Source organism: Oncorhynchus mykiss, chromosome 12 (assembly GCF_013265735.2).
Source record: "Oncorhynchus mykiss isolate Arlee chromosome 12, USDA_OmykA_1.1, whole genome shotgun sequence".
Lineage (NCBI taxonomy): Eukaryota > Metazoa > Chordata > Actinopteri > Salmoniformes > Salmonidae > Oncorhynchus > Oncorhynchus mykiss.
Genome location: NC_048576.1, coordinates 24,540,949 through 24,685,127, shown reverse-complemented (window position 1 = coordinate 24,685,127; position 144,179 = coordinate 24,540,949). Strand labels below are relative to the sequence as shown.

The following is a 144,179-nucleotide window of genomic DNA, read 5'->3' as shown; positions in this document are numbered from 1 at the left end:
TTTTTGAATAACTGATCTGTGCATTAGAGGATGAGGAATAACGTCTGTACTGTTACTTTTCACACCTCAAACTACAGCTGCCTCCGTCAGTAAAATAAGACCTGTCGTAGACAAGGGGTTAAAACTGCTTTAACATGGTCCCTCTCAGCAGGAGTTGGTCACAGAGGAACAGCAGTCTGCTCCAGTACAGTAGCGTGGTGGAGTCACTGGAGGTAGACCTGTTTCTCATTCACAGCATGAAACCACTCGCTCTCTGATAATGGATAAACAAACAAGCGTGACGACTCTGATGTGTATCAGTACATAATTTAATTACATTTTGATAGTGAGCACTGTGGGCGTTTGAATAACCAAGGGGGGTAGGTCTCTGTAGACCAGGCACTCTGCTGGATACAATCTTTAGCATACTGCACAAATCGAAATGGCTTTCCATTAAATAAATCACTTTTTATTTCTTGGTCATATTTAATAATCGTCACCATGGCTGTCTCAAGCTCCTGTACATTATTTTTCAATGAAATAATGTACAAAAAATTATATTTGAGGTTATTGTATAACAGTTCCACATGACTTTTGTGACAGGATTCTTCAGTTGGCCAGCAGCGGTTTGTTATATACAAAGCAAACATCCCACCAAAAAAGGATAAGTTTGTCAAAAGTGTAATATGTGTATCTAATATTATTATTATTATCATTGTTACGTGTTTTACTTTTCTATCATTTCTCTATTTTTTCTCTCTCTGCATTGTTGGGAAGGGCCCGTAAGTAAGCATTTCACTGTTGTTTACGAAGCATGTGACAAATAACATTTGATTTGATTTGACTGATTGACAATTAGGAAACAGAGAAACTGCGTAGGACAACGGCAGTAGCCTGCCCTTTTTTGTGTTCATCTGTCTGTGTCATGTGTTGGGTGACCTTCGATCTGTGAATAGGACTGCGGTGTACTCCCTGTGTACTCCCTGTGCACTCCCTGTGTGCTCCCTGTGTACTCCCTGTGCGCTCCCTGTGCACTCCCTGTGTACTCCCTGTGTACTCCCTGTGTACTCCCTGTGTGCACCCTGTGCGCTCCCTGTGCACTCCCTGTGTACTCCCTGTGTACTCCCTGTGTGCTCCCTGTGCGCTCCCTGTGTACTCCCTGTGCGCTCCCTGTGCACTCCCTGTGTACTCCCTGTGTACTCCCTGTGTACTCCCTGTGTACTCCCTGTGCGCTCCCAGGTGTGAATGGACAATCCTTGCGCGCTCTGGCAGACATGTTCCAGATAAACCACTGATCTCCCACGGCACTTCAAATGAGCCTGGATTAATTTGCATGATACGATTTGGCATAATGTGTGTGTGAGCGTGTTGGGGCTAGCTAGAAAACCGTGGCATTAGATGGAAGCCAGTTACCCTGGGGAGGGCGAGGGTAGACACCGAGGGATGCAGATAGTGTGGATGGCATTCATGTTTCTCAGTCCTGTTATTTGAGAGAAGATCCCCATTCTGAGGGCTCAACCAGGGTGTCTTCAAGAGACAGAGCTCTGACAGAGATACAATGCTGAGAGATGAACAGTAGATATGAGTGAATGCATGGTATTAACATGAAACTAATCTCTTGTGGAAAGATTCTGTGTGTAAACTGAGAGAATACGTCAGGTGTAGGATAACGAGCAGCAGTAGTTCTGGTGTTTTTTTTCTTTAGTCACTGGTTATTTGGATATGATTTTGCCTCTTTCAAATTCTGTAAGGGGAGGGGACATTCGGCCTGTAACTTGCAAAGAGAGAGGTTGGAGCTTCACGTTCTGGTTCCACTCCTCGTTCTAGCATTTAAAAAAATATATTTTCTCTTAACATGTATGGACCCAGAACATAGTGCACCAGCTGACCAATTAGGTGAGATTGTAGTTCTGGGTCAACAGAGATTAACAGGAAACTAGACTATGAATGAAACTAAATTCAAAAGCAATATCTATGGTGAGCATTGGTAGGAAAAGTGTACGTTATGCATATATCTATATGGCAGATATAAGACTCAATGTACATTGAGAATTTTTCCTTCTTTTTTTTCACCTTTACTTAACCAGGTAGGCAAGTTGAGAACAAGTTCTCATTTACAATTGCGACCTGGCCAAGATAAAGCAAAGCAGTTCGACACATACTGTACAACAACACAGAGTTACACATGGAGTAAAACAAACATACAGTCAATAATACAGTAGAAAAATAAGTCTATATACAATGTCAGCAAGTAAGGTGAGTTAAGGGAGGTAAAGGCAAAAAAAGGCCATGGTGGCGAAGTAAATAAAATATAGCAAGTAAAACACTGAGAATGTGCAAAGTAGAGATAGAAATGATGAGGTGCAAAGGAGCAAAATAAATAGATAAATACAGTAGGGAAAGAGGTAGTTGTTTGGGCTAAATTATAGATGGGCTATGTACAGGTGCAGTAAGTTGTAGGCTCCTCTGACAGCTGGTGGTTAAAGCTTGTGAGGGAGAGAAGTGTTTCCAGTTTCAGAGATCTTTGTAGTTCGTTCCAGTCATTGGCAGCAGAGAACTGGAAGGAGAGGCGGCCAAAGGAAGAATTGGTTTTGGGGGTGACCAGAGAGATATACCTACTGGAGCGCGTGCTACAGGTGGGTGCTGCTATGGTGACCAGCGAGCTGAGATAAGGGGAGACTTTACCTAGCAGGGTCTTGTAGATGACCTGGAGCCAGTGGGTTTGGCGACAAGTATGAAGCGAGGGCCAGCCAACGAGAGCGTACAGGTCGCAGCGGTGGGTAGTATATGGGGCTTTGGTGACAAAACAGATGGCACTGTGATAGACTGCATCCAATTTAATGAGTAGGGTATTGGAGGCTATTTTGTAAATAACATTGCCGAAGTCGAGGATTGGTAGGATGGTCAGTTTTACAAGGGTATGTTTGGCAGCATGAGTGAAGGATGCTTTGTTGCGAAATAGGAAGCCAATTCTAGAATTAACTTTGGATTAGAGATGTTTGAGTCTGGAAGGAGAGTTTACAGTCTAACCAGAAACCTAGGTATTTGTAGTTGTCCACATATAAGTCAGAGCCGTCCAGAGTAGTGATGTTGGACAGGCGGGCAGGTGCAGGCAGCGATCGGTTGAAGAGCTTGCATTTAGTTTTACTTGTATTCAAGAGCAATTGGAGGCCATGGAAGGAGAGTTGTATGGCATTGAAGCTCACCTGGAGGGTTGTTAACACAGTGTCCAAAGAAGGGCCAGGAGTATACAGAATGGTGTCGTCTGCGTAGAGGTTGATCAGACACTCACCAGCAGCAAGAGCGACATCATTGATGTATACAGAGAAGAGAGTCGGTCCAAGAATTGAAACCTGTGGCACCCCCATAGAGACTGCCAGAGGCCCGGACAACAGACCCTCCGATTTGACACACTGAACTCTATCAGAGAAGTAGTTGGTGAACCAGGCGAGGCAATCATTTGAGAAACTAAGGTGGTCGAGTCTGCCGATGAGGATGTGGTAATTGACAGAGTCAAAAGCCTTGGCCAGGTCAATGAATACGGCTGCACAGTAATGTTTCTTATCGATGGCGGTTAAGATATCGTTTAGGACCTTGAGCGTTGCTGAGGTGCACCCATGACCAGCTCTGAAATCAGATTTTATAGCGGAGAATGTATGGTGGGATCGAAATGGTCGGTAATCTGTTTGTTGACTTGGCTTAGAAAGGCAGGGTAGGATAGATATAGGTCTGTAGCAGTTTGTGTCAAGAGTGTCTCCCCCCTTTAAAGAGGGGGATGACCGCAGCTGCTTTCCAATCTTTGGGAATCTCAGACGACACGAAAGAGAGGTTGAACAGGCTAGTAATAGGGGTGGCAACAATTTCGGCAGATCATTTTAGAAAGAAAGGGTCCAGATTGTCTAGCCCAGCTGATTTGTAGGGGTTCGAATTTTGCAGCTCTTTCAGAACATCAGCTGACTGGATTTGGGAGAAGGAGAAATGGGGAAGGCTTGGGCGAGTTGCTGTGGGGGGTGCAGTGCTGTTGACCGGGGTAGGGGTAGCCAGGTGGAAAGCATGGCCAGCCGTGGAAAAATGCTTATTGAAATTCTCACTTATAGTGGATTTATCGGTGGTGACAGTGTTTCCTATCTTCAGTGCTGGGAGGAAGTGTTCTTATTCTCCATGGACTTTACAGTGTCCCAGAACTTTTTTGAGTTTGTGTTGCAGGAAGCAAATTTCTGCTTGAAGAAGCTAGCCTTGGCTTTTCTAACTGCCTGTGTATATTGGTTTCTAGCTTCCCTGAAATGTTCCATATCACGGGGGTTGTTCGATGCAAATGCAGAACGCCATAGGATGTTTTTGTGTTGGTTAAGGGCAGTCCGGTCTGGAGAGAACCAAGGGCTATATCTGTTCCTGGTTCTAAATTTCTTGAATGGGGCATGTTTATTTAAGACGTGGGGAAGGCTTTTTTTTTTTAAATAACCAGGCATCCTCTACTGACGGGATGAGATCAATATCCTTCCAGGATACCCCGGCCAGGTCGATTAGAAAGGCCTATTCGCTGAAGTGTTTCAGGGAGCGTTTGACAGTGATGAGTGGAGGTCGTTTGACCTCTGACCCATTACAGATGCAGGGAATGAGTCAGTGATCGCTGAGATCTTGGTTGAAAACAGCAGAGGTGTATTTAGAGGGCAAGTTGGTTAGGATGATATCTATGAGGGTGCCCGTGTTTGCGACTTTGGGGTGGTACCTGGTAGGTACAGTGATAATTTGTGTGAGATTGAGGGCATCAAGCTTAGATTGTAGGATGGCTGTGGTGTTAAGCATGTTCCAGTTTAGGTCGCCTAGCAGCACAAGCTCTGAAGATAGATGGGGGGGGCAATCAGTTCATATGGTGTCCAGAGCACAGCTGGGGGCAGAGGGTGACCTATAGCAGGCGGCAACGGCGAGAGACTTGTTTTTAGAGAGGTGGATTTTTAAAAGTAGAAGTTCTTTGGGTAGAGACCTGGATAGTAGGACAGAACTCTGCAGGCTATCTTTGCAGTAGATTGTAACACCACCCCCTTTGGCCATTCTATCTTGTCTGAAAATGTTGTAGTTAGGAATGAACATTTCAGAATTTTTGGTGGTCTTCCTAAGCCAGGATTCAGACACGGCTAAAACATCCAGGTTGGCAGAGTGTGCTAAAGCAGTGAATAAAACAAACTTAGGGAGGAGGCTTCTAATGTTAACATGCATGAAACCAAGGCTATTACGGTTACAGAAGTAATCAAAAGAGAGCGCCTGGGGAACAGGAGTGGAGCTAGGCACTGCAGGGCCTGGATTCACCTCTACATCACCAGAGGAACAGAGGAGTAGGATAATGGTACGGCTAAAAGCTATGAGAATTGGTCGTCTAGAACGTCTGGAACAGAGAGTAAAAGGAGGTATCTGGGGGCAATAAAATAGCTTCAAGGTATAATGTACAGACAAAGGTATGGTAGGATGTGAATACAGTGGAGGTAAACCTAGGTATTGAGTGATGATGAGAGAGATATTGTCTCTAGAAACATAATTGAAACCAGGTGATGTCATCGCATGTGTGTGTGGTGGAATTGAAAGGTTGGATAAGGTATAGTGTGAATGTAGAATCGATTGACCTACTACCGATATGTATAGTGTATTGCCTTTGTGGCTGGTTATGTTCATGATGAGAGTGTAGCTTACTCTGTGGAAAGCAGGTGCTATACTTGTGACTAGCCCTTTACCTCAGATCTCTGTCAGAGCTCCCAGCAGGTAAGGCCCATGTAATTTACAAGGGGAAAAGAGATGTTAATTTCTAGTTTACTGCTGGGGTTGCTGACTAGGCTTGGAGAGGCGGACATTCGAGGAGCCAGCCCACAGTGATCCATGTGGGGCCAACTGGCTGCCGGGGAGGGGATTGTTACAAGGGCAGCCAGGGCGAGCGCGCACACACACACACACACACACACACACACACACACACACACACACACACACACACACACACACACACACACACACACACACACACACACACACACACACACACACACACACAGGGAGTCAGGTTTGAACCAGTTGGCCATCATGACAGAGGACCAACAGAAGGGATGCACTTCCTGTAAACGTGTAAACCATCATTAACACAGCATTCTAATGAACCATCTCTTCTCCTCTGTGGCGAAATGGTTTCTACTACTAACAGTAGAGGATTAATCATTGTGGTGGCCCTGTCAAAACTGCAAGAAAAGGAATCGAAGTGTTGATTTTTTAAATGACTTCCTTAGATTCACATGGAGCATATGTGGATGCTGCTTTCAATAATTTGAAGGTTCAGTACATGCATCTGTTGTCTCCAAGCTGTACTGCAGGTGTGCATTGCCAGAGGCAAATTGGACCTCCCACAATGAATCACAATCCTATACACTCACTGACTGTTGCACCATATGGTACATTCATTGCCGTGATAATACAAAGGCTGATTGCTTACGCTGTTTCACATCAAATTGATTAGTCTTGAAGAATACAGTACATTAGGCCAGTGTTGCCATTTAGTAAACTGTCATTACTGACTGTCATTACTGTCATTTATTTTCGCTCCGATCCTGATGGGTCAAAACAAAACTTCAAAATCTGTATGTGGGTCACAATGCTAAAATGTTTGTGAACTACTGCAGTAGGCTCATCGATTCATCCATACCCATACCTACCTCTCTCTCTTTCTCCACTCCCTCTCTCTGTCTCTCAGGCAGATGCCACATTTCAGTGACACATAAATCCTCCCCACCCTCTCTGTGTTGTGTTGGAGGGAGAGAGACATCAGCTGCCAAATCATCTCCTCTCTCCACTGTACCTGGCAGCTCTTCCCCGTCCCATCCCAACACGGTAGCACTTGGGCATGGTCAGGGCTGCTCTTCGTTTTTACTCCCCCTAGGGTACAAAAGAGAAAAGTAACACAAATGACCTTTAATAGTATTGTCTGGCAGCTCTGTAAATGTAGGTAATTATCACTTATACTGTATAATGAGTGTCATTCCCAACTTAATGATTGGAGAGAAAAAAATGTCCAATCCCCCAGCTTCATCTAAATGGAAATGGGATGATGTCCACTTTATTACTTGAACCACAGGGAGCAGCACAGTGCACTGAAAGCATTGAGGTGTCTGTCTTGGAGCAAAAGTGTGTCAGGGCTCTGGTTGTTTGTAAACGGTAGTATTTAAAGCATTACCAGAGTTTATTTTATGGACAGCCTCAGTCAGGTGTACATTGTGTTTCTCTGTAACAAATACTTTTACTCTTGAGTGAATTGTGAGGATTTAAACATCCCTGTGTATAGATGTGAATAGATATTGTTTGGTGCCTTTCTCCCTTTGCTAGACCAGTAAAGTTTCAGACCAAACCCTTTGGGTAGAGTATTGACCAATTTAGAAATATGGTGTCCCAAAGTCAGCCGGTCAGTCTGTCAGACCAACAGTTCAGAGAGAGGAGCACTGTAGTGTCCCATTAGTCCTTTGTATCTAAACATTGATTAGCCTATAAGCATGAACATGATTCTCACCCTGGCCTTACCCCATGAGGCAGGCTATGTGTGTAGTCTGGAGAGGAGAACAGAGGGTGCTGCCAGCCTGAGAAACAAAAGGGGCTGTCCTTCAGGCCTTTCGCCAGGCAGCTAGCTCAGAGCCTGGGAGGCTTCAGAGCCCCTCGCTCTTTCATGGAGAGGAGGGGAGTGACGGATGGACTCCCTCGACCCCCTCCCCCTCCCTCCCCCCCACCCCATCACCACCACAGGAGCAGGATTAACCCCCTAGCCCCACAATGGGGACACATGTCCCCCTAGTTACCAACCCATTCAGACCTGCGTTACTTACACTCTAATAAGGATTAGGCTTAATGAGCTTCAAGGAGTTAACAATGAATGAAGAAGTCCTTAAGCAGCCGCTAATTCTATTCTGCCCTGTGTCACTTTTCATCCCCCTCCATTCAGCCCACTCTGTTTGAACACAAGGTGTAATCCTCTTGAATATCAACGGTGAGCAGATCATATTCATTTAGACATCACCTCTCTTGGTCTGGGGACCCCAACCTCACCATCTGTTCCCCCTCTCTTCACCTGCCGCTGACAAACCCTCCTCTTCATCTCTACTCATTTTCTCTATTTCTCCATCTTTCACTTTCTCACACACTCTCCTCTATTTAATCCCCTTTCTCCTTTTCAAAATGTCCCTTGATTACTGTTTAAATCTTTAAACCCAAAAATATGGGAGAGAACATTTCAATCAATGAGATTCTGAGTACCTCTGTTTCCTGGAGTTAAAATGACATAAAGCTTTTTCTGATGATAATGTGTTGCGTTACACGTGCACAAGCCACAGTACCAACAAAAGTACTTTACTTTACAGGGATTTACTTAACTGTGATATAGGGACCGATAACTAAAGAGTATGCCTCCCACTCAAACGCCAAACAAGTAATGTTAGATCATCTACTCGTGATGTTAGTGTTTTATGGGAAGCTAATGGTCCATCTATCTATCACTGCATTTCTCTGCTATGTCATTATTTCCATCTCGCCCATTCTCCCTCGCTATTCACAGGTAGCTGAACTTCTGAACTCCTACAACAGACAGTGATTATGGCGCTTGTAGTGCAACTCAGTATCTGTCTCTTCTAAAGATCCAAGCACACTCTTTGGATGCTGGTGTGTGCAAGACTAGGGATACTGTTTTCATCAGATATCATCTACCCATATTACCTTCCTCTCATCTTTCCCCCCCTTACATCTCACATTTACTCTTCTTTTTTCAGTTCATTTGCTTTTTTTGTGACAGAATTGTAACCGATTTGTCAGCTTATTAAACCTCAAGAAATCTTTTTGGATTGTGTTTATGAAATGCTGTGCCCTCCAAAGGCAAGTGACCATAATGACCCCTCATAGCACTGTAATGATCTTAGCATGTTTATCCAGCCTGTTAGGGAATGGGATCACCTAGCAGGACAATGTACCCCACTTCAAGAGTTTTCCTCTGTCTGCCAGAGCTATGTTGCGTCTTCATGTGCTCATGTAGAAATGAACTATCCAGTGAGTGTCAGCACTGCTAGTTGATAGGCTAGAGGGGAAAGATATTGATGATTAAACCTGCTGAAACTCTTACATTTACAATATTGTATTTCCCCTTTCAACCTATTGCCTACCCGGTGAGACAAATGGCAATTTATAGCAAGCTTATTAAACTGAATATAGAAAGGTTATTAGAACAAGTCAGCTTACAGATTTCCCTGACACAATTCAATTACCTGACTAGCTAGAGGGAACCTGGCAATATTTTTTTTTCTTGAAAAACAAGTAATAAAATGTGCATGGTTTTAGGTGGAGACCAGCGAGCGGCAGTGGAATGCTTACACAGAGGAGAAGTAGGGAGTGCTGCTCTTTGAGATAGGAACCATACAGGTCAAAATATATATATTTTTAAAGAAGTTAATAATTATTATCTTGACTGTAGAATTTTTTTTTGTTGATTTTTTTACTGTGCTCACTTTCATAAAATAGTTGTTAATCATGAGATTAGATTTTATGTCAGATTTGATATTTTACAATTGTCTTCCTTTGACCTGTGATGACATGTTCAGTTTGTTTCATGAGCTTCCCCCAAAAGGCCTTGCCTCTGAAATCAAACACACACATTGTATAACCAAGATTATCTCTATTGAACCGAAACAGGGAAGGAAGGAAGGCATCAATACAATCTCCAAATGATGTCAGGGATTGCTCAGGGAAGCTTTTGAATGACAAACACAAACAAAACCACACACAAGCGCAGGCGCGTGCACACACCCACTCGCACGTCTTTCACAATACAGTCTTTTTCTAGACCAGGTGAATTGAGCAAAGGAACACTATTGATTTTTTCTTACCTTCATAAATAAAGGCTCAGACAAAGGGAGAAGCTGCAGCTTTTTTTGAGGGCAATAATGTGGTGAAAACGCTTCCCAGGGCTAAAAAAAGATTGGAGAGGATATTACATCCCACATGAGATCCAAGCAGAAGGACTGACACACTAAGATGCTGTGCCGAGTCACACCTCTCTCTCTCTCCCTCTCTGCAGCCTCTCTGTGTTATCTGCGAGGAGATGCCGGCATGCATGCCCACTGTCAAGCCTAACTTTCTGTGGCTTCCAAACAAAGCCAGCTAGTCTCAGAATGAGATGAGCTGAGGAGACCGATAAGGCCACTCCTATAGGTCTTTGTATAGACCTCTCTTATTATTGTGCACAGTGGGAGAAAGAATCATAGCCAACATATTAATTCTCATCATGAAATCGCCAACATGGGTCTCTGCTCTTGTGCAAACCAACATTTAGCTCAAGTCCATGAAGAAAAGACAAAGAGAAAATTAATGAGGAATTAGGTGAAGCTGACATAAAAGATAAGTATATATTACTATTTGTTGGAATTCTTGGTAATTTTATCTCCCCTTGTGTACTGACTTTGGTTTCAGTGACAAAGAGTTGCAGACTCTGCCCTTTGTGGGCTATACTCGGCCTTGTCTCAGGATGGTAAGTTGGTGGTTGAAGATATCCCTCTAGTGGTGTGGGGGCTGTGCTTTGGCAAAGTGGGTGGGGGGTTATCCCTGCCTGTTTGGCCCTGTCCGGGGGTATTGTCTGACGGAGCCACAGTGTCTCCCGACCCCTCCTGTCTCAGCCTCCAGTATTTATGTTGCAGTAGTTTATGTGTCGGGGGGTCAGTCTCATTTGACCTTGCTGGTCATCTATGAACATTTGGACATCTTGGCCATATTCTATTATAATCTCCACCCGGCACAGCCAGAAGGGCACTGGCCACCCCTCATAGCCTGGTTCCTCTCTAGGTTTCTTCCTAGGTTCTGGCCTTTCTAGGGAGTTTTTCCTAGCCACCGTGCTTCTACACCAGCATTGCTTGCTGTTAGAGGTTTTAGGCTGGGTTTCTGTACAGCACTTTGTGACATCAGCTGATGTAAGAAGGGCTTTATAAATACATTTGATTGAAGTTTGATTGACTATGTCACCTCTGGGTACGCATGGCAAATGGCCCAAGACAATGCCCAGGGGGCAGTCAGCCCTTCCCCCTATTGAGAGAGAGACATTTTTTCTCTCTCTCTGTGATGCCACTTTGAAGCTATCTATATGGATTTATGAGCTCTATGGTAAGTTGTATCTATCTGTACACAACCTGGACTCAGGGTTAGACATAATATAGTACATGTCAATCTGGGATTAGTATTATATAATACGGTATGGTATGTATTAATTTCTGGATGTCCATCATCCCTTTTCATATGATATGTTATGAATTACAATTCACACAAGAAGTTACGAATTTGCAATACGTATGATATGTTATGAATTACAATTTGTTGTGGCTACCGTTTGCTAGATGTCTAGGTGGCTAACTCTAATGTCAGCTAGGCTAGGGGTTAGGGGTTAAGGTTAGGAGTTAGGTTAAAGGGTTAAGGTTAGCTAACATGCTAGTAGTTGCAAAGTAGCTAAAAAGTAGTTTGTAGTTACAAAGTTGCTAATTAGCAAAAATTCGAATGTGGTCCGTGATGAGATTTGAACACACAACATTTGCATTGCTAGAGGTTAGGGTTATACGCCTACCCAACCACATTACTTTAGTTTCTGCCTTAAGTAACATTCTGTCTTTTGTAACCATACCAAACGTAACATATCACACTAATTAGATTGTCCTGGATTTACATGTACTATATTACGTCTAGTCAAATCAAAATCAAATCTAATTGTATTTGTCACATACATGTGTTTAGCTTAGGGTCATTGTCCTGCTGGAAGATGAACCTCCGCCCAGTCTCAAATCTCTGGAATACTGAAACAGGTTTCCCTCAAGAATTCCCCTGTATTTAGCGCCATCCATAATTTCTTCAATCCTAACCAGTTTCCCAGTCCCTGCCCATGAAAAACATCCCCACAGCATGATGCTGCCACCACCATGCTTCACTGTGGTGATGGTGTTCTGGGGTGATGAGAGGTGTTGTCAGAGTCGTGTGTATAGGTGGCAGGGAAGTCAGACGCAGGAGAGTCAAACGGAGTGTAAATGGAATCTTTTAATATAAGTCCACTTAACATGCTCCAAACACTAAATACGTATATACATAAACGAACATGGGTACGAGGACCCGTCGCGCACCTATACAACATAAAACAACACTTGACATAAAACAATCTCTGACAAAGACATGAGGGGAAACAGAGGGTTAAATACTCAACAGGTAATGAATGGGATTGAAAACAGGTGAGTGGGAAGACAAGACAAAACCAATGGAAAATGAAAAATGGATCAATGATGCCTAGAAGGCCGGTGACGTCGACCGCCGAGCACCGCCCAAACAAGGAGAGGCAACGACTTCGGCAGAAGTCATGACAGGTGTTGGGTTTGCGCCAGATATAGAGTTTTCCTTGGTGGCCAAAAAGCCTCATCAGTCTCATCTGACCAGAGTACCTTCTTCCATATGTTTGGGGAGTCTCCCACATGCCTTTTGGCGAACACCAAACCTGTTTGCTTATTTTTTTTCTTAAAGCTATGGCTTTTTAATGGCCACCCTTCCGTAAAGCCCAGCTCTGTGGAGTGTATGGCTTAAAGTATTCCAATGGACAGATACTCCAATCCCTTCTGTGGAGCTTTGCACCTCCTTCAGGGTCATCTTTGGTCTTTTTGTTGCCTCTCTGATTAATGCCCTCCTTGCCTGGTCTGTGAGTTTTGGTGGGCGGCCCTCTCTTGGCAGGTTTGTTGTGGTGCCATATTCTTTCCATATGTTTTATAATGGATTTAATGGTGCTCCGTGGGATGTTCAAAGTTTCTGATATTTTTTTATAACCCAACCCTGAACAGTACTTCTCCACAAATGTGTAGGTTTGGGGTTTTAGGCTGGGTTTCTGTACAGCACTTTGAGATATCAGCTGATGTACGAAGGGCTATATAAATACATTTGATTTGATTTGATTTGATATCAGAAGCTTCTAAAGCCATGACATAATTTTCTTGAATTTTCCAAGCTGTTTAAAGCCACAGTCAACTTAGAGTATGTAAACTTCTGACCCACTGGAATTGTGATACAGTGAAATAATCTGTCTGTAAACAATTGTTGGAAAAATTACTTGTGTCATGCACAAAGTAGATGTCCTAACCAAATGTCCTTGCCAAAGCTATAGTTTGTCCTTGCCAAAGCTATAGTTTGTTAACAAGAAATTTGTGGAGTGGTTCAAAAATGAGTTTTAATGATTCCAACCTAAGTCCGACTTCAACTGTTCCTCTCATGTCTAAGCCGTTGAATTGCGTCTCCTCTTTGACTCTGTGCGGACATTTTGCCTGTTTGATTGCCTTACGGAAGGAATAACTACACTGTATTCGGCTGTATTCCCAGTCACCTTGTCATGGTTAAATGGACGTTTTTAAAAGGTTTTTTAGGTTTTAATAGTCACAGTGGGTACAACATTTCCTGTACACTTTCTGAATAACTTATTCACCGTATCAGTGTATTCGTTGATGTTATTCTCGGAGGCTACCTGGGAATATATCCCAGTACGTGTGTTCAAAACAAATTTTTAAGAGTGGATTCCGATTGGTCAGACCAGCGTTGAATAGTTCTTATCAAGGGTACTTCCTGTTTGAGTTTCTGCCTATAGGAAGGAAGGAGCCAAATGGAGTCGTGATCAGGTTTGCTGAAGGGAGGGCGGGAGAGGGACTTGCAGGCATCCCGGAAGTTGGAGTAACAGTGGTCCGAGTGTTTTAGCAGCGCGAGTACTGCAGTCAATTTGTTGATCAAACTTAGGTTTTTCTCAAATTTGCTTTATTAAAATCCTCAGCTTCAATAAATGTGGCTTCAGGATATGTGATTTCCATTTTGTGTAAATTCCAGTGTAATTCTTTGAAGGCCATTGTGGTATTGGCTTGATGGGGAATATACACAGCTTTGACTATGAAATAAGAGTATTCTCTTGTGAGGTACTATGGTCGGCATTTGATTGTGAGATATTTTAACCTTTCTGATCTCCCCATCCCGGATCCGGGTTCGTGAATACAGACTCAAGCTCATTACCATAACGCAACGTTAACTATTCATGAAAATCGCAAATGAAATGAAATAAATATGCTAGCTCTCAAGCTTAGCCTTTTGTTAACAACACTGTCATCTCAGATTTTCAAAATATGCTTCTCAACCATTGCAAAACAAGCATTTGTGTAACAGTATTGATGGCTAACGTAGCATTTAGCATTAGCATTCAGCTGGCAACATTTACACAAAAAAACAGAAAAGCATTCAAAAAAATCATTTACCTTTGAAGAACTTCAGATGTTTTCAATGAGGAGACTCTCAGATAGCAAATGTTCAGTTTTTCCTGAAAGATTATTTGTTTAGGACAAATCGCTCCGTTTTCTGCGTCACGTTTAGCTATGAAAAAACCCCTGTATCCAGGATTGTGTAAATCTATCAGCAAGCTCATTAGCATAACACAACGTTAACTATTTATGAAAATCGCAAATGAAATGAAATAAATATGCCATCTCTCAAGCTTAGCCTTTTGTAAACAACACTGTCATCTCAGATTTTCTAAATATGCTTCTCAACCATAGGAAAACAATAATTTGTGTAAAAGTAGCTAGCTAGAGTTAGCATTTCGCGTTAGCATTTAGCGTTAGCATTAGCGTTAGCATCCAGCACGCAACATTAACAAAAACAAAAAAGCCTTCAAATAAAATCATTTACCTTTGAAGAACTTCTGATGTTTTCAATGAGGATACTCTCAGTTAGATAGCAGATGCTCAGTTTTTCCAAAAAGATTCCTTGTGTATTAGAAATAGCTCCGTTTTATACATCACATTTGGCTACCAAAAAAAATCCATAAATTCAGTCCTCAAAACGCAAACTTTTTTCCAAATTAACTCCATAATATCGACTGAAAACATGGCAAACGTTGTTTAGAATCAATCATCAAGGTGTTTTTCACATATCTCTTCATTGATACATCGTTCTTGGACACATGCTTTCTCCCCTGAATCAAATGGTAAAGTAGAAGCAGCTGGCAATTGCGCACCGAATTCGACGCAGGACACCAGGCGGACACTTGGAAAATGTAGTCTCTTATGGTCAATCTTCCAATGATATGCCTACAAATACGTCACAATGCTGCTAAGACCTTGGGCGAACGACAGAAAGTGTAGGCTCATTCGTTGCGCAATCACAGCCATATAAGGAGAGAATGGAAAACAGAGCTTCAGAAATTCTGCTAATTCCTGGGTGATGCATCATCTTGGTTTCGCCTGTAGAATGAGTTCTGGGGCACTTACAGACAAAATCTTTGCAGATTCTGAAACTTCAGAGTGTTTTCTTTCCAAAACTGTCAAGAATATGCATAGTCGAGCATCTTTTCGTGACAAAATATCGCGCTTAAAACGGGAACGTTTTTTATCCAAAAATGAAATAGCGCCCCTAGAGCTCTAACAGGTTTTAAGTCGGGTGAACAAAAGGGCATGAGTTCCTGTATGTTCTCACAATCATATCATGAGTAGTTAATCATGAAACATACACACCAACCCTTCTTCTTCCCAGAGAGATATTTATTCCTGTCTGCGCGATGAAGTGAGAACCCAACTCGCTGTACGCACTCAGACAGTATATCCCAAGAGAGCCATGTTTCCGGGAAACAGTATGTTACAATCCCTGATGTGTTTCTGGAAGAAAATCCTCGCCCTGAGCTTGTCAACTTTATTATCCAGAGACTGAACATTAGTGAGTAATATACTCGGAAGCGGTGGGTTGTGTGCGTGCCTACTGAGTCGAACTAGAAGTCCACTCCGGGTACATCTCCTTCGCCAGCGATGTTTTGGATCAGCCTCTGGAATCAGTTAAATTGTCCTGGGGGGTACGAACAAAGAATCTGATTCGGGAAAGTCTGGTCGTAATGCTGGTAATGCTGGTGAGTTGCCATCGCTCTGATATCCAAAAGTTCTTCCCGGCTGTATGACATAAAAACATTTCTGGGCTAATAATGTAAGAAATTGCACATACAAAAACAAAATACTACAACGTTTCCTAAGTTCTAGAAACACGGCAGCCCTATCTGTCGGCGCCATTTTCCCTCAATGAGATTAGGCTGTACAGGGTGAACTCTAAACTGCTGTATGCAAAAGAGTTTTATTGAATTCTGCCATATTTGCATTGGTTTCATCCCCCACACAAGCCTTTGGATGCTGTGACATCATTGAGCTAGGTTGATCATGTTACTCTAACTTGGTGTTTCTGATTCGTCAATGGTGGTTGGTTTTGATTTGAAAAAGTCACACCTTCAAATGTTATAAATGGAATGCAATGCCTTTGCCTTTTTTTGTGCCTCTTGTTTTGCTATGCACTCTACGGAAAGGTTGTATGAGAAATTCTAATTTCCTAGGCTTCTAGGCATCTCTTTGTTCATGCATTGTCTTGTAAGATGTGTTTGCCTAATGCTAGCATAATGCCAGTAATGTCGTGTAACTCATGCTTATGCCTGTATATGAATTCAGCCAAGGTCAGAGGGATACACTGAGAGAGGCAGAGAGCACTAGGGACACAAGCCCATTTCTCCTCACCATTGTTGTGCCTATCCTCTGGTGCCTCCCAACTTCATTTCCACTTCAATTTTATCAACCTTCTGCTAGCCTCTCAAGGAGATAGGATACACGCTCTGACATGAATTAGCCCCAGATTGACTGATACTGCCCGGCCCAGGGGGATTCATGGCTAGAAGAGCCCCTGGCTTTTCTCATCCTTTGCTCTCTTTTTTCCCTTCCCCTCCTCTTTTCACTCCTCCTTCTGTCTTGTTCCCTCCTGGCTCGTCCTTGTCACTCACCTGTCTGTGTGACATCACCCTTCCCTCCGGCGTGACGGACAGGCGCCGGCTGCATCTGACGGAGTAATTTGCCACAAATTTATAAAACACAGCGCTTCAGAGGGATCCCAGCTGGGGTGGTGGGGAAGGCTGTAGCACTGAGGAGAGGGCTGAGAGGTCCATTTCCATTTATCACCACCACTGACAGATGGTCCCTCAACTCTTTTTCCCTCTCTCCCTTTCTCTGTCTCCCTCTGACTGTCTGACTCTTTCATTCCTTCTCTCTCTCTATCTCTCTCTCTCTGTGTCTACAGAGAGGAAGCACCACTACACAACTACCTGCTCCTCTCTTGCTGCTAGACCTGGCCAGTGGGGCACACAGCACTTTTGGGTCATGAATGACATACTGTAATATGTAAAAAGAGGACTTATCTTTTTACCTCGCACCATGCCCAGTACTAACCTCCCCAATACTTTCATCATATCAGACCTGTGAACAAATCCTTAAATCAGAGCCAAGTGCAGAGTTGAATCATGGCAGCGATTTGACATAATATTGTATTAATGAACAGTCTAAATTCAAAGTCAGCTTCTCATTTCTCACCTCAGTCGCTGATTTAAAGGTGAAGAAAGTGACCTTAAAAAATGCACTGATGGATTCGGACGGCCAGTGGCCCCAAGGCAAGCCACTTGTTTCATATTTTTTCAATCAATTCATTATGATCCTGTGATTTTGGGGCAAGATAGTGAGTTTACCTATTGGCTCTATATGTTTCCAACCCTCTACCAATTTGTCTTTGGTACTTGGGACAAAATAAATAGGAAAGAAGAATATGTAGCATTTAAATTTGGTGAAATGTTTCTCTGACCCTCCGTGTCTGTGGACTCTCATGTTGTCCGGAACTGGTCCTAGGTCCAAGGCCACACTAACACAGTGGGCACAGCCACTTCTGTAGTCAAGGGTGTAGGAGCTGGAGATGGACTGAAACTATGCCACTCAGGCCATAGAGTCTCATCATAGAGTCTGGTTGAAATATGCCAATAAAGCATCATGACAAGAGGGATCCCAGCTGGGGTGGTGGGGAAAACTATTGACAAAATGTACACTGCACTATTCAACATGTAGAGATGCGACTGTGACAAATGTAAGCAATGTCTTTTTTTTTTCTTTTTTTAAATTTTTACCCCTTTTTCCCCCCAATTTCGTGGTATCATCTCATCGCTACAACTCCCGTACGGGCTCGGGAGAGACGAAGGTTGAAAGTCATGCGTCCTCCGATACACAACCCAACCAGCCGCACTGCTTCTTAACACAGCGCGCATCCAACCCGGAAGCCAGCCGCACCAATGTGTCGGAGGCTATACCGTGCACCTGGCAACCTTGGTTAGCGCGCACTGCGCCCGGCCCGCCACAGGAGTCGCTGGTGCGTGATGAGACAAGGACATCCCTACCGACCAAGCCCTCCCTAACCCGGACAACGCAAGGCCAATTGTGCGTCGCCCCACGGACCTCCCGGTCACAGCCGGTTACGACAGAGCCTGGGCGCGAACCTACAGCGCCCTTAACCACTGCGCCACCCGGGAGGCCAAATGTAAGCAATGTCATGCCAATCATGGATTATCTAGGCTTCAGTCAAACGAGGAATTTTTGAAAATAGATCATGAAAATTAAACAATGAAACAGTGTATTGAATGATTAGAGAGTTAGCAAGAAATAGCAGAACAATGGCCTGCTAATCCTAGGATTGAAACACAGTACTTAGAAACACCACTGTTGCTGTTGGGGGATTAAACTGGAAAATAAAAGCCAGGTCTGATGTCTTATTCATCTCCTACAGAGAGCCTTGTTTCTATCAACTTTCTTTCAGTCAATGTTTCTCAATATTTAATTTAAGAAAAATGTAGACTATCGCTTGAATGGGAGCTTGGATCTGTTCCATGGATGTACATTAAATAAAAAAGTATTATGTTATCATGAGAAACAGTAATAAAAAATAAAAAATTAAATATATATATATATTTTACAAAACATTAGGAATACCTGTTCTTTCCTTGACATAGTCTGACCAGGTGAATCCAGGTGAAAGCTATGATCCCTTATTGAAATCCACTTCAATCAGCGCAAACTGGCTCTAACCAGAATAGAAAGAGGAGTGGGAGGCACCGGTGCACAACTGAGCAAGAGGACAAGTACATTAGAGTGTCTAGTTTGAGAAACAGAAGCCTCACAAGTCCTCAACTGGCAGCTTCATTAAATAGTACCCGCAAAACACCAGTCTCAATATCGCCTCTTCACTGTTGACGTTGAGACTGGTGTTTTGCGGGTACTATTTAATGAAGCTGCCAGTTGAGGATTTGTATGTTTCTCAAACTAAATACTCTAATGTACTTGTCCTATTTCTCAGTTGTGCAGCGGGGCCTCCCACTCTTTCTATTCTGGTTATAGCCAGTTTGTGCTGTTCTGAGAAGGGAGTAGTGCACAGCGTTGTATGAGATGTTCAGTTTCTTGGCAATTTCTCACATGGAATAGCCTTCATTTCTTAGAACAAGAATAGACTGACGAGTTTCTGGCCATTTTCAGCCTGTAATCGAATCCACAAATGCTGATGCTCCAGATACTAAACTAGTCTAAAGAAGGCCCGTTTTATTGCTTCTTTAATAAGAACAACAGATTACAGCTGTGCTACCATAATTGCAAAAGGGTTTTCTAATGATCAATTAGCCTTTTTAAAATTATAAACTTGGACTAGCTAACACAATAGTCATTTACAACATTAACAATGTCTACACTGTATTTCTGATCAATTTTATGTTATTTTAATGGACAAAATATGTGCTTTTCTTTCAAAAACAAGGACATTTCTAAGTGACCCCAAACTTTTGAACTTAGTGTGTGTGTATATATATATATATATATATATATATATATATACTGAACAAATGCATAAACTCAACATGCTACGATGTCACTGAGTTAAAGTTCATATATTGAAATCAGTCAATTGAAATAAATTCATTAGGCCCTAATCTATGGATTTTATATGACTGGGCAGGTGAGCAGCCATGTGTTGGCCTGGGAGGGTGAAGGCCCACCCAGTTGCTCCCTCGAAACCTGAGACGTCTGTGGCATTGTGTGACAAAACTGCACATTTTAGAATTGCCTTTTATTATCCCCAGCACAAGGTGCACCTGTGTCATGATCATGCTGTTAAACAGCTTCTTGATAAGCCATACCTCTCAGGTGGAAGGATTATCTTGGCAAAGGAGAAATGCTCACTAACTGGGATGTAAACCAATTTGTTCACAAAAATGTAGAAAAATAAGCTTTTTGTGCATATGGAACATTTCTGGGATCTTTTATTTCAGCTCATGAATCATGTGACCAACACTCTACATGTTGGGTTCATATTTTGTTCAGTGTATAGATTTATATACCTAACATGTAAAGTTTTGGTCCTGTGTTTCATGAGCTGAAATAATAATAAAAATATACTGACTTTGCTCGTTCTGACATTTCTTTCTTTAATTATTTTGGGACGTGTGTGTATAGTTTTGTATTTTTAAGTATTACTGTTGAAGCTAGAAACAAGCATTTCGCTGCACCTACTATAACATCTGCAAAATACAGTATGTGTACGCGACCAATAGAATTTGATTTGCTTTAAAGGCCAGTAGTATTTTCTTGGTGTCAGGACCAAGGCCTTCAATGCTATTTATGTTAATAGTTTATTCATCACTGTTTACACCGTCTCTTCTATCTGCTCTGTCGATATTCATTTTCCATCCCCAATCATCTTTTCATGGCCTTGACAATTGCTGTGGCACGCCACAAGATTAACTTGGACTGCGTTTCACAATGCAAATCAGCAAATGTCTAGAATCAAATCAGCAAATGTTGAATTTGTCACCCCTGAAAAGAATCTAATGAAATCATTAATTGGGTTGTTTCACACAGACAGTGTTTTATATTTTGGTGCATCTACAGCGCAAGAACAAATTATCTACACTTTGTGAATTTGATATGGGGCTCATTCTGGTCAAGCATTATTCTAAATAGCATTTTATTATTCATTTGCTATTATGTTGACGGAGCATGTAGCCACTGCCTTGTTTATGAAATGATAGACTGAATGCCACGTGCACTTCAATTGCTGCTGCTCTCTGTTCTGTTCTACCTCCCCCCACCGACTGCTCTGCCTGACGAAAGTTGGACCATCCATAGTGAAATCAAAGGGCTACATTTGTTTGAGTAACTTCCCTCACACACCATCAATGTATAGTAAAAATGTCATTGCTGCATGGCAGACATTCTACCATCACTCAATCAGTCTACCAATTACTGCTGTGAGGAATGATTTGAGAAGTTATGGCTCTCGTGGCTGAGTTTAGGGGACTTTAATCAGTAATAAAGAATTGAGCTTTACAAAACTCATTGTGATCTGTCGTGCACAACCTATTATTCCTCACAATGCAATCAACTGTTCCAATGTAATGTGATGTGCTACAATATGATTTAGGGCTCTATTCAATCTATTGCTGAAGCGCTACAGACTGCTCAGGAGAAATGTAAAGGTCATTTCCAATTGAGCCGACATATACAGCGTTTACCGTGAATGCAGTCGCCGCTAACTCGACAACGTTGCCTTTAAATTTGAATCACGCTGTTACAGTGCATTTCAACTTAACATGATGATTCGGATAGCTATACTAGCTTTTCCCTCTTGTGGGTGCTAGCAAGCAGCCTAGGTAATGCTAGGTATCAACAGCCAATACATTAAGTGCTGGAAGCTATTGTGAGCTTTGGTTGGTCAAAAGCGTTGCGATATCGCAGAGTTTTTGCATAAAGTTCAGCTTTCCCCAACTTTGGTCCTGCCCTGTTCACGTCCCTCGCCTTTGCTCACATTGCCCAACGGTCCCCAGCCCACTTCGCTTCTCTTCCATTGGAAATGAATGGTTTCCATAATTTCATCACCCACATCGTCTTCAGTTAATAAGAGGCACTGTAATGCTGAACCTCCGCGATACGGATTGAATAGAGCCCTTAAACTAGTCTGGCACGGCCAATAACACTAAAACATTGTTGTGTTCATCAGAATCATGACATTTGTTTGTTAACAATGAAGCATGCTGTTTATTCTCATCTTACATTGTTGGAGATTCACAAGCCTTTAGCTGCACCTGCGATAACATCTGCAAACCTGTTTATGTGACCAATACATTTTGATATGATTTGATTTGACATTGTACATCACTATACTAGAACCACAACATGACTAATAGCTTAACTGTCTATTCATAGACTAATTTCTAGTTTAAATTCCAGTCTCGTTTTTTAAATATTTTTTTAGTAACCTCAATTAATTAAGCACGTCACAGGTATTAAATTGGGAGAATTAGCAAGTCATGAAAATGCTTGTAGTCTCAGTATTATTTGAAGACCCCCGCAGGCTATTTCTTTCATTTGGAAAGAAAATACGTCATTGTGGAGCTTTAAAACGCAGCCAAAGGTTTTGTCACTGTTGGGTTTTATTTCCACATCTTGAAACACGTATGCACTGTTGCATTATATTGTTTTAGGGCAATTTAACCAGTACCATGACTCTGGAGGACCATGAAGATTTAGCAATTTACACATATTCGCTTGTAAACACGGTGTGCTAAAAAAAAAGAGAGCCCTACCATTTAACACCTTGCACAATTCTTCAACTCACACAATTCCCAGTGCCTCTGAGTTTTATGGAGGTGGTCAATACACTCCTAGAAAAAAGGGTTAAAAAGGTTTCTGCGGCTGTCCCCGTAGGAAAACCCATTTTGGTTTCAGGTAGAAACCTTTTTGGTTCCGGGTAAAACTCTTATGGGTTCCATGTAGGACTGTCTGTAGAAAGGGTTCAACATGACACCTAAAAAAGGGTTCCACCTGTAACCAAAAGTGGTTCTTCAAAGGGTTCTCCTATGGGGCCAGCCGATAACAATTTTCTAAAGAAAAAATGGTGCTAAGAGTGTATTGCCAGAAGTTAGGGATGAGCCGGCCTTTGCCACTGTAAATGTGATCCAGGCAGAGAGACTGAGAGGTCAAATGTATTTACTCCTCAGAGTCTCCTCCACTCAACGAGAGAAAGCAAGTGAGCATCCATGCAGTCCTGAGTTGCCTCCTGTCCCTGTGTGTGAAAGAGCACAGTGGTTCATGTAGTCACCCAGGGTGAGAGAAATCAATAGAAGCCTTAATACAGAAGGATGTGTGCAGCACAAGCGCCTCATCTAACAGCCCTCTCCCAAAGTCTGCTCTGACCCTCAAATGACCATATTCCATTATGTACTTTCATCTCCATCGAGGGGATAAGACCCAAGACGAATTGATTGTGTTTCCACAGATTGGAGATAGGGAGAAAATCTATATCTTTCTCAAAAAAATTGACGATTTGTTCAGCTGACAGAGCTGTCTTCCTTTTTTGGACAGAAAGAGAAACAGCCATGAGCATCCTGAGGAGAGAAGACATTGACTCTGGGAATATTCTGTTTGATCATGCTGCACCTTAAGACCTAGCAGTCAGAACAGGATTAGAAAGGAAACACTACAACACCACATTCAGGGTGAAGGCCAACTTCTTGACATCTAGTCAGGTCATTTGAGTTTAGCATTTTGTAGAGGATTTCAGCTCTGTGGTCTTTGTCCATTGAGGGGACAGAGCCAATATAGAATCACACCCCCACTGTACCCCATTCCCTCCCTGCAGAACCCCTCTCTCCCCCTGCGTGTTGGATGGTTCTCTGGTTACAGCCAGCTGAGTGGGGATATCAGGCCAGCCAGGCAGGCAGGGGCAGTGTTATCAGGCTCTATCTCCAGGGAGCAGTAGCAGCAGTGCTGTATGTAGCAGGCCATGGAGAGACACAGGAGTGGTTATCACAAGGCCACTGATACCATCTGGGGTTGGCGAATCAGAGCTTCCTCACTCACTCCCTCTGCCTCTCTGGCTCTCTCAGGAGCCCCCTGCGGGAACCAAGGGCCTGCAGCTGATCAATGCACTGCAAATAGATTTATTGACATGACAAATGTTACATCTGCATTGACAGAGCTGTGTAGACAAACAGTGTGCATTAAGACAGAAGAGCAGAATATGCAGAGGAAAAGGCTGTCAAATAAAACAACAACAAACTGTTCAAAAACAGAGGGGTATACACTTGGTTGACAACAGCCATCCACTTGAGCTTTTCCTTTAGATATGCTGTAAGCAGTCTTGTGAGATAGTCTTGGCATTATGTGATATAATCTGTTTGACCCTAATAGATATCAGTGATCAGTTCGAGTCTCATATTCATCTGATGAACCAGTCTTCATCACATTCCCATAAACCACCCAGATACTATTAAGAACGCTGAATCCTCCACATATATATTTCAGTTATGAAATATGTGTCATCATGTCTCACCATACAAAAGACTCTGATGGCCTGGAATAATTTAATTAAGAGGTCCATCTATATTTGATTAAGATTTTAATAATTGCCAGCCAGCACTAGATAACGCTTGATAAGTACCATCCCATAAAATATAATTTATTTTTAAAAGTAATTATACTTTTTTTTCCTGTTGGATCTGTTGCGATGGACTTCTACTACTCAAGCAATTTGTACAATATTTAATGTGAAGTTATTTTGTCATTTGGAAATGAACCTGCCGCTCAAGCAGATGAATGGTCACTTAATTACAACACTAATAACTTCTATCATGTCAGTTCATGAATATATGAATGAGTAAGGATGTCTATCTTGATACTTCTTCAAGAGTTTAATAGGAGTTGAGACCGGACATCTTTCTACGCAGAGTGACTGGTAGTGTGATTTAGATCTACTTCAATGTAAAATCATCAGATAAAAATGTTAGATGATTATGTTTCCTGTAGAAATATAGGAAGGACATATTTGTATTTTCAAAGCAACAAAAAACTGACACTGTGTTCTTAGGGTCCACTTTTGCACTTGTCTCCATATCTCAGTGTTGTTGAAGAGGTGTGATCCAAGCTGCACAGTGCAGGTGTATGCCCTGCCCAGCCCAGCCAGCCATCCCCAGTCAGGGTAGTGCTGTGAGGGCTCAGCTCTGCACTCTGCCCCCAGCCTGCTGGATGATGTATTGACCGGGAGGGCTGCATGCAGGAAGGGACGGGGGACGGGGGGGGGGGCTTGAATAGGGAGCAGAGAGGGCCCCAGAGCTGGATGTGTTTTGGGTTTTTACATTAGCATATGTCTTAGTCACAAGGCGTCGAACAACCTCAGAGTGCCAGGCCAGGCGAAGCGACATTGGCAGGGTCTCAGTGCTGTGATCAGCTGTTCTTCTGCTTAGCTACATTAGCACTTCCCACGCTCCCCCGCTCTCTCTCCCTCTCCCTGTCTTTCTTTCTCTCTCCCTCTGCCCACCACACACTTGCTCTCAGACAGGGGGAAGCCCCAATGGTCAATGAATGATGCCACATAACACACATCTGTCATGTAGAATATTCGTTTTTGCTTGATATCCAGGAGTTATCCAGAAAGATGGTTTTCATTGGTGATACTGGATGCTGAAACCACAATTATTATGTCTTTATTTTAATTTTTGTAAAGACCAAATATCCTTCATACTTTCTTGTAGTAGATGATCGTCTGCACTGTGGAGCAGATATAGTTTTTCAGAGGCAGACACAAGGCGTGACAGTGACTGCCTTTTGGGAATGGGTATACCTTGCATCTAAACTGAACAAAAACGAGATCGAAATCCTGATGAGATCCTGAGGCCCATTGTCGTGCCATTCAGATACCGCCATCACTTCATGTTTCAGCATGATAATGCACGGCCCCTTATCACAAGGATCTGTACACAATTCCTGGAAGCTGAAAATGTTCCAGTTCTTCCATGGCCTGCATACTCACAAGACATGTCACCTATTGAGCATGTTTGGGATGCTCTGGATCAATGTGTACGACAGTGTGTTCTAGTTCCCGCCAATATCCAGCAACTTTGCACAGCCAATGATGATGAGTGGGACAACATACCACAGGCCACAATCAACAGCCTGATCAGTTCTATGCGAAGGAGATGTGTCGCGCTGCTTGAGGCAAATGGTGGACACACCAGATCCTGACTGATTTTCTGATCCAGGCGCCTACCTTTTTTAAAGGTATTTCTGAACAACAGATACTGTATTCCCAATGTGAAATCCATAGATTATGGCTTATTGAATTTTTTTTCAATTGACTGATTTCCTTATATGATCTGTAACTCAGTAAAATCATTGAAATTGTTGCATTGTTGCGTTTATATTTTTGTTCAGTATACATAGTCATGATGAAAGTGAACTTTGTCTATCGGTTTACTGTCCCTATAGTGTGACCAATTAACCAATTTAAGTAAAGGACAATTTCATAGGCCTCACACATGGCTATAGATAGCCGCAGGGCGCACTAGAGAAAACAGATTAGCACATTAGCTTAGTGGGGGCTGAAGGAGGACCTCTGGCCTAGGCTGTGCTGCCTCCAGGCTGAGGTCTGCTGGCTGTCTGGGTATCAGAGCATCTGCCCCTCATTGATGTCACTCTGCTCTATCATCCTCCGCTCTCTCTGCATGTGACGGAGGGCTTTTAGAGGCTATAATCAACTGCTCCTCCTCCCTCTCTCTGCATGTGACTGAGGGCTTTTAGAGGCTATAATCAACTGCTCCTCCTCCCTCTCTCTGCATGTGACTGAGGGCTTTTAGAGGCTATAATCAACTGCTCCTCCTCCCTCTCTCTGCATGTGACGGAGGGCTTTTAGAGGCTATAATCAACTGCTCCTCCTCCCTCTCTCTTTCCCTTTCACTCTCGCTCTTTTTCTGCCTCTACATTCACACCTCTTTCTACAAATGCATGTTTGTACCACAGATTTTGGGCTGTAAGCATGCACCCGTGTTTTTTTGTAGCTTTTTATAATGAACGCATCATAGTAGAAAATTGCACACAGCTCGGACACCCATGCATACCCCAGAAGACATGCCACAAGAGGTCTCTTCACAGTCCCCAAGTCCAGAAGAGATTGTGGGAGGCGCACCGTATTACATAGAGCCATGACTACATGGAACTCTATTCCACATCAAGTAACTGACGCAAGCAGTAAAAAACAGACAAAAAAACACCTTATGGAACAGCGGGGACTGTGAAGTAACACAAACATTGGCACAGACACATGCATACACACACACACACACACAATAACATATGCACTATACTTACACATGGATTTAATACTGTAGATATGTGATAGTGGTGGAGTCGCGGCCTGAGGGAACACAGTGTGTTGTGAAATCTGTGAATGTATTGTAATGTTTTTAAAATTGTATAAATCGCCTTAATTTTGCTAAACCCCAGGAAGAGTAGCTGCAGCTTTGGCAGCAGCTAATGGGGTTCCATAATAAATACAAATACAGAGTATTATATTTCACATTATTTTAAAAGTGAAATATCTATGTCCAATCAGACTACACAAAGAAAAGCTCTGGAACAGTTGAATGGCTTTATTGGCCCTGTCAGTGAAGTTCTGGTTCAGTGGTCGGGTGCCTCGCTGCTCGGCAGAGGTGTGGGACTGTGGGAGGAGAGATACGTCCCTGTCTGGAACCCAGGTGTGCTGAAGGAAGCTGTTAAATTTGGTCATTACTCCTGTAATAGTGCTTTACGGTCAGCACCGAGAGGTCTCGTGTGTTACAGACCCAGTGGCTCCAGGGAGAGCAGGGATGGAGAGAAGGACCCAGGCATCACTTGTCAGGTTGACATGAGGATGATATAAAAAACAATGTCCAGCGTAGTGGATAATGCTGGTGATGGATGGCCGGACCGACGTCCAAACACCCAGCTGAAGGATTGAAGGATTTGAGAAATCACTGAGTGTAATGAGTAGAAATGGGCCAAAAAAAGTGTGTGTGTGTTGGGGGGGGGGTAAGATAGATATAAAGTGTTATTGTGTCTTTTGTCTTCTGTTGGAGTATCTGACTCTGTGTGTGTTGTTGGAGTATCTGACTCTCTGTGTCTGTTGTTGGAGTTTCTGACTCTCTGTGTCTGTTGTTGGAGTTTCTGACTCTCTGTGTCTGTTGTTGGAGTATCTGACTCTCTGTGTGTGTTGTTGGAGTATCTGACTCTCTGTGTCTGTTGCTGGAGTTTCTGACTCTCTGTGTCTGTTGTTAGAGTTTCTGGCTCTCTGTATCTGTTGTTGGAGTATCTGACTCTCTGTGATTGTTGGAGTTTCTGACTCCCTGTGTCTGTTGTTGGAGTATCTGACTCTGTGTCTGTTGTTGAAGTATCTGACTCTCTGTGTCTGTTGTTGGAGTATCTGACTCTCTGTGTGTGTTGTTGGAGTATCTGACTCTCTGTGTCTGTTGTTGGATTTTCTGACTCTCTGTGTCTGTTGTTGGAGTATCTGACTCTCTGTGTCTGTTGTTGGAGTATCTGACTCTCTGTGTGTGTTGTTGGAGTATCTGACTCTCTGTGTCTGTTGTTGGATTTTCTGACTCTCTGTGTCTGTTGTTGGAGTTTCTGACTCTCTGTGTCTGTTGTTGGAGTATCTGACTCTCTGTGCCTGTTGTTGGAGTTTCTGACTCTCTGTGTCTGTTGTTGGAGTATCTGACTCTCTGTGCCTGTTGTTGGAGTATCTGACTCTGTGTCTGTTGTTGGAGTATCTGACTCTCTGTGCCTGTTGTTGGAGTATCTGACTCTCTGTGTCTGTTGTTGGAGTATCTGACTCTGTGTCTGTTGTTGGAGTATCTGACTCTCTGTGTCTGTTGTTGGAGTTTCTGACTCTCTGTGCCTGTTGTTGGAGTATCTGACTCTGTGTCTGTTGTTGGAGTATCTGACTCTCTGTGCCTGTTGTTGGAGTATCTGACTCTCTGTGTCTGTTGTTGGAGTATCTGACTCTCTGTGCCTGTTGTTGGAGTATCTGACTCTGTGTCTGTTGTTGGAGTATCTGACTCTCTGTGCCTGTTGTTGGAGTATCTGACTCTCTGTGTCTGTTGTTGGAGTTTCTGACTCTCTGTGCCTGTTGTTGGAGTATCTGACTCTGTGTCTGTTGTTGGAGTATCTGACTCTCTGTGTCTGTTGTTGGAGTTTCTGACTCTCTGTGTCTGTTGTTGGAGTATCTGACTCTCTGTGCCTGTTGTTGGAGTATCTGACTCTCTGTGTCTGTTGTTGGAGTATCTGACTCTCTGTGTGTTTTGTTTGTTCAAGTATGTCTGCAGACACCTATTGGTGTTCATGTGCATGAGTGTGTTCACCTACATGTGTGTATGCATGTGTTGATTTGTATGTGTTGACATGGCTGGAGGAAGGATCGGGGGGAGGAGAAACAGTCCTAACGGCTTTTTGAATGAGATAAATGGCTTACAGATGGCCCACTCAATATATTCTAATGAGACATGCAAAACAGGGGCAGGGTGAGCCAATACTGGGAGCGTCTCAGCTGTATTCCTGTCTGTCTGTGATCGCAGACACTGCTCACTCTCTATCACCATAGTGGCACTACACACCAATGTGGCCCACCACTGAGACGGATGATTACACGGTAAGCTAGAGTAGGTTTAAAGAATAATAGTCATGCATACTGTAGGTTTGACAACGTGTTTTTATTTATTAAGGCTATGGATATAAGAATTTGGAGTGTGTGTTGGTGTAAAATAAGGACTGGCACACAGCTTAGGGGCAGGGTGTGAGGTCAAAGGTCAGGGAGAAGGCCGCTTGTCAGGGAAGTTGTTTAGGGAAGAAAGGGGAGATGTATTTTTATTTTTTATTTCACCTTTATTTAACCAGGTAGGCCAGTTGAGAACAACTTCTCATTTACAACTTTGACCTGGCCAAGATAAAGCAAGCAGTGTGACAAAAACAACAACACAGAGTTACACATGGGATAAACAAACGTACAGTCAATAACACAAGAGAAAAGTCTATATACAGTGTATGCAAATGTAGTAAGATTAGGGAGGTAAGGCAATAAATAGGCCACAGTGGCGAAATAATTACAATTTAGTATTAACACAAGAGTGATAGATGTGCAGATGATGAGCAAGTAGAGATACTGGGGTGCAAAAGAGCAAAAACGATAACAATATGGGGATGAGGAAGTTGGGTGGGCTATTAACAGATGGGTTGTGTACAGGTGCAGTGATCGGTAAGCCGCCTTGACAGCTGATGCTTATAGTTAGTGTGGGAGATATAAGTCTCCAGCTTCAGTGATTTTTGCAATTTGTTCCAGTCATTGGCAGCAGAGAACTGGAAGGAAAGGCAGCCAAAGTAGGTGTTGGCTTTGGGGATGACCAGTGAAAAATACCTGCCAGAGCGCGTGCTACGGGTGGATGTTGCTATGGTGACCGGTGAGCTGAGATAAGGTGGGGATTTACCTAGCAAAGACTTATAGATGACCTGGAGCCAACAGGCTAGTAATAGGGGTTGCAACAATTGCGGCAGGTAATTTTAGAAAGAGAGGGTCCAGACTGTCTAGCCCAGCTGATTTGTAGGGGTCCAGAATTTGCAGCTCTTTCAGAACATCAGCTATCTGGATTTGGGTGAAGGAGAAGTGGGGGGGCTTGGACAAGTTGCTGCGGGGGGTGCAGAGCTGTTGGCTGGGGTAGGGGTAGCCAGGTGGAAAGCATGGCCGGATGTAGAAAATGCTTATTGAAATTCTCAATTATCGTTGATTTATCGGTGCTGACAGTGTTTCTTAGCCTCAGTGCAGTGGGCAGCTGGGAGGAGGTGCTCTTATTCTCCATGGACTTCACAGTGTCCCAAAACCTTTTTAAATTTGTGCTACAGGACACAAATTTCTGTTTGAAAATGCTAGCCGTTGCTTTCCTAACTGACTGTATATTGGTTCCTGACTTCCCTGAAAAGTTGCATTTCGCAGGGTTATTCGATGGTAATGCAGAACGCCACAGGATGTTTTTGTGCTGGTCAAGGGCAGTCAGGAGTGAACCAGGGGCTATACAGTGCCTTGCGAAAGTATTCGGCCCCCTTGAACTTTGCGACCTTTTGCCACATTTCAGGCTTCAAACATAAAGATATAAAACTGTATTTTTTTTGTGAAGAATCAACAACAAGTGGGACACAATCATGAAGTGGAAAGACATTTATTGGATATTTCAAACTTTTTTAACAAATCAAAAACTGAAAAATTGGGCGTGCAAAATTATTCAGCCCCTTTACTTTCAGTGCAGCAAACTCTCTCCAGAAGTTCAGTGAGGATCTCTGAATGATCCAATGTTGACCTAAATGACTAATGATGATAAATACAATCCACCTGTGTGTAATCAAGTCTCCGTATAAATGCACCTGCACTGTGATAGTCTCAGACGTCCGTTAAAAGTGCAGAGAGCATCATGAAGAACAAGGAACACACCAGGCAGGTCCGAGATACTGTTGTGAAGAAGTTTAAAGCCGGATTTGGATACAAAAAGATTTCCCAAGCTTTAAACATCCCAAGGAGCACTGTGCAAGCGATAATATTGAAATGGAAGGAGTATCAGACCACTGCAAATCTACCAAGACCTGGCCGTCCCTCTAAACTTTCAGCTCATACAAGGAGAAGAGATGCAGCCAAGAGGCCCATGATCACTCTGGATGAACTGCAGAGATCTACAGCTGAGGTGAGAGACTCTGTCCATAGGACAACAATCAGTCGTATATTGCACAAATCTGGCCTTTATGGAAGAGTGGCAAGAAGAAAGCCATTTCTTAAAGATATCCATAAAAAGTGTTGTTTAAAGTTTGCCACAAGCCACCTGGGAGACACACCAAACATGTGGAAGAAGGTGCTCTGGTCAGATGAAACCAAAACTGAACTTTTTGGCAACAATGCAAAACGTTATGTTTGGCTTAAAAGCAACACAGCTGAACACACCATCCCCACTGTCAAACATGGTGGTGGCAGCATCATGGTTTGGGCCTGCTTTTCTTCAGCAGGGACAGGGAAGATGGTTAAAATTGATGGGAAGATGGATGGAGCCAAATACAGGACCATTCTGGAAGAAAACCTGATGGAGTCTGCAAAAGACCAGAGACTGGGACGGAGATTTGTCTTCCAACAAGACAATGATCCAAAACATAAAGCAAAATCTACAATGGAATGGTTCAAAAATAAACATATCCAGGTGTTAGAAAAACCAAGTCAAAGTCCAGACCTGAATCCAATCGAGAATCTGTGGAAAGAACTGAAAACTGCTGTTCACAAATGCTCCCCATCCAACCTCACTGAGCTCGAGCTGTATGGCAAGGAGGAATGGGAAAAAATTTCAGTCTCTCGATGTGCAAAACTGATAGACACATACCCCAAGTGACTTATAGCTGTAATCGCAGCAAAAGGTGGCGTGACAAAGAATTAACTTAAGGGGGCTGAATAATTTTGCACGCCCAATTTTTCAGTTTTTGATTTGTTAAAAAAGTTTTAAATATCCAATAAATGTCGTTCCACTTCATGATTGTGTCCCACTTGTTGTTGATTCTTCACAAAAAAATACAGTTTTATATCTTTATGTTTGAAGCCTGAAATGTGGCAAAAGGTCGCAAAGTTCAAGGGGGCCGAATACTTTCGCAAGGCACTGTATCTGTTCTTAGTTCATTTTTTTTTGAATGGGGCATGCTTATATAAGATGGTGAGGAAAGCACTTTCAAAGAACAACCAGGCATCCTCTACTGACGGGATGAGGTCAATATCCTTCCAGGATACCCAGGCCAGGTCGATTAGAAAGCCCTGCTCGCTGAAGTGATTTATGGAACGTTTGACATTGATGTGGGGTGGTCGTTTGACCGCGGACCCCTTATGGACGCAGGCAATGAGGCAGTGAACGCTGAGATCCTGGTTGAAGACAGCAGAGTTGTATTTAGAGGGCAAGTTGGTCAGAATAATATATACAGTTCAACTCGAAAGTTTACATACACTTAGGTTGGAGTCATTAAAACTAGTTTTTCAACCACCACAAATTTCTTGTTAACAAACTATAGTTTTGCCAAGTCGGTTAGGACATCTACTTTGTGCATGTGTTAGCCAACAGGAGCCACTTGGTTGCAACTAGCTAGCTGCGATGATCCGGTGTAATGTTCGTCTAGTCATCAAATCAGAGCGCCTGGGAATAGGTGTGGAATTGGGGGCTACAGGGCCTGGGTTAACCTCTACATTACCAGATGAACAGAGGAGGACTAGGTTAAGGGTACGGCTAAAGGCTATAAGAACTGTTCGTCTAGTGCTTTGGGAACAGAGAATAAAAGGATTTCTGGGAGTGGTAGAATAGATTCAGGACATAATGTACAGACAAGGGTATGGTAGGATGTGAGTACAGTGGATGGAAACCTAGACATTGAGTGACGATGAGAGAGGTTGCGTCTCTGGAGGCACCAGTTAAGCCAGGTGATGTCTCCGCATGCATGGAGCTAACTAAGGCAGGTTGAGCGGGACTGGGGTCTCTACAGTGAAATAAAACAATAATAACTATCCGAACCAGCAGTAGACAAGGCATATGACATTAGAGATAGGCATAAAGCAATCACGGGTGTTGGTCGGAAGAGCTAAGACAACAACGGGTAAATGGTACACACATGACCTGAGTTCGAGGCTGTGTCTGACAGATAAACAAAATGAGGTACACGGTTAATGAACAGACCAGCAGGCATCAGCTGTGTAGCCAATTGATCATATGGTCCAATGAGCAGCAGTAGGTGAGTCAGGGAGCTGTTTGGTGGTCGCTACTACGCTAGGTGAGCGGGAGACACGCCATTCAGAAAGCTAGTGGGCCGGGGTAGTAGATCGGTCTTCGGCGACATCGCAATGGAAAAGCCTGTTGAAACCACATTAGACAATTACGTCGGCAGACCTGTCGTGATGGATTGGCGGGGCTCTGTGTCGACAATAAAAGGTCCAGGCCAATTGGCAAAAGAGATATTGTAGCCCAAGAATTAGCTGGCCGGGAGATGAGGCTAGCTCAAGGCTAACTGGTGCTTGTTTCGGGACAGAGGCGTAAGCCAACAGGAGCCACTTGGTTGCAACTAGCTAGCTGCGATGATCCGGTGTAATGATCCAGAGCTTGAGTCAGGAATCTTTTGATGTGGTGGAGAAAAGCAGTCCGATATGCTCTGGGTTGATATTGTGCTGTGCAGGCTGGCAGGTAATTGTCTGAAAGCTGGCTAGTGTCCGAGCTAAAGGTGAAGACCGCTAGCAGTGGCAAACAATGGCTAATAGCTAGTAGTTAGTTTACTGGCCAGCAGTTATAAGGTAAAAAAATGAGCAGCTCCGTACCACATTGGGTGAGACGGGTTGCAGGAAGGTATGTTTAGTTCGTAGATGAAAAGTGAGATTAAAATATATACGAAAAAAAAAAAGACTATGTAGGGGAAGTGGAGGTGGGAACTCTACTCCTGGGAGGGACAGGGTAAATGTCCATTGTCAGTCCCCTGGCTGGGACAGGTATAGGACAGTCCTCCGCAAACCTCTCCTCTCCCTCACCCTGCCTGTCCTGTCCTCCCCTCCACCTGGCTGTCTTCCCCCTCTCCTCTGGTGTTTCTCCACAAGGTGGTGTTTCTCATCAAATTGCTCTAAAGTTCACTCAATCATACTTTACTCCATTTGATTTAACCAGGTAAGTGAATTAAGAACATTCTTACATTTAATAAAGACATGCAAAGTCATTTCTCACTGATCTCTGGTAGTTTACAAATATTTATTGTTCTGACATCTACAATCCAGGGAGTAGAACCATATCTAATACCATAGATTGTATTTACCCATGGCTCTCCTTTCACATTGGGCGAGGAAGAAAGCCCCAATGCGATTATGCACGTGAAGAATTCATCCGGAGATGAGCACAGGGTAATGTATGGTAATTATCCAACAGGATATTCTTACACAGCGATTAGCATATCTTGAAGCCCAGACAGACAGGGGTGGGAGGGCAGTGAGAGAAATGAAAGGACAGTGGCTACTGATAAGACACTGGCTTGTTTTTTATGTCGATGTAAAATGTGGATAGGATGGCTAAGGGCGCTGTTTTGACACACACGCTTGCAGATACACGTACACACACACAAACACACACACACGCACACACACGAACACAGAGAGAAGGCACCCCATCAGGGATCATAGAGAAAGACAGACACATGAAAGCCTGAACACAGAAAGCACAATTGTCATTTTGGATAAGGTTTCTTCAGGGAGACAGATTATTCTAGTCATGCAGCTCTATGTGCAGTGTACACTATATACATGTATATACGAAAGTATATATACAAAAGTATGTGGACATCCCTTCAAATGAGTGGATTCAGCTATTTCAGCCACACCTGTTGCGGACAGGTGTATAAAATCGAACACACACCCATGCAATCTCCATAGACAAACATTGGCAATAAAATGGCCTTAATTAAGCGCTCAGTGACTTTCAACGTGGCACCTTCATAGGATGCCACCTTTCCAACAAGTCCGTTCGACAGAGTTCTGGCCTGCTAGAGCTTCCCCGGTCAACTGCAAGTGCTGTTATTGTGAAGTGGAAACATCTAGAAGCAACAATGGTTCAGCCACGAAGTGTAAGGCCACACAAGCTCACAGAACTGGGCCACCGAGTGCTGAAACGCGTAGGGTGTAAAAATCGTCTGTCCTCAGTTGCAACACTCATTACTCATTACACTCAAACTGCCTCTGGAAGCAACATCAACACAATAACAGTTTGACGGGAGCTTCATGAAATGGGTTAAGATCACCATGCGCAATGCCAAGAGTCGGCTGGAGTGGTGTAAATCTCGCTGCCATTGGACTCTGAATCAGTGGAAATGCATTCTCTGGAGTGATGAACCAAGCTACAGTATCTAGCAGTCCGACAGACAAATACGGGTTTGGTGGATGCCAGGAGAACATTACCAGCCGAATGCATAGTGCCGACTGTAAAGTTTGGTGTAGGAAGAATAATGGTCTGGGACTGTTTTTCATGTATCAGGCTAGGCCCCTTATTTCCAGTGCAGGGACATCTTAACGCTATAGAATACAATGACATTCTAGACGATTCTATGCTTCCAACATTGTGGCAACAGTTTTGGGAAGTTCCTGTTTCAGCATGACAATGCTCCCATACATAAAGCGAGGTCCATACAGAAATGGTTTGTCGAAATCGGTATAGAAGAACTTGACTGGCCTGCACAGAGCCCTGACCTCAATCCCATCGAACACCATTGGGATGAATTGGAATACCGACTGCGAGCCAGGCCTAATCGCCCAACATCAGCGCCCGACCTCACTAACGCTCTTGTGGCTGAGTGGAAGCAAGTCCCTTCAGCAATGTTCCAACATTTCAGATAGATAATGAACAAAAGTGAAATTAACAATAAAAAATTAACAATAAACATTGCACTCACAAACATTTCAAAGGAATAGAGACATTTCAAATGTCATATTATGGCTATATAAAGTGTTGTAACGATGTGCAAATAGCTAAAGTACAAAAGGGAAAATAAATATACATAAATATAGGTTGTAACTACAATGGTGCTTGTTCTTCACTGGTTGCCCTTTTCTCGTGTTAACAGGTCACAGATATTGCTGCTGTGATGGCACACTGTGGTATTTCACCCAATAGATATTGGAATAGGGATATGGGAATTTAAAAATATTAAAATGTATGCCCTCACTATTTACTGTAAGTCGCCCTGGATAAGAGCATCTGCTACATGACTCAAATGTAAATGTATTTTTTTTTACAAATACAAATACAGTTGCTAGAGCATGGTGCAGTTGATAGAGCAAGCCCACGGTAGTGGGTTTGATTCCTGGGTCCACCCATACTTAAAACGCAAGGGCGCTTTGGATAAAAGTGTCTGCTCAATGGCATATATTATATTATTGAAATTGGATTTGTTTTCTAATTATTTGTGGGTCTGTGTAATTTGGGGGAAATATGTGTCTCTAATGGTCATACATTTGGCTGGAGGTTAGGAAGCACAGCTTAGTTTCTTCCTCATTTTGTGGGAAGTGTGCACATAGCCTGTCTTCTCTTGAGAGCCAGGTCTGCCCACGGCGGCTTCTCTCAATAGCAAGGCTATGCTTACTGAGTCTGTACATAGTCAAACCTTTCCTTAAGTTTGGGTCAGTCACAGTGGTGTCTGAACAAAAATTACAAGATTGTGTTATAACGCTGTTATTGCATCAAATGGTTGTTTTATGCAACAGGATAGGGGGTTTTAGAACACATTCATCCGTGTGTGTTCTACTAAGGATGGGCCTCTGGGAGATGTAACACTGACAGAAGATTTACGATGTCTTTAGGTTATAAGCCTAACAAGACCGCATTCCAGAGCATGAGTTAATGTTTCTGTTCTATAAGGTACCAGGGAGAGATGACTCCAGGGCCAGACCCTGGTCTCTACACAATGAGAACTGTTTTTACAGCAGATACTGTCTGCTGTGAATTATAAGTATTTTTCATACAAATCTTTACCTTGTGACCCATTCAGTCTACATGTTTGTCATGTAGACTGAAGTAGTAGTTTTGTTATGTTTGTCATGTAGACTGAAGGGGGTGTATCTTTGCTATAAAAGGCCATGGTATCTTTTGTCATTGGGCTCTCCACGAATCACCTGGGGGGGGGGGGGGGGGGGGGGGGGGGGGGGGGGGGGGTTCGTTGACAAGCTCCATTACTGCAGTAATTTCTGCATGCAGAGTCTCACTTAGGTTTTTTTCCCCCATTTTGTGAATTCTTGGTTGGTGAGCAGACCCCAGACCTCACAATCCCTTTTGATGGTGTACCATTTTTTTTATTTTACCTTTATTTAACTAGGCAAGTCAGTTAAGAACAAATTCTTATTTACAATGACAGCCTAGGAACAGTGGATTAATTGCCTTGTTCAGGGGCAGAACAACAGATTTTTACCTTGATTCGATCTAGCAACCTTTCGGTTACAGGCCCAATGCTCTAACCACTAGGCTACCTGCCGGCCCTTCTTGACTTGTCTCTCAGATCGTTCATAGCTTTGTGGAAGTTACCTGTGGCGCTGATGTTTAGGCTGAGGTACGTATAGTTTTGTGTGTGCTCTAGGGCAACAGTGTCTAGATGGAATTTGTATTCGTGGTCCTGGCAACTGGACCTTTTTTTGGAACACCATTATTTTTGTCTTACTGAGATTTACTGTCAGGGCCCAGGTCTGAATGAATCCGTGCAGAAGATCTAGGTGCTGCTGCAGGTCCTCCTTGGTTGGTGACAGACGCACCAGATCATCAGCAAACAGTAGATATTTGACTTCAGATCCTATTAGGGTGAGGCTGGATGCTGCAGACTGTTCTACGGCCCTCACCAATTCGTTGATATATATGTTGAAGAAGGTGGGGTTCAAGCTGCATCCCTGTTTCATCCCATAGGACTGTGGAAAGAAATGTTTGCGTTTTTTTTGCCAATTTTAACCTCACACTTGTTTTTTTGTGTACATGGATTTAATAATGTCTCCCAACACCGCTTTCCATCAATTTACATAGCAGATCCTCATGCCTAATTGAGTCAAAATATATATTTTTTTATCAACAATGCATGAGAAAACGTGCCTTTGTTTTGGTTTGTTTGTCAATTAGGCTGTGCAGGGTAAATACGTGGTCTGTTGTACGGTAATTTGGTAAAAAAGCCAATTTGACATTTGCTCAGTACATTGTTTTCACTGAGGAAATGTACGAGTCTGCTTTTAATGATGACGCAGAGAATTTTCCCAAGGCTGCTGTTGACGCATATCACACGTTAGTTATTGGGGTTAAATTTGTCTCCACTTTTGTGGATCAGTCCTTGGTTCCAAATATTGGGGAAGATGCCATAGCTGAGGATGATGCTGTTCCTTCTGTTTCCGTAGTGTAATTCTGTAATGTTTTGGTGATTACCATAGTGAAGGCGTAGGCTCAGGTTTTCTGGTTCTCTCTCTCTCTCTCTCTCTCTCTCTCTCTCCTCTCTCTCTCTCTGTGTATATATATAGGTTTTCTGGTTCTCCCTCTCTCTCTCTCTCTCACTTTCTCTCCCCCAACCTCTCTCTCTCTCTTTCTCTCTCTGTCCCTCTGTCTCTGTCTCTCTCTCTCCCTCTGTCCCTCTGTCCCTCTGTCTCTCTGTCTCTGTCTCTCCCTCTGATCTCTCTTTCACCTACATCTACACATACTTCATGGTTTATTTTCCCTGTATCTGCCTCCTCCCTGTCAATATCCACTATCGCCTAACGCACGCTTGGCTGGTGTTTACAGCATTGTAGATACAATCCCTATATTGACTGGGTAATATTCTGGAGGTGCAGAAGCATCACTGAAGGGTGGTGGTGGGGTGGCCCTTCATGTGAAACTGAATTCTATGCCATTAATTTACAGCAATGGATTTAGAAATGCTATGTTTCCTAATACCTAAGATACAACAGTGTATTTATGTAACCTTATCCACTACCCTATGTCACTATCTGGTCCCACCTATAATGATGAATGTTGTGGAGTACTTGGAACAAAATAAAGGAATTGTTAGATTGTTATATAGTTATATAGTTATATATAGTTATTTTGTTATATAGTTTAGATTGTTATAATTGTTATATAGTTGGAAAATAATAAATTTAATATATTTTCATTGATTTAATATGATTGATTTTGTTAATTCTCATTCATGTTTTATTCCTCTGTATGTTCTCATAGTCTCACAGTATATACGTTTTTTTTTTATCCTCATAGAACATACTGTGATATTCTCCTAAAAGGTAAATCTACCTCGACTGAATTCTCCATGGTCGCCTGGCAGGGTATAAATCCATGGAGTGCATACAAATGTGTCTGCTGTCACACACTACCTCCAAACGCAGCCCTAGAGAACAAGACACACAGGTTCACCAGAGCATCGATTTCCCCCTTCCACGCATGCCGCACTATAACGGCGGAGAGGAAAATGGCTTTCTAACTACCTCTTGCTTTTTTGTTCTCCGTGCCCTATGCACAAACAAAGTCCCCAAGAGGCACTGTATCAATTCTAACTTTGGTATTGGGGTGTAATCGGGCGTGTAGGACACCAGCTTGCTGAAGCGCGGGGGCCTTTGTGAGGCGCCCATCTGTTTGGTGCACGGGAACGAGCTGGTTCCCACTGAGAGGACTGGATGAAAGGTTGAGTGTGAGAGGGGCCAGCTGAAAACACAAGGGTGGGCGGCTGCCTCAGGACACCAGTCTGTGGAGCTCCTTCCTCCCCGTGTGTCACAGTGCTCTCTTATTCTAATGGAGCATCCTGGACTACCCCTCATGCATACAACTCAGAGATCAGAGACTGCTGCTAGACACACACAGGGAATCACACAGTGTGTGTGCGAGCCTGTGCATATGTGTATGGTGGTAGTACAAGCCTAGATGTGTGCATGCATGTGTGTGCGCGCCAAGATTGTGTCTGTATGTTTCCCACTTCTTTTCCCTCTCCAGGCACAGCAGTTTGGCAAATATTTTCTTATTGACTTGCCAATGTACATATTACCTAGACTCAGTGACCCCTGAGAAGCACATTTCTGTGTGAGCCCAGATCGATTGATACAGTGGCCTCCCTCCCTGTTGTCTGTAGTGAGAGGATGGGGAGGTGTGGGTGCAGATGATAAGCTGCAGCAGGCCAGTCATATCACTCAGCTAGGAGTCGTGACCTCGCTGCAAAACAGCCTGATTACCTCCATGGACCACCCATTGTTACTGGCTCTCTGCTCTCAGTGTCAAATTATATTATCCCTTGCAACATATTCTCACAACAAACACCATGGAGGAACCCATTAACATGGTAGAAACCAATAGATCACACATTACGTTTGAGTAGGGGTCTCCAACAGGTCGATCACGAGCTACCAGCTCTTAGCTGCTATCTAATCAAGCAACATTGACATTATCCCATCCGTGGTTAGCCACTATTGGCTTAAAAAGACAAACCTAACACAATATCTGCCAAGGAGTTTACAGCACTCTTGCCCCTGTCTGTGTGGTGTGCGCATTTGTTTCTCACTCCGGGTGTAGCCAGTTGATGTGATTAGCATCTTGTTGGTTGACAGAAAAACCTTCTCAATTAAATGTTAACTGCAAAGTAGGCTTTCCTGGTAGAAGTATATCATGAGTTAGTATGTCATTTGTATCGATTATTTGTTATTGGCAAACTTTTCCATGAAATGAGCAGCAGCAGTAGAGAACCATGCTAGATTAAAGGGCCATGTGCAATTAAAGGGGAAATTACACTCAACAATCTAAATCTGTTTATTTTCTTTCTGACCTAAAGAAAACTGTCTTCTGATGTGATTTAAGCATTGACATAGACTCAGGACATCCAACTTTGTTGTTTCTCTACAAACAATTATACTTTTTGAGAGTGAAAAATAAAACTGAGAACATCATTTGGGACTAAAATAAAAACATATAGAATATTTTATAGGATCCCCCTTAAAGTTGTTTATGAACCATTATTTTAACAGGTACAGTGCCTTGCGAAAGTATTCGGCCCCCTTGAACTTTGCGACCTTTTTCCACATTTCAGGCTTCAAACATAAAGATATACAACTGTATTTTTTTGTGAAGAATCAACAACAAGTGGGACACAATCATGAAGTGGAACGACATTTATTGGATATTTCAAACTTTTTTAACAAATCAAAAACTGAAAAATTGGGCGTGCAAAATTATTCAGCCCCTTTACTTTCAGTGCAGCAAACTCTCTCCAGAAGTTCAGTGAGGATCTCTGAATGATCCAATGTTGACCTAAATGACTAATGATGATAAATACAATCCACCTGTGTGTAATCAAGTCTCCGTATAAATGCACCTGCACTGTGATAGTCTCAGAGGTCCGTTAAAAGCGCAGAGAGCATCATGAAGAACAAGGAACACACCAGGCAGGTCCGAGATACTGTTGTGAAGAAGTTTAAAGCCGGATTTGGATACAAAAAGATTTGCCAAGCTTTAAACATCCCAAGGAGCACTGTGCAAGCGATAATATTGAAATGGAAGGAGTATCAGACCACTGCAAATCTACCAAGACCTGGCCGTCCCTCTAAACTTTCAGCTCATACAAGGAGAAGACTGATCAGAGATGCAGCCAAGAGGCCCATGATCACTCTGGATGAACTGCAGAGATCTACAGCTGAGGTGGGAGACTCTGTCCATAGGACAACAATCAGTCGTATATTGCACAAATCTGGCCTTTATGGAAGAATGGCAAGAAGAAAGCCATTTCTTAAAGATATCCATAAAAAGTGTTGTTTAAAGTTTGCCACAAGCCACCTGGGAGACACACCAAACATGTGGAAGAAGGTGCTCTGGTCAGATGAAACCAAAATTGAACTTTTTGGCAACAATGCAAAACGTTATGTTTGGCGTAAAAGCAACACAGCTGAACACATCATCCCCACTGTCAAACATGGTGGTGGCAGCATCATAGTTTGGGCCTGCTTTTCTTCAGCAGGGACAGGGAAGATGGTTAAAATTGATGGGAAGATGGATGGAGCCAAATACAGGACCATTCTGGAAGAAAACCTGATGGAGTCTGCAAAAGACCTGAGACTGGGATGGAGATTTGTCTTCCAACAAGACAATGATCCAAAACATAAAGCAAAATCTACAATGGAATGGTTCAAAAATAAACATATCCAGGTGTTAGAATGGCCAAGTCAAAGTCCAGACCTGAATCCAATCGAGAATCTGTGGAAAGAACTGAAAACTGCTGTTCACAAATGCTCTCCATCCAACCTCACTGAGCTCGAGCTGTTTTGCAAGGAGGAATGGGAAAAATGTCAGTCTCTCGATGTGCAAAACTGATAGAGACATACCCCAAGCGACTTACAGCTGTAATTGCAGCAAAAGGTACAAAGTATTAACTTAAGGGGGCTGAATAATTTTGCACGCCCAATTTTTCAATTTTTGATTTGTTGAAAAAGTTTGAAATATTCAATAAATGTCGTTCCACTTCATGATTGTGTCCCACTTGTTGTTGATTCTTCACAAAAAAATACAGTTTTATATCTTTATGTTTGAAGCCTGAAATGTGGCAAAAGGTCGCAAAGTTCAAGGTGGCCGAATACTTTCGCCTTTCGCAATATTGACAGAAAACATGTTCATTGCTTTCTCTTGTAGACTAAGGACCTGAAGAAGAGTTGCAGGGGAGAAGAGAAGAACGTGCCTATTTGAAAGCTAGAAAGAAATGAGTAGCTTGCAACATGTTTTTTTTTTTACTTCTTAAGGCTAGGCTCCTCTTTTCTCTATTTCTGACCTGAATGACATGCCCAAAGTAAACTGCCTGTAGCTCAGGCTCTGAAGCCAGGATATGCATATAATTGTTACCATTGGAAAGAAAACACTTTGAAGTTTGTAGAAACGTTCAAATAATGTAGGAGAAAATAACACAATAGATATGGCAGGAGAAAATCCAAAGAAAAACCAACCAGTTTTTTTTTTTTTGAGAGACTCTTAGAAATATTGTAAAATAGCTCCCTGAATGCAATTCCTATGACTTCCACAGGGTGTCAGCAGTCTATGTTCAATGTTTCAGGCTTGTAACTTCAAAAACAAATAAGAAATAGCAGTTTTAGTATCAGGACACAGACTTGGAAATCCGTGTCTTCGTGTGCAATAAAGGAATTACGCACCTGCTAAAATCTGTTTCCTATTGAACATACTTCTGCCTCCCGGGTGGCGCAGTGGTTAAGGGCGCTGTACTGCAGCGCCAGCTGTGCCATCAGAGTCCCTGGGTTCGTGCCCAGGCTCTGTCGTAACCGGCCGCGACCGGGAGGTCCGTGGGGCGACGCACAATTGGCCTAGCGTCGTCCGGGTTAGGGAGGGATTGGTCGGTAGGGATCTCCTTGTCTCATCGCGCACCAGCGACTCCTGTGGCGGGCCGGGCGCAGTGCGCGCTAGCCAAGGTTGCCAGGTGCACGGCACATTGGTGCGGCTGGCTTCCGGGTTGGATGCGCACTGTGTTAAGAAGCAGTACGGCTGGTTGGGTTGTGTATCGGAGGACGCATGACATTCAGCCTTCGTCTCTCCCGAGCCCGTACGGGAGTTGTAGCAATGAGACACCACGAAATTGGGGAGAAAAAGGGGTAAAATTTATTTTAAAAAAATAACATACTTCTTTCCGAAAAATATATTATAGTTATGTTAGGGTATCTGAGGAGTAAATAGAAACGTATTTTGACTTGTTGAAACAAAGTTTAGGAAACCCCAAAGTTAGAGTAAGGATAGCTGTTAATGTGGTGTTTGTGATTTTTCATGTCAAGCCCTATGTCATACTTGTCACCCATCAGATCATTAAATGTCAATGATAATTTTATGTCATATGTCAAAATAGTCATGGGATTTGCTTCACCCTAGTTACGGAGAAAAATCCTAGTTTGTAGTGAGGCTATAGCCAGAACTTACAGCCATATTGTAATTTCCATAACAGAACCCTAAATCATTTATAGAAATCCAATGATATGAAAGAGATAAAACATAATGATTCAATATGGAATTAGTGCAATAAGTAATGAAAGCCTTCAAAATAATTTTGGCAAAATGAAAACTTTCATACTTTGAGTGATATTTTCCATGATGTCTGTGTAGATGATCTGAGAGGAGCATTAAACCCAGACAGGTTGGGGATATGGGGTAGGCGATTTGCTTGTGTGAGAGTTGGCATGTGTTTTGGACAGGAACACAACACAGGTCCCTCTTGCCCCAGGTCCTGTTGGCCAGGGTCCACATGCCCTCCAGCTTCGTCAAGCCCCCATACAGCCCTCCACTACCCCCATCACACATCCCCGGTATCTGGCCATGGCTGTTTAAATGAGCACAAAGCATGGGGCAGGGCAGCTCAGCTGGCCTCCACTCCCCACTTGACACAAGTTTGACCTGTGCTGTGTATGTCCTCCCTGTAGGCTGCACCTCCACCCTGACACAGGCTGTCTCTCTATCTCCTCTCCCCAAACACGCTGGGGCAGCCATCCAGGGCCTGTGTGCGTCCTCAGGTCACATGGGTCAATTAAATTCAAATTGAGGATAAATGATCTGCAAATGATCTACAAATAAGAGAGTAATTCAAGGTAAGTTCCTCTTTATGGTTTACAAAAGCTGAGACTTTACTCATATAGTCTGGGTTATTGTGTTAATGGATTCATGGAACTGAGAGGAAATGCCTGACTGATATTGGCATATTGACTGTGTTTACAGATGACAAACGATATAACTCAAAACATAGCAGAATTCTAATTAGCAAAAATGTATTGCTGTTTTACTGAGTGTTACTCTACTATGATGTCGTACAGATTTGACATACTTCCTCAACATCTCTCTCTCTCATATCCACACACATACACAGAGAGCGGGGCAACATGGCATGCTTCACAGACGTGGCCAGTGTGAGTGTGAGTGAAAGGCGTGTAACAGCCCCTCTCCCTGAGGGGTTGATGACACTAAAGAGACCTAACAGAAGCAGCCGCGACAGAGAGGGGTGGGGAGGACCTTCTGCCATTCTGCTCTTTTACAACTTTACAAAATAGCCTTTTAATTTGCCTGAGCGTCTGGGGTGTCTGAGTTGTGCCTGTATCAATCACCATCATCACTGGGCTCCAGGCACATTGTCCCTAAGGCTCTCTTACTGCAAGGCCCCCAGGCATCCTCTCCCCCTGGGGGAGCCCCTCTCCTTCTCTCCCTTGTCCCTTGTCCCCTGTCCTCTACCTAACCCTCTCTCCTCCATCCTCTCTCATCATCACTCACACAACCCCTGTCACACTGCCTGGTTCCTCCCTCATGTTACCGCTCTCTCTTTTCCCAAACATTATTATATTTCTCAAATTGCTTTATGTTTGACCATCTTATCAAAAAAATCACACATTTACCATCTATTAAGAAAAACAAAATAAGTTGAGGTTTGAAATTATGTTGCCTGTCTTGAACTAATTATTTATATAAATTATTACTTATGACCTAATATTGCCTTATATTGGATGGTAGGTTATTGTATGAACTAATAATGTCACATAGCCTGTAAGCCTGCGAAACCTAACAGTTGCTCAATGTAATCTTCAGGGTCAGCTGAGAAATCATGATTTTTAAAGTCTATTCCATAACAAAACTGCACCATGATCTGTGTGAATGATTCCCCACCATAGTGAGCATAGCTGTTTGATTAGAGACACTGAAGACTGCTTCATTAACCTAATGTGCTGTACTCTCCCTGGGTGGTTTTGGTATGTAAATGAATATTTGTCTGCACCATTCCCTCTCCCTCTGTGGTAGTTTTGGCAGAGTCCTAAATGATGATGGTGACATTGAGGACTATCAATGGTATGGACTAACAGGGGGTGTCTTGATGAAGGCACATCATTGAGCGAGACAAATCCATGATATGAATTGGCAGACAAGGGGAAAGGCGGTCGATACGGATTACAGCTAAGCCTCTTCTCTTTGTGGCTGTTGGCCCTGGCATTGACGGGCTCTCCCAGAAGCCCCTGCTCTGTGGGGTTGGGGGTGGGCCGTAACTGGCAGGGTGAAGACCACTGTTATACCTGAAAGCTCCACCACTCCTATCCCTGCCCTCCCAAGTCACAATGTGCTGGCACACATAGACCAACCACTGCCAGCTGGGCAGGCACTAAGCAGGTACACAATCACTAGTCAACTGGATAGGATGAAGACCTCAGTAGATGATTGGGAATGGAAAAACACAGCAAAATCATGTGCATATATTTCACCTAGCTAAAGGTGTTGTGCATGTACGTAAGGTGTTCAAGGACTGTTGTGGTGTGTTTTGGTTTTGCTGAGCGCTCTACGTGCTGAGTGCTACACTGAGGGGTCTAGTGCTGCCCCACTTCCCTGCCTTGAAGAATTGCTGAAGTGTGTCATTTCTCAATGGCCTTCGGCACTGCTTGCTGAGAGGACAGGAGGTGCAGGTGTTGTGGTGTCAGGAGGCTTAAACCTTGCTTAAGTCTCTCAATGTAGCCTTCTGGTACCTCTTGTGTTATTTACCCTGCTTCCGCTCTAACTAAAAATTAGACAATGGTGTCAAAAAATGTAACTATCAATTGACATTACAGGAACAAGGATGTTGAGATAATTCCAATAAAAACATATCAGTTTGTCTTACTTTCATGGGGTTCAATTATTTCAATGATGTCATTGATTAGAATTAGTAGTATTTTTGTTCTCAACCACTTTGAGTCTGAATTAGTCAGAACTGAGCCTTCTCACAACATTGGACACAGTAATAGAGCTGTCCACATAGTGGAGGTGCTGATTTCAAATTCTGTCTCAGCCGTGCCTGTCAGCTATCCCATGCTCAAGGACTAACTGCCTCTTTATGAATAGCCTACACTCTATGCGCTCACTATGAGTGGCATGTCTTTGTTTTATTAAGTGTTCATACCTTTATTTGTCACCTCTTTGGGAATAGCACGGCCGGCTGAGCCACAAGCCTCTATCTGGGAGCCAGATAGGGGCTTGCCCACAACAAAGACTGAACCATCTGCCCCGTCGCCCAGCCCTGTTTCTGCAACAAGTGAGAGGATATAGTCTCACCCACTCGCTCCTCTCTTCTCTCTTTTTATATACATCACTTCCCATTGTTTGAGGTGCTGCACAATGGAGCCCTTAATTTTGCATTGCTACAGTGAAGTCGTTCTGTAGTTCAGAACAGAGTGGTGGTTGATGAATGGATAAAGCTCTGGTGAAGTGTGATTGGCACTGTAGGAGAGTCTCTGATTAATCAGCTGAGAGAGAGAGAGAGAGCAACAGGAGTTTACTTGTTATATCAACTACAGCTGATGAAGTGCTGTACATGCAGGTGAGAATCAGTTTGTTTCAAAGGGTCAGGCAGCACTAGGCTGTTGTTATATGCTGTGTATTTTCAGCTTCTTTGCTATTTAATATTTGTATCTATTACTTCCACATTCCAGTATTGCGTAATCAGCGTTAATTGGCTCCAATTAGCATCTAGTCATTTATTTTTTCCTACAAATTATTTGTATGAATGATCCCACCGGGTTGCCTGTTCATCTCATTAGAGACAATTAGCTGCAATTAGCACACACTAATGAGATGCTTTCTGAGTCCAAAACAAACAACGTGCACCCTGCCTGATTCCAGAGCTGTTCAGACCTCTTGTGTGTTGGAGTGGTGCTGGAGACCAAGTGCACTGGGCCAGGCTTCCAATCAACACCTCGATCTCACAGAGGAACGAACACAAACCTAGCTGGAGGCTCCCAACCCCACCGCACAGCAGCATTCAATATAACCAAGCAAATCATTTTCACTTTCCATTGACGTGTTGCAACAGATTTCTTTCATTGTGATATTTATCATATTGGTGTTTGTTGCATTTCAAATGGGAGACCGAGATAATGGAGATCACATACAGTATGTTTACAGCAGGGATTAACAACTAGGGGGCCGATTGTTTTTTGAATGGATGGTCGGGGGGCAGAACATATTCACAAATAATTTCTAGACTGTAGCAACTGTTTGCTTTCAGAGGACTACAGTGGCTACTCTTAACAAACACTTAGCGAACCTACACAAGCTACTGGGGAAAACAGTGTCCTCTGGCAACGGGGGTCTCCTTGGAGATGTTAAGCCCGGACCGGACACAGACTAGAATAAGCTTTGCCACCCTGGATGCAGAGGCTCCGGCGCCTTCTTCCCTGGGGGCTTCCTATTTCAGATCGGATCCGGAGGTACCTGCACCTTCATCCTCTGTTCTGTCTTCCTCTCCAATGGCTTCTACCTCAGATTCAGATCCTCAGAGCTTCCATCCTCTGCAGACCGTGAAGTTATCTGAGACTCTGGCCCATTCATCATCCATGATGGATACTACAGCTGGCTCGGGTCCATTGGGCCCCACCACCCCTCGGTCCTCAAGGGGTTTGCGAAACCACTCGAGGCGAAACGGCCGGACCTCCTCAGCCATTGCAACAGCTGTCGTCATCAGCAGTTCTATGGTAAGAAACATCATGGTTCCCAGGGAAAAAACCCTGTGCTATCCTGGAGCACGAGTAAAGGACATTACAATGCTGCTTCTGACCATTCTACGACAGTTGCCAGGAACTGACGCTGTCGTAGTCCATGTGGGGTCAAACGACATTAGAAGGAATAGCTCGGAAATTCTGAAAATTGATTTTAAAGAACTGATTCTAGCACTGAAAGATTCCATAAAGCGGCCACTTATTTCAGGTACAGTACCATCGTTGGGCCGCGGGTGTGAAAGATTCAGAACCACATTCCTGTAAAGTTTAGAGAGGATCTCATGTTAAATACTGTAATATGGCTACAGGTTCATCTGCCTCACTTAAAGGCCATTCTTGTGGGAGGCTGCTATAGACCAACAAGTGCTAACAGTCAGTATCTGGATAATGTGTGAAATGCTTGATAATGTATGTGATATCAACAGAGAGGTATATTTTCTGAGTGATTTAAATATTGACTGGCTTTCATCAAGCTGCCCACTCAAGAAAAAGCTTCAAACTGTAACCAGTGCCTGCAACCTGGTTCAGGTTATCAGTCAACCTACCAGGGTTGTTACAAACAGCACAGGAATGAAATCATCAACATGTATTGATCACATCTTTACTAATGCTGCAGAAAGTTGATGTAGTGATCACAATATAGTAGCCATATCTAGGAAAACCGAAGTTCCAAAGGCTGGACCTAACATAGTGTATAACTGGTCATACAAGAAGTGTTGTTGTGATTCCTATGTTGATGATATTTGCTGGTCTGTGTTGTGTAATGAGTAGCAACCAGATGCTGCACTTGACACATTGATGACATGTCTTATTCCAGTTAATGATAAGCATGCACCCATTAAGAGAATGACTGTAAAAACAGTTACATCCCCATGGAGTGATGAGAAATCTAAAAAAGTGCATGGTTGAGAGGGATGAGGCAAAGGAATGGCAAATACGTCTGGCTGCACAACCAATTGGCAAACATACTGCAAATTGAAAAATCATGTGTCTAAACTGAATAAAGAGAAGAAACTGTAGTATGAAACAAAGCTAAATGATATGAAGAATTATAGTAAAAAGGCAAACTCAGCTCCATCATTCATTGAATCAGATGGTTCATTCATCACAAAACCAACTGATATTGCCAATTACTTTAATGATTTTTTAATTGACAAGATTAGCATACTTAGGCATGACATGCCAGCAACAAATGCCGACACTACATATCCAAGAATAACTGATCAAATTATGAAAGACAAACATTGTAATTTTGAATTCTGTAAAGTGAGTGTGGAAGAGGTTAAAAAAATTATTGTTGTCTATCAACAATGACAAGCCACCGGGGTCTGACAACTTGGATGGAAAATTACTGAGGATAATAGGGGATGATATTCCCACTCCTATTTGCCTAATCTTCAATCTAAGCCTACTAGAAAGTGTGTGCCCTCAGGCCTGGAGGAAAGCAAAAGTAATTATTTTACCCAAGAATAGTTAAGCCCACTTTATTTGCTCAAATAGCCGACCAATCAGCCTGTCACCAACCCTAAATCAACTTTTTGAGAAAAAAAATTGTTTGACCAGATACAATGCTATTTTACTGTAAACAAAATGACAACAGACTTTCTGCATGTTTATGAGGAGGGACATTGGACAACAAGTATGGCATTTACACATATGACTGAATATTGGAGAAACTGATGATAAAAAGATTGTGGGAGCTGTTTTGTTAGACTTCAGTGCAGCCTTTGACATTATCGATCATTATCTGCTACTGGAAAACATGTATGTGTTATGGCTTTATACACCCCATGCTATATTGTGGATATAGTGTTACCTGTCTAACGGAACACAGGGGGTGTTCTTTAATGGAAGCCTCTCCAACATAATCCAGGTAGAATCAGGTATTCCCCAGGGCAGCTGTCTAGGCCCCTTACTTTTTTCAGTCTTTACTAAAGAGTAAAGCCAGTGTGTCCATGTATACTACAGCGAGTGAAATCAATGTAACACTGAACAAAGAGCTGCAGTTTGATTTAGAATGGGTGGCAAGGAATAAGATAGTCCTAAATATTTAGAAGTCTGTCCATAATAAAGCGCTGCTCTGCCTTCTAAACAACTCTATCAACAAGGCAGTTCCTACAAGCTCTAGTTTTGTCGCACCTGGAGATGTGTGGTCAGGTGACACGAAGAGGGACCTCGGAAAATTACAATTGGCTCAGAATAGGGCAGCACCACTGACCCTTAAATGTACACGGAGAGCTAACATTAATAATATGCATGTAAATCTCTCATGACTCAAAGTGGAAGAGAGATTGACTTCATCACTACTATATCCTATCAACGGAACATTAAAAACTGTAATATCTTATGTTTCACCGAGTCGCGGCTGAACGACGACATTAATAACATATAGCTGGCGGGTTATACACTCTATCGGCAGGATAGAACAGCAGCCTCTGATAAGACACGGGGCGGTGGCCTCTGCATATATGTAAACAACAGCTGGTGCACATTATCTAAGGAAGTCTCGAGGTTTTGCTTGCCTGAGGTAGAGAATATCATGATAATCTGGAGACCACACTACCTACCTAGAGAGTTTTCAGACTTATTTTTCGTAGCTGTCTACATACCACCACAGACGGATGCTGGCACTAAAACCGTACTCAATGAGCTGTATTCCTCCATAAGCAAACAGGAAAAGGCTCATCCAGAGGTGGCACTCCTAGTGGCCGGGGACTTTAATGCAGGGAAACTTAAATCAGTCTTACCTCATTTCTATCAGCATGTTAAAGGTGCAACTAGAGGGAAAAAAAACTCTAGACCACCTTTACTCCACACACAGAGACGTGTACAAAGCTTTCCCTCGCCCTCCATTTGGCAAATCTGACCATAATTCAACACCGGCTCCGACGCTCGTCGGATGTGGCAGGGCTTGCAAACTATTACAGACTACAAAGGGAAGCACAGCTGAGCGCTGCCCAGTGACATGAGCCTACCAGACGAGCTAAATAACTTATATGCTCGCTTTAAGGTAAGTAACACTGAAACATGCATGACAGTATCAGCTTTTCTGGACAACTGTGTAATCACACTCTCCGCAGCCGATGTGAGCAAGACGTTTAAACAGGTCAACATTCATAAGGCCGCAGGGTCAGATGGATAACCAGGACGTGTACTCCGAGCATGCGCTGACCAACTGGCAAGTGTCTTCACTGACATTTTCAACCTCTCCCTGTCTGTGTCTGTAATACCAACATGTTTCAAGCAGACCACCATTGTCCCTGTGCCCAAGAACACTAAGGTAACCTGCCTAAACGACTACCAACCCGTATAACTCACATCTGTAGCCACGAAATGCTTTGAAAGGCTGGTCATGGCTCACATCAACACCATAATCCCAGAAACCCTATACTCACTCCAATTTGCATACCGCACCAACAGATCCACAGATGATGCAATCTCTATTGCACTCCACATTGCCTTTTCACACCTGGACAAAAGCTCAAAGCTCATCACTAAGCTAAAGTCCCGGGGACTAAACACCTCCTTCTGCAACTGGATCCTGGACATCCTGACGGGCCGCCCCCAGGTGGTAAAGGTCGGCAACAACACATCCGCCAAGCTGATCCTCAACACGGGGGCCCCTCAGGGGTGCGTACTCAATTACCTCCTGCACTCCCTGTTTACTCATGACTGCACAGCCAGGCACAACTCCAACAACATCATTAAGTTTGCCGATGACACAACAGTGGTAGGCCTGATCACCGACAACTATGAGACTACAGGAAGGAGGTCAAAGACCTGACCGTGGGGTGCAAGGAAAACAATGTCTCCCTCAACGGGATCAAGACAAAGGATATGATTGTAGACTACAGGAAAAGGAGGACTGGGCACCCCCCATTCTCAACGACGGGGCTGTAGTGGAGCAGGTTGAGAGCTTCAAGTTCCTTGGCGTCCACATCACCAACAAACTAGCATGGTCCAAGCACACCAAGACAGTCGTAAAGAGGGAACGACAAAACGTATTCCCCTCCAGGAGACTGAAAAGATTTGGCATGGCTCCTCAGATCCTGAAAAGATTTTACAGCTGCACCGTCGAGAGCATGGTTGCATCACTGCCTGGTATGGAAAGTGCTTGGCCTCCGACCGCAAGGCACTACAGAGGGGAGTGCGTGCGGCCCAGTACATCACCGGGACCAAGCGTCCTGCCATCCAGGACTTCTACAGTATACCAGGCTGTGTCAGAGTTTGTTCTCTCTGCTACTGCACGGCAAGTAGTACTGGAGCGCCAAGTCTAGGTCCAAGAGGCTTCTAAACAGCTTCTACCCTCAAGCCATAAGACTCCTGAACAGCTAATCCAAGGGCTACCCAGACTATTTGCATTGCCCCCTCCCCCCCCCCCCTCTACACTGCTGCTACTCTCTGTTATTATGTAGTCAGTTTAATAGCTCTACCTATATGTACATATTACCTCAATTACCTCGACAACGGTGCCCCCGCACATTGACTCTGTGCCAGTACCCCCTGTATATAGCCCTGCTATTGTTATTTACTGCTGCTCTTTAATTATTTGTTATTCTTATCTCTTACTTTTTTTTCTTCTTAAAACTGCATTGTTGGTTAAGGGTTTGTATGTAAGCATTTCATTGTAAGGTCTCCACCTTTTAAACACTGAACAAAGAGCTGCAGTTTGATTTAGAATGGGTGGCAAGGAATAAGATAGTCCTAAATATTTAGAAGTCTGTCCATAATAAAGCGCTGCTCTGCCTTCTAAACAACTCTATCAACAAGGCAGTTCCTACAAGCCCTAGTTTTGTCGCACCTGGAGATGTGTGGTCAGGTGACACGAAGAGGGACCTCGGAAAATTACAATTGGCTCAGAATAGGGCAGCACCACTGACCCTTAAATGTACACGGAGAGCTAACATTAATAATATGCATGTAAATCTCTCATGACTCAAAGTGGAAGAGAGATTGACTTCATCACTACTATATCCTATCAACGGAACATTAAAAACTGTAATATCTTATGTTTCACCGAGTCGCGGCTGAACGACGACATTAATAACATATAGCTGGCGGGTTATACACTCTATCGGCAGGATAGAACAGCAGCCTCTGATAAGACACGGGGCGGTGGCCTCTGCATATATGTAAACAACAGCTGGTGCACAATATCTAAGGAAGTCTCGAGGTTTTGCTTGCCTGAGGTAGAGAATATCATGATAATCTGGAGACCACACTACCTACCTAGAGAGTTTTCAGACTTATTTTTCGTAGCTGTCTACATACCACCACAGACGGATGCTGGCACTAAAACCGTACTCAATGAGCTGTATTCCTCCATAAGCAAACAGGAAAAGGCTCATCCAGAGGTGGCACTCCTAGTGGCCGGGGACTTTAATGCAGGGAAACTTAAATCAGTCTTACCTCATTTCTATCAGCATGTTAAAGGTGCAACTAGAGGGAAAAAAAACTCTAGACCACCTTTACTCCACACACAGAGACGTGTACAAAGCTTTCCCTCGCCCTCCATTTGGCAAATCTGACCATAATTCAACACCGGCTCCGACGCTCGTCGGATGTGGCAGGGCTTGCAAACTATTACAGACTACAAAGGGAAGCACAGCTGAGCGCTGCCCAGTGACATGAGCCTACCAGACGAGCTAAATAACTTATATGCTCGCTTTAAGGTAAGTAACACTGAAACATGCATGACAGTATCAGCTTTTCTGGACAACTGTGTAATCACACTCTCCGCAGCCGATGTGAGCAAGACGTTTAAACAGGTCAACATTCACAAGGCCGCAGGGTCAGATGGATAACCAGGACGTGTACTCCGAGCATGCGCTGACCAACTGGCAAGTGTCTTCACTGACATTTTCAACCTCTCCCTGTCTGTGTCTGTAATACCAACATGTTTCAAGCAGACCACCATTGTCCCTGTGCCCAAGAACACTAAGGTAACCTGCCTAAACGACTACCAACCTGTAGAACTCACATCTGTAGCCACGAAATGCTTTGAAAGGCTGGTCATGGCTCACATCAACACCATAATCCCAGAAACCCTATACTCACTCCAATTTGCATACCGCACCAACAGATCCACAGATGATGCAATCTCTATTGCACTCCACATTGCCTTTTCACACCTGGACAAAAGCTCAAAGCTCATCACTAAGCTAAAGTCCCGGGGACTAAACACCTCCTTCTGCAACTGGATCCTGGACATCCTGACGGGCCGCCCCCAGGTGGTAAAGGTCGGCAACAACACATCCGCCAAGCTGATCCTCAACACGGGGGCCCCTCAGGGGTGCGTACTCAATTACCTCCTGCACTCCCTGTTTACTCATGACTGCACAGCCAGGCACAACTCCAACAACATCATTAAGTTTGCCGATGACACAACAGTGGTAGGCCTGATCACCGACAACTATGAGACTACAGGAAGGAGGTCAAAGACCTGACCGTGGGGTGCAAGGAAAACAATGTCTCCCTCAACGGGATCAAGACAAAGGATATGATTGTAGACTACAGGAAAAGGAGGACTGGGCACCCCCCATTCTCAACGACGGGGCTGTAGTGGAGCAGGTTGAGAGCTTCAAGTTCCTTGGCGTCCACATCACCAACAAACTAGCATGGTCCAAGCACACCAAGACAGTCGTAAAGAGGGAACGACAAAACGTATTCCCCTCCAGGAGACTGAAAAGATTTGGCATGGCTCCTCAGATCCTGAAAAGATTTTACAGCTGCACCGTCGAGAGCATGGTTGCATCACTGCCTGGTATGGAAAGTGCTTGGCCTCCGACCGCAAGGCACTACAGAGGGGAGTGCGTGCGGCCCAGTACATCACCGGGACCAAGCGTCCTGCCATCCAGGACTTCTACAGTATACCAGGCTGTGTCAGAGTTTGTTCTCTCTGCTACTGCACGGCAAGTAGTACTGGAGCGCCAAGTCTAGGTCCAAGAGGCTTCTAAACAGCTTCTACCCTCAAGCCATAAGACTCCTGAACAGCTAATCCAAGGGCTACCCAGACTATTTGCATTGCCCCCCCCCCCCCCCCTCTACACTGCTGCTACTCTCTGTTATTATCTAGTCAGTTTAATAGCTCTACCTATATGTACATATTACCTCAATTACCTCGACAACGGTGCCCCCGCACATTGACTCTGTGCCAGTACCCCCTGTATATAGCCCTGCTATTGTTATTTACTGCTGCTCTTTAATTATTTGTTATTCTTATCTCTTACTTTTTTTTCTTCTTAAAACTGCATTGTTGGTTAAGGGTTTGTATGTAAGCATTTCATTGTAAGGTCTCCACCTTTTGTATTCGGCGCATATGACAAATAACATTTGATTTGATTTGTTTTTATAAGAAGTGTTGACATGCTGAATGCACCGATGTGTCTGTTTAAACTACTAGCACACAGCCAGGACACCAATGCATATCAACCAGAGGTCTCTTCAAAATCCCCAAGTCAAGAACAGACTATGGGAGGTGCACAGTACTACACAGAGCCATGACTTCATGAAACTTTAATCCACATCAGGTAACTGATGCGAACAATAGAATCAGATTTTAAAAAACAGATACAAATACTGTGAAGAGATACACACAGGCACACGCATACGCACACACGCTAGAACACACACTCTACACATGTACATTGTAATATTGTTGTATGGTGGTGTTATACACTTTGTAGGGTAGATATGTAGTTGTGTAATTATGGTGTATGATGTACTGTGTTATCTTTTGTTTTATGTGTGATGTAAGTGCCTTAATGTGTCTGGACCCCAGGAAGAGTAGCTGCTGCCTTGGAAGCAGTTTATGTGGATCTCTAATAAATAAAAATACAAGTAGACTGCAAATTGACCGCAACAGATATAATATTTGACTAAAACATAATAATTTCAGACCTTGCTTACATTCGTATAAGATCACGTGTTTCTCTATTATAAGTGGAAGTATTTGAGAACAGATTTCCTAAATTAAAATCACTTGGAGCTGATTTTCTGGTGTTTTTACAGTCTTTTATGTCCAACAATTAACATTCTTTTGAGCTAGACAAGGCTACATGATCCTCAGCAGAATGGAAAATGGATAAATGGATAATTCATGGAAAATGCCATTAACTACCTATTGTAGTTAAGTAGGTAGTATTGAAAATATTTTGTATACAGAACCACATGGTGGCTAGCAAATACATATTTTACAACATCAGCTCACACTGTATCAGACACTCTCTCCCACCAATTCGGTAATATTCTCAGGGAGAAAGAGTAGTGTGATAGGGACAGAAACAGAGGGGAGAAAGAATTCTTACTTACTCTACTGGATATATTAGAGCAGGGGTCTTCAACCATTTCTTTCCCAGGGACCCCCATCCTATGTTATCATCAGGTGAATGAGAATGGCAAGGAGAAGTAATCAACATCTTAAAATGAATAGATTTGGTAGATAATGTTTCATTACTTTGACCTCCTCACATTAGAACTGGAAGAGGAAGTGTAAACTCTAAGCCTATTAGCTGGAAAGGTAACGGCAAAAACATTTCCGCTAAAAGAGCAGCTGTTAAACAAAGGTTAGCCATGTGTTAGAAAAACATAAAGTCCAAGTCAAGAAAGCTTACCAGCAGCGAGCGATACTTACTGCACTGGTAGCCTATTCGTGGGTGCTTTTTCAAAGCCTATGTCAGATACTTCAATAAGCTTAATTGGCTCCAATTAGTCATTTGCTCAATATTAGGAAATAAAGTTGACATTAGAAAGAAGATATTCTCCTCTTTTCTACTGTGGGTATGTAATTCAAAATGTGTTTATTCTGTTGTTACTAGAGATATTCATAAAAACATTGAAACATTTTTTGATATACTTTTCCACGGTCCCACTGCAGTAACTCCGATTGAATACCCCTGTAGTAGAGAAATTCCCTGGTGAAATAGAATGACCAGAGTGGTACAGGAAAGGAGGCTTCGCTCACTGTGGGGAAGAGTCTGATTATTCCTAGTAACAGTAACCTACTATGATGCAGAGTTTTCTACAGGGGCAAAGGAGGGGCAACATTAGGATTCTAGGAGGAGTGGAAAGGGTATTGTAAGAGGGTAGAGGGGTATGGATGGGAGAAAGGTAGTATTATTGGGCTTTACGATGCAGAGAGATCGGTGTCTTTCAGTTTGGTGGAGAAGGGGGAATTTTGGAATTGAACAACTTAGTAGCCTAAATGTACACTGAGTATACCAAACATTAGGAACACCTTCCTAATGTTTAGTTTTGTCTTGCCCATTCACCCTCTGAATGGCACACATACACAATCCATATCTCAATTGTCTCAAGGCTTAAAACTCCTTCTTTAACCTGTCTCCTCCCTTTCATCTACACTGATTCAAATGGATTTAACAAGTGACATCAATAAGGGATCATGGCTTTCACCTGGATTCACCTGGTCAGTCTATGTCATGGAAAGAGCAGGTGTTCTTAATGTTTTGTACACTCAGTGTATATCTTTGTATATAGTTTAAATGTAGACCTTTATTTTTGATGATATGTGTTCATCAACAGATCATTCGTGGGAACAGGATCTTCATATCTTCATGAATAATACTGCATTTGAAAGCATACAAGAACTGCATGCATTGCGTGTTTTGGTACTTAAAGCAGGTCTGACAGCCAGGTCTTTCCCATCACCCTCTGCTCAGGCCTGTTCTCTGCCTGCATCTCAAATCTATTCAAATATTAAGTAACCAGGGGAACAACAATGTGTTTGAAATGATGGGGCCTATGTGTACTGTGTTTTGGGTGATTTGTAGATTCTCACAGCCTCTGGGTATAGGATAGAAGAGGTAGACTTCAGCCATCCATCAGCTACAGCCAGATTGTCATTTGAATAGACGCTGTGTGCAAGGGATGATTGGTCCAAAAATAGGAAACATAAATTAACCCAATGGTTATATTATTAGGGCTAAATTAAACCTGCGACTGCAAGAAAAAATATTTTACACGGGCATGAAAATAGTTATCCGAAACGTCTATTTTAATTTTAGACTATTAAATATTAACTGCTGAATTTGTAAACCTGTTGTGTATTCACAATTAGGCCTATTCTATATATTTTTGTATGGCGTGTGTGTGTGTCTATGTGTGTGTGTGCGTGTCTGTGAGAATTACACTATCAATTTACATCCTTGATTTCAAAATGCATTGGCCTCGCACATGCATGGTAAGGACCCTAAATAAGGACCATACGTTATCTCAATGTGCGCAGGGCATGGACTACCGAGTTTTGCTTATGCATTAGCCATTCTTTTCATCTGCTTGACATATCCCCAACATAAAACCGTAAGGCGGTGGTGAACTATCTCTCTCCTGGCGAAAGCAAAGCGTTGCCTCTCTCCTGATCTATGTGCTATAAAATTAAACACGTCCACCGGTGGTGGCTCTATCTTCAACAAGAGCTGCACTTGCGCACACAAAAGGCTATGAAGACAATCAGACGAATGTAATATATTGTGGTGATTCTCATGCGTGAGCCACCCTATAATCTACTCAAATGAAATCAGTTCTCTTTCGGCTCTATTTTTTCTGAAGACTCAGTGGTTGCTATGCAAATACATTTTTTTCCCTCGCGGATTTAATTAATCTTAATCTAATTTTCCAACCCGATTTTCCCCCCAGTGTTATGATACACTGTATTTGATCAATTTAAAGGCTTAGTGCAGTCAAAAACGATTTCCCTGTGTTTTTAAAACATATATATATTTCCAAACTATGAGGTTCTGTGTGAAATTGTGAAAATTATGATAATGCAATTTTAGTGTAAGAGCTGTTTAAATGAGTTAATAAAACAAAAGAGTTCCAAACCTTTCTGCCAATAACACATCATTTTCCCCTCCCCAGTTAGGCCACTCCCAGACAGTCCTAGCAAAAGTATTGCTTTAGAAATGGCTCTTTTTGACCATTTTAAGGAATTGTTATCCAGAAATTATTTGACATTGAGATAAAAATGGCTCACCATGGCCTATAAACCCACTGGGTACACACTGGTTGAATCAACGTTGTTTTTGCGTCATTTCAATTCAATTATGTTGAACCAACGTGGAATAGACGTTGAACTGACGTCTGTGCCCAGTGGGAAGCCTACTTTGCACATATACAAATGAATAAATCATATGAGGAGCTGGGCCTACAAGAATAGACCTGGATTTATATTTCAGAGTCTGAATGGGACTATATAACAACAGTTTCAGTCGTCCACACGGTTGATTGTTTATACATTTCCCCGGGCAACTGATATCAGCGGCACGCAGAGCTGTGGCCGGTGGGAGAAAATGGGCATGAAAATCCGCTATCTCCATGTTCCCAGCCCCGAAGACTGTCCCAAGTGCATTGCCCACTGCGCGATACTATCTTTCAGGGAGCGCCTATCGCTAGACATGATATTATAATGATTATCCTTGCCCTTTCACCCAAAATGTAGAATAAGCGCAGGGAAACATTAATCTATGTAGAAAGCTTGTATTCAGACTTCCCAGAGCCCTTCCCTCCCCTCATCTGCAGATGATGAAGTCATGATGATTTGTCATTTCTGTCACGGCTCCACAGTCTTATTCTCAGGTCTACTCTTTCGCTATGTTGCTTTAATACAGTATTATAACAATACCCTTTGGAAAACAATGTAGTAAAATGTAGACCTGTATACAGAGTAGGCCTAAATAGTGAATAATAATTTACTATAATAATTGACAAATTGTTATAGTTGTTGACAAGGTTATAACAATTATGTTAGTTCAACTCTAGTTAGCGAAAATATAGGCTACTCTAAATTATTAAGACATCAAAACACAGTCATAAGTAACCATGTACATTTCCGGAGGTTAAAATTGTTTTATTCTATGAAAAACATCCAGTGTCAAGTTTTTAATGTCACATGCACAAGTACAGTGAAATGCCTTTCTTGCAAACTCAAAACCAACAATGCAATAATCAATAACAATGTAATACTAGACAAAACACACACGAGAAATAAGAAGAAACATTGAGAACATAATAAGGAAATAAGTAAGCATACCATATACAGGGCCAGATACTATTACACATGCATATTGTCCTGTTTGAAGTTAAGAGCCATAGAGTGAAAACTAAATTAAGACAATTCATTTAAAAAATATTTTTCGTGAGTTTTTAATGTCTGTCAAAGACATCCAAACGAATTCTTAATGTGCGTTTAATAGCCCACTTTTGTAATTATAAAATATATGTAATCTTCATCATCATCATCATCGTCCAAGTCTGACCACATCAAACTCTATAATTGCAAGTTAACCTAACTCTGTCGTTTTGCATTGCCCTTCTTCCACATGTGAGGGTGGTGGTTTCCGTTCGAATAAAGTGTGAAGTCAGTCACATATTCTCCGTACGTTTCTCAGTGAACTATCTAAATATCCATGCATGTGTCAGAGATGCATTTCCGTTTGATTAATCGATCTGTGAACTTCAGTGCGTCCGTGTCATTCACTTTCTCTCCTCTCCTAAGACGTGCAAAAAAATGATATAGGAAGGCCTAAACATAATGATAGCCTAATAAATTATATTTCCAATTTCAGATAAATAATGTTAGATGTAAACGAACTTAGTTCCCTCTGCCAAAATGACTGTAAGCTACAAGAAAAGTTGTTGTTTTCATGAAATACTGTACCTTATTAAAGAGACCCTTGCTCCGCTTCGACCTGGAATATGTTATATACCTGCTGTATCGAGTTGGAATGTACGAGTTTCTAAAACAATTCGACAGTTTCAAAGATACGAGGCAATAGTCGTTCTCTGCTCCCTAGTCCTTAGTGGGTCCGTCGGGCAAGTTTAGCGGGCATATTTAATTGCCACTCCAACAGCAAGCTGCTGATAGGTGTCGATTCAACATGACGTCAGGAGGCTCGTAATAAGGCTAGCTCGTGCGCTTTCAGAGGTACGGATACTGAAGCTTGGACTAAAGAGTGCATCATACTCGAAGAATAGAAGGATTATGACAGAATCGACAAGATATTGAACAGATTTTTGTCATATTTGTGTTAACTTTCAACTTTGGCAATAATTATTTGGCTGTGTGGCAGTTATGTATTCGTGCGTAATTGTAGTGGCATGATGCCTTGTTCAGATACACTAAATCATTAGCCTACTATCGCACCTCTTGGCTCATTTTGATGGACAAGCGGAGGCCTTGCTGCTCTCAAGTTTGCATTCTTGCTTGTGAAATGTATTCACTTTGATAAGTTATTTGTTCGTTTTCGTTTTTTTGATACCATTTTTTTAGCCAAGTTTTGTTCTGTCCATGCAAGAGGAATGCAATAATATTTTTGCTCAAGGGATATGATGATGCTAGCTCATTGTTGAGAGATTCGTCTGGATGAGCTGCATCCTCTGGATTGTAGGAGTGGACTAGAGCAGGTCATTCTCTAAACCAACAAAGCGACCAAGGAGACAGACACATCGCTTTGGTTTGGGACAAAAAAAGAAAGACATTGACTTGGAATAGCTGGAATTATCCAAATATGGTTCACTGTGCCGGCTGCGAAAGACCTATTCTGGACAGGTTTCTACTCAATGTTCTGGACAGACCATGGCACATCAAGTGCGTACAGTGCTGTGACTGTAAATGCAATTTGACAGAAAAATGTTTTTCACGGGAAGGGAGGCTGTACTGCAAAAACGACTTTTTTAGGTAAGCATGCCTGGGCACATGCCTTTCAATATTGTGCGGAAGAGCTTTAGCTTCTACTGGGTATCCAATTAAGCAGAACTATGCAAATGTACAACAGATTATGTGAAATGCAAGTTTTATAATTATACAATTATTTTGCAAGATTTTTTATATTTTTTTGCAACAGGGGTATATGCCTGGTGTCAATTTTGTTTAATCTATCCTCATGAGCGACATAATTTGAACAAACCAGATTATGAGTGGTGATCCAGGAAAAGATTATACATTATAAGCATATATCACCATGTTCTGTGACGGATTAAAGAAAAACGTCCTTTGTTTACAAGGAAAGGCTGTCAAACAAACCGCGGGGATTAAAATTATGCCAGGATTCTTGACGGAAGTGTATTCTGCGTTCAATCAGTCGGCGCACGACCGTTTGTTTGCTGAGACTCTAGTGAAAATGTGATAAATGGATTTGAATAATAAATCATCTTGAGAAAGCCCACACTGCAATCACAGAACTCCAGTCCACACGTTTGTTAACTATTTAAATACACAACTATTTACATAAATATAGGCTACATTGAAAATGTAACTGTGGCTTTGTAATTTTCAAGCATTAAATGGGATATATTTCAATAATGGACCGTTGTTTGATGCATGTTTGACTTCTCTCCATACAATAACCTAATAATAAACGGCGTGGCCTTTCTTGAATTATAGTTTTAGGTAGGCCTAATAATAGTTCTACAACACGTAAACCTATGCCTAAATATAAGATACATTTATATGTATTTATAAAAATGTATTTAGCCTAAAAAACATAATTATTATCTTATATTTATGGTTGCTAAATAACTGGTTATCTGTGTGAAATTAATATAGTGTCGGTGAAGCTAGTGCAGGCCCAACATCCGTGTAGCCTGTAATTTCCAGATTCACAAACAAACTTGAAAAGAAAAAGCATACGAAATTGATATATATATATTTATATTCACTTGGAATCATCCAAAATATATTAAGCATCAAAATACTGAAAATGTAATATTTTGCGTCATGAAAAACGCGTATCCCTTCGTGTAAACATCTATAATGTTGCCAATAATGTTTTCATGTTATTGGTAATCTGATGTGAATATTTTCTGTGGCTATTTGCTGCTACACTGTCAACCCTGTTTTGTTTGATCAATGATGGTATTTATTTTTGCTTTCTTTCTTTTAGGAGATTTGGCACAAAGTGTGGAGGTTGCGCCCAGGGAATCTCGCCCAACGATTTGGTTCGAAGAGCAAAGAGCAAAGTGTTTCACCTGAACTGTTTCACGTGCATGATGTGTAACAAACAGCTATCTACTGGAGAGGAAATGTACATTTTAGATGAATTTAAGTTTGTTTGTAAAGAGGACTACCTAAGCAATAGCAACGGAAAGGACACAACCCTCCTCTCAGGTATGGAACATGACTTGAACCACATCCCAATTTTCAACCATAAAGCGTTAATATATATATGTATATTCTATATAATTATATAGTCTCTTGTGAATCATTATTTTCAAATTTTTGCTATTGCTTTATATTCCATTTCTAAAAAATGTTTTTTTGGGGGGTGGGGGGGTGGGGGGGGGGGCGGCGTGGAACAGTTACGATAACAGTATCCTGATAGGTTCAATAACAGTACAAATCTAAACAATGACCTTGATGACGATTAAAATATTATTATAAGGATTAGAATTGATTGTTAATTCATGTTATCATCACCAATAATAATATGTCTAAAGGTAGTCGGCTAATATGTCTAGTGCATAATACTAACAATGACAATATTAATTGGCCCAATAGTAGCCTAATAATACTCTAATGAAATGTATTCTTGTCGATTATTTTTTGTATATTCGTTCATGAAGAGTATATAAAGACATAAGAATAGATTTAAAGTAATTTCATTTCATGTTTCTTTCATCTCACAGTCACGACCTGCAGTGACCCAAGTCTATCTCCAGATTCCCAAGACCCACAGGATGATGGTAAAGATTCGGAAATCGGGCCTTTATCCGATAAAGAGGTGGGTAGCAATGAAAACGATGAGCAGAACGTAGGGGGGAAACGACGTGGGCCTCGAACAACTATAAAAGCCAAGCAACTTGAGGTCCTCAAAGCTGCTTTCACGGCCACGCCAAAACCCACAAGACACATTCGAGAACAGCTGGCGCAGGAGACAGGTCTCAACATGAGAGTGATCCAGGTAAGAGTCCATTTCGCTTACGTCTGTATCACATGAACAATAAAAAAAGGTTATTTTCAGAATTATTATACGGGTCTGTGAGAAAGTATTTTCAATTCAATGGCACCTAGGTCAATAATGGCAGATGGCAAGATATGCAGATTGCTTACCACGAAAGTGGTGCAGAAGCAGATATTGTCATGACTTCACAATGTTTTCACACCATGACCTCTAGGCTATCTATAGTCTATACACATCAATGCAAAGGTCTTTGTTTTCTCATTTTGAAAATAGCGGCTAAATGTTGGACTCTTAGGCTTTAGCATATGTTACGAGAATGTGGCAATTGTGGAATAAAAGAAACATACGATAAACTGGGTTAAAGATCATTAAGCATTTGACAGTTGAGCCAAGGACCCATTTAGAGGTATAGGCCTATAGGCTAATCACGTTATGGTTATTAAAAGGGCATTTCACAACATGTCATCCGATCTGGGACCTCGAGATGCTGCACACATTTCTGATGTACAAAATAAATATTTGACCGGGGCTGAAAACTCAATTTCAATCAGCCATTTCCATGTCATTTGTGGTGTGCAGGTTTGGTTCCAAAATCGTCGGTCTAAAGAGCGGCGCATGAAGCAGCTGAGTGCACTGGGGGCGAGAAGGCACTCGTTCTTCCGCAGTCCAAGGAGAATGAGAACTCTGGTGGACCGACTCGAACCCGGGGAGCTGGTCCCCAACGGCCATTTCTCATACTATGGTGGTAAGGTATTTTATATTCACCATGGTTCACCCAAATAACACATTTGTGTTTTAAAGATCATCTGAAATGCATTTTGAATATGAGCGCCATGCACAGGCCTTTTTACCTTATTTAAATTCCCAATTTCCCTCATAATTCACAGGTGTTTTATTGCATAAAAAAAGTCAAATTACAATACTGTCATCCTCCAAATAACTATTATGTCAAATTAACCCTTTATACTACTGGAAATGTAATAGTTGTACTTTTTTAGTAATTTAAATGACATTCCTATAGTTGCATTGTACCGGTACAAGACATTTTGTCAAAGTTTTTATTTTCACCACATAAGCATTTCCCATAATAATTCTGGTGTATATGTTTGTAGATTATCAGAGTGAATACTATGGACCTGGAGGAAATTTTGAGTACTACACCCAAGGCCCCCCCTTGTTGCAGGCCCAGACCCCAGTGGACCTAGGCTTCTCCTCTGGCCCCGCTGGCACCCCTTTAGGTGGTATGGACCATCACCTGGCTGGGCACCACCCATCTGGTGAGGTGCAGTGCTTCACTGACATCATATCTCACCATCCAGTGGACTCGCCTAGCCCCGAGCCCAACGGACCCGGGTCAATGCACAGCATCTCCAGTGAGATGTGTGGCGTCAGCACACCTTTCACCTCACTGTCCATCAACGGCAGTGGATACAGCAACCAATTGTCACACCCCTCCTCAGAGATGAGCGAAGGCACTGTCTGGTAGCCCACAGGACATTATGAAGCCAAGGCTAACTATTGACTTAGGAGGCAACTGAAGTCCTGAGCGAGTATCCCTTTTACTTTATATTATTTATTTATTCATCAATTAATTTATATATAATAATATATACGCATTTAATTTATTACTTGTCTCTAACTACCTTTACTGCTGTTTTGATTGTTGCAGTTTTATTTAAAGATTCCCACAGTAACAGTGTAGACTCTAAAGCAGTCATATAATGGTGAATACTGTACAAGCGTTCAGCAGAACTTTTGCTTTAGAGGGTCTACCATATCAAATGATAATGATTTTTTACCTAAAGCTTTTATGATGGCTTTGGTATTCGTGCTTATTTCTAAATTTGTTTTTGTTTCTCTGTATATTTCTGTGTTTTGCCAAATCCTAGAGAGTTTGCCTTCAAAAGGAAAACTTTAAAAAGTTGTATAATCTTTTATTTAATTGAAAATAACTTGAATTTGAAGAAGAAGTCAACCTTCTAAAAATCTATGGACAATGGTTTGAGGTGGACACAGTAGAACAGTCAACTGTTTACGTATATATTTACAGTACTTCAGGGGTTTGAATATGAGCATTGTTTGAAACCTCTTGATTCAGATGTGAACATCGTTCAAGCAACAAACCAAACTTTTGTATTTATTCTATTTATATTATGGTCATGGTTCCTCACTGTGCTAGATTGTATTATTGTGTTTACTTCGAAGAACATTTAAAAACACAAATAGACAGTTGCCAAATAAGGATAAAAGCACAATTCGTTAGTGCTTTGCGTCATCAATTGCTAAACATACTACAAGAAACATAGTAGCATTTTTAACAGAATGTGTTAAATTATAGTTAATTATATAATGAGGCTGTCTTTTGTTTCTGAAAGGCTTTATTTTGTGTCTTTACATGAAAGTCCAAATGATTAAACATTGATGGTCAAATATGTTACCAGCAGCTGCTATATTCTTGAAATATCAACTCTCATATGATTATGTGACCTCTAGTGCATATTAGACCATTCACTGTATAATAAAACATGTACAAAAAAACTGCAAGCTTTTTTAACGATAAAGGGGTGGACATTTTTGGGTTGAAAAGATGGACGCTACTGTTCTTTCCTCACTCACTTCTAACACACCTTCTGCACACTTCTTGATTTCTAAACAGTCGACCTAAAGTACAGTTTACCCAACTGCCCCTAGGCCCTAGTGTTACGTTATTTAAATCCCTGACATTGGGTGTGTCCGATGAACAGAATCCACGCACTGATTAGACTACAGTACACAGAGGGCCACATCCACGCCGACAACGCTACTCAGCTCTCCATCATCAGATACATTGACATGAGGATGTCTGAGCAGGCCTCTTCTATAAGTGGATAGGAGTTTGGAAAGAGGAAGATCAAGCCTATAAATTAAGAACATATGACATAACGGTAGACCTACATATTTCTCAAATGCAATAAGATTTTTTAAATATGATAATGAGATCCTACATGTATGAATTGGCACCAAAAAATTGCAGTCACAACCCTGTGGCACTAATTATAGAAGTAGGCCTACAACATATAGAAAGTATATTATTAATTTACCATGTATTATAACCCACTTTATCTGAAGGGTTTAAGGTGTATTATGCTGAACAACAATTACGTCGAATAGTATTCGCCAACCCGACATTATCTGGTTGAATTATTTTAATAATCCAAAATCAATAGCCTAAACAACAACCTCCAGTTGCTTGAAGTTAAACTGTTGCAGATCTATTTCGTCAATAAATTTGTATTTTTGATCTTTGAGTCGCCTCTTGATGACGTATGTATTAACACGTGTTAGTTGTGAGTACATGGAACGATGACTGGCTACAAATCACAACAGCTCGAGGATTTATTAAATCCTCTGCCCAAGTTCACGGATCCAGGGGATGATAATGATATACACTATTTGTAATGTTTTATAGGTATATTTTGCTTTCAATTTGAGAACAATGTTTCCGTTTTCATGTATCAACTCGTTACACACACGCCGGGTAGCATGCAAAACTAAGCTAGCCAGTTAGCTAACAGGCTAGTAGTACATTGAAAGCACGAAACACCTATATAAACGATTGTGATGCTCAAAAAGGACTAACTACCCTGTTAGCCAAAAGTTATCAACAGTACTGGCAACCATCCACTTAGACATGTGTTTGTTGTGAGGTAGGATGAACACCCACTGCACCAGTTCCAATAACATGATTCTGCTGTTGTTGCTGCTAGCTAGCTATGATGACAATTTTAATATTTTCACTAGCTAGTATTCTTATCTCTCCAAACCTCTTATATTCATTGTCATTGCTAGTTATTCGGCTCGATGCTGAAGAGTACAAATCAACATTGACATGACCTTATGGGGAGGGGCAATATCCTGTCAGTTATTCCACTTGACTTGTCTTTCTCCTGAAGAATTCTTCAGATTTAATTGTAACATTCTGATCCTGAACAGTAAGCTATTATTGCCAGCCACTTTGTATATTGATCAGATATGACTATAAACTTGCAGTTTTCAATCATTCAATCTCACTGTTTGGATACCTCCCAGAGACGAAAGCCAAGGTGGTAGAGGCATTTGAGGGTGGTGGCGATGATGTGGTTGCCTTGAGTGGCCTCCGGAATAAAGCTAGAACTCTGCTGGAAGAGACAGACAAACGGTACCTGGGCAAGGCAACCTCGTAAAGACATGCTAAAGGGGATCGAATGTTCTGGTGAGTTGGAACATGAATGTGTCATTTATAATAATGTTAAACATATATGTTGGATAATCAATGCAACTGACCACAGGGAAAAGGAAATAAAGAACCTTTCTAGAAAGTTGGATGAGAGCTGGTTGTTTGGGTTCAAGTACTTGAAATGCATATTTTTCTCCTTCTGTCCCTGGAATTGATTGGACAAGGTTGGACTGGTGAAACGATAAGGTAGTAACCTTGATTTTACTTATTTAATCAGATACATGATTACCCTTAGGATACATGCTCACCCTTTTGGGGCGGCAGGTGGCATTGGTCCAGTAACCGAAAGGTTGCTAGATCGAATCCCCGAGCTGACAAGGTAAAAATCTGTCGTTCTGCCCCTGAACAAGGCAGTTAACCCACTGTTCCTAGGCCGTCATTGTAAATAATATTTTTTTCTTAACTGACTTGCGTGGTTAAATAAAAAATAAATAAATTGGACGGGAGGAAGGAAGAATGTATTTCAAAAGCAATTTCATCAAGGCACTGCATTTGAAAATGGTCTTTTGTAGAATTCTGCCCTCTTGTGGTTCTGCAAGGGACACCTTTACATTTAGTAACTGTCCATCATTCAGTTCAAAATAAATTACAAGTAAATGTGCCTCTCACGCCACACTAGATTCTCTTATAATCTTGTTAACGTCTCCTATAATTATTACCATAACACTTTGCTGGTCAACAAGATACCGTAGCTTTAATAGATTGATGTAGGTTCTTTATTTCCAATTTAATCTATGCTCAGCTGTGTATTGTCATATCATGTCTAGACGTTTAATTACAATAAGCATGTAACATAAAATAGCTTAGGCCTACATCTTCAAGTGGGCTGTTTTTTTTTTTGGCTATTAAATGGAGAAATTGCATTGCTGTTAATCAAGCTAATCCCTGTTTATCCAAACAAAATGCCTTGATTAAGGCAAAGATTTACAAGTCAAACACGGGCCATGCAGCTAATCAATTTAAACTTAGAAGACAACTGATTACAGCATTAAGCTGTTGTGTACACGGCATGCACTACTATTATTCAGCTGCTGAGTGGAAGGCCATCTACATCTTTAACTGCTTGCATAAGTTAGAAATGCTACATTTTATTGCCGTATGGTTGTTAATGAACATCTGTTTTTTTTCAAATGTAATATTGAATCCTGGTCTTATCATTCTATTGCGATTTGGGTTTTTAGGAGAGGATGAGGACAATGATGATGAAAACAAGGAGGAAGCTGAAGATGACAATGTTGATGATGCTGATCTGGAGGATGGAGAGGCTGAAGATGGAGATGATGAAAAGATTGAGAGTGACACTGCTAAGAAGAAAAGCTTGGTGTCTAAGCAGAAGGAGACGGACATCACACTTCCCTCAGAGACAGACTTACATAAGCTAACAGAGGGGATGGATCACTGGAGAGAGCGAAGAGGAGGATGATGATGATGATGAAGAAAGTGGCGATGAGGATGGAGGGAACGAGGAAGATGAGGATGAACAGATGGAGGATGACGATGTGGGAGCTGTGATGATATTTTCTTAAGAGAAGGTGGATGAAGAGGTGGAGAAAGGGAAAGCTTGGAAAGATCAACTTGGTATGTATTTTGATATACCTGCTATGTGTAATATATATTCTTCACTATGATGAAACAACTTAAGCCCATATTATCATATCTTTTTCTCAGTAGACAACCTTGTCATTATTTTATTGAATCTTCACAGCTCTTTGGGACCAGCTACTTGAGGGGCAAATGAATGTGCAGAAAGCTCTTCTGACAGCCAATAAGCTGCCACAACCACATACCTTCCCATAGTTCAAGAAGAGGGGTGGAGCAGTGTTTGCTGGAGCGTTGAAGAATAGTGAGTGCATTGTTTCTGGTTATATTTTAAACAGTACATTTTATTTTACAGCTACCAAGAATATGAAATTAATTTAACTTTGTTGATCCCCAGGGGGAAATTGAGAAAAAAGGGAAATTACACAAAAACACACATTAAAGTTTACAACCCAGTAAATTATGTGGTGATAATACTGAATGTTTTGTCTAGACATGTTATCTCCCAGACACAGATTTAGAAAATTAGTATTGCTTGCCTGCATATGCAGTGATTATTAGTGCGTAAAATAAGTTACTTTAAACGCAATGGCATTTGAAACATTAATTTTTAATCTTGGTGGACAAGGCTGGAGCTAGTGTTATGGTTTAGTATTTGGTGTGTAGAAAATAATTCAAACTATGTGACTAGAATCTGAAGTAGGCTTGGCTCTCGGTAAAAACATCACTATAGGAAGATTGTCATAACCAAATAATATTTTCTGTCTTTTCTTATAAGAATATCTTAATCCTTGTGTTTCCACAGTGGAATCATATGTGAAACGCTAGTTTGCCTTTCTCTCATTATTGTTTAAACCTGACAGATTTGTCGTGATTCTTCTAATACTATTTTTCTCAAGGCGTGATGGTAGTCCACCTCCCTCATGAAAATCACTCACACAATTTTAGAATCAATGCCCACAGTAATAGGATTCCTCTGGCCATGGGCAATTAATACAGTTTTTCTCTTTCTTTCTCCCCGCGCTGATCTCAAAGCTACGAGACACTGGCTTCTCCTCATTTGCATATTTATTACATTGGACTCAAATCTGGCGAGTGATTGATGTGGAGCCTGCCTCCTGAATTTTTAGCGGCCCATTATTATGAAAGGAAGGGAGGGGGCTCCAGCGTGCCAGTGTACTTTTGATTAAAGTTGAAGAGGAAGGAATCATAAGTGTTCCCCACCTCCTTTCTTTTCCTACGACCTGTGATTTGGAGGGCAAAGTCTCGAGGATTTGTGGCATGTTTTAATGGATGTTGACAAGATGTGGACTAACAACAGCCGAGGCAGATCTGCTCCAAAACATTTTATGCTTGGGGGGAATACTTTCTGTAGATTGGTTGGACAAGTGAAGTTATATTTTCTATTGTTATGCTGCATAACTTTGTTTTATTATTTTCCCTTTTCCACCCAGCTAATATTGACGATTTGACTTGCACCGTTATGCCATTTACACTCATACTTGCCTAATTCATTAAAAATGTGTAATCATATTTACTACTAATCGTAATTTCAGAGTTTGACAAAGACCAATGTTAAGTTTACTTTGGACACCATATTCATAGCATGTTTCCCTCTATCTTTACCCTCTTGGTTCCCATATCTCTCTGTTTGTATATTACATCCTGACAGCATGTTCTCTCTATGATGTTCTGTAAGGTCACAAAGCCCTGAAGGCTCTCCACTGGAGCTACAGGACCAGCTGCTCCATCAGAACCCAGACAATAGGCCCATCTCCCTGGGTAAGACCTGGGGAGCACACAGGTCAGCACTGTCTCTCTTCCACACTCCACACCCACAGACAGCACACGTTGTACATGGACCACTCTCCTGATTAACATTAAATGCTCTGGAATTTCAACCTACTTCCGGCTTTATATGCCCAGTGTAGTCAAAAAATGATTTCCCCCTGTGTTTTGTATCATATTGTACAACAGCTGATGAAACTAACACTTAAAAAGTATGAATACATTTGCTGTGTTATGTCCTGATAGGGCTTGCCTGGTGACATCACCAGGCGGTATAAGTTGATATAGACCAATAACAAAGCGAGTTCAAAACCTCTCTGCCATGACCGGGAGACCCATGAGGTGGTGAACAACTGTACGGTGTTTCCTCCGACACATTGGTGCGGCTGGCTTCCTGGTTAAGCGAGCAGTGTCAAGAAGCAGTGCGGCTTGGTGGGGTCGTGTTGCGGAGGACACTTGGCTCTCGACCTTCGCCTTCCCCGAGTCCGTACGGGAGTTGCAGCGTTCGGACAAGACTGTAACTACCAATTGGATGTCACGAAAAAGGGGTAAAATGTACCAAAACAATAAATTAACATAAAAACTCTGCCAATAACAGCTAGTTTTCAAGATTACATATCCCTCCCCCTCTCCACTAAGAACACTCCCAGACAGTCCCTAGCAACATTTTAGCTTGAGAAATAGTTTTTTTGCTAAAAAGCAATTTTTGTATCTCTTTGACCATTTGAATGGAAAACTATTACAGTAAGGTTCTTATTAATTGTTAACCAGAATCAAATCAAATTTTGTCACATTTTCCGAATACAACAGGTGTAGGTAGACCTTACAGTGAAATGCTTACTTACAAACCCTTAACCAATGTGTTTTTAAGAAAAATAAGTGTTCAGTAAAAAATAGATAAGTACATTTTTTTCATTACAAATAATTAAAGAGCAGCAGTAAAATACTGTACTAGTACAGAGTCATGAAAAGTATGAAAAAATAGAACTGTTGGGCCATAATGACCATTGTTATGTTTGGAGGACAAAGGGGAATGCTTGCAAGCCGAAGAACACCATCCCAACCATGAAGCATAGGAGTGGCAGCATCATGTTGTGGGGGTGTTTTGCTGCAGGAGGGACTGGTGCACTTCACAAAATAGAGGAAAAATAGAGGAGGAAGGAAAAATATGCGGATATATTGAAGCAACATCTCAAGACATCAGTCAGGAAGTTAAAGCTTGGTCACAAATGGGTCTTCCAACTGGACAATGACCCCAAGCATATTTCCAAAGTTGTGGAAAAATGGCTTAACGACAACAAAGTCAAGGTATTGGAGTGGCCATCACAAAGCCCTGACCTCATCCTATAGAAAGCTATGTGGACAGAACTGAAAAAACGTAGGTGAGCAAGGAGGCCTACAGTTACACCAGCTCTCTCAGGAGGAATGGGCCAAAATTCACCAAACTTATTGTGGGAAGCTTGTGGAAGGCTACCTGAAACATTTAACCCAAGTTAAACCATTTAAAGGCCATGCTACCAAATACTAATTGAGTGTATGTAAACTTCTAACCCACTGGGAATGTGATGAAAGAAATAAAAGCTGAAATAAATCATTCTCTATACTATTATTCTGACATTTCACATTCTTAAAGTAAAGTGGTGATCCTAACTGACCTAAGAGAGGGAATTTTTACTAGGATTAAATGTCAGGAATTCTGAAAAACTGACTTGAAATGTATTTGGCTAAGGTGTATGTTAACTTCCGACTTCAACTGTATCAATGATGTCGCTTTTGCTGCTGGTGATTCTCTGATCCACCTCTACACAGACGACACCATTCTGTATACATCTGGCCCTTTGGACACTGTGTTAACAAACCTCCAAACGATCTTCAATGCCATACAACACCCCTACCGTGGCCTCCAATTGCTTTTAAATGCAAGTAAAACTAAATGCATGCTCTTCAACCGATCACTGCCCGCACCCGCCTGCCCGTCCAGCATCACTACTCTGGACGGTTCTGACTTAGAATATGTGGACAACTACAAATACCTAGGTGTCTGGTTAGACTGTAAACTCTCCTTCCAGACTCATATTAAGCATCTCCAATCCAAATTAAATCTAGAATCGTCTTCGTTTTTCGCAACACAGCCTCCTTCACTCATGCTGCCAAACATACACTCGTAAAACTGACTATCCTACCGATCCTTGACTTTGGCGATGTCATTTACAAAATAGCCTCCAACACTCTACTCAGCAAACTGGATGTGGTCTATCACAGTGCCATCTGTTTTGTCACCAAAGCCCCATATACTACCCACCACTGCGACCTGTATGCTCTCATTGGCTGTCCCTCACTACATATCCGTCGCCAAACCCACTGGCTCCAGGTCATCTATAAGTCTTTGCTAGGTAAAGCCCCGCCTTATCTCAGCTCACTGGTCACCATAGCAACACCCACCCATAGCACACGCTCCAGCAGGTATATTTCACTGGTCATCCCCAAAGCCAACACCTCCTTTGGCCACCTTTCCTTCCAGTTCTCTGCTACCAATGACTGGAACGAATTGCAAAAATCACTGAAGCTGGAGTCTTATATCTCCCTCTCTAACTTTAAGCATCAGCTGTCAGAGCAGCTTACCGATCACTTTACCTGTACACAGCCAATCTGTAAATAGCACACACAACTACCTCATCCAGATATTATCTATCTTTTAGATTTTTTGCACCCCAGTATCTCTACTTGCACATCATCATCTGCACATCTATCACTCCAGTGTTAATGCTAAATTGTAATTATTTCACCTCTATGGCCTATTTATTGCCTTTACCTCCCTTGTCTTCTACATTTGCACACGCTGTACATAAATATTTCTATTGTGTTACTGACTGTACGATTGTTTATGTGTTGTTTTTGTCGCACTGCTTTGCTTTATCTTGGCCAGGTCGCAGTTGTAAATGAGAACTTGTTCTCAACTGGACTACCTGGTTAATAAAGGTGAAATAAAAATAATACAAACTGAGTTAAGGCATTGTTTCTGACTGTTCTTTATCTCTTCTCTCATGGTTTTGGGGCGTTTGACAGAAACATCCTCACCCAGGTGGAACAGGTGCTGATGGACAAGAAGAGCCTGCTTAGACACACCCAGACCAGACGCTCAGAGTACAGAGTCCTGGGCAAGCTAGAGGCCACAGCCCCCCTACCTGAGACCACCACTGCAGAGGGATATAGGATAGGGAACTTGTTGCGAAAGCAGCCTGAGAGTGTGTATTGACGTGTCCACCTTTTGACTGTAAACAGGGCTCGACATTAACGCTTGTCCACGGCAAGTCAAATCACAATATCAAGCAATTACTCTGATCAGAATTGGATCATTTGTCCTCTGGATGCGATGTATTGCTGTTCTCCCAATTTCTGCAGAGCGCATCAAGTAGGACTATTATATTGACAGGCAGGAGCAGCCTGTCAATCTTCCCTGGTTGTGAGCGTTTGAGATCAAAACACGTAACCATATGTACTAATTAGCAAGGAATGTATATTCCTTGCTAATTAGTGAGTTATTTCCACAGTTATAGCAACTTTTTGGTCAGCAAACAGGGTTTGTACGGTCCCATGCTGTCAATAGATCTACCCTGAAACCGGAATATTCTAGCCCTACAAGTTTATATATAAACATGCCTTAGTTACCTTGCTTTGAAATAGCCAACTTTAGCCATTTGATCCCTGATACAATTAGTACATTTATTTTTATATAGATGAAAAGTATTTAGTTGTACTTGTAATCTAATGTTGCAATATTTTATAGGCTATGAAGGGTGGCCAACCATCCTCCAGAAGAGCCTTAAAGGGGCAATGTTGTATTTTGAGACAGGCTTGAATATACAAAGAAGCCAATAGACAGAGGATAGCCTACATTTTCGTCTCATGGTAATTGGCCTAATAACTAATTGTAGTTTGAAAAGTGGTTCCTTGGATCATACAACACCATTTTTACTCACCCCCCTAAAGTTAACTGTACAAGAAGCACTTTAGTTAAAGGCCCAGTGCAGTCAAAGATGGGAGTTTCCTGTGTTTTATATATATTTCCACACTATGAGATTAGAATAATACTGTGACATTTAGTAAATTATGATAATTTCATTTTAGTGTAAGAGCTGTTTGAAAAGACGACCTGACATTTCAGCCTGTTTTGGTGGGATGGAGTTTTGGCCTGCCTGGTGGCATCACCCGGCTGTAAAATTATTTCATAGATCAATAAGAAAGAGCGTTTCAGACCACTCTGCCAATAACAGCTAGTTTTCAGTTTTCCCTTCCCCACTCAGACCATTCCCAGACAGTCCTAGCATAAATCTTGCTTGAGAAATTGCTATTTGCTAAAAACTCACCAGAAGTGACCCGGTGGAGCAAGCAGAGCGAGGCGGTGGAAAGAATGGGACAGGCAGAGCAGTGACTGTATGCAAGCAGGATAGTCCATATCGCCAATAATCTTTGCTGAGAGCAATGTTGTGTTTCCAAAAGTGGATGAATTGGCCTAATTTAGCACGTATGCTAAAGCCTCAACACATAGCTGTCTCTTCCAATTCAAATGAGCTAAAACAAATGGTAATAATGACTACATTAAAATAATTTTTTTTGACTGCAGCGCCAGCGATGAAACGCAAAAATAGAGACACGTTCTAATTGAGCACGATGTCAAAGCGGACAACCCGCCCGCCCTACTTCGGTTGGGTCATAATAATTCAAAACAATGCATTCTAAAATAAATCACACACATGCCTCATACATTCGCCTTTGGTGAGTTTAGGCCATAAGGTACTTCAAAGTTACCCAGAAATTATTTGATTTTGAGGTAAAAACAGCTGCATTGGCCCTTTAAAGAATCTATCTCTGGTGGGAGCTTTCACTATGAAACCCCTCTTCAGTCAGATTCCTTCTAGTTTGTTAAGGCTGTAACAGATGAATGCTTAACTGAGTGAGATACATTAAGTTCTGTATCTTAAGTTAATCTAGTCAGCAAATGCAGCATCTGAACTTCATTAACCTGAAATGTAGGCAATGTCACGGCCCAAAATGATTTCAAGCAAGGAGCATTTGTAGGTTGTTAAATACATTACGGGAGATAGAGGGGTTGTTTCAGCAGTTTTAGATTAGGACCCGCGCAGCTCAGCCATCCCTCTTCCTCCTCCAGAGGTGCCACTTTATCTGGAGAGCAGCCTGTTTATCTGGGGTGCCACATCTGGAGTTTATGGCTTCACCTCCTGCATCGCTACATGACAGAGAGCTTTCTTTCTCCCTCTCTACCTTGTTCTCACCCCTCACAAAGCAGCTGCTCAATGCTAACACACGTCTGAATGACCTGGACGAGGAGATCTTCGATGATGATGATTTCTATCACCAGGTAAATATCAACCCTTCTGCATGAAACAATCATCACACAAGGCCTGAAGCATTCCTAAAAATATATATTGTTTGATACCACACTTCCGTTTTGTTACAAAAGTGGACGTGTAAAACAGGCAGCATATCAGGAGTAAGCGATGCTGGGCTCTTGGGAATGGTGCCTGGATCTACATTGTGTCGTGTGAAGTACCAAGACTGCCCTTGTTATTATACTTGGTCCTTCAGAGGGCAACATCCTGTCATTCCAGTCTCCCCCAGTCTGAGGGCTCCGGAAGTGCAGCTCAGAGCCATTCCCTGTGGGACTAAGCCTGCTCTAGTAATACTCCAGTAATACATGGTTTTAATGTGGTTAACCTCTCACAGCAGGCCAGAGCTGGACTGATCTTTGCATCCACCGAAACATTTTTAGTCAGCAACTCTGTGCATGCCATAAATCACTGTTGTGCATTTGTGTGTGTGATGCTGACTCCTATAGTACTGTAATGGCTCTCTCTACACCGCTCAGTACAGCTGAGGCGTAGTCATTAACCATGTCTGTGAACAGAGCGATCACTCCCACACTGGATTAGAGTCATTATGTAGCACCAATGGAGCTTTAAGTTACATTCACCAAGGAACTGCAAGATATGCACATTCCTAACCTACGTCCTGATCAAGGATGAGGAAAGCTATGGGGACATGCACACTGTAGTGTGCATGTTGTGTTGCTGGTGACTTGCTAGTGCCCAGTCTCGCTATCTTTCCCTGTCTCAGAGCCTGGAAGCTGGCCATACAGAGAGAGATCCCCATAGAGGGAGAGCCAGAGGGGTTAATTGGGGACATTAATGAAGATTCTCTCTCTCCTGATAGGGGTCAGGGAGAGGGCTGCATGGTGGCCGATTTTAAAACGAAATGGTCCAGTCAGTCAAGACGAGACGTTATTATCTCTGGGGGGAACACAAAGGAACAGGACTGAGTAATGAAACTACTCCCTGTAATGTGGGGCTGTGTGGGGTGATGTGTAGTCAGAGTCAGTTGTGTGAATGGAGTGTGAATCAATGAGAACTGTCCTCATTAAGATGTTGTACTGTGAGGTCCAGTGCTGATGATTCTCTGGGGTCCTGGCACTGTGCTACTCTTCTAACTGAGGCGGATGCCCAGTGGTGCTTCATTCTGGCAGAGCCTGGCTGGTCTGGGCCTAGGTTCTGTGGTTGGCTGCTGGGCTGACGCTGTTGAAGAGGTCCAGGTTAAGTGAATGGATTTGCTGCTAGGGCAGAGAGGAGGGGGAGAGAGGGAGCGCTGTACTCTGGTGAAAATATCTAGACTGACTCACTCACTCACTCACTCACTCACTCACTCACTCACTCACTCACTCACTCACTCACTCACACTAAGTCTCCCCTTTTGGTCTCTTTTTCCTCCGCTCACCTTTTTCTGTTTAAAACAGCTTCTGTGGGTGCTTATTGAATGCAAGACAAGTGCTGCAGACCCCAACGACCAGGTGGCTATGGGGAGGTGAGTGATCTGTGTGTGTGGGGCTGAGATCTGGGGTTACCCCTCTAGGCTTTGTCTGATAGGGGTCCTCTCCTACTCTTCCAGACAAAGGCTAGCCATTCAGTAAGATCGAAAAGAAAGTGGCCACCAAGGCGAACAAGAGCTGCAAAGTCAGTTGAGTGGAGGGAACAGTGAAGGTATACAGTGAGGAAATATTGATTCACTAGAATATTTCCTTTTCTCCACATTAAAACTCTGACAATAATTGAGTGCCCTTGTTTCCATGTACGTCTTGTTCCATTTATGTCCGTTAGCAGTATTAGGTGTAGTAGGTCTGTTTTTAGCATCCACTGCAGAACAATCTGTGTTTCTCTGTCCGTGGAGGCCCCAATGACCGCATGTATTACCCTTGGTTCGTTTATGAAGAAACAAATAGATTTCACTTCCTCTAATGCTGGTTTGTCTATAGTCCTTTCAGTTATTTCAATTATCTTTTATTCCATAAAAAATGTCAACTACGCTATTTGTTTTCTCCATTTATTGCAAGTGGAAAGGTCAGCCTTTTATTTGGGGCCTTTTGTGCCCATTGTATTTCTCTGTGTTTATCTTATACACACAGGCACACTGAACTAACACATGGACTCAAATACTCACATTTATTAACGGACAAACCACAGTTACACACATGTACATTGCATTAACATTTTAGTCATTTAGCAGACACTCTTATCCAGAGTGAATTACAACATATTTGAAAAGGTGTGTATTCCCTATTTTTGATGTTTGTTCTTGCGTGCGTATCTGTCTAGGTTCCACATCCACAGTAAGCTGGTGAACATCATGGCCCCATCGACCACAGCTCCATGAATGTTGATGCACGGCGAGTCTCTTATTGTTCACGCATTACATGAGTAAAGGCAGCACTCTTCACTGACATGCCAATATTGACCTGTTCTTCAACCTATCACCTCCTCTATCTTGGGGCTGGAAATCACAGAGCTCAGTGTTCCTCTGTCCCGTCCTCTTGTCACAGCCATCTGACACACTCACTACAGCCTCACTCACAAACCTGAAATGACTGTCCCTATAACAGCTACCCTCCCATAAATCTCTGAATGCTGCTTTGCTCGGCGGCTCTCCTGCACTCACACACATACTTTGTTCCCCTTTTAGCCTTTTTGTTGCCGTCGTCTGTAGTGGGTCAGTGTGATTTCTAAATGAGATGAACAGGTTCTTCAGCTGTAATGTATTGACTGCTGATAGTCCTATTATGTGAGTTTATAAACGCCACAGCAGGACTGTTGTAGTCTTCCATTTGCTAGTGGGCCCATATTGATTCCAAGCACACACTGGAGACGGAGAGGACAGTAGATGGCTAGTCCCCTGACTGTCCTCCTTATCTGTCCTCCAGTACGTACTGTAGGTAGGTAGGGTAGTGCAGGCAGAGGTTGTGTTTACTGTGAGATGACAGGTATTCTAAACACGGTAATAACTGACCAATGGCGTGACCTTGCCCTGCCGTGTTTACAGCCCACCTCATTTCCATAGCAATCAATGGCCTACAGTAATAATGGTGATGTATGACCGTTGCATCAGGCTGGTCACTGACCTTTCCCAGAGAGACACACTGGGTGACCTTTTGGAATGAATGCCCCGGCACAGCCCTCCTCACCCTCTATATCACCCTCCCTCCCGGCCCTCTTATCTCTCTCCCCCACCACCGTATCTCAATGCTGCGCTGGCTTCACGGACGCAGTCCGCAATGCTCCACTAGCTCCATGAATGTTAATGTGAGGGGGGAGGGGGGCTGTCACAGACAGGTCCCACATACAATGCAGGATCTAAACGCGGTTTGTTTATTAATAAAGGTACGTGGTGGAGTTGAGTGAGTGGGCTCTTTTTATTTTATACTGACTTTTTCCGGCCCTGCACCCACTAAAGGATGTGCATTTGATCACTCTTGACACACACATGCAAGTGTCATGCATACATTTCATGCACATTGCACACCTGTGCACATTTAAGTCCTTTAGAAGGTATTTAGACATTCATCATGGCACATTTCTGCATGTAATATATAGGAGATGCAATTTGAGGCAGGCTGCACCTCCAACCACACTTCAGCTCCCCTGTTCTTCGTCTCCCGTCTTCTCTCCCTCGTACACACACACACACGCACACACACACACACGCACACACACACACACAGACACACACACACACACAGACACTATTTTAGGCTGGGTTCTGAGCCTCCTCCCCTGTCTTCCCGGCGCTCCTCAGTATTCCCCAGCCGATATTTACCGAGCTCAGGCGGAATGAGAATTTATGCATTATGTGGTGATGATCAGAATGTATTGTAATCCTTGACCCTGGTGGCGCATTTCAAATGAGGATTGGGGATTAAGCCCCTGTGGCTGGCTGACAGACACATTGGCTCCCTGCCCCCTGAGAACAACACAAGGCTCCTCTTTAACACAACACATTACACAGATACAGGGACTGGGACCCTGCACTGACTGTTATGCTGTAGTGGACACACAGATTTGTAATAGGTTATAATCTGTATAGCATGCTATTGTAGGAGTGGTTACTTCTCTACCCTGGCCAACACAAACTATAGGTTGTTTGACACCACTGCAGTTTTTGCTGAAGGTGCAGTGCGGGAGTGACATGCTCTGAGCTAGTAGGAGAGATGCACAGCAGAACAGAAGGCAGAACCCAGGAGATGTAGATGTTAGTTCAGAATGGAGAGCACAGGTCAACTGGCTGCACCGGAGCAGCACAGGTCAACTGGCTGCACCGGAGCAGCACAGGTCAACCTGGCTGCACCGGAGCAGCACAGGTCAACCTGGCTGCACCGGAGCAGCACAGGTCAACCTGGCTGCACCGGAGCAGCACAGGTCAACTGGCTCCCTTGATTCTCTAATAATCTCAACACAATTAACAGAGACATGTCACTTCTGGTGGAATCACATACTGCCATCTAGTGTCTATTCCATATGCAGACAGACGCACACACAGGCTTCACAGGATGTACATTTGTATGTAAACGCTGAACATTGTTTTATGGATGTAGAAAACAGTTGTGATCTATGTGCAGACAGTTGTCGTACACAAACAAAACTAGCCCTGTCTCAAAATTAGGCTCTATTGGCCTATCTATCGTGAGTAGAGCCACTTTGGCTGGAACATTTGACTGATTGAAATGACTGAGCTGGTCAGGGAAGGAGGAGGCAGCCCAGCAAGATGTAGATTGAGAGCAGCTGGGGCCTTTCCCTGATTCCCTCCATGCCTGCCTGTGTTGGTCTGCTTTTTGTCATGGACAGGCCTGTCAAAGACAGTGACAGACACTTGTGTTCAGGCCGTAATCAGACAGCACTGGGCTCCGTAAAGACCCTTCTCTGTCTCATCTGGCCTATTGCATATACCTCCCTAATTGGAATCCTGCAACTGGGTCACTGGCATTATCTCTCAAGTACCGTCAAGTCATTGAGACGCATGAATGTGGAATTATTCCTGCTCCCGATGCATGATTGAGACCTCTCCTTCTTTTCTGTCTCATCCCTCTGTCATCGGTTGATTTCCTCTTCTGTCACATTAAAATGTTAAGTCTGTGGCGAAGCCAGGTTTGATCATAATTTTGCCATGCTTCTTGTTATGGAAAAAGGTGATGTTTAAAAGGTTTTTCTCCTTGATGGTGTAGGACTGAGTTGTATCGCTCACTATTCGGGAAGAACGCATTGTGCTCCCGAGTGGCACAGCGGTCTAAGGCACTGCATCTTAGTGCAAGAGGTGTCACTACAGTCCCTGGTTCGAATCCAGGCTGTATCACATCCGGCCGTGATTGGGAGTCCCATAGAGGGGTCGCACAATTGGCCCAGCGTCGTCCGGGTTAGGCCGGGGTAAGCTGCCATTGTGTTCTTAACTGACTTGCCATGTTAAATACAAAAACATTTTTTTGCTGAAGGTGCAGTGCGGGAGTGACATGCTCTGAGCTAGTAGGAGAGATGCACAGCAGAACAGAAGGCAGGAGCCAGGAGATAAACACATGCCTCTTCCTGTGGTCTGGCCCTCTCCTCTAAAGGCTTATGAACAGCACCAGTCTAGATTTTAGTTCAGAATGGACCTGACTGATTTGGAATCTGCCTCATTGACTTGAAGATACGGTTTTCTTCATTAGGTTTAAATATGTGATTTTGATACTATCAGAATTTTTTGGGGGGCCACACTTGTGATGTGTGTTTTGTCCTATATTTCTATTGTATTTTATTTTTAATCCCAGGCCCCCGTCCCCGCAGGAGGCCTTTTGTCTTTCGGTAGGCCGTCATTGTCAATAAGAATTTGTTTTTAACTGACTTTCCTGGTTAAATAAAGGTTAAATAAAAATAAATCAATAAAAAGTTGTTTCTATTATCCCCATTTTATGTCTGTCAGGTGAATTGTCTGCTGACCAATGGAGGGAACTTAACCCACCCCAGAGTTGGTTGGTGATTAAATGTATTGTTGTTTTTAAACTTATTATGGGGAAAAAAACACTTAAAAACCTAACAAGCCGCCATGCCAAACCTAACAAAGCAATTCCTTGTAACTTTCTCCAAACAATCCCGTTCTCTCCGCTCCAGTAGAAGTAGTGGAGGAAGGGTCTGATGCTGCAGTTTGTCAGTGATTAGCGCTGGAATTAGCCAGCCTAGCGTGCCTCTAGAAATGAGCAAAGCCCTCTGGGAGACCGGAGAGGCCAGGCAAGGCGCATTTCCAATTATACCACCAAATTACTCATTTTGTTATTGGGTCTCCCATAATTGTGATGGGTATTGGGTGTATGCAACTCAATTTGTCTTACATATTTGTTGGTAGGATGGTAATAGAGTTGACAGAGCCAAGGGGACAATATGAAAGTGAGACACGAAAAACAACTAAAGGGATGAGATGGATTCTTCACTATTTGTTTGATTAGTCTCATCCCTCTTAAGACGGTTGAAGTTTAAAAGCCCATAAATGTTTTTAAAAAATGGGTTGAAAAGTGGGTTGAGGCATGAGAAGAGAAGATAATTTCAGAGTAATCAGAATGTCTCTCCCCAAGTATTATACTTCTCTCACTGCATTTGGCAGAATTGCTGAAGTATGATGGTGGTGTGATAATCTATCATGGATCATCTATTTCTCCAGGGGCTAGGCCACCGTCACTTTGCCATGAAGAGATTTTTATGTGGATTATAGTACACTGAACAAAAATATACAGTAAACACAACATGTAAAGTGTTGGTTAAATGTTTCATGAGCTGAAATAAAAGATTCCAGGAATGTTCTATATGCACAAAAAGCTTATTTCTCCAAAATGTTCTTAACAAATTCATTTATATCCCTGTTAGTAAGCATTTGTCCTTTGCCAAGATAATCCATCCACCTGACAGTTGTGGCATATCAAGAAGATGATTAAACAGCATGGTCATTACATAGGTGCACCTTGTGCTGTGGACAATAAAAGGCCACTCTAAAATGTGCAGTTTTGTCACACAACACAATACCACAGGTGTTTCAAGTTGAGAGGGAGCATGCAGTTGGCCCACTGACTGCAGGACTGTCCACCAGAGCTATTGCTAGAGAATTGAATGTTCATTTTTCTACCATAAGCCTTCAACATCGTTTTAGAGTATTTGGCAGTACGTCCAACAAAGCCTCACAACCGCAGACCACGTGTGTGGTGTGGGTGAGCGGTTTGCTGTGTCAACATTGTGAACAAAGTACCCCATGGTGGCATATGGGCAGGCATAAACTACAGACAATGAACACAATTGCATTTTATCGATGGCAATTTGAATGCACAGAGATACCGTGACGAGATCCTGAGGCCCATTGTCGTGCCATTCATCTGCTGCCATCACCTCATGTTTCAGCATGATAATGCACCGCCCCATATCACAAGGATCTGTACACAATTCCTGGAAGCTGGAAATGTTCCAGTTCTTCCATGGCCTGCATACTCACCAGCCATGTTACACAATGAGCATGTTTGGGATGCTCTGGATCGCATGTACGACAGCATGTTCCAGTTTCCACCAATATCCAGCAACTTCGCACAGCCATTGAAGAAGAGTGGGACAACATTCCACAGGCCACAATCAACAGCCTGATCAACTCTATGAGAAGATGTGTTGTGCTGCGAGGCAAATGGTGGACACACCAGATACTAACTGGTTTTCTGATCCACGCCCCTACCTTTTTTAAAGATATCTGTGATCTGTATTCCCAGTCATGTGAAATCTATAGATTAGGGCCTAATTAATGTGTTTCATTTGACTGATTGCCTTGAATTAAGTGTTACTCAGTAAAACCTTCAAAATTTGCATCCTGTGTTTATATTTTTGTTAACTATAAATTGACCTTTTTAAGGGGTAGATGTATTTTTCGTTAGGGATTTATTTTTAATCAATGGTTTTATATGTTGAAGGCAAGCAATAGATAGAATAAATGTTTTCGGTTACCTCAGTGCCTTGGTGGACTTACAGTTAAGGTTAGTGAGTCCTTAAGGTTAGTGCTATGGTTCGGGAAGTTTAAAACAAAATGATAAAAAACGACGTGCCTACGTATCAGTATTATTTTAGTACTTGCTAGAGAGCATTGTGAATTGCCATAGCGCAGTGATCTAATCAGCGCGCTCCGGCTCCAAGACTCATGAGTGCTGGGCGATCTAGTGACCAGTCCAGTGGCGTTAGTTCAGCAAAGGACCGAGTTTGGGAAGCCCTGGACTAACCTATTATCGGTTTTCCATGATGTGACAATGGATAGGCTAACGGGTAGCCTATTGGAATATAATCAAATAACACTAGATTATCGCCAGTTGATGTCATTCAAACATGAATAGGCTAAATATGCTAAATTCACCCGCACAGCTGATCTCCAGTTGCAACCATTATTGGTCACCTCATTACCGCTCCCTAAAATGTGTGTTACCTTAAAGTTAGTCCTGCTTGCAACCAACGTCTTTCAAGAAATGTTCGCCCTCTGGTTGGTATTGTAATCGGAACAATGTAGTGTCCTTTTTGAAAATCTATTCAATCCGCATCGCAGAAGTTCAGCTTTACAGCATTTCACAAATTTAAAGGGTAGTGTTCCCACTTTAACAGAGACTGTATTCATGGTAAACGCTGCATATGTCGCCTCAAACGGAAATGACCTTTACATTTTTATCACGGAATCTGTAACGCTTTAGTTTGAATAGATTGAATAGAGCCCTAAGGGGGATTTATTCATTTTACAAGCATTCCGTACAATATAAAAAAGTACAGTATTTCCTTATTTACCATAACCTATTATTATTTGATTCATGTCCTATTTGGTTTCAGAAATAAAAACGTATTGAAACACCATTTTACCAGTATTCTAATTATCTTTGATTTGTCCAGAAACAATATCTGATAATGTCTGCGATCTTACTATTTAGGAATTTATATATTTGTCATTTTCCCCAGACAGCCAGAGACAAAGGTAATTTCCATCGTCATTAAACATCCATTTTAGTTGAAAATGAAATATCATACAATTTATTTAACTCATTTGTACATGACCTTGTATTGAATATTGTTTTAAGTAATTTTTAAGGTTTGCCTACTATTAATAATTCAACCCTATCCCTGAATGTACAGTGCCTTGCGAAAGTATTCGGCCCCCTTGAACTTTGCGACCTTTTGCCACATTTCAGGCTTCAAACATAAAGATATAAAACTGTATTTTTTTGTGAAGAATCAACAACAAGTGGGACACAATCATGAAGTGGAACGACACTTATTGGATATTTCAAACTTTTTTAACAAATCAAAAACTGAAAAATTGGGCGTGCAAAATTATTCAGCCCCTTTACTTTCAGTGCAGCAAACTCTCTCCAGAAGTTCAGTGAGGATCTCTGAATGATCCAATGTTGACCTAAATGACTAATGATGATAAATAAAATCCACCTGTGTGTAATCAGGTCTCCGTATAAATGCACCTGCACTGTGATAGTCTCAGAGGTCCGTTAAAAGCGCAGAGAGCATCATGAAAAACAAGGAACACACCAGGCAGGTCCGAGATACTGTTGTGAAGAAGTTTAAAGCCGGATTTGGATACAAAAAGATTTCCCAAGCTTTAAACATCCCAAGGAGCACTGTGCAAGCGATAATATTAAAATGGAAGGAGTATCAGACCACTGCAAATCTACCAAGACCTGGCCGTCCCTCTAAACTTTCAGCTCATACAAGGGGAAGACTGATCAGAGATGCAGCCAAGAGGCCCATGATCACTCTGGATGAACTGCAGAGATCTACAGCTGAGGTGGGAGACTCTGTCCATAGGACAACAATCAGTCGTACATTGCACAAATCTGGCCTTTATGGAAGAGTGGCAAGAAGAAAGCCATTTCTTAAAGATATCCATAAAAAGTGTCGTTTAAAGTTTGCCACAAGCCACCTGGGAGACACACCAAACATGTTTAAGAAGGTGCTCTGGTCAGATGAAACCAAAATTGAACTTTTTGGCAACAATGCAAAACGTTATGTTTGGCGTAAAAGCAACACAGCTGAACACACCATCCCCACTGTCAAACATGGTGGTGGCAGCATCATGGTTTGGGCCTGTTTTTCTTCAGCAGGGACAGGGAAGATGGTTAAAATTGATGGGAAGATGGATGGAGCCAAATACAGGACCATTCTGGAAGAAAACCTGATGGAGTCTGCAAAAGACCTGACACTGGGACGGAGATTTGTCTTCCAACAAGACAATGATCCAAAACATAAAGCAAAATCTACAATGGAATGGTTCAAAAATAAACATATCCAGGTGTTAGAATGGCCAAGTCAAAGTCCAGACCTGAATCCAATCGAGAATCTGTGGAAAGAACTGAAAACTGCTGTTCACAAATGCTCTCCATCCAACCTCACTGAGCTTGAGCTGTTTTGCAAGGAGGAATGGGAAAAAAATTCAGTCTCTCGATGTGCAAAACTAATAGACATACCCCAAGCGACTTACAGCTGTAATCGCAGCAAAAGGTGGCGCTACAAAGTATTAACTTAAGGGGGCTGAATAATTTTGCACGCCCAATTTTTCAGTTTTTGATTTGTTAAAAAAGTTTGAAATATCCAATAAATGTCGTTCCACTTCATGATTGTGTCCAACTTGTTGTTGATTCTTCACAAAAAAATACAGTTTTATATCTTTATGTTTGAAGCCTGAAATGTGGCAAAAGGTCTCAAAGTTCAAGGGGGCCGAATACTTTCGCAAGGCACTGTATAAACTTGCCTTGGTCACAGCTGAAAACATCATGAAAAATAAGATATTTCCACCCCAACTTTTTTGTGAAATGATGATAACAACCATATGATTTCTATATCTAAATCAAATCAATGTAAATTTTACATAATATACTAATATACCTAAAAAAAAATATGGGTTGTGATGGGAATGTTTTGGTACCCTTCCCCAGATCTGTGTCTCGACACAATCCTGTCTCGGAGCTCTATGTACAATTCCTTCGACCTCATGGCTTGGTTTTTGCTCTGACATGCAATGTCAACTGTGGGACCTTATATATACAGGTGTGTGTCTTTCCAAATCATGTCTAATCAATGGATTTTACCACAGGTGGACCCAGATCAAGTTGTAGGATGAACAATGGAAAAAAAATGCACCTGACCTCAATTTCAAGACTCATACTAAAGGGTCTGAATACTTACAGTACCAGTCAAAAGTTTGGACACACCTACTTATTCAAGGGTTTTTCTTTATTTGTACTATTTTCTATATTGTAGAATAATAGTGAAGACATCAAAACCATGAAATAACACATTGAATCATGTAGTAACCAAAAAAGTATTAAACAAATCAAAATATTTTGAGATTCTTCAAAGTAGCCACATTTTGCCTTGATGCTCTTGGCATTCTCTCAACCAGCTTGACCTGGAATGCTGTTCCAACAGTCTTGAAGGACTTCCAACATGCTGAGCACTTGTTGGCTGCTTTTCCTTCACTCTGCTGTCTAACTCATACCAAACCATCTCAATTGGGCTGAGGTCGGGTGATTGTGGAGGTCAGGTCATCTGATGCAGCACTCCATCACTCTCCTTCTTGGTCAAATAGCCCTTACACAGCCTGGAGGTGTGTTGGGTCATTATCCTGTTGAAAAACAAATGGTAAACAAATGATAGCGCAAACTAGATGAGATGCCGTATCGCTGCAGAATGCTGTGGTAGCCATACTGGTTAAGTGTGCCTTGAATTCTAAATGAATCACAGACAGTTTCACCAGCAAAGCACCATCACATCACCTCCATGCTTCATGGTGGGAACCACATATGCGGAGATCATCCATTCACCTACTCTGCATCTCACAAAGACACGGCAGTTGGAACCAAAAATCTCCTATTTGGACTAAGACCAAAGGACAGATTTCCACTGGTCTAAAGTCCATTGCTCGTGTTTCTTGGCCCAAGCATGTCTCTTCTTATTAGTGTCCTTTAATAGTGGTTTCTTTGCAGAAATTTGACCATGAAGGCCTGATTCACACAGTCTTCTCTGAACAGTTGATGTTAAGATGTGTTTGTTACTTGAACTGTGTGAAGCATTTATTTGGGCTGCAATTTCTGAGGCTGGTAACTGTAATGAACTCTCCAGCAGAGGTATCTCTGGGTCTTCCTTTCCTGTGGCGGTCCTCATGAGAGCCAGTTTCATCCATCATAGCGCTTGATGGTTTTTGCGACAGCATTTGAAGAAACTTTCAAAGTTCTTATAATGTTCCAGATTGACTGACCTTCCTGTATCAAAGTAATGATGGACTGTCGTTTCTCTTTGCTTATTTGAGCTGTTCTTGCCATATTATGGACTTTGTCTTTTACCAAATAGGGCTATCTTCTGTGTAGCACCCCTACCTTGTCACAAAACAGCTGATTTGCTCAAATGCATTAACTTCTTGGTGACTGGGGGGCAGTATTGAGTAGCTTGGATGAATAAGGTGCCCAGAGTAAACTGCCTGCTACTAAGTCCCAGATGATATATTTGGATAGAAAACACTCTGAAGTTTCTAAAACTGTTTGAATGATGTCTGTGAGTATAACAGAACTCCTATGGCAGGCAAAAACCTGAGAAAAAAATCCACCCAGGAAGTGGGAAATCTGAGGTTGGTCGTTTTTCAACTCAGCCCCTATTGAAGATACAGTGAGATATTGGTCATGTAGCACTTCCTACGGCTTCCACTAGATGTCAACAGTCTTTAGAACGTTGTTTCAGGTTTCTACTGTGAAGGGGGGCTGATTGAGAGGGGAATGAGTCAGGTGTCTGTCAGAGTGCCACGGGCTCGTGACGCGCGGTCATGTGAGCGACCTCGCGTTCCATTGCTTTTGTACAGACAAAGGAATTCTCCGGTTGGAACATTATCGAAGATTTATGATAAAAACATCCTAAAGATTGATTCTATAAATCGTTTGACATGTTTCTACGGACTGTAGCGGAACTTTTTGGACATTTCGTCCGACCTTTCCGCTGGACTTGCCCGCGCCTCTTGAATTTAGATTTGTTTACTAAACGTGCTAACAAAAGGAGGTGTTTGGACATAAATGATGAACTTTATCGAACAAATCAAACATTTATGGTGGAACTGGGATTCCTGGGAGTGCATTCTGATGAAGATCATCAAAGGTAAGTGAATATTTATAATGCTATTTCTGACTAATGTTGACTGCACAATATGGCGGATATCTTTTTGGCTTGTTTGGGCTCTGAGCGCCGTACTCAGACTATTGCATGGTATGCTTTTTCCGTAAAAAAAAATAAAATTCTTACACAGTGGTTGCATTAAGGAGAAGTTTATCTAAAGTTCCATGTATAATAGTTGCATCTCTTATCAATGTTTATTATGAGTATTTCTGTGAATTGATGTGGCTCTCTGCAAATTCACCGCATGTTTTGGAACTACTGAACAAAACACGCCAATGTAAAATTTGATTTTTGGATATAAATATGCACTTTATCGAACAAAACATACATGTATTGTGTAACATTAAGTCCTATGAGTGTCATCTGATGAAGATCATCAAAGGTTAGTGATTAATTTGATCTATTCTATTTCTGCTTTTTGTGACTCCTCTCTTTGGCTGGAAAAATGGCTGTTTTTCTGTGACTTGATGGTGACCTAACATAATCGGTTGTGGTGCTTTTGCTGTAAAGCCTTTTTGAAATCAGACACTGTGGCTGGATTAATGAGAATTTTATCTTTAAAATTCTGTAAAATACTTGTATGCTTGAGGAATTTTAAATATGAGATTTTTGTTGTTTTGAATTTGGCGCCCTGCACTTTCACTGGCTGTTGGCGGGGTGGGACGCTACCGTCCCACATTTCCCAGAGATTAAGAAGGAAAGAAATTCCACAAATTAACTTAAGGCACACCTGTTAATTGAAATTCATTCCAGGTGACTACCTCATGAAGCTGGTTGAGAGAATGCCAAGCGTGTGCAAAGCTGTCATTAAGGCAAAGGGTGCCTACTTTGAAGAATCTCAAATATAAAATACATTTTGATTTAACAGTTTTTTGGTTACTACTTGATTCCATGTGTGTTATTTCAAAGTTCATGTCTTCACTATTATTCTACAATGTATAAAATAGTAAAAATAAATACAAATCTTTGAATGAGTAGGTGTGTCCAAACTTTTTACTGGTACAGTATGTGAATATGTAGTTCAAATGTTTTTTTATACACAAAACAATTCTAAAAACCTGTTTTTGCTTTGTCATGATGGGGTATTGTGTGTAGATTGATGAGGAAAAATGTATTACAGCCTTTTTCTAAATGGGTGTAACGTAACAAAAATGTGGAAAAAGTCAAGGGTCTGAATACTTCCTGAATGCACGGCATTTGTGCCAGAATCGAACCCACGCAAACATGGTAGGCCTATATGTGCGTGCTGAAGCCAGTGGCCCTTGCAGCTTGACCACCCCAGGCCACAATTGGACTAAAGTTTGACCTTAGTATACACTTGTGTCATCAGCCTAGTGGAGATCAATATCTATCTTTTATTAACAGTGGTGGAAAAAGTACCCAATTGTTATAGTTGAGTAAAAGTAAAGATACCATAATTGAAAATGACTCAAGGAAAAGTGAGTCGCCCAGTAAAATATTACTTGAATAAAAGTCTGGTTTATACTTAAAGTATCAAAAGTAAAAATATAAATAATTTAAAATTACTTATATTAAGCAAACCAAACAGCAGTTTATTTTGTATTTACGGATAGCCAGGGGCACACTACAACACTCAGACATAAAATACAAACAAAGCATGTGTGTTTAGTGAGTCTGCCAGAGATCAGAGGCAGTAGATGGCAAGGGATGTTCTCTTGAAGTATGTGAACTGGACCATTTTCCTGTCCTGCTAAGCATCCAAAATGTAACGAGTACTTTTGGGTGTCAGGGAACATGTATGGAGTAGAAAGTACATTAGTTGCCAAAAATATAAATAGTAAAGTACAGATACCCCAAAACACTACTTAAGTAGTACTTTAAAGTATTTTTACACCACTGGTTATTAAACTATATAAAATGACAGTTGTTGTGTATGCTCCATTTCAGATACTTTGTACATTTGAATGTTGTAGTAATAGGACCTAGGCCTAGAGGTTGAATGAGCAAACAAACATTTTTTTAATAGCAAACACCGATCCCAATGACTCCACGGAGAGAAAGAACTGCGGATCAATAATTAACAAAATTACAGTGAACATTTTAAAACACACTTGTAATACTGACTGTACAACTCCAGTGTACAGTACCTAGTTATCTTTAACATGATTGCCATTTAATAAATTAGTCACCTATAGGTTTCACATTTTCAACAAAAACAAATACAGAAAAACAAATTTTGAACATGTTTTTTTTTGGCTGGAATAAGCTTCAATAATTGCCAAAAATATACCCCACGGTAGAAAACTATTCATTCTTAACCATTATGGCAACAATTACCATTGATAGTGTTTGCTTCTGTGTCAGACTTTGTATACTACAGAGCAAGCTGTGCTGCACTAAAGCCTGATGTAAGTAATAGAACAGTAAGGTGTATTCAAAGCAATGTGTGTAAGGCGACAGCCGCTCGTCTATCTGCTTCAGCGTGTGGCTGCCTGCCCTTGTCTCACCCCAGGGCCAGTGTGGTTGGTCTGAATTGGCCTCTCCTCCTGCTGGACTCTTCTCTCCAGGCCCAGGGCAGATCGCCCACTTTCCCCAATCACAATGCCCCGGTAGCGCCATGCAACACTCACTACCCTGGGTTTTATCAGTAAATAAGTGCTCCCTCCAAAAGTTCCAATCTGCTGGCATTTTATTTTCAAGATAACCATCAAAACACCCCAAAACCCAATGCATGTTTTCCTGTCCTATAGGACAAAGGCTCTTTATGATTGCAAATGGATGAAGAGCTGCTTCCACTTTGGGTCAATTGTGTAGTCCCCAAGCTTGGCCTCATTTTCAAATTGCACTTACATATACTAGATACACTGAGTGTACAAAACATGAACACCTGCTTTATCCATGACAGACTGACCACGTGAAAGCTACAGTATGATGAGTTATTGATGTCACTTGTTAAATCCACTTCAATCAGTGTAGATAAAGGGGAGGAGACAGGTTAAAGAAGGATTTTTAAGCCTTGAGACAATTGAGACATGGACTGTGTATGAGTGCCATTCAGAAGGTGAATGGGCAAGACAAAATATTTAAGTGCCTTTGAACGGGCTATCGTAGGTGTCAAGTGCACCGGTTTGAGTGTGTCAAGAACTGCAATGCTGCTGGGTTTTTCATGCTCAACAGTTTCCCGTGTGTATCAAGAATGGTCCACCACCCAAAGGACATCCAGCCAACTTGACAACTGTTGCAAACATTGGAATCAACATGGCCCAGCATCCCTGTGGAATGCTTTCAACACCTTGTAGAGTCCATGCCCCAACAAATTGAGGCTATTCTCAGGGCAAAAGGGGTTGCAACTCAATATTAGGAAGGAGTTTATCAACACAAACACATTCTGTAAGACTTGTGTAAATTCATTACCCTGGACATCAGTCCCCCCTCCCTCCAGAATCATTGCCAACAGTTTCATCAGTAACAGCACAAACTCATTGGCTCCTCCAACCCCAGTTTCCAACACAGTTCCTCCACAGGGGCAGTGCCAGGGTGCAGTGCACTGGAGACAGTGGGGCCAGGAAGAGAGGCCCTCTAGGTTTATAACTGGTGCAAACATGAGTCCTTTGTCCAGATCATATTCACATTCTGATTACGCCCACATTGCCTCTGATTAATACCCTTTTATTTTTTTAAAACCACTGACTCTTGCATACTCACACACTGGTGATACGCTTATCTTTCCTGATTGCTTCAACTACCTCATATCCCTGCACATCGACTCAGTACTACTTGTATTTAGCCTCAATATTTTTAATTGATTGCGTTTTTAATACCTTATTTTATTTCTCTAATTTCTTACTTTTTAAATTCTGCATTGCTGGGAAAAGGCTCGTAAGTAAGCGTTTCACAGTAAAGTCTACACCTGTTGTATTCAGAGCATGTGACATATAATTTGATCTACACATGGTAGTAAAATGTCTCTTATCCACCAACCATTGTGACCAGATTTCCTAGTGCCTCCCTGTATACAAATCATGTGACAGATATTCTTTCAAAATATATATATTTTTTGTAAGACAATTATTGATGCCATTAGTCAATGGAGCTACCCGTCAATGGTTTTAGAGACCGGTATAATGATTTAAATGGATTGACCATCCTGATCTGTTTACAATGGGTCCGTGACTAACTCCGGAGGTGGTCAGGAAGATATGATCACAAAAATCTATACCTTTCTAAAAATGTGAACAAGATCAGAATGTGGACAAGATCAAGACAAAGGACGCATGTTAGAACCAGGTATAAATGAGGCTTAGGTGGCAGCCGGTGCAGCATCCATGGTAGACAGGATGCGCACCACCTCAGCACGCTGTGTTGGGGAGATGTGTTGGGTCATATGCACGATGGAATCCATGGCAACCTCAGGATTGGCTTGGACCAGGCTAAGAAAAGAGATGAGAGATTGTGTAAAATTAAGGCAATGCACAGCAAAACAAAGGATTACATGGAATAAATGGATTCTGTGGGAATCAGTGACAATGCACTTTCCTGACACCAGGAAATATCCCCCTGTATAAACAGATCTACAACATCTAAAGGCCGGTAAGTTCCCAGTGATCAGGCCGTCTGTCTCACCTGCGAATCTGCTTGAGGATGTGGTCCCTGCGGATGTACTTAATGTTCTCGTCGACGATAGACCTGGCTCCCTCCTCCTCCTTCAGCTGCTTCTCCAGCCACTCCACTACCTCCTCATTGCTGTCCCATAGATACGCCTGCACACATACACAGAGAGAAAAAATGTACCCATTTTCAAGCAGGAGAGTACTACAATAATTGTTTCATAGCCTTGCTTGTTTGAACTAGCAAACCAAGAAAGTGAAAAATAAATAAATAAATAATAATAATAATAATATCCTATCAGAAGTGAAAGAGCTACAAAGCAGACCACCGATGCCTTTTTGACTGGACCTGATAGAGAGATCCCTATTCATGAGCACAGCCAGTCTCTGATCCCAAACAAAGGCAGACGGGGGCTTAGGCAGATTGGGAGGGTGTGACCTCACGCCGTTTTAAGAGCGCTCCTGCTTGTAGCCCACAAGAACATTTAATGCCATTAATCATTTTTTATCCGTTTGATTTTAATTAAGAAACAGCGTGTCGCACTCCTATCTGCACGTGCCAGGGCTCGGATTAATTGTAGCTTAAGATAGCCGGTCCTGATTGGAGTAATGTATTAAGCTAACAAGACGGCCGCTTCTAAAGATATACTCTCAGTGTACCTCAGGAGCTGGGCTTTTTCTAGTCACCCCTGAAGGCAGAAGTCTGGGCTGAGGGACATCTCTTCTATCACCATCACATCAGGTTATTTCTACCTAGCCATATCCAAGACCACAACAACTCCTGGTTTGAAATTTAACTGATCAGAATGTATTGGTTTTTGAAAATGACTAAAACCATACTTTAATGAGACCGTAAAGGAAGGTATAGATATACTCTGCAGCCTCTAGCCGACAGTGACCGTCAGTGTCTCGGTGCTGTGGTGGGCTGGTTTAAGGAAAGTAGAGGAGCAGGTAGTGGCCAGTCACCTTGACAGTCCCCTCAGCCTCTACGAACCAGCGTCTCAGCATGGCCTGTATCTGTCCATCAGTCAGCTCGCTGTTGGCCACCTGGATCTTCCTCTTGACCGTGTCCTCCAGCAGCAGACGCCTCAGACGCCAGTAGAAGAAGTGGCGTGACGTCCGCCACTCCAGGATGTCCTGGGAAACCATCAAACCACACAAACACACCAGAGCTTCAGAGAGGATATATCTCAGACAAGCCATACTGGCTGACACTGTACTTTTAACATTTAAATAGAGTCATATAATGTGTAGTTATCACCAAAACATTGTCTAATATCTGACAATACTTAGTTTCCATACAGGTTTTATTATTTTGAACTGAATAAAATATTTGTTCATCATGATATGAGAACTTGAGTGCAAGCAGTGGCATCCTGTCATTTATTTGGGCTGAGCAACACCTGCTTTGAGGTACATATTTTGTTCTTTTGGCATTAATACGTGTCACATATCAGTTTGAAAGCAATGTGAAAAAAATATATATAATTGGAGTTAATAAAGCCGCATACACACATGGTCTCTTGAGTAAGGCAGCTACAAAATGCAGGCTTTTCAGTCTAACTCAGTGCTTTGTGGTGGTGGGGCGGGCCAGCAGAAATTAGGAGCATTGCACCGTGATTGGCTCACCAAGATTTACATGCTAAAATCGCCACTGAGTGCAAGAGAGACATCCATTGGTCCTTCGTATTCTAATGGGAATCTGTGTCTCTCAATCACAGATTATTGTGCGGTTGCATTTGCAGGCATCTTGAGAGCGCCAGAGATTGTCATCTCTTATACAGAAATGCCCCAGCAGTCTTCTCTCATGAAGTAACCCATTGTGCGTACAGTGTGTTTCAAGTGTGTGAGCGTGTGTGTGATAGAGAGCCTGGAATCCTGCCTGGGGCTGTTCTGTGCTTGCTGAGGTGATGGGCCGGGTCATCAGCAGATAATTATAAAGACACATCTCACAGCCTGAGAGAGAGAGATTGGAACACACCATTCCCTAGGCCTCTACCGAACACACCATTCCCTAGGCATCTCATCAACTGTACCAGGCTACTGCATCCTGGGTAATACAGGCTTGGTTACTCACACACCGCATAGACACAGTTGTGTGTATGAGTTAGATTTTATCAAAGAAAAACTAAAATGTATTCTCATATAGCTATGGGGGACACTATTACACCCTTCATTTTCATAGTGTTCTGACAATCTCTGTTGTGATCACTTTTGCTTCAGCGTGACTTTGTGACAGTGTCGTCTCACCGTGATGACGCCCTTCTCCTGCATGCGTCCCGGGGTGTCGTGGAGGTCAGCGAACTGCACGGCTACCTGGTGGTAGATGGGTAACAGGAACTCCTCCCGCTCCTTCAGTTTGGTCTCCAGTTCCTTCCTCTCTGGCAGGCCCAGTTCTGGGGTACCTGGGGAGGGGGACCAAAATGAGCAGGAGGGTTACAACACAAACCATACTGAGCAGGTTATGGTGAGACAGGGATGATTCACGGAGGTATGATTCAAGCCAGCTGCATGCTGAGAACATTAATGCAACATTAGAAACTAACATGCCAAGGACATTGTGCCAATGTGATGCTGGACGTTTGGGATGAGCTACACTTCCTTATTCACTGAATTGGTATTTATTTCACCTTTATTTTAACCAGGTAGGCCAGTTGAGAACAAGTTCTAATTTACAATGAGAACGGGAGGGTGCGGGCAGCAATCGGTGGATGAGCATGCACTTAGTTTTCCTTGCACTTAAAAGCAGTTGGAGGCCTCAGAAGGAGTGGTATGGCATTGAAGCTCGTTTGGAGGTTAGTTAACACAGTGTCCAAAGAAGGGACAGAAGTATACAGAATGGTGTTGTCTGCGTAGAGGTGGATCAGAGAATCACCAGCAGCAAGAGCGACGTCATTGATATATACAGAGAAAAGAGTCAGCCCGAGAATTGAACCCTGTGGCCATATAGACTGCCAGAGGTCCGGACAACAGGCCCTCCGATTTAACACACTGAACTCTGAGAAGTAGTTGGTGAACCAGGTGAGGCAGTCATTTGAGAAGCCAAGGCTATGGAGTCTGTCAATCACCACATTCTTATCGGCAGAGTCGAAAGACTTGGCCAGGTCGATGAAGACGGCTGCACAGTACTGTCTTTTATCAATGGCAGTTATGATATCGTTTAGGACCTTGAGCGTGGCTGAGGTGCACCCATGACCAGCTCGGAAACCAGATTGCATAGTGGAGAAGGTACGGTGGGATTCGAAATGGTCAGTGATCTGTTTGTTAACTTGGCTTTCGTACATTTTAGAAAGGCAGGGCAGGATGGATATAGGTCTATAACAGTTTTGGTCTAGAGTGTTTCCCCCCGTTGAGGAGGATGACTGCGTCAGCTTTCCAATCTGTGGGGATCTCAGATGATACAAAAGAGGGGTTGAACAGGCTAGTAATAGGGGTAGCAACAATTTCAGCGGATAATTTTAGAAAGAGAGGGTCCAGATTGTGTAGCCCAGCTGATTTGTAGGGATCCAGATTTTGCAGCTCTCCCAGAACATCAGCTGTCTAGATTTGGGAAAAGGAGTAGTTTGGCAGGTTGCTGCGGGGGGTGCAGAGCTGTTGGCCGGGGTAGCCAGGTGGACAGCATGGCCGGCCGTAGAAAAATGCTTATTGAAATTCTCAATTATCGTGGATTTATCTGTGGTGACAGTGTTTCCTAGCCTCGGTGCAGTGGGCAGCTGGGAGGAGGTGCTCTTATTCTCCATGGATATTAGTGTCCCGAAATGTTTTGGAATTAGTGCTACAGGATGCAAATTTCTGTTTGAAAAAGCTAGCCTTAGCTTTCCTAGCTGACTCAGTATATTGGTTCCTGACTTCCCTGAAAAGTTGCATATCGTGGGGGCTATTTGATGCTAATGCAGAACGCCACAGGATGTTTTTGTGCTGGTTGAGGGCAGTCAGGTCTGGGTCAATTCTGGGTTGAACCAAGGGCTATATCTGTTCTTAGTACTACATTTTTTGAACAGGGCATGCTTATTTAAGATGTGAGGAAAGTACTTTTAAAGAGCAACAAGGCATCCTCTACTAACGGAATGTCAATATACTTCCAGGATACCCGGGCAAGGTCGATTAGAATTGCCTGCTCGCAGAAGTGTTTTAGGGAGCGTTTGACAGTGATGAGGGGTGGTCATTTGACCGCGTACCCATTACGGATGCAAGCAATGAGGCAATGATCGTTGAGATCCTGGTTGAAGATAGCAGAGGTGTATTTAGAGTGCGAGTTGGTCAGGATGATATCTAAGAGGGTGCCCATGGTTACGGGTGTACCTGGTAGATTCCTTGATAATTTGTGTGAGATTGAGGGCATCTAGCTTAGATTGTAGGTCGGCCGGGGTGTTAAGCATATCCCAGTTTAGGTCACCTAACAGTACGAACTCTGAAGATGGATGGGGGGGAAAACAATTAATATATGACGTCCAGGGCACAGCTGGGGGCTGAAGGGGGTCTATAACAAGCGGCAATGGAGAGAGATTTGTTTCTGGAAAGGTGGATTTTTAAAAGAACAAACTCAAATTATTATTTGGGCACAGACCTGGATAGTAAGACAGAACTCTACAGGCTTGCTCAGCAGTAGAACACAACTCCACCCCCTTTGGCAGTTCTCTTGTCGGAAAATGTTATAGTTAGGGATGGAAATTTCAGGATTTTTGGTGGCCTTCCTAAGCCAGTTGGTGGAGTGTGCTAAAGCAGAGAAATAAACAAACTTAGAGAGGAGGCTTCTAATGTTAACATGCATGAAACCAAGGCTTTTACGGTTACAGAAGTCAATAAATGAGAGCGCCTGGGGAATGGAACTAGGGGCTGCAGGGCTTGCGTTAACCTCTACATCACCAGAGGAACAGAAGAGGAGTAGGATAAGGGTACGGCTAAAGGCTATAAGAACTGGTCATCTAGTGCGTTCGGAACAGAGAATAAAAGGAGCAGGTTTCTGGGCGCGGAAGAATAGATTCAAGGCATAATGTACAGACAAGGGTATGGTAGGATGTGAATCCAGTGGAGGTAAACCTAGGCATTGAGTGATGAGGTTGTCTCTCTAGAGGCACCATTTAAGCCAGGTGAGGTCACCGCATGTGTGGGGGGTGGAACAAAAGGGCTACACTCGGCTAAGGCATATTGAGCAGGGCTGGAGGCTCTACAGTGAAATAAGACAATAACACTAACCAAAACAGCAATAAACAAGGCATATTGACATTAGGGAGAGGCATGTGTAGCCAAGTGATCATAGGGTCCAGTGAGTAGCTAGGCGAGCTAGAGTCAAGGCGATTCAGACAGCTAGCGGGCTGGGGCTAGAAGATGGGCCTAAGGGGGACGTCTCAGCGGAAGAGCCTGTTGAAACCTTCTTGGACGGTTATGTCGGCAGAGCAGTCGTGATGGGAGGGCGGGGCTCCGTGTCAGCAGTAAAAGGATCCAGGCCAATTGGCAAAATAGGTATTGTAGCCCAAGAATTGGCTGATGGACCTCTTCAGCTAGCCGGGAGATGCGCCTAGTTCGAGGCTAGCTCCAGGCTAACTGGTGCTTACGTCGGGACAGAGACGTTAGCCAGGAGTAGCTACTTGGATAGTAGCTAGCTAGCTGCGATGATCCGGTGTAAAGGTTCAGAGCTTGCGGTAGGAATCCGGAGATGTGGTAGAGAAAAAGCAGTCCGATATGCTCTGGGTTGATATCGCGGGAATTGGCAGGAATTGACTGGGCTGAGGCTGGCTGATTTTCGAGTTAACAGTGATGACCGCATGACAACAGGAGTGTATGACAACAGGAGTGTTTAGGTAAGAAGCTACACTCCATTAGCATGGTGTTGGTTTTATGCTATAGTGTGTAAGCACCACTCATTATCCCGGAGTTGGTTGGTTCTTTATGACTGAGTGCAGGCTCAGCTCTCTGTTTCACTGTCTGTTTTGCTACACTGTTCTCCAGAACCTCTGGCTGCTGTGCTACCTGTCAGTAGAGATTGATTTCTGTCAGAGCCAATCGGTCAGCATCCCCACCACAGCCCCTAGAGGCCCGGCGCTGGCCCATTGCTCCATGGTGCTCCTGTGAGCCCAGAGGAAAATCAATAAGCCCGGGTTGGGTGGGGGGAGAGCAGGCCCTGCTGATTGATCTGGCCCTGCCGTGATTGACACATCTCCCCAGGGAACAGAGCAGGGACGATACGATCACCCTCAGATAAAGAACAAGAGTGACAGGGAATTACAGCACACATACTCCGCTAGATATTACCATCCCTCCCTCACAGAGAGAGAATGAGAAAACGCAAAGGAGAAACCGAAAAAGAGAGTGAATGAGAAAGGGAGACGCGCAGTTTGAGTTGAAAGAGTTGATTATTGGCAAAAGAGAACGGCATTGTGTGATTTAGAGAAAATAGGAATAACGCGAGAGTATCTTACTCACCCAGTCTCTCTGCCAGGCCCATGTAGACCGGGTCCACCCTCCTCATAGTCTTCACCAGGTCCTTCTTCCTGAACTTGATCTCTACCGTTCCCTCTGGCTCCAACACCCCACCACTGTAGAACAAACAGAGGACATCTTCAACACAGCACCCAACATCACACACACATAAACACTATTACAGTAGAAGCAGAAATGGGTCTGGAAAGTGCTTTGCTAAATCACATTTTATTTGTCACACGCGCCGAATACAACATGAAATGCTTACTTACAAGCCGTTAACCAACAATGCAGTTCAAGAAATAGAGTTAATAAAATATATAAAAATACAATTAAAAATTAAAAACAAAAAGTAACAAATGAAAATGACAAAACAATAATGAGGCTATATACAGGGGGAACAGGTTAGTCAAGGTAATTTGTAAAGTGACTATGCATAGATAATGTAAATAGTCTGGATGACCATTTGATTAATTGTTCAGCAGTCTTATGGCTTGGGGGTAGAAGCTGTTAAGGAGCCTTTTGGTCCTAGACTTGGCGCTCCAGGTACTGCTTGCCTTGCGGTAGCAGAGAGAACATTATATGGCTTGGGTGACTGGAGTCTGACCATTTTTTTGGGCCTTCCTCTGACACCGCCTAGTATATACAGTTGAAGTCGGAAGTTTACATACACCTTAGCCAAATACATTTAAACTCTGTTTTTCACAATTCCTGACATTTAATCCTAGTAAATATTTAGGTTAGTTAGGATCACCACTTTATTTTAAGATTGTGAAATGCCAGAATAATAGTAGAGCGAATGGGCCCCAGTGTTGAGGATCAGCTTGGCAGATGTGTTGTTGCTTTCCCTTACCACCTGGGTTGTGTTCAGAGAAACTCACCGACTGTCCTTGTCAGCATACATCTCCATGTGGCGGGGGTTGATGGTGGGGTCTATGACCACCCAGGACCCTCCTCTGAGCTCTGCCTGGGGAGGGATGTATACCAGAACAGGCTGGCGGTACTCTCTCAGCCCATCCACGATGTAGGCTCCAAACTTCAGCACCTGGTCATACATGTCTGAGGGAGGCACAGGAGTGGGATTTTATACATCAGACTGAAAACCCACAGACACAGGTATAACTAAGATATTTACAAAACATCTGTTATCTGGTACCTTTCATGCCCCCAGAGAAGCCCCTCCAGTTGGCGAACACCATGAGAGGGAGGCCCTCGCGGTTCAGATCCTTGATGGCCTGTGACGTCTTAAACGCAGAGTCAGGGAACCACACCTGGCCTGCCTGCTGGATGATCTGAGGATAGGACAACAGAGTGTGAGTGTATTTCTCTGTGTTCATGTAAAACAACCTGAATTAGGACACAACATATTGTAGGTATTGAAAGGATGTTACCTTGGCTTCAGAGTCCAGGTTTGCTGGATCGGCTGGGATTGAAAGCTCCACAGATCTAGTTTCCACAGCAACCACTCCAGTAGGTATGCCACCTAGCCTGTGAGAGAGAAGAGGGTCATATCAGGACAGGACACACAACTATGAAACTGAGGGCTGATGGGAGGGTCGCTCCACCAAACGAGTACCTTTTGGTAGTGTAACTTTGTTTAAAAAAAGTCCCCTCATTTGAACATTGTCATAAAGAGCACATGTTCAACTTATTAAAAAGTATGTTTCCCCATCTCAAGAGCTTAAATAAAAAATATCACTATAGTAAGTGCCTTTTAAACAGATAGTTTGGGATTTTAGCAAGGAATCCTTTTACTTCCCAGAGTCAGATGAACTCATGGATACCATTTGTTTGTATCTGCATCCAGTGTGAAGTTAGAGGTAGTTTTGCGAGCCAATGTTAACTAGCACATGCTAGCTGTACCCAAAACCTTCTAGCCTTTGTGCTGAGCTAATTAGCAATGGCTCACAAAACTAACTTCAACTTCCCTCATGCGGGACACAGATGCATACAAATGGTATCCACGGGTTCATGTGAACAAAGGCTAGAAGGGTTTCAGTACTGGAGAACGTAGATCGACTTGCATGACCTTCAACAGAGGAAAGATCTCAGGCCACTTAATATATTTGCTGCATGGCTCAAACAAGATTATGTTCTATAATTACATACATTCTCAACAAATTATGTTGTGACCAAGATGACCATTGAAGCTCTGCGGACACTCGAGAATGACTTGGTCTTAATGCTCTGGTATGTTTAACAAAATGACTAATAGTGTCTATATTGCTTAGAAATAGTGGAGTGATGTGGTGTGGTTCCTTACCTGGCTCTGCCCACCACCACACTCTGAGCCCAAGGCTGCATGATCTCCATGAATGAGCCATGGTCAAAGAACCCACTTTGCCACGGGCCCTTTGGAGCTGCAGAAAGAGAGAGAGAGAGAAAGGAGAGCGAGAAAGAGTTTTAATAATTGATTATTACAAAGTAAACATCTGTAAATGAGAAATACCATTTGCCCTTATTTGCCAGAATAATACATTTTTCCCTCCAGATGCTGACCATACACTCATGTCATATCCATGCGGCCAAAAGCAGAGTTTGTTTTATATTTTGAACAGAGATCTCTAATCTTCAGACGGATGAGGCTGCAAAGAGCCTTGCTCAGCTCTGCTGTTCCTGGCAGACAGAGGACAGGGCTAGTCCAAGAGGTTACCATTCAATTAAGCCTCCCCGCTCATCATAGCTAAAGACATGGACTGCTGAAGACATGGCCTCGCGCACCGCAACTCAGTCGCTTCCTCTGCCCAAAGTTGTAATTACACTGATATGGAATCTGCTCGGGCCTGACCATGCATGTAAAACCTAAGCCATCCATCTCCACTTCTTCATCCACCCAGCGAGCCCAGGATTCACAGCGTCTCTCACAGTGTCTGAATGAGGAATATCCCCCTACATCAAGCCTATAACCCTCTAACAGTCAGGAATTAGTTTAACCCCTGACCTCAGGGAGATCTGCCCAAAAGATTAGCAGCGCATATCGCATGTCAACCTTTAAATGACAATCAGCTGTTGTTCCACACCTGCTGAGGCAGCACGAGTGAGACTGGATGAGAGGATGAATGACTACTGTACACAGTTATAATAATAATAATAATAATAATAATAACAATAATAACAATAATAACAATGAGAGAATAATAAGATCCTTTAGATAGAGTTGGTGATGAGTGGGGTACAAAGTTTACAATATGTTGTAAATGAAAAGTAGTTATTTCTCGTTTGTGGGGTACTGTAAAATGTTTTGAAGAAATATTAATCTGAGGGAAAAAAATTAATAAAGATGGGGGTTACTAACTTTGGCCGGGGCGTCCTGCCAGCATCCAGCGGGGGTCATAGGGAGCCTTGGTGGGCATAAACTCCACCAGCCGGTCTATGGGGTCCTTGGCATTGATGATGGGCACAGGACTAGAGCGGTCCTATGGGGGACAAACATTCAAGAACTCGTAGAAAAAATGTAAACATTGCCTCTGAATTTAACACAGTTTCACTGTGAGTAGCTAACTTCACTGTGAGTAGCATAAAAGGTACATTTGCATTGGTTAAGCCTAAATGAATGGACAGTGGAATACATGTTGACAGTAAGAGCTGATGGTTACCTTGGGCATGTAGGAGAGCCAGTGCAGCAGCATGTGGACTCCCTCAAAGTCATCACACACAGTGCTGTGTGTCACACCGTTGTTGTGCATGATCTGAATCCCACCCAGCTGGTTGTTGGAGGTGTATACCTCTCTACCCAGCACCTACGGGAAAGAAGATGGGGGTGATGTCATTCTGTATAACAATCGCAAATTATTCCTTGGTAGTGTCAAACCATGTAATCTAATTTCCCTACAAACTACAAGCCAAGAGACCTCCAACCATATGTAGACACTAGATATACAATAATGGGTATTTTTACGTTGAGACACCCATTCTTCTCCCTACAGGGCATAGTGAACCAAGCCCTTTGAGGCTTAGGGCCGAGGATAAAGGGTGGTGTCACCGGGGCTCTGGTCCCTGGGGCTGTGGATCAATAGGATGACACACACATCTGAAAGGGGACAGGGACCCCCCCCCCCTGCTCCCCACCGTGGCACCGCCTCGTCAATACTGTCGATCGGTGGCTAGGGATCACTGCATCACGGCGGTCACGGGGGGCCGCTAGCATCCAGCGCTCTCCCTCCCAGGGGTTATTTGTAACCTCCAGAGTGAATTAATACCCAAGGTTTCTCCTCCCCGACACAATCGACAGGAGCTGTGACAAAGAGCTGCCCGCCCGCACCGCACACTGCCGGTTTATGAGCACGCACACACATACATACAAAAACACATATGCTCACACACACACAGTGGCTAGCATGTGTATGAGACTGCCTGTATGTGTGTGTGTGTATATTGGTTTATTGTGTGTCTCTTGGTGTGAGAGGCTAATGAAGGATGGCATGGACCCATTAACCTCCCCACACACACGGCTGTGCAGGGGACACAGTCCCGTAAAACACAGAGGTGCTCGTTGATCACTCAGCTCTCACCTCTTCACCATCATTTACTTTCTCTGTTCCCATTAAATGGATATGTCCCTGGCTACAAATCCTGGGTGCTCTCCTAAAGCTGTCAGGCCAGCCCGTGGCCCCGGGAAGCATTGCAGTCACCTTGACAGGCAGACACAGGGCCACTGTGCCACCGGGCTGGGCCTTGGTTCATTAACATTCCACAGCAGAGGGAGAAAAGAGGTATGGCGGAGGCACGAGAGAGGGACGTAGGCTCTTTTAGTGGCCCACTGGGATATTTGTACCAGTAGTTACTATCCAGTCACCATACAAACAGGAGAAAGATGTCCATCAGTGAATGAAATGAGTGTCTTTAGATGACAGACTGTATCTACGGCTTTGGTGAACCAGGGAGTCTATGGGGATATAATATGAAGGCAAGGTTATAGTGAATGTCTAGGTACATTTTTATGCCATATTATTGTTGAATGGACGGTCCATCATTGTGACGTCCATTTGGGAAAAACTATAGATTTACCGCTGCACTGGTAGATGTATACATTTCTCAGTAAATCTATAGTTTCCCATTTAAACATTTACTGTAACACAATACATTTGTAAAATTGTGATATTACATAATCTTCTGATGTTTCTCTAGCATCCGAACACACACACAACAAAACCTGCAAATGGAAACGCTCATGTTGTGTTTTGTCATGTCATTTATTATGAAGTCATGTTAATGCTGAGACTGAGGAGGGATAAAGGGAAGAGAGACGGAGGCAGAGAGATGGGGAAAGCAGTGGGTAGTCAGTGCTAGTGGAGCCCTGAGAGAGAGAAAACAATCTGCTTCAGCAAAACTTTTCATTCTGGTTGGAGACAAATTATATGGGTGTCCTTCGTCCCAGCAGCAGCCTCAGGCATCACGCTGCTATTTCTATGCAAACAACTTGACACTTCTCTTTCTATTATTCCACCAGGAGCTGCAGCAGTATGACTGGGGAGACGAGGGGGGGGGGGGGGGGGGGGGTGGTTCAACCACAGAACAAGGGCGAAAAAGGCCTGATCACTGAGGTGGAAAACTGCACACTGAGTGAGAGAATAATATGGGATCACAAAACACCATTATAATTTGTATTGTTGGATTCAGACATGATGCAGTCTTTCTGCCTCCATACTATTTCAGAGGGAGGTCTCTTACAGGATATCTATCCAATGGCCAACGCTCTGTCCTTACAGTATACAGTAACAAAACTACACACTTTGTCCTCTTCCTCAAATTAACTGCAAAATAAATGGCATGACCGAGTAATACATATTAGTGAAATTCCAAATTAAAATGAAGATGCGTTAGTTTCATCAACTAAGGAACAATCTATGTGCGTCACAGCTGACGGAGCACAGTGCATAAAGCACACATGAACATCGCCTATTCTTTAAAAAAAACAGGACAATTAAAAGAGTATAAAATGCCCTTCACGGTATCCGTTTTAAAAATGGTTCATTTAATTATGTGTGGTCTTGTTGTTAGTGATGCATGGTGGAGTGTGCTACAGCTGAATATACCTTTTATTCGTCAGACAAAGAACCAATGTCCCTTTGCAGACGCTGCACTGCAACCAGAGGAAGAAAAATTATAATAAATAACTCTAGACCACAAAGATCTCCCTGCCCTTCATTTGGCAAATCTGACCATAATTCTATCCTCCTGATTCCAAGCAAAAACGAAAAGCACAAAGTACCTGTGACTCGCTCAATACAGAAAGGGTCAGATGTGGATGCTACACCACAGGACTGTTTTGCTAGCACAGACTTGAATATATTCCCGGGATTCATCCAATGGCATTGAATAGTCATGGCTTCATCAATAAGTGCATCGACGACGTTGTCCCCACAGTGACCGTACGTACATATCCCAACCAGAAGCCATGGATTACAGGCAACATCCACACCAAGCTAAAGGCTAGAGCTGCCACTTTCAAGGAGCGGTACACTAATCCGGACGCTTATAAGAAATCCTACTATGCCCTCAGACGAACCAACAAACAAGCACAGCGTCAATACAGGATTAAGATTGGATCCTACTACACCGGCTCTGGCGCTCGTCGGATGTGGCAGGGCTTGAAAACTATTACAGACAACAAAGGGAAACCCAAAAGTGAGCTGCCCAGTGACACGAGTCTACCAGACGAGCTAAATGCCTTTTATGCTCGCTTTGAGGCAAGCAACATCGAAGCATGCACAAGAGCACCAGCTGTTCTGGATGACTGTGATATAACGCTTGCGTTAGCCAATGTGAGCAAGACCTTTAAACAGGTCAACATTCACAAAGCAGCGGGGCCAGATGGATTACCAGGACGTGTACTCAAAGCATGCGCGGACCAACTGGCAAGTGTCTTCACTGACATTGTCAACCTCTCCCTGACAGAGTCTGTAATACCTACATGTTTCAAGCAAACCATCATAGTCCCTGTGCCAAAGGAAGCGAAGGTAATCTGCCTAAATGATTACCGCCCCGTAGCACTCATGTCAGTAGCCATGAAGTGCTTTGAAAGGCTGGTTATGGCTCACATCAACAGCATTCTCCCTAGACCCACTCCAAATTGCATACCACCCCAACAGATCCACAGATGCCGCAATCACACTACACACTGCCCTTTCCCACCTGGACAAAAGGAACACCTATGTGAGAATGCTGTTCATTGACGACAGCTCAGCGTTCAATACCATAGTGCCCACAAAACTCATCACTAAGCTAAGGACCCTGGGACTAAACACCTCCCTCTGCAACTGGATCCTGGACTTTGACAGGCCATCCCCAGGTGGTAAGGGTATGCAACACATCTGCCACACTGATCCTCAAAACTCAGGGGTGTGTACTTAGTCCCCTCCTGTACTCCCTGTTCACCCACGACTGCGTGGCCAAACACGACTCCAACACTGTCATTAAGTTTGCTGACGACACAAGTGGTAGGCCTGATGCCTAACAATGATGAGACGGCTTATAGGGAGGTCAGAGAACTGGCAGTGTTGTGCCAGGACAACAACCTCTCCCTCAATGTGAGCAATACAAAGGAGCTGATCGTGGACAACTGGAAAAGGCGGGTCGAACAGGCCTCCATTAACATCAACGGGGCTGTAATGGAGCGGGCCGAATAGGCCTTCATTAACATCAACGGGGCTGTAGTGGAGCGGGCCAAACAGGCCCCCATTAACATCAACGGGGCTGTAGTGGAGCGGGGTCGAGAGTTTCCAGTTCCTTGGTGTCCACATCACCAACGAACTATCATGGTCCAAACACACCAAGACAGTCGTGAAGAGAGCACAACACCTTTCCCCCTCAGGAGACTGAAAAGATTTGGCATGGGTTCCCAGATATTCAAAAAGTTCTACAGCTGCACCATTGAGAGCATCCTGACCAATTGCATCACCGCCTAGTATGGCAACTGGTCAGCATATGACCGTAAGGCGCCAGAGGGTAGTGTGAACAGCCCAGTACATCACTGGGGCCAAGCTTCCTGCCATCCAGGACCTATATACTAGGCGGTGTCAGAGGAAAGCCCATAAAATTGTCAGACTCCAGTCACCAAAGTCATATTCTGTTTTCTCTGCTACTGAACGGCAAGCAGTACCAGGACGCTAAGTCTCGGACCAAAAGGCTCCTTAACAGCTTTACCCCCAAACCATAAGACTGCTGAACAATTAATCAAATGGCCAATTACATTGACACCCCCCCACAATTGTCTTGTACACTGCTGTCACTCACTGTTTATTATCTATGCATAGTCACTTCACCCCTACCTACATGTACAATTTTACCTCAACTAACCTGCACATTAACTCATTACCGGTACCCCCTGAATATAGCCTGGTTGTTATGTTTGTGTTACTTTAGTTTATTTGGTAAATATTTTAACTCTTCCTGAAATGCACTGTTGGTTAAGAGCTTGTAAGTAAGCATTTCACGGTAAGGTCTACACTTTTTATATTTGGCGCATGTGACAAATAAAGTTTGATTTGAACACTGCATCCAAGCAGAATCTCTCTCAGTATTTCAGTTTTGTGTGCCATGAGGTACAGCTAAGACAGGGGGAGTGATTCTGGTCCTTACCTTGTTGAGTGCTCCAGCCCCAGTGAGGATGATGTGGGAGTTTTCCACCTGGATGGTCCTCTGACCCAGCCTAACCAGGTAGGCTCCGATCCCGATTGCTCGACAAGTCACCTGGAGAGAGAAGTACACACAGCCTGGTTAGGAAACCACTGGTCAAGTGCATGTCAGTGATCAGGGTAAACCAATCCTTAGATTTGCCATCCTCTCTGCCTCTGAGATTCCCCAGTACTTCTGTATACTTTTCAGCCAGTAGATCTAAAAATAGCCAAAGTGCATATCTGCAGATATACGTGCACCATGTCATTGCGCGCTCTCTCTGCTGTGTGTGCATCTTGCTAGCTGTTACTCAAACAGCGAGGGACTGAAGCCCATTGGCTAGAACTCGAATTGTTAAGGGGCTGGCCCGTCACATCTTCCAGAAAAACATCCGCTTTCAATATAGGGATTTCTTTGCTAATTGATGCAAGACAGTAAATCTGCTCATATATTCTACATGTACGAACTACACATTGACACATCCATCACGTCTGAATCAATGTCTAAAAATATACTTAGTAGTCGCCATAGTTCCAGAGCTGGTCTGTAAGTATTAACTTAGACATGAAAGACAGTTTTGAATTAAAGAGGTGTCAAGTCCACCATTCCTATAAGTGCTGTGCATAGGCCTGTGTGTGTTGGTACATTCCAGTGTGTCGGTGCGTACCAGGTTCATGGTGATGACCTGATCATAGGCCAAAGAGGACTCTCCAGCAATCATCCCAGAACCCTTCAGGTTCTCCACCCCTAGACCCTCCTCCTTCCCGATGATGTCAGTGATCTTGTACCTGAACAAGGAAAGGCTCAGTCAGACATCCCGCCTTTCTCGGTGGAAATAATCACTTCATCCTTATTCCACTTCTCCCATTGTACAAGGTGCTTTTCATGTGTATTCATGCACAGTCCATTGATTCTCTTAATTTGTAGATTTACAGTTTCTCCATTGGCCTAATCCAGTGAGCTGGATGTATCATCTGTATTGAATAGGGTGACAGTGAGTAGTAATATGGCTGAGGGGTAACGTCTGGACTCACCTGGACTCTCCCTCATCCTCTATGTGTTCACAGTGAACAGAATTCAGGGCTGACACCTTCTTGTAGTCCTGAGGGGTCAGGTACAAGTACTTGAAGCCCTGGGGAGAGAAAGACTTTGCATCAGCAGACTGCGAGGAACATACATACATACATACATACATACATACATACGTAGATTGATTTGATTTATTAATTTATTGGGGAAAAAAAGATGCAGAGTACAACCCAGGGGATTCCACATTAAAGCCAACATCACTTGTTTCCAACGTGGTCCCCAATGGAATACACCAATACAGACAAAACAACAGTACCATCTGCCATCTGCTAACAGACACCTACAACACTAATCTCCAAATCAAAATAGTTGCCCCCTTCTGCCAGCTGACCTTGTAGGGGTCTGCCGTGTCCTGCCAGGCTACATGGAACATGTGTCTGATCTCCTCTGCCAGGCCGATGCGGGCACCGCTGTTGGCAGAGATGTAGATACGAGGGATGCCACTCTCCCTGGACATCTCTGAGGCCTGCAGGAACAGCAGGTCCTCCTGCGGCCCAAATGAACCAATCTTGTGTGTGATGTCATTACTGATCACAATGATCTCACGCCCTGCCGGGTACTCCGGGGTCCTGATGGTCATCCGCCAGGCCACCATGCCAATCTAGAGGGACACACACAGGTACACATTCATTTATGTAGTCGAGACATTACTGTTGTATGCATTTTCACAAAGACAATACCCATGCAATATAATAACCTGGCAAACAACTACTGAACAATCCTGCCAAAGAAACACAGAGACACCTACAGATCCGAAATGGAACTGCAACTTTAAAAAGGAGTTACTTCTCACCTCGTTCCCTCCTGGTAGACGGTTCATCTGCACCAGCTGTCCCTGTGGATCCAGGACCAGCTCAGTGAAAGTGAGCAGCTCAGAGGGCAGAGGGCATTTGGGCAGGTGGGCGAAGGCTTTGGTGGACTGCCACAGCTTCTTTAGAGCCTGGAGGAAAGAGGAGCCAGAGACACGAGGGACTGCTGCTCACTCTTAATATATCAAACTTACTGGAAAGTGATAACATGCAGGGTTGAGGTCAATTACATTTCAATTCAGGTTAGACATTTTAATTAATGAGTTGGACATTTCCCATTATTTTACAAGGTGAAATCTTAATTTCATGCATTGGATTTCAACTAACTTCCTGAATTGACCGAGTTGAAATGCAGTTGACCCCAAACAGTGCTCCCGAGTGGTGCAGCGGTCTAAGGCACTGCATCTCAATGCTAGAGGCGTCACTACAGACCCTAGTTTGATTCCGGCTGCATCACAACCGGCCGTGATTGAGAGTCCCATAGGGCAGTGCACAATTGGCCCAGCGTTGTCTGGGTTAAGGTTTAGCCGGGGTAGGCCATCATTGTAAATAAGAACGTGTTCTTAACTGTCTTACCTAGTTAAATGAAACAAAAACACATGATTGTATGTTTTTATGTACACCATCAACGGAGACCACTGTGGGCCGTTGTGTCACAGCCCGTACCTGTCTGACCATCTCAGGGAAGTCATAGACGTAGGTGGTTCCCAGGGACTGGGCCTGGAAGCGTTTGGACTGCAGCAGGTCCTTAGTCACATATGGGGTGTTGATGAGCATGCCATGTAGAGGACCCTGCGTGTCCCCATATGCCTGGAACATGATCTGGAGGAGAGGGGACAGAGTCACTCCCCACACACAGACACTAGCTGCCCATTGCAGCACACACACACACACACACATCTACAAAAACAACACAGAACCCAAATTGTAATGTAATGACAGACGTCAGGCATGGACTGTATTCCAAGATAAACATGAAATGGTGAGAAAGGTGTTTAGAGTTGTTCTGTGTAGATATAACTGATTCCACATGTTCTTTCAAATCCCAATCAGCTGAGCACATCGTCTGATTAGGCTCTTTGACTAGACCTGGTAACCTGAGCGGTCATTTCACATTAGAGACAGGAGCATATCGACTCCTCAGAATGAGAACACAATAGAAGTCATTTTTTAAGAAAAGAAGCGTTAATCTAACACATCTGGCTATTGAGACGTTCTCATGGACCTACAGTAGCATAAGGTAAGAATAGGTCTGGCGTCACCGGTGCTTAAGTGTTAACGAATAAGGCTAAGCTCAATGCACCGGATCCTCACTTAGCACCATACACCACCTCCAAAATAGAACCCAGAGTCATTAAATGAATAAAGGTACCTGCCCGGAATACAAATGGGAAGAGTTACATTTCAGCATTTCTCTCTCAACTATGGTCCACAGACAGGTTAAGAAAAATAATACCCCCACTACTACACTCTTAGCTTCTGCTCTCTGCCAATGACCATTTGATTTATGGATAATTTACCCTGGAATGGGATGACATATTGATGGCTGTTCTATATAAAAGGAAAATATCATGATCACTGCTAGTCTTGTCCAACAGGCTGGCCAGACCACTTATAGAACACTCAGCTCCACATTACACAGTGGACTGACTGATCCACAGTTGGCATGTCAAGAACCAAGAGTGTCCCATTAAAGGTGCATTCTGGGAGCTGAGGATTATGAATGAAGCTGCTTCCCCGGCCTGTGATTGGATGGGAGTGTGGGGCATGAGGGACATGCGAGTGCCCCACCTGTCGGTCTTTAGGCCCCAACTGTCCCGTACGGGAATCGGTAACCTCCTTGTACAGGCTGATGTCCAGGTAGTAGCCTGACTCGTTGGTAAGGAAAAGGCGAATGGGGATCTGTTTGCCTGTGGGTGTCAGCCGGATGTTGATCTTCAGCTCAGCCTGCAGGACCCGGAGCTTCCACAGCCTACTGCCGTAACGCATCACCATAGAGCGCACCGACTCCTCAATCTGAGCATGGTTACACAGAGAGAAGTTCGTTATAAACATATACAATACCAAAACACATCACTACATGTACAAAACCAATGTACACAGTGCAGGTACAGGTCTTGGGTGTGCTACCACTGACCTTGGAGGGGTCCATGATGACGGTGGGGACAAAGTTGAGGAAGATGTGGTTGCAGTCGGTGCGTACGGTGGTGTTGTTGAAGGCCACCTCCAGCTCGTCCATGGCCTCCAGCAGCAGACGCTCTGCCTCGTTGTGGAGGTACTCAAAAGACGCCTCCTGGAGATAAGACACAGGACGGAAGCAGAGGTCAGAGGGGCACGTTTTCATATACAAACTGAACAGGTGTAACAATCAAAACACACTCACAAAGCAGTGTGTCAATATTGCTCTCACCTTGGTGACCAGGTCTGAGTGACGGATGATGGCCCGGACAAAGAACCGGTAGTCTGTGACCTCTGTGCCCACCTCCACACGGGCAGCGCCCAGGTAAAGGTGCATCTTGTGGTTAGCACAGGGAATGGCGGTCAGGGCAAAGTTACGCATGCGGTTCAGCTCCAGCTGGAAGGCCAGCGCCGGCTCCAAGTGACGGTAGATCCTGTCCTCCTCAAACTGGAGACGCATGGTGACAGTCCGTTACATAGCAAGGCAGTCGCACAAGAAGACACCGCCACAGACAGCAGGACACAGCCACCCACAGCAAGATACGGTCACACCAACCAATGAGGGTTCAAGATATGGGAATGATCTTTCCTCAAGGCTTAGAAATGACAACCAGTTAAGGCTGTTCGACCATCATCACCAATATTAATAGCTGCAGAACTCAGGGAACTTGGCTGTTTCAGGAGCATTTGGTTTGTATAAGAGTAGAGGGTACCCGCCAGCCATACACTGCATTAAGTCAATTAAATCAAAGGCAATCTCAGCCTGCTAATGGGTGTAATTTCTCTTAAATGGAGACGTCATTAAATAGATAATTACGGTAATGAGTTTGTGGTGCCATTGTAGTGAGACTATCAGGGGCCTAGGCAGGGGATGAGCCGTCATTGATCATGTTAGAGAGACTTTCAGTGCCAACGAAGGGGTGAGCAAGGACAGCAGAAAGGTACTTCTGCAACCATCTTATTCAAATTGCCTCACCTCAATTGTAGTCATTATGTGAAATTGACACTTGTCTAGTTGAAACTGGCTTACCAATTCCACTGTAACTCTAGTCTACACATTGAGAAACATGGTCATTTGGGCTCATCTTTCATCTCAGTAATATATTCAGTCGGTGTTTGCACTTCAAATATGAATTCCCTTATCTTTCTGGGATGGATTCAACCCGTTTATTGACCACTACCACTGAGCAGACCATTCCCTATTATTTGATGGTAGCCCATAAAGCCAGTGTTCATATTGACACAAAGACAGTGTGAAGACACTAACCTTGTCTCTGGACCGGAAGGTGAAGAACTTGGGGAACTCTCTCTGTGTGGGAGACAGACAGGTGAGGAGAGAGAGTAGAGTTAAACAGATTCTCATGGTACAAAGAACAAACGTTGCCAACCTACCAGTTCTACTGGTTAAGACCGGCTAAGAATGACAGTTAGGGCTTTGAGTGTAGGAATTCAAGGATCCCTGCTATGCTGCAACTAAGTGTGTTTTCACATATAGTCCTCTTCACACTTGGTCTCTGTCAGACAATTTTTGTGAACTTGTGTGGTTCGCTTAATTTTTTATCCAGTATGAACACTCCAATGGAACTCAGACCCCTCAAAAGAGCCCCCAAAGCAAACCCATTGAGAGGTGGTCTGAGTTTGGTTTGCTTGAAATCCTCTGTCCAGCTCCCTTTTTTAGGGCAATGTGAACACAAAGCTCCCCAGGTTCGCTTGTCATTCCTGCGCCACGCACTAGACTACTGCGACACCACTTCCCCTGCCATAACCCCTCACACTAGACCCCTGCCATAACCCCTCACACTAGACTACTGGGACACCACTTCCCCTGCCATAACCCCTCACACTAGACCCCTGCCAAACCCTCACACTAGACCCCTGCCATAACCCCTCACACTAGACCCCTGCCATAACCCCTCACACTAGACCCCTGCCATAACCCCTCACACTAGACCCCTGCCAAACCCTCACACTAGACCCCTGCCATAACCCCTCACACTAGACCCCTGCCATAACCCCTTCACACTAGACTACTGGGACACCACTTCCCCTGCCATAACCCCTCACACTAGACTACTGCGACCCCACTTCCCCTGCCATAACCCCTCACACTAGACCCCTGCCATAACCCCCTCACACTAGACTACTGGGACACCACTTCCCCTGCCATAACCCCTCACACTAGACCCCTGCCATAACCCCTCACACTAGACTACTGCGACACCACTTCCCCTGCCATAACCCCTCACACTAGACCCCTGCCATAACCCCTCACACTAGACCCCTGCCATAACCCCTCACACTAGACCCCTGCCATAACCCCTCACACTAGACCCCTGCCATAACCCCTCACACTAGACCCCTGCCATAAACCCTCACACTAGACCCCTGCCATAACCCCTCACACTAGACCCCTGCCATAACCCCTCACACTAGACTACTGCGACACACCTTCCCCTGCCATAACACCTCACACTAGACCCCTGCCATAACCCCTCACACTAGACCCCTTGCCATAACCCCTCACACTAGACTACTGCGACACACCTTCCCCTGCCATAACCCCTCACACTAGACCCCTTGCCATAACCCCTCACACTAGACCCCTTGCCATAACCCCTCACACTAGACCCCTGCCATAACCCCTCACACTAGACCCCTGCCATAACCCCTCACACTAGACCCCTGCCACAAACCCTCACACTAGACCCCTGCCATAACCCCTTCACACTAGACTACTGCGACCCCACTTCCCCTGCCATAACCCCTCACACTAGACTACTGCGACACACCTTCCCCTGCCATAACCCCTCACACTAGACCCCTGCCATAACCCCCTCACACTAGACTACTGGGACACCACTTCCCCTGCCATAACCCCTCACACTAGACTACTGGGACACCACTTCCCCTGCCATAACCCCTCACACTAGACCCCTGTCATAACCCCTCACACTAGACTACTGGGACACCACTTCCCCTGCCATAACCCCTCACACTAGACCACTGCGACACCACTTCCCCTGCCATAACCCCTCACACTAGACCCCTGCCATAACCCCTCACACTAGACCCCTGCCATAACCCCTCACACTAGACCCCTGCCATAACCCCTCACACTAGACCCCTGCCATAACCCCTCACACTAGACCCCTGCCATAACCCCTCACACTAGACTACTGGGACATCACTTCCCCTACCATAACCCCTCACACTAGACTACTGGGACACCACTTCCCCTGTCATAAACCCTCACACTAGACTACTGGGACACCACTTCCCCTGCCATAACCCCTCACACTAGACTACTGGGACACCACTTCCCCTGCCATAACCCCTCACACTAGACTACTGGGACACCACTTCCCCTGCCATAACCCTCATACTAGACCCCTGCCATAACCCCTCACACTAGACTACTGCGACACCACTTCCCCTGCCATAACCCCTCACACTAGACTACTGGGACACCACTTCCCCTGCCATAACCCCTCACACTGGACTACTGGGACACCACTTCCCCTGCCATAACCCCTCACACTAGACTACTGGGACACCACTTCCCCTGTCATAACCCCTCACACTAGACCCCTGCCATAACCCCCTCACACTAGACTACTGGGACACCACTTCCCCTGCCATAACCCTCATACTAGACCCCTGCCATAACCCCTCACACTAGACTACTGCGACACCACTTCCCCTGCCATAACCCCTCACACTAGACTACTGGGACACCACTTCCCCTGCCATAACCCCTCACACTGGACTACTGGGACACCACTTCCCCTGCCATAACCCCTCACACTAGACTACTGGGACACCACTTCCCCTGCCATAACCCCTCACACTAGACTACTGCGACACCACTTCCCCTGCCATAACCCCTCACACTAGACTACTGGGACACCACTTCCCCTGCCATAACCCCTCACACTAGACTACTGCGACACCACTTCCCCTGCCATAAACCCTCACACTAGACTACTGCGACACCACTGCCTCTGCCATAAACCCTCACACTAGACTACTGCAACACCACTTCCCCTGCCATAAACCCTCACACTAGACTACTGCAACACCACTTCCCCTGCCATAACCCCTCACATTGGTGCCACAAAAGAGATGATAATGTGCAGGTTCAGATGATTTGTTTGCAATATGTGATCTATAGGCTAAGAGAGCTTCATAATTCTCTAATTGACAATTGTACACCCAATGTAGGCTACTGTCCCTTTAAGAGCTAGAATTTATTTTAGAAAATATGTTCACACTATTCAAACCTGTTAATAGCATCTTCTGATTAAAAGTATTTTGTCTCATATTCTAACTAAACGCAGTTAAAAGCTTCCAAAATGTAAGTAGGTACATCTAGCTGTCTGATAACACGTTCTGATGGAATGGTTTTTCCTGCACATTGTAAAAACCCAGAGTGCATTGAGTCAATGTTGGGAAAAGATCTTGGTTCCTTTCTAGACAGCAATGTGAATGTAAAGAGGACTCGGACCACAAAAAAGGCAAGGGCAGTGTGAATACAAGTTATTTTGCTGTTTTTTTGCCCCAGATATCACTTTAAAGAGGACTATGTGAAAAACCCCTCACTCTCAGTTCTGTTCGCTATGGGGGCTCTTTTGAGGCGTTGGAGTTCCTTTGGATTGTACACTCAACCAAAACATTAAGTCTACCGCACTGGGTTAAAAAATGTTGTCTGAAAGGGAGCAAGTGTGAAAATAACCTAAAGTTACAGAACCATCTAGACTAAAAAGACATGACATCTAGAGAACCCAATGACTGCAGGTGAAAATGACAGCGACATTCTAACAAGACTAAGCGGCTACATTTCCTTCTAAGGGTCTACATTTCTCCCTCAATAAGCTGTGATGAGCGCTATCATGTGAATTGCTGTGAGCTTGAAGAGGAACACTATGGCATCAGTCTGATCAGCAACAGCCTGTTTAACATTCAACAGCCCTGATCTCCTCCTATTTGGCCTGGTGTCCGAGGGTGAAATTACAGTGTATTTTCCCAAAACTGCCTTTTTACATAATGACAGACTGCAACAGGCAGCAGTCACATCTGAACCAATGAATAAAACATTATCTTTCCAACAGGGAGTGCTTTTTATTTCTGAATGCTCAAGCTAGATGCCTGGTTGGCAGGTTTGTCTTTGATGATCGTACCCCACTTGGACAAACAATACTGGCCTAATTGCAAACACTCATCAACTGGATGTGTACATGATCACAAGAGAGCTGTCAACACAATGGTGTTAGTACATCACATCCCCTATTCTCTCTATAACAGAGAATACACTATTTAATATGCGTGAATACACTGGTCAGTGTAGTCTGTGAGGAGGGTTGGCTACTCGGGCTCCCGAGTGGCGCAGTGGTCTAAGGCACTTCATCTCAGTGCTAGAGGCTTCACTACAGACACCCTGGTTCGAATCCAAGCTGTATCACAACCAGTTGTCATTGGGAGTCCCATAGGGCGGCGCACAATTGGCCCAGCGTCGTCCGGGTTTTGCTGGTGTAGGTTGTCGTAAATAAGAATTTGTTCTTAACTGACTAGTTGCCTAGTCAAAATAAATAAAAATATTCGGAGGATACGAGACGCCGGCCCACATAACGAGGGCGGCCACGCCGGCCCACATAACGAGGGCGGCCACGCCGGCCCACATAACGAGGGCGGCCACGCCGGCCCACATAACGAGGGCGGCCACGCCGGCCCACATAACGAGGGCGGCCACGCCGACCCACATAACGAGGGCGGCCACGCCGACCCACATAACGAGGGCGGCCACGCCGACCCACATAACGAGGGCGGCCACGCCGACACAGTAGATAACACAGCCACAAAGTCGGATTCCACAGCGACAGTCCAAATTGGCTTTTTGGTCTTCATTTAAGGTTAGGCATAAGGTTAAGGTTAGGTTTACAATCAGATTTTAAGAAAATAAAATGTATAAATGAGCAGGGTTTAGCCATTATGATGACTTTGTGGTTGTTTTAACTAGTGACGACAGAGTCAAAGGGCTGAAGTCACGATGCGGGGAGAGAGAGAAGGGAACCTGGCATTTACCCAAATGTCTTTATTCTCAAACGCTTTCATTTTATCCCAGAATCTAAAAGCTACTTTGAGTGCTTAAAGGAAAGAGTTGAAAATACAGGAAGACAAACTGTACTGTTCCACAGTCATCATCCACATCCTCCCAGGCTACTCACATGAAACCTCTGGTCCACCTCATAGTTGACTGCCTTCCTGAAATCCTGTCAGCACAAACACCACAGCAAAGGCAAGACATGGATACAGAGGGAAAATATGGCAAGCAAACAAAACAGCCAAATTTGAGATAGAAATTAGTCAAATTATAGGCCATTCCAAATGAAAAGTGACTCTCATGGTGTCTGGAATGTCTGGAGATTCAACCAGTATCACTGAGATTAAGATAAGATAGTTGATGGTGACTGGCAGAGAGTTGCTTAGAAAACCGAGGGTAGAGTAGGGGAGAGTGGGAATCTTAGTCCTCACCTTCTGAGCTACCAGGAAGGTCAGCCTGCGGATGCCATGTTCAAACAGCAGGGATTTCTGGGGAACGAAGACAGAGGAAGACAAAGTATGAGCAACTGGGAGGGAGGTAGCATAGCGGTTAAGAGCGTTGGGCCAGTAACCAAAAAGTTGCTGGTTTGAGTCACCGAGCAGACCAGGCAATTATTTTTGTTGATGTGCCGTTGAGCAAGGCACTTAACCCCAATTGCTCCTGTAAGTCACCCCGGATAAGTGTGTCTGCTAAATGACTAAAATGCCAATGTGTCCAGTTGTATTTCCTGAAAGGCTCATCTGACCTCTGACTGGGTGAACTCCCGGAACATGGCGGCCAGGCCGTCATCGTCGATGTCACTGTCAGTCTTAATGGCCACGTTGAGGATGTGAACGGGCTCATCTTGGATACTCTGGGACACAAACACATGCAGGCAAACCTCAGTCATACAATTCAAAGAGAAAGTAGTCACAACCAAAATTATTGGCACCCTTGATATTGGGCGCGTTCCTCTGCCTGGGTGTTGCGGACACCTGCCAGATTTACAAAGCCTGGATAGGTATTTTATGTATCAGCTAACCACATATACGTTACAGCAATCCGTCAGCTGATGACACTGTCAATGAAGTGGCACGCAATCAATGGTTGGGTTAAATGCGGAAAACACATTTCAGTTGAATACATTCACTTGGACAACTCATTATGCACCCCTCTTTCCCCCCTTTAATTCAAACCACAGGTACTGAAAACAGGAGGTGCCAATCATTTTGACCGCTACCTTTGAGAAGATAAAATATTACTTGTTCTACAAACTCTTTCTCTGAGCAATTGTATTAATCTCTTTAAAATATATTGCATCCAACATAGCTCAGTATTTATATTATTTATTTAACAGTCTTTGTTGCACATCTTTATCAAGGGTGCCAATCATTTCAGTCGTGAATATTGCAACTATGTGAAGAAAAGCAAGGTCATTCTACTTTGTAGCAGTGAACAAAGGGCTGTCAGTCACAATACTCGAGTGTTGCAATACACCTCAGAATCAGTACTAGCAGAATGTTCTGACCTTGGTGTCCTCCTCTCCATAGAGCACAGGGTTCCCTCCCTCTGGGAAGGTGGGGCTGTGAGGAGGAGAGTCAGAGAAACAGCTCATCACGTCTTTAATGTCCCTGAGGGAGTGGAAAGGACCATGGTTAGACACCACACAAACAGACACTTAAGGTAAAATCTAAGTATTACAGCTCTAATTCAATAATGCCATTTCCCAATGTGGGATAATAATAAAGTTATAATGTAATGATTTTGAAAAGGTCAAAAGAGCCCTCACCTGGTGAACTCCTGGAAGGAGCGGAAGGAGACCATGGCTCCCATGCGCTGGCAAGGTGGGGTGAAAGATGTGTCCAGGAGGACGTCACTCACGCTGCCCATGTGCACCATGCCGTAGTGGTTCAGGTTGGATGAGAACGACATCCTGGGATCACAATACAGACAGCCATTAGACAGGGGTCCTGCAGCAAACACATTCACTCACCCGCCCAGAGTAGGACAGAGTCCATTTCTGGCCCAAAGGAGAGTCACCTTTAAGAGCCCCCCACCAGCCACTTCTATCACACACCAGTATTTACCATCTCTGTGATAAGCTGCTGGGACAGAAGGAACATTGACTCCTCATTCACTTCCAAACCAACAGTAATATAGCACCATGTTCTCACAGAGATCAGTGAATGACGATCGGAATATAAGGACTAAATGTGCCTCTTATAGATCTGGATGTAATACTCATGGAGCAGCCCAGCAGCAGTGTTCAAACGCTAAGTGGTACTGTAGATTATGTGGAGGAGCACATCTGTATAATGTTAGTGGACATGGAAGCATTGTAGATTATCCCCTCAGCCAAACATAGAAGACCCAAAAGTTCCCCCAGGTGTTTTTAGTATTCAGAGGTCCTCCTCTCCCCTCCACACAGAGGCCAAGTCCCCTTTTAGAGAGGTTAAGCCCAGAAGTCTGTTAGCCCACAGAATGATATATAGCCTAGAGGCTGCTATAGGGCCCAACCTGTCCACAGAGTCATCCATATCTGGAGGTTTATTCTCCTCCGTTTTAGAGTCATCCTTTCTTTTATCATCCTGTGCTTTAGTGTCCTGTATTTTACTGTCCACAGACACAGGCTTAAGTAGAAGAGGCAGGGCAGACAGTCTCCTGAGAGGACAGTAGCAGGCAGCACATTCAGAACACAGCTAACAAAGCAAAACAGGACATCCGATCTCACACAGAGCACTATTTGATAACATTTTGCCCCAGAATATTACAAAGTTAATGTACATGTAGTCAACATCTTTTGAGTCCCCATTTCTCACCGGAAAACGGCACAAGATCCATGATTTGCATACACACAATGTAGCGTACATACACCGACAATACACCCACAGAACGACAGAATCTCAGTATGCTGCATCATGCCATGCTGTTACCATTGATTTAGTAAATGATCCGTGATCAAACATATTCAGCTCCAATTGTAAAAATCGGATTCATTTTTGGAATAACTTGTAACACTTTACAGAACAAGCAGTATAGCCAAACATTTCAATAACGTCCAACGTTATCTTGTCTTGCCACAAGATGCAATCCATCTATATATAATCTACACCCACACTGAACAGAAATATATACGCAACAATTTAAAATATTTTACTGAGTTAGTTCATACAGGGATGTAAACAAATTTGTGCACACAATGAGAAAAATAAGCTTTTATGTGGATATGGAACATTTCTGTGTTCTTTAATTACAGCTCATTAAAAAAAAAAAAAAGAACACTTTACATGTTGCGTTTAAATTTTTGTTAAGTGTAAATGGTAGAATTACAATTCGATTACATTCTAAATGTTGCAGGCATTAAGGCTTTCAGTAACGTTTCTCTGCAGATTGTTGACCATGCTGCTTTCTAGTCTAGAGCGTCTCAGGTCTACCAGAGGAGGCTGGTGGGAGGCGCTATAGGAGGACAGGCTCATTGTAATGGCTGGAATATATTAAATGGAACGGAGTCAAACGTGGTTTCCATATGTTTGACACCGTTCCACCCATTCCAACGAGCCCGTCCTCCTAGAGCTCCTCCCAACAGCCTCCACTGAAGTCTACATATTGGTTGCAATAAGAAGAATGTGTACTATACCTGTTTAGAGTTGGGATGTTCCCTCTGCAATCAAACAACACCGATTGGTTAGTTAGGCAGGCATCAGTTTAAGGAAGCAGTCAGGGCTCAGAGAAGTGTGTGTGTGAATCATACAAGTGTGAGACTACGTATTATGGATATGGTTGGCGTCTCATATGGTACATTTTGAACATTGTTAGGTTGTCAGGAGTAACACATGACATAGGCCTTATGGTTGACTTCAAGGGCTTCATGAACTAACAATGTATTACAAATGGCAGGCAGCACATGGGCTGGATGCTCAGTGGTGTCAGACTAAGGATCATTACAACAAATGTATTGTCTCATAAACATACACATTGCACTCTAGGATTGATCCTCCAGAAATGCAACAAGAGTCCTAAACCTCCCTAGAAGCCTATTCTTTGGTCAGGGTATTGGTTCATTCCCGAGGTGGGAGACATGCACGCAGCTAGCTTAGTTCCAATGAGGAAGCCAATCATGGTTGGTTAATGCAACTGGGTTAAACATTAAAATAGGTTAAAGCAGGTGCCTGCAACAATCTGAGCATAGCAGTCAATGGGAGACGACCCCTCATGTCTGAGGGGGTCAACACACTGGATCACAGTTATTTATCAGCCATATCAAAAATTGTACATGGGCACAACAGCAAGAAGCAAAGACATGATCATCCACAACATTACACACAGAACATCTATGTATCTGGGATCAGTAACGGGCAGTCGACACAAACGCTGAACATGTACAGTACAAGTTCTGAGTCACTCTCTGGTTGTGTGTTACTGAAACAGATGAGACAGATCTTCAGAATACGTTAATCTTGTAGTCATCCAGTGGACAGATCGACAAAAGTGGACTCTTATGCTGACAGGAGAATAGTTAGTTTCCACTCACACATTTTTTTGTAAACCAGAGAAAGTATTTGAGCTCTCACAGAACACCTGCTTTTGCACATGAGGAGTGTTTTTCAGGGGTTGAACACAGTGGAATGTGGGTAAAAGAAGCATGGCACCATGGATGAGAACAGGACCCTTCTGGAGATGGTGAAAGACAGTACTCTCCTGAAAACTCTGGTCTCTGTTAGTGCTCATCTCCCATGTAGAACCACCTCCCATATAAAGGGCATTAGGAAAGTATTCAGACCCTTTCACTATTTTCACATTTTGTTACGTTACACCCTTATTCTAAATGATTTAAATTGTTTTCTTACATCAATCACACAATAACAAAGCAAAAAAAGGTTTAGACATTTTTGCAGATTTATAAAAACAACAAAAACTGAAATATCACATTTACATAAGTATTCAGACCATTTATTCAGTACTTTGTTGAAGCACCTTTGGCAGTAATTACAGCCTCAAGTCTTCTTGGGTATTGTGCTACAAGCTTGGCACACCTGTATTTGAAGAGTTTCTCCCATTCTTCTCTGCAGATCCTCTCAGGTTGAATTGGGAGCGTTGCTGCACAGATATTTTCAGGTCTCTACAGGGATGTTCGATTGGATTCAAGTCCGGGCCACTTAATTAGGACATTCAGAGACTTGTCCCAAAGCCACTCCTGTGTTTTCTTGGCTGTGTGCTTAGGGTTCTTTTGGAAGGTGAAGGTGAACCTTCACCCCAGCCTGAGGTCCGGAGAGCTCTGGAGCAGGTTTTCACCAAGTACTTTGTTCTGTTTATCTTTCCCTCGATCATGCCTCCCAGTCCCTGCCAAAAAACATCCCCACAGCACGATGCTGCCACCACCATTCTTCACCATAGGTTTCCTCCAGACTTGACGCTTGGCATTCAGGCCTGTGCCTTTCCAAATCTAATCAATGTCCAATCAATTGAATTTACCACAGGTGAACTCCAATCAAGTTGTAGAAACATCAAGGATGGTCAATGGAAACAGGATATACCTGAGCTTAATTTCAAATATCATAGCAAAGTGTAGGAATACTTATGTAAATAAGGTTTCTGTTTTTAATAAATCTGCAAAAGTCTAAAAACCTGTTTTCGCTTTGTCATTATGGGGTATTGTGTGTAGTAGATTGATGAGGTAAACAGTTCACTTAATCAATTTTAGAAAAAGTCTAATGCAAAAAAGTGAAGGGATCTGAATACTTTCCGAAAGCACCGTAGAACCACCTCCCATATAGAACCATCTCCTGTGTGTGTGTGTGTGTGTGTGTACGTACCGGTTGGGGTGGGAAGTAGGCAGCATGAACTGGAACTCTACAATGCAGGTGTTGTCCTTCAGCTGTCTGTGCTGGACGCTGTTGAGCTCATAGGCGATGTAGGCTCTACGTACGTACACCTGGGGTGGGGAACACAGACACGAGAGTTAACACAGTAGAGATCTGGCTACAGTGGAGGATTGTCTCCTTTAATCCCCTGAAATGGCCCTCTTAGTTCATCGGCAAATACGGTTAAATTCTCTGGGCAACCAGCTACGGTGGCTTTGAATCCAAAAACCACGATCTGCTTCCTCTCACCTCCAGGGCAGCCATCCGGACCACCTGGTTACTGTGGTAGAAGAAGTTGGGCAGCACATCAAAGATGGACGTCTCAGACAAGATCAGTTTCTACAAAGAACGAGAGAGAATTCAGAATCTTGAAAAGGCTGTGAAAAAGTAACAAAGATCCTCAATATACTGCCTTCAGCAATGCCAATAAAAAGTCAACGGCCATGGTCCCTACCTGCAGGTTCTCGATGCAGAACTGGTGTCCATACATGTCGATGGCAGAGAGGAAGATGGACTCCACCTGGTTGTGGCGGAGCTCGTAGGACGGGAGGTGGGAGGCGATCAGCACCTGAGGAGTGGACAGAGGGGAGTGAGAAGATGACAACTCATACCCTGGTCAATCACAATAACAGGAAGAGACCCTTCAGAGAGACAGGAAGTGACGAGTGCTGACCTGGCGGGCGCGCAGTGCCACCTTGGCGTTGGTTGTCTTGCTGAGCTGGGTGAGCTCTGTCAAAATGGCCATCAGCTCGTCAGTCAGGGTGGGGTCACGACCACACAGCTGGTCCTACAACACACACACAAACTCTGGTCTTAGACAAAGAGGAAAACACACACAGTCAACTGTGTCACACAAACACTTAGGAATTAATCATGACCAATGTATTTCTAAAGGAGGGAAGGACTTACAATAAGCATGGTGACCAGGAGGTTCTTCTTGGTGACCTGGGCGTGCGAGAAGATGTAGTTTAACACGTTGGCCATGTCGCTCTTGTTCTCCTCACGCAGTGTGAACACACACTTCTCGTAGTGTCCTGGAATCACACACACACACACACACACACACACACACACACAGGATTCAGAGGAAAATTAAAATAAACCGGAGCTCAAAGTAAGGCGCAACTGAAATGTGTGTTGTCCAACAGTGCCCTCACATGGACAAATAGAGCAACTGCAGTCCTGAGAGAAGACCTTTGAATCGTATTTATAAATCAAAGACCAACAGGACTAAAAAAAAACAAAGGCTCATCCTTTCCTTTCCCCCCTATACCAACCCAGGATACCCATTGTTTAACAACCTGCAGATTCTTGCAGTAGAGTGTAATGTTCCTCACCATGCTGGAACTGGACCTCTACTTTGAGGTACTGTCTGAGCAGGTCCATCACCACAGCCTTCATGTGACCACGGATGCCACTGCGGTACCTGGACACAGAGACAACATGGACATGGTCTGGCACAGAGACAATCAGTGTGAACACAGTATGTGTATTTATCATCAACAATTTAAATCCCTGAAGCTGAGAGCAGGACTCACTTCTGCACCAGCTGTACAATGCTCTGAGTGTTCATGAAGAACACCTCTCTCTCCGACTTCCTGTTCAGAGTGGCAGCATGACTGTCCAGGATGTTGGCAATCTGGACCAAAGAAGATGTACAATCAGTCTGGTGTATTCCCAATGCACTCTCCATATAATCATAAAGAATGTAATAACCAGCCTGAATAACAGAACGTGTGTATGTGTGTACCTGCTGACTGGGGAACTGGCAGAGCACAGAGGTAATGTTGCTGGCGTACTGGGCCATCTCCTTCTTGATGCATTTCTCTACAGCGAGGGGGATCCGGCCTGACACACTGGTCATAATGTCCTGCAGCTCCAACAGTGGCAGGGAGGGGTCCCGAAAAGTCTTCATCAGCCTTTCCACCCATTCCTTTAGCTGGGGAAACACACAATATTACCAATTTAAACAGATTCATGTATGAACACAGAATATTGGCGTCTTTTGTTTTTACATCTTTGGGCGTATACTAGTGTGTGTCTGTGTGTGTACAGTAGTAGTGCACAACTTACCTTTCCACTGAAAAATGGTTCAGGCAGGCAGAAGCCACTCATGATGTGCACCAGGTGGTCCAGGGTGCTGTGGAAGACCCTGTGGAGCTTCTCTCCTCTCAACGCCGCCGCCTGGATGACGGGCAGGGCCCCGTGGTGCAGCTCCGCCTGAGAGACACGCACTTTACAAAATACTTCTAAAGTCTCACATGGAACGTTCTGTACACCTTATCCATATTTCAGGTACAAAATACAAAAGGAGCATATTTAGTCAAACATTTCTAAATCCCCCCAGTGTCAGACATGCCCTGCCACACTGACCTGTTGTACCCTGCCAGGATCATCCAACTGCAGCTTGGCGATGACGCAGCCAGGCTCCAGCACGGCACCGGGTCTCTTCACATAGTGGATACAGCCGGATACCAGCGCCGTCAGAGTCATCACCATCTTCATCACCTGAGACAGACACAAACACACGGTTTACATGCCTGTTCACTCTGCTAATGGAGTGTGTGACCATGGCCAAACCACATCTCGCCTATATAACCAAACCTCAACCATATGTCACACACACACACCTCTATCTCAGCGTAACACTGGCCAGAGAACACGTGCCCCCCGTCCTCCACGGTGTACTGGATGAGTTTCCCTGCTGAGGGCGAGCGAAGCAGGGACGGGTCGTTCTCCTTCTCAAACACACACGTCTTGTTCCCAATGGTGATGCGGTACCTGGGAGAAATTCTCTTTCAGTCTATTGCCCAATTCTAAAATCAACCAAGCAAACGCTTCAATATTCCTTTTAATAAAATAACGCATTTATTCATTCTTTCCATCCAGCCTACCGGTCCACCTCCTCCTTCATGTAGGTGGTGTAGCTGCTGCCGTCGTAGGAGAGCAACAGGCCCCCGTCGCTGAGGCGATGGACGTCCACCTCGGCAGCGGTGCTGTTCATGATGACCACATAGGAGTTGGGGGACTGACGCGTGACCTTCAGACAATACTTAGTACCCTCATAGATCAACTCCACATCCACGGTGTTGAGAAGGGTGTGTGCGGGCAGCACCTGGCCTCTGCAGAGGGGGAGAGAGGAGGGAGAGATATGGTGTGTGTGTGTGTGTGTGTGTGTGTGTGTGTGTGTGTGTGTGTGTGTGTGTAGAGATGTGTAGGGTCACAATCAATAGCAATCCCAAAGTGACCGGAGCACTGCAGCTTCTCTCTGGACTAAAGTTGTAACATTCTTGTATGCTTAAAATAGTGTTGACCTTTCTAGAGAGTGCAGGAAGTTGGAGACACTGTTCCTCAGGTTGACGTCAGCCACATGGAGAGCCCCGCTCACTATGCCCAGCATGGTGTCAGGACGCTCTGCCTGCATCTTCTCTGAGATGAGCCTGTCCAGCCAGCCTGTGTCAATGGTGTTGTGCTGGAAGCTCTCAGTCTCCAGAAGCTTGATGAGGTACTCCACTGTGGTCCTAAAGTCTCCTCTGATAGACAGCTCCTTCAGTGCCACCACCATGTTACTACACACACAGGAGAGGTGTTACCATACATCATTGGGTGTTACTGACAACACAACAAACTTTACATGAGTATTTCTAGTGTGTGTGTGTGTGTGTGTGCGCACGCGTGTGTACTCACGAGATGGCCTCCTCTCGGTTCTCACCCCAGGAGAAGCAGTGGCCAAACTGGGAGTCTGCAAACTCATGCAGGCCTCCGGCCGCGGCCACACTGAAGTATCCCCACACATTCTTGTTACTGCGGAAGTTCAGCTCCTGCACCGTGCCCGAGCTCGGCTTGAAACCCTCATCCGGGTTCTCACTGGTGATGCGGGCAGCGATGACATGCCCACGTGGGGAGGGGGCCGTGGACAGACCCTCAAAGTCAATCATAGAGTCTCCCCAGGGCTGGACCCCATACATCATTCTGATGTCCTTAATACGGTGCAGGGGGATCCCCATGGCAATCTGAGGAGGAAGACCATTATAGTCTGTAGAACTAAGAATATTCTGTCAAACTAATTGAAAAGTCCAATGTTTAGAAATGACATGATCATTATTAACAATTTTATCAAAGGAAAATGTCCCTTTTATTTCCTAAATGGTAGCTAGGGTTTTATTTGGCTGACAAGAGGAACATTGTATCTTGAATGAAACAGATATTTTTCTCTCACTTAGAACACGGTTATGAACTTTCTCCTATGGACTCTTCCTGCCTGGACTTTTGTGTAACTCAGGAGTCAAAGCACTGTTGTATCCCATTGTGGTCTGTACCTTCCTGCCTAGTGAGATTAGATCGTGTCTATCCTGCAGAGAGGTTGACAGACAGCAGATCCCTCCACCACAGCACAGACAGACATCTGCCTTCTTCAGCAACAGCTCTGTCTAGATGCTGCGGAGTAGCTTAGTTTAGCTCGCTCTAATCTAGCCAGTTACCATGGAGACAGAGGCCTGGGATAAAACACCTTTGAGAACAGTGAAGTGTGTCATCAACAGAGACGTACAACAGACTGAACATGAGCAGGGCAGGACATCACACACGCATTTCTTTTACTATCCTTGTAGGGACCAAACAATTGATTCCCATTCACAATCCTAGCTTCCCTAACCCTAAACCTAACACCTAAGCCTAAAATACCCAAACTGTCCTTGTATTACCATCTTTGTGAAGACTTCTGGTACAGATAAGGATAGTAAAACCAAAAAGACACAGACCTGTAGCTGTGCAGCAGGCAGGTTGACGTCGGCCACCATCTCAGTACAGGGGTGTTCCACCTGCAGACGAGGGTTGAGTTCTAGGAAGTAGAAGCTGCCATCTTGGCTGTAGAGATACTCCACTGTGCCAGCACTGACGTAGCCCACCATCTTAGCCAGCTTCACTGCACACTGAGGAGTGAGGAATAGACACTCAGTCACAACCCGGCAACTTAACCACAGGTCAACAAGTCCCTCTGGTCATAGTCTCTCTCAAATGAAACATATTGGAATAGCTCTTCCCATTCAATAGCACAAATTGTGCCATACCCTCTCCATGTCCTCAAAAACGGCTGAGGTGGAGATGGTGGCGGGAGCCTCTTCTATGATCTTCTGGTGTCGCCGCTGTACGGAGCAGTCCCTGCCGAACAGGGAGATGGCGTTGCCGTACTGGTCAGCCAGGAGCTGGACCTCCAGGTGACGAGCGTGTTTGGCCAGCTGCATCACAAAGATGGGTGAGCCTGGAACCTCAGTCTGGACCTGAGGAGCCAAGGAGAGAAGGCATCATAATCATACTGATCACGTACTTTAGATAATTATACACATACTGATCATGTATTTCAGCTCTTAACCTTCTAGTGATACTGGATTTAGACTGTACTTCTCACCTGTCTGAAGAGGTTGGGGAAGTCATCAGCACAGTTGACTTTGCGGATGCCCTTTCCTCCACCTCCCTCGGAAGCCTTCACCATCACGGGGTAGCCCACCACCTCCGCAGCCTTCAGTCCTGCCTCCACATCATGGATGCAGCCCAGCTCATACAGATCAGGGGGAACGTTGATGATCCTCTTCTTCTGGTCACTCTCTGTCCAATCCACTGTGAGTCCTGAGACACACACATGGGTTGGGCAGTATCCAGATTTCCATACCATTCCTGTACCATACCAGTGTGTTTGGTATTACCGGCAGCGCACACAAGGGGCTCTATTTCTTTCACCTCTCACAAATGCAAACAAAGTACTAGCGAATTCCCATAGCGGACGCTAGCTAAATGCTAACAAATGCAAGCGAACATAAACTAATTGCAAGCACAGAAAACCCAGCTCATGAAGTTATACAACTAACTCAAGGGGCTACTCGCACTTCATCCAGGAGGGGATTGACTGTCTCTGCTGTAAACAAGAAGGTTGATCTTGCAAGTTAGCCACATATAGCTAGCAAGTTAGCAAACCAAATGCATAGCTGAAGCCCTGAGCTGGAAAACATTTATTTGGAACATCTTAGATAGTTAACTTAAGATATTCAGCTGCCAAACATTAGTAGCTAGTGAATTTCAAGTATAACTTGATCACCTTTCTCACACTGGTTCATCACATCACAAAACTTCTGTTTGCTATGTGTGCTCTTTGAGACAATCACCATGTGACTGGCTCAATTAGATTTTTGTGAAAATAATTATTCAACAAAAATATATGCACTGTGTGCATTTCAAAATACCCCGGTATACCGTCCAAGTTTAACACACACACACACACTATGGGAGCCGTCTGACAACCCACTTACTTAAGACATCAGAAATATTCATGCTTATTTATAAAAACCTCTTAGGCCTCACTCCCCCCTATCTGAGATATCTACTGCAGCCCTCATCCTCCACACCCAACACCCGTTCTGCCAGTCACATTGTGTTAAAGGTCCCCAAAGCACACACATCCCTGGGTCGCTCCTCTTTTCAGTTCGCTGCAGCTAGCGACTGGGAGGAGCTATAACAAACACTCAAACTCTACAGTTTTATCTCAATCTCTTCATTCAAAGACTCAATCATGGACATTACTGACAGTTATGGCTGCTTTGTGTAATGTTGTCTCTACCTTCTTGCCCTTTGTGCTGTTGTCTATGCCCAATAATGTTTGTAACATGTTTTATGCTGCTACCATGTTGTTGTTATGTTGATACCATGCTGTGTTGTCATGTGTTGCTGCCTTGCTATGTTGTCTTAGGTCTCTCTTTATGTAGTGTTGTGTTGTCTCTTGTTGTGATGTGTGTTTTGTCCTATATTTATATTGTATTTATTATTGATTTTTAATCCCGGACCCCCGTCCCCGCAGGCCTTTTGGTAGGCAGTCATTGTAAATAAGAATTTGTTCTTAATTCTTAACTGACTTGCCTGGTTAAATAAAAGGTTAATGAAAAAATATATTTTTTAAACAGTGCACGGACATACCTGCGCCACTCCATGGCAGGGTAGGGATGCCAGCTGTCTGAGCCACGATGGATGAGGCGATCTTGTCCCCTAGTGCCCACATGGCCTGGCTAGGAGGACCTGGAAGTGGGAGCAGAACACATCTTACAGGCCAACTCATGCACAGGACAGGGGGGCTAAAAGCAGTATCCATGGCTCTGTGTGAAGAAAGATCTAGACTCAGTAGAAAACAGTCTTACCCATGAAGGCAATGCCATTCTTCATGAGCAGCTCTGGGAGTTTGGGATTCTCTGAGGCGTGGCCCCACCCAGCCCATACAGCCTGGAGACACAAGACAAGAATTACAAACACAACAAGTTCAAATACAGATTTCAAGAAAGTTCAATCATTATTTAAAAGAAGGTCTACTCAAGGCCTAAATAAATGAATGTCTAGCAGTACCTGCACAGGTATTCGCTTGGCAATGTCCAGAATGAGCTCCACGTTGGCATAGTTATTGTTATTGGTCCCTCCTGGCACCGGCACATAGTGGTCGGCCATCTTTATGTACTCTGTAGAAGATAGTGGAGTGAAAACCATTTCGCTCTGCACATAAGAAAGCATGTATAACAGTCCAACATTTAATCTGACCTTTTGTCTCTCAATATCATCTCATCTAAACCATCAGTGTCAAACTATTTACACATGACAGCACTTTCAGAATGCACTGCCTTTCTACACCAGACAGAGCATTTTCTTCTGAACTAGGTCATGCTTGGCTGTTCAGTGCATTGCAGGACAAAACCAACAGACAGCCTGCTCTGGTCCATCCCTGGGAGCCTCGAGGGTCTGCCTGTTTATTAAGCAGAGTTAGGAGAGGATGGGTAGAGACTAGTCACTCTGCTGTTACTAGTGGTGATGCTTCCGTAATGTAAAGCACACCTGCATTGGCCTTCAGGTCCTCGGGGGTTACCATGACGACAAAACGGATGGCGCGCTCGTTGCGGAACATCTCGTAAGCCCAGCGGCGGATGGAGCGCATGCACTTAACCGCCGCGATGCCATTGTTGGCAATGAGGACCTGAGACAGGAAGAGATGTGAGTGGGGGACTAGTCTCTGAAATACTCTGTCAATGTGGTAAAACTAGGCAACAGAAGCTAAAGAAGCCCTGGTCTTACCTTCTCGATGACCTTATTGCCTCCGAAGCGGGTGACGAACTCGGCGGGGGAGGCCACAGTGAAATCTCTCTGCAGGTCGATGCGACGGCGGTCTCGCCCCTGCTTGACCAGGTGCAGCCCAGACATGCTTGGTCTGTGTGAACAACTAACATTATTTCCGCATTAAGAGTGTACAGTTGATGAGGTTCACCATTTCCCAGCATAAACATAACACAATCTATCATAAAAATGTACAGTACCAATCAAAAGTTTGGACACACCTACTCAGTCCAACGTTTTTCTACATTGTAGAATAACAGTGAAGACATCAACATTATGAAATTACACATGGAATCATGTAGTAACCAAAGTGTTAAACACATCAAAAATCTATATTTTATATGAGATTCTTCAAAGCAGCCACCCTTTGCCTTGATGACAGCTTTGCACACACTTGCGTTTCCACTGAGGGAAAAATAAACTAGGCTCCACCCACAGAGAGAGCCAGTGGGAGGATGGGGAGGAGGAGCAGGCATCCATTCACCCAGGAGGGTGTGGCAGCGCCCCCAGTCTGCGTTTGGCTGGCTGCTGTGGCCTGACACTGCACTGTTGCATCATGAGGATATTGGGGAGATCTGTGCTCTCCTCAGCAGGCATGCTACATTCAGACAGAGGCTTCTGAATGAAGCCCCCCAGAGAATGGCACTTCCCGTTAGCGATAAGCTGAGCTCCCCCTTGCCCTATATGAGAGAGGGGTGGGGGAGAAGAGTCTCCCCTCCCACTGTCCAGTAATTCCAGTTTCACCATCAACGCTCACATTCCCTCATCACATACTCCCCTGTCCCCTGAAGCCCAACCAGACATGAGGGCAGCTGTGGAGAGCTGTGAGACTACAACTGATCACTAAAAAACAAAAAAAACATGCCTCCTTTGTCAAACTGGCACACCATAACAGTCTGAAAGCTCAGTCAACATCAAATAGACTGTAGGTAAATACTTTGGCATGTTTAGTTAAACCTAACTTGATATCTGATATACAGTGGGGCAAAAACGTATTTAGTCAGCCACCAATTGTGTAAATTCTCCCACTTAAGATGAGGCCTGTAATTTTCATCATAGGTACAGTTCAACTATGACAGACAAAATTAGAAGAAAAAAAATCCAGAAAAATCACATTGTAGGATTTTTTATGAATTTGCAAATTATGGTGGAAAATAAGTATTTGGTCACCTACAAACAAGCAAGATTTCTGTCTCTCACAGACCTGTAACTTCTTCTTTAAGAGGCTCCTCTCTTCCACTCATTACCTGTATGAATGGCACCTGTTATCAGTATAAAAGACACCTGTCCACAAACTCACACAGTCACACTACAAACTCCACTATGGCCAAGACCAAAGAGCTGTCAAAGGACACCAGAAACAAAATTGTAGACCTGCACCAGGCTGGGAAGACTGAATCTGCAATAGGTAAGCAGCTTGGTTTGAAGAAATCAACTGTGGGAGCAATTATTAGGAAATGGAAGACATACAAGACCACTGATAATCTCCCTCGATCTGGGGCTCCACGCAAGATCTCACCCCGTGGGGTTAAAATGATCACAAGAACGGTGAGCAAAAATCCCTGAACCACACCTAGTGAATGACCTGCAGAGAGCTGGGACCAAAGTAACAAAGCCTACCATCAGTAACACACTACGCCGCCAGGGACTCAAATCCTGCAGTGCCAGACGTGTCCCCCTGCTTAAGCCAGTACATGTCCAGGCCCGTCTGAAGTTTGCTAGAGAGCATTTGGATGATCCAGAAGAAGATTGGGAGAATGTCATATGGTCAGATGAAACCAAAATATTACAACTTTTTGGTAAAAACACAACTCGTCGTGTTTGGAGGACAAAGAATGCTGAGTTGCATCAAAAGAACACCATACCTACTGTGAAGCATGGGGGTGGAAACATCATGCTTTGGGGCTGTTTTTCTGCAAAGGGACCAGGACGACTGATCCGTGTAAAGGAAAGAATGAATGGGGCCATGTATCGTGAGATTTTGAATGAAAACCTCCTTCCATCAGCAAGGGCATTGAAGATGAAACGTGGCTGGGTCTTTCAGCATGACAATGATCCCAAACACACCGCCCGGGAAACGAAGGATTAGCTTCGTAAGAAGCATTTCAAGGTCCTGGAGTGGCCTAGCCATTCTCCAGATCTCAACCCCATAGAACATCTTTGGAGGGAGTTGAAAGTCTGTGTTGCCCAGCAACAGCCCCAAAACATCACTGCTCTAGAGGAGATCTGCATGGAGGAATGGGCCAAAATACCAGCAACAGTGTGTGAAAACCTTGTGAAGACTTACAGAAAACGTTTGTCATTGCCAACAAAGGGTATATAACAAAGTATTGAGATAAACTTTTGTTATTGACCAAATACTTATTTTCCACCATCATTTGCAAATAAATTCATTAAATCCTACAATGTGATTTTCTGGATTTCTCATTTTGTCTGTCATAGTTTTAAGTGGGAGAACTTGCACAATTGGTGGCTGACTAAATACTCCCCCCCCCCCCCCCCCCCACTGTACATTTTAATTGTTTTCTTTCCATCCTCCCACCAAATGACTGCCAATAGGCTAATATAAGAGTGTGTACACTGCTATTGTCCAACCATGGCTATGGCATGTAGCCAGAGGTGTATGAAAGAGTTAGGCCTAGCTGACAGGTGAACAGCAGTGTGAATATTTACTTCTTCAGGGTATTGGACCACTAGAACACTAAAACCTTACTGCTAGAGTGACTGTAGGCCTGACTCTAACCAGTCTCTATTAGGGCTGGCACAATCACCGTATAACTGTAACCAATGATTATGGATGAAAACCAGCATTAAAATAAAATAACCATGACACCATTTACATATTCTAAAAAAGCTGACTGAAGACTGGACAGCCGGGCATTTGTGTGGTTGAGTCAGTTTCTGCTTTAACATGGAATCTAAAAAAGGGTCCCCCAACTGGTGGCCTGCTGGCCAAATTCAGTGATTTTACACAGGAAACTTTAGCGTAAAAAGAAACCAGCAGCATTACAGTTATTGACACAAACCAGTGTGTCTGGCACCTACTACCATACCCTGTTCAAAGGCACTTAAATCTTTGTCTTGCCCATTCACCCTATGAATGGCACACACACACACACAATCCATGCCTTGATTGTCTCAAGGCTTAAAAATCATTCTTTAACCTGTCTCCTCCCCTTCATCTACACTGATCGAAGTGGATTTAACAAGTGACATCAATAAGGGATCATAGACTGACCAGGTGAAAGCTGTCACAGAAAGAGCATGTTCTAATGTTTTGTACACTCAGTGTATATGACCGTACACAAACATAAGCAAGATTTGAAATGAATATGTTTGAGTCAAATATAATATTTCATCACATTGTAGAGCAGGGATCAACTAGATTTAGCCACAGGCCGATTTGTTTTCTTTAGTGGATTGTCAGGGGGGCCGAAACATTGTTGCAAAATAATTTGTATACTATACTATGTATAAATAAATACATTAATATATTTGGGCTTCTTGCGGTCAATTTGCAGTATACAAATTATTTGTAACGATGTTCCTGCCCCCCTAACAATCCACTCAAGAGAAGAAAAAAAGTCCACCCACGGCTGAATCTAGTTGATGATCTCTGCTCTACAACGTGATGAAACTTTGTTGCTCCTTATTGAAACAAGCAAGGTGTTGTGGTTGACAAGTTTTCGGTTGCCTAGGCAACACGCCCCTCCCTGCAGCAGGAGCACATGCAGTCAGGCGCAGATGATAAGAAAATGTGTAATATAGAAGTGTATATATCATTGTTTTTATTCAAAGGGTTATAACGGTGACAGCGATCATTTGGCTGACCAATAACCATCATCCAAAATTCCATGACTGTCACAGCCCTAGTCTCCATTACAATGCTTCAATTCCAACAAGCCAGGGCTGAGACAGGCATATACTCTAGCTTAACCTCACTAGACCAAATAACCTACACAAAAAAACAGTTTGCAACAAGAAAAACAGTGAGAAACAAAACAGCCAAAGCTTACTATATATACAAATGTAGCCATATTCTTCCTGCAAGCACCATATTTGCCACTTAACCATACAAATCAAGTCTGATGTATACCACACTCATTCACAACTTCCATTCTCTACAGCCTAGTCCCAGTAGCTGTAAAAAGAGCCGCTGAATACAAAGGAGAGCTGGTGAAACCAGGCTCCAGGGAGAGCTATGGGCTGAGGCTGCTGGCAGAAGGACAGCAGCAGCAGGGAGGCCAGTCCTCCCAGAACACACAGCTCCTCTATAGCAGGCAGGCAGGGTGTGAAGCTGGCCTGGCCACGTTTTTAAACACACACAGCAGAGAAGAGGGAGCCAGCCAGGGGGTTAGCACTGAACTGAAACCAGTGTTCTCCTCCTGCTGCCATTTCAGAATACTCCCCTCCAGACTCATCTGATGGAGACAGGTCTGTATTGGAGGTTTCTTCCTCCCATATGACTGGGGGAAAGATTGTTGCTGCAATCAAAGCTAGTGCAGTACCATCTTGTATAATCTATTGAGATAACGGTAACCGCCGTAAAGACCATGCTATGATTAAACACTTGTGTGGATGCCATGCCTGGATACACAATACAAACCAAACAGAGAGACTCAGGTAAAACAAACAAGAAAGAAAAGCCCGGGTTCTGACCTCATGTGGGGTCCGTCAATGTTGTCAAAGCCCATCTCGTAGCTGCTGTTCTCTGAACTGAGGCTAGAGGTGGGGGATATGGAGCGCTCCTTCTCCTCCAGGCCCAGCGTCAGGTCTGGCTTCCCCAAAAACTCATCCTCAGAGTTCTCCTCTGACACAGAGCCGATGATAAAATTGGAGTGCAGCACGGCCAGGTTCGGGGCAGCAGCCTTATTGGCAGGCGCATCCTGCTGTGCCATGGCTGGACTGTCACCACCCTGGCAGGCTGTGAACACTGGAGGGAGAGGAGGGGAATCAAAACCACATGTATTTATAAAGCAGGAGAAAGACGGAGTACTCAAGTCAGGCCACAGCATGATGACAGGGTCATCCTGTCAAGGGCTGCTGTTAGTCAGACTTCAGTGAGTTGAGTTGCACAACAATTATGCTGACACTGCATTCATATTGCAAAAAGAATGGTAGATTGCAATACCTCCCAATCCTTCTTAAATAAAGTGCTTACTGTAATATATCTCATAGCTACAACAAACTCCAATCCAAAACCACGTAGTCAACTACTGCTAGTTGACTGGTTTGAGAGGCATGGTCTGCCTTGATATTAGTCTTTGAGGGGGTATAATTTCTCGAAACTGCAACTGCGCATGAGCAGAGCAACCAGAAGGCAGACACACCTTATCAGCAGCAGTTTAAGCTGCTGGACCTGAAAAGCAAGCCCAGCACCACAGACATAATTTAAGTGAAGGTGAGTGAACAGCACTGATCAAAGACATAGCTACCCAGCATGATAATACATTATGTTTTACAACAGGGCTCTAACAGCCTGGTATCATAGACAAGACATAACATAGTAAATGTAAATCCGGGACACTCAAATTAGTATGATATCTTTCGTTTGATATGGTTACATAAGAAATAAGTTTACTTAAGACAAAACCTAAAGTAGGGCGATTGTTCGGGGTGGATAGGAAGTTGCGTGTTCAAATCTCATCACGGACAACTTCAGTGTTTTAGCTTGATTCCATCCTAAATACACAGTGAAATTATTGAACACTCTTGCAGTGTTGTCACAATACCAGTATCACAATACTCTGAAGTATCGTGGCAAGGAAATAAAACATGAAGCAGATTAATTTCTTGAGGAAAACAGTTATAATGTTAGAAACAAACAGTATTTTGTCACCAAAAGTCACATGTGTTTATTTTGCAAGCTATAGCACCAACAACTTTACATAAAGTATGTTTTTAATAGGACCTGATTTTTCACCAACAGAAAAATTGGTCTCTAAAATAAACAAGAGATGCTCAATTAAGTTCTGGGTCCATAAATGTTGAGAAAAGATTGAACATCAGTTAAATTATTGAAAGAACTTCAAAAAGTGAACTGCTGTATGTCATTTATTCAAGAAAAGTACTTGTTTAACAACTGACCCACAGATTTCTTATTAAATAATTTTAAGATTCTGCTGACTTCCACAGGCGTTAAACTTCCTTTTAAGAGGAATTCTCAGCTATCTGCAATACAGGTATGACTGAAGAATGAAGCAGGTGTTAATCATGGGCCTTCGAACACTGAAAACAGCAGTCCATTGTCAACACTTTGATTAAATCAGTAGACCTATATCAATCTCTCTGAAAATACCACAAGTGTCATTAGCTTTAAAAACAATTCAATCCATTTTATTTTATCATATTTTGGACCAGAGTGAGGCTATTGCGCCACTAACATACCTTTTGTTCCTGCAGTGAGGAGGACTCATCTTCATCTAATGTTTTCATAATTTATCTGGAGATAATCACCAAAAAGGCTACAAATTAGAGAGTCTAATGGCTCTTAATGGCTCTTACCAATGCGATTTGGTAGGCTACTGACGAGTCACTCACTTTAACGTCTGTCTGGAAAGTCCTGATGGACTTCATATCAAAAACACTAACAAGATCTTTAATTTACTTGTCCTGTTACGATACCATAGACATAACTACATTGTATTATGTATGAATGGCAAGGATATATGAGATTGTATTTAGTCAGTTCGAGCCCATTTATAAACTAGTCAAGTTTGCAGTTCGTAAATCAAATCACAGTAAGCCTACGCACCAGCATTTCGTGGCTGCATATGAAACACGCAAACGAAAATAAATGAATGTGCCAAAAAAACAATAGGCTAAGTTGATTTGGACTCATTGTTAATACATTATACAGGACTCACAGACATTGAAAGAACATCATGCCCTCTCCATCCATGTAAAGAAATTTGACTGCATCCACAGCGTACACAACACACACCCAGGTATAGTGAAGCGTGACAGACAGCAGACTGTCAAACCAGTAGTGTTTCTATGTCATCGCTCACTTCGTGATATGCATCAATAGATCGCTAGAAGATGCATATCGTTCATCCTAAAGAGAGATGGCTCAGCTGACAACTTTCTGACTTGCGAATCGAAAAGTAGCCGAGTTTCCCATCATTCATTCAAGAGGTGAACTCTTGACACAAACTGACATTTACAGCATAGCATACGAATTGGATGATTACCCACATATTAATACATACCATACGAACTAAACGAAACATAGAAAACTAAATAGAGTATTCCGGATTTACGTTTACTATGTTACGTCTACCTTCGAGTCCATGTTGATTCTAATGATGGGGAAATAAATGTCAGCCCCCGCACCGGCCCAAAACTGGTGAATCTTATGGGTGGGAATCCTATGTCGAGCAAAGTAACAAACGTTAGCTAGCTAGCTACAGTAGCTACATCAAATCATGCTAGTAACTACTAATTTTGTGTCGCGTTATGGTTTAACTACGATAATCAAATCAAAACGCATTCGTCGCAATACAATTCTGGTGGATGTGAATTGCGTATCATATAATAACGTGTTCGTTACTGACATTTGCAGCTAGCTAGCTAGTCAGACCGGCATCTGACTAGCTAGCACGATGGCAGGCAAGGTGTAGTTATATACAGGCAGCTAGCTACTTAGCGTTATACTGTACAGACAGTCAGTGTACTCGTAATGAGCTTAAGATACTCACCGTGTGAAATAAACCGACAAGCAATCCTGGATATTTTATCCCAAAGGATGGGTGATTATTTATTCACTCTGGTTCAAACATGCATTTCCAAACAAAAATCACACTATGATGACCTAACGCAACTACATACAAGAGACGTTTTTGACAGCAACGAATGGTGTGATGCGAAGATGGGTTACTTTTGGCCTCACGCTGCAGCGGTGGACCAATCGGATTGCGCGACGATTTCAGGAGGAGGGCAGAAAGAGCCATAACGGGAACTGACTGGGAGGAGGTGTGCCCAATGAGAAAACCTTTGTACTGTCCCACGTGTTTGGTCCAGTATGGCCTGGGGTGGTATACTGCGTAGTCGAATCAATGGGTCAAAAGTACCCAATTGTCATACATCAGTAAAAGTATAGATACCTTAATACAGTGGTTCCTAAACTTTTTATAGTCCCGTACCCCTTCAATCATTCAACCTCCAGCTGCACCAGGGTCAGTGCACTCTCAAAGGTTGTTTTTAGCCATCATTGTAAGCCTGCAACACACACACTATATGATACATTTATTAAAAATAAGAATGTGTGAGTTTTTGTCACATCCCGGCTGGTGGGAAGTGACAAAGAGCTCTTATAGGACCAGGGCACAAATAATATAATAATAATCAATAATTTTTCTCTTTATTTAGCCATCTTACATATAAAACCGTATTGTTCATCAAAAATTGTGAATTACTCACCACATGTTAATGAGAAGGGTGTGTTTGAAAGGATGCTCATAACTCTGCAATGTTGGATTGTATTGGAGAGAGTCTCAGTCTTAAATCATGTTCCACACACAGTCTGTGCCTGCATTTAGTTTGCATGCTAGTGAGGGCCGAGTTCACATAGGTACGAGGTTGCAAAGGGCATCAGTGTCTTAACAGCGCGATTTGCCAAGGCAAGAAACTCTGAGTGCAGCCCTATCTAGAAATCTGGCAGTGGCTTTTGATTAAATTACATTTTCACAGAACCACGTTGCAATTTCGATGAGGCTCTCTTATTCAGATATTGGTAAATGTTTGAAGTCACAAAGAGTATCATGGAGGCGTTGGGTAAGGTGGCTTGGGTGAGAGTCACAAGAGGTGATCTTATTCAGATTTTTTGCGTGTCCGCGGAACAGAAGTAGCATGCTTTGCGATTGGAATATTTTGTGTATGGATTTCCGAAGCAAAGCCCCTCTCAAGGGGGCTATTTTTGGGGTTGCGCATGAAGTTTACGCAGAAGATGTAGATGAAGTGATTGGTGCACGTCGACTGTATGGTGGATGGAGTAAGGAAACCCATTTTGTCCATATTACTGTTTTCTCATGTAAAAGCTAGGCTTTATGAGATACCTTGCAAGAGCTTTTGTGCACAAGCCGCTCCAGTGTTATAAATGCAAAACATTTGGGCATGTATCCAGTGTATGCAGATAGGGAAGAATAATGTACACCCTAAAAAGAAAAGGCTCCTGGAGTATCCTTCAGGGGTTCTTCAAATTGAAACTGCGGTGGAACCCCTATAAGTTCTTCAAATAACCCCTTTTAATGGATCCTCGAAGAACCTTTTGAAGAACCTTTTGGGGTTAATTTTTAAACTACCCCTCCTCTGTTATTATTAATTATAATAATATGTATAACAATAACAACAATAACACAACATTTTAGTTCTCAGTGTTTATTATGATTTTAGTGGCAAAGCAGCATTTAAAAATCCAAATATGAGGTAAACTCCCAACAGAGCCCCAAGTCCAATGGATATATCCTCTTGCATGTTGATGTTAATGTCTTGATGTTCTCCGTATCTATAGCCACAATGATTTTGCAATAACAGGTTTCCTGTTATATTCATCAGAGGTATAGAGAGGGTGAAGTCTGGGAATCCCATGAATATAATTATACAGATGATTA

The 144,179-nt window shown here is 43.4% G+C and overlaps 2 protein-coding genes and 2 long non-coding RNA genes across 15 annotated transcripts; 3 read left to right on the top strand and 1 right to left on the bottom strand.

Moving 5' to 3' along the window:
* Window positions 1-61,715: 61,715 nt before the first annotated feature.
* LOC110537240 (LIM/homeobox protein Lhx1-like) lies at window positions 61,716-67,945 on the top strand. Of its 2 annotated transcripts, none has more exons than XM_021623130.2 (5): window positions 61,716-62,473; window positions 63,678-63,901; window positions 64,453-64,694; window positions 65,274-65,439; window positions 65,807-67,945. In XM_021623130.2, the coding sequence occupies exons 1-5, from the start codon at window positions 62,304-62,306 to the stop codon at window positions 66,178-66,180; spliced, it is 1,176 nt and encodes a 391-aa protein (XP_021478805.2). In that variant the 5' UTR covers window positions 61,716-62,303; the 3' UTR covers window positions 66,181-67,945. The 2 variants fall into 2 exon arrangements, with proteins under 2 accessions (XP_021478805.2, XP_036793147.1); XM_036937252.1 differs by having other exon boundaries at window positions 61,717-62,473; window positions 64,420-64,694; window positions 65,807-67,942.
* Window positions 67,946-68,011: 66 nt separating this feature from the next.
* LOC110537239 lies at window positions 68,012-76,882 on the top strand. Of its 5 annotated transcripts, none has more exons than XR_005034921.1 (6): window positions 68,012-68,142; window positions 68,763-68,925; window positions 70,131-70,527; window positions 70,655-70,792; window positions 72,188-72,292; window positions 75,343-76,882. It is a non-coding gene; the product is annotated as an uncharacterized LOC110537239 (long non-coding RNA). The 5 variants fall into 5 exon arrangements; XR_005034920.1 differs by lacking the exon at window positions 75,343-76,882 and adding an exon at window positions 69,114-69,135 and having other exon boundaries at window positions 72,188-73,567; XR_005034922.1 differs by lacking the exon at window positions 75,343-76,882 and adding an exon at window positions 69,114-69,135 and having other exon boundaries at window positions 68,012-68,380; window positions 72,188-73,567.
* A 693-nt stretch (window positions 76,883-77,575) lies between these two features.
* On the top strand, window positions 77,576-84,819 carry LOC118936414. Its single transcript, XR_005034917.1, has 4 exons — window positions 77,576-77,656; window positions 79,085-79,152; window positions 79,941-81,786; window positions 83,102-84,819. It is a non-coding gene; the product is annotated as an uncharacterized LOC118936414 (long non-coding RNA).
* An 8,625-nt stretch (window positions 84,820-93,444) lies between these two features.
* acaca (acetyl-CoA carboxylase alpha) lies at window positions 93,445-142,406 on the bottom strand. Of its 7 annotated transcripts, none has more exons than XM_036937248.1 (52): window positions 142,269-142,406; window positions 139,228-139,501; window positions 134,530-134,674; window positions 134,293-134,431; window positions 133,813-133,922; window positions 133,611-133,692; window positions 133,393-133,491; window positions 131,837-132,054; window positions 131,499-131,708; window positions 131,190-131,360; window positions 130,117-130,442; window positions 129,744-129,998; window positions 129,324-129,551; window positions 129,060-129,210; window positions 128,803-128,937; window positions 128,503-128,649; window positions 128,180-128,368; window positions 127,968-128,068; window positions 127,767-127,855; window positions 127,339-127,463; window positions 127,103-127,216; window positions 126,884-126,997; window positions 126,679-126,768; window positions 126,382-126,500; window positions 124,206-124,229; window positions 123,086-123,229; window positions 122,358-122,501; window positions 122,097-122,199; window positions 121,335-121,442; window positions 121,021-121,077; window positions 120,714-120,758; window positions 115,760-115,801; window positions 114,725-114,940; window positions 114,452-114,607; window positions 114,106-114,330; window positions 112,981-113,136; window positions 112,299-112,445; window positions 111,837-112,106; window positions 111,451-111,548; window positions 111,084-111,204; window positions 110,381-110,491; window positions 105,397-105,540; window positions 105,096-105,216; window positions 104,064-104,160; window positions 103,192-103,288; window positions 102,957-103,092; window positions 102,682-102,859; window positions 101,804-101,916; window positions 97,631-97,785; window positions 96,347-96,517; window positions 95,397-95,533; window positions 93,445-95,203 (listed from the first exon to the last, which is right to left on the bottom strand). In XM_036937248.1, the coding sequence occupies exons 2-52, from the start codon at window positions 139,464-139,466 to the stop codon at window positions 95,074-95,076; spliced, it is 7,242 nt and encodes a 2,413-aa protein (XP_036793143.1). In that variant the 5' UTR covers window positions 139,467-139,501; window positions 142,269-142,406; the 3' UTR covers window positions 93,445-95,073. The 7 variants fall into 7 exon arrangements, with proteins under 7 accessions (XP_036793143.1, XP_036793144.1, XP_036793145.1 ...); XM_036937249.1 differs by having other exon boundaries at window positions 134,530-134,662; XM_036937250.1 differs by lacking the exon at window positions 120,714-120,758.
* Window positions 142,407-144,179: the final 1,773 nt, after the last annotated feature.

Excerpts from the sequence above, each read along its gene's own strand:
- LOC110537240 (XM_036937252.1), top strand. The coding sequence starts at position 62,304 with ATGGTTCACTGTGCCGGCTGCGAAAGACCTATTCTGGACAGGTTTCTA. Across the intron at positions 62,474-63,677 it reads TGCAAAAACGACTTTTTTAG|GAGATTTGGCACAAAGTGTG; the intron begins GTAAGCATGCCT and ends TCTTTCTTTTAG. Across the intron at positions 64,695-65,273 it reads TCAACATGAGAGTGATCCAG|GTTTGGTTCCAAAATCGTCG; the intron begins GTAAGAGTCCAT and ends TGTGGTGTGCAG.
- acaca (XM_036937248.1), bottom strand. The coding sequence starts at position 139,466 with ATGGCACAGCAGGATGCGCCTGCCAATAAGGCTGCTGCCCCGAACCTG. Across the intron at positions 126,501-126,678 it reads TCCGGATGGCTGCCCTGGAG|GTGTACGTACGTAGAGCCTA; the intron begins GTGAGAGGAAGC and ends TCCCCACCCCAG. Across the intron at positions 110,492-111,083 it reads AGGTCATCACCATGAACCTG|GTGACTTGTCGAGCAATCGG; the intron begins GTACGCACCGAC and ends TTCTCTCTCCAG.